This window comes from Gymnogyps californianus, chromosome 2 (genome assembly GCF_018139145.2).
Source record: "Gymnogyps californianus isolate 813 chromosome 2, ASM1813914v2, whole genome shotgun sequence".
In the NCBI taxonomy this organism is placed as follows: domain Eukaryota; kingdom Metazoa; phylum Chordata; class Aves; order Accipitriformes; family Cathartidae; genus Gymnogyps; species Gymnogyps californianus.
This window is the reverse complement of record NC_059472.1, coordinates 59,448,522-59,592,700: the sequence shown is the minus strand read 5'-3', so window position 1 is coordinate 59,592,700 and position 144,179 is coordinate 59,448,522. Positions and strand designations below refer to the sequence as shown.

At 36.8% G+C, this 144,179-nt stretch overlaps 1 protein-coding gene across 2 annotated transcripts; it reads right to left on the bottom strand.

The window, feature by feature from the left end:
* Positions 1-51,726: 51,726 nt before the first annotated feature.
* Positions 51,727-122,903, bottom strand: LOC127029986 (cadherin-7). Of its 2 annotated transcripts, XM_050915882.1 has the most exons (11): positions 122,694-122,903; positions 92,432-92,726; positions 84,288-84,407; positions 81,812-81,979; positions 80,275-80,462; positions 70,294-70,547; positions 66,278-66,414; positions 64,181-64,302; positions 61,990-62,107; positions 59,702-59,953; positions 51,727-52,220 (listed from the first exon to the last, which is right to left on the bottom strand). In XM_050915882.1, the coding sequence occupies exons 1-11, from the start codon at positions 122,901-122,903 to the stop codon at positions 51,727-51,729; spliced, it is 2,358 nt and encodes a 785-aa protein (XP_050771839.1). The 2 variants fall into 2 exon arrangements, with proteins under 2 accessions (XP_050771839.1, XP_050771840.1); XM_050915883.1 differs by lacking the exons at positions 51,727-52,220; positions 59,702-59,953 and adding an exon at positions 60,623-60,666.
* Positions 122,904-144,179: the final 21,276 nt, after the last annotated feature.

The window sequence follows — 144,179 nt, the reverse complement described above, 5'->3', positions numbered from 1 at the left end:
CTCACCAAGAAAAGAATAAATGTAAGACTGAGTGAAAAAAAGCTATAGAAGCAAGTAAAAAGTGTTTGAGACATAAATATAAAAAATGAGAAAAGAACAAATAAGACCACAATGAAAATGAAGTCAAATAGAGGATTAAAAATACTGAGATTAGAGATAATCTGGATATAATTCAAAGAACTAGAAACAAATAATAATTTGCATTCAGGATTCAGAAAGAAACACATAAAAAATATAAAACTCATTGTAAGTATTTTACATCTGTCCAACTGAGGCCAAGGGTGGGGAGGGAGGATTGTCCTAAATTTATAAAGTAAAAAAAGTAATCCATGAAAACAAAGGCACATTAGTTTAACTTTAATCATATGTAAAGCTTTAGAAAGAATGTCAAAGAATAATTAAAGGCACAGATGTAAATGGAAAGTAGAATAAAATGCAATATGGGTTTATCAAAGAGAGATACTGCTAGCTTAATCTAACAAGTTTTCTTTGATAAAACAATTAAATTTTAAGCTAAGAACTCCAACAGTACTCATTTACCTGGACTTAAAGACTCTGCTATATTGGCATAAAACATGTAACAGATCTTGAGAATTCAAAAAATTCATAAGGTCAAGAGTTAACATTAAGAAGGAAAGTTACAGGTTGCTATAAAATCCTTAAGAATCTTTCTTGCTTAATATATTTTATTTATGACTATGATACAAATAAGTAGAATGAGTAGATTTGGTCAGGAAACAACCACAAGAGGGGTTTTTTTCCAATACAGAAGAAGCCTGGGATACCACCAGAGAAAAGCAATGTGCGAGAAACTCTTGAAATGCGATAGAATCAAGATTAATTTCAACAGTACAAAACAATCCTGGGGAATAACATGAATTTTAGTTATAAACTAGGAACTAGTCATCTGGAAAGGACCAGAGAAGAAAAAGGCACAGGCTTGCTAGCTGAGTATAACATGTCTATAAAACTTTAATGTGATGCATGTAAGGTTAGTCAAATATGTTTGTAGGTTGCTGAATTAATTTTCATAGAGATAGAAGGTGGTTTAGTGTCATTGTATGAAATGCTATAGAAGACTTAATCCAGACTATTGTGTATAGTACTGATTATCCAAGACAGATGTTCAAGAAAGTTGATTTTACAGAACTGTTAAGCAAAGGGCTGTATTGTCATGAGAACAAAGTACCTGTACACCCATAAAAAGGCCCTGAAGAAAATTAGAGTGGGAATCAGAAGGTTTGTAGCTAATTGAATATTGAGACTGTGGAAAAAAGTTTTGTATTTTCAACAAGGTTGGCAGAACTCTAATATTTAAAGATTAATCTACAAAAACTTATGAAAAACAAACATATATGAGATGATACTTGATCTAAAGAAGAAATGGAACTGACAAATCAAAAGGTCCCCTCCAGTCCTACGCTCTTGTTTTCTCAACAGTTTCAATTTTTTGTATTACTAAGAAAAATTTTATTGGCATTAACTCTGAAACATCATTTCATTCCTATATTTCTTTTATCTATTTTATAAACAAAGCTAGTGTGTTATTTAAGGGTATAGCCCTGCACCATAATTCTATCTGTTTTCCAAGGTACGTTCTAAATTAAAGTTCCCTTTCCTTAACCACTGTATCATTGAATCTGAACCTTCTCTATTAATTCCATCTTTCAATTTCTGTTACATGTCATTCTCCTTTTACAAAGAGGTTCAGACTTCCCAAGAGTATGGTAAATATGAATAATTTTCCATTTTAAAACCAATGTAATTTAAACTAACTGAATTTTCTGTCTTCCCTTTCATGATGTATGGAGTATATTTCAAATCTCACTAAGGAAATCAGCATTTGTCTAGTTCATGACATTTTTAAATTACAATTGTTCTTCATGCTAATTCATTTTCTGAAAACCTTGCTATGTTTATACACTTTTAAATGTCATGATGAAAATATTAACATCATAGGCATTTTTATTCATTATTTCATGTAAGCATCCACATGGGGATTATTGAATGCAGTGAAACACATCCATTTGTGTCTATTCAAAGTGTTAGCAATATGTCTGAGATGAATTAAAGAACTCCAATATTACAGTCTTAACCTGAGTAGTAGTATACTTACTGGATGAAAAATTCAGAAATGTTATGCTTCAAATTGTATTTAACATTGCAAATTAAATACAGCAGTTAAAAACTCCTGACCCATGCCTGTGTTTCTGTTATTCTGATTATATTAAATGTCCCTGTTATCTAATAAATTACTATTACTTATACAAAATTACCTAAACGTACTTGAATATAGTGATATTGGTCTGATAACCCTCAGTTACCAACCATCTAAGATGTTCTTTTTCCCCTGTCATAGCAGAGCAGTCTATAAGAAGACAAAACAAATTTATTTCTCCTTCAGGAGTTGCAACTCTCAGCCATTGTCTCCTCCAAAACAAATCTTACAGGGACTGAATGCATATGCATAGTTAACAAATCATGTTATAGAAATCATTGATTCAAACCTTCTCTTGCACTGGTACAACGCATCATGAAGTCACATTTGTTCAGGTAGCTAAAGCAGACTTTTACTGGACAGAAAGCAAGAAGGAGACAACAAAGAGATCAAAGGAACAAACTGCATTTCTAAAGGCATAAACATGCTGAGTAAAGAGGGATACTCAAGGCGGGGCAGCCCTGGTAGGATTCCAGGCTCACAACCCACAACACTAAGTTAATGGTATTGACAATATCTGGATGCCAAATCAGATGACAAGCAGACAGAAAGCATTTTCCAGATTTAAGAACAAAAAATTTTGAAGAGATTATGATTAATTTGTCGTTCTCATCTGCAGGGGTGAAAATCATATTCTTTAATGTGTTTGACTGTTGATAATACATGAGACAGTTTATGGGGCTTTACTGCTATTTCTTCCATAGACAAGACTGCAACCAGGTTTGTGGCAGACAACAGTCTCATAAAAAATTATTACACTATCCCAATGGCTATTATTGACTACTAGCATATTTAAGTTAGAAGGAAAGTCTCAGTGACTTCTCATTAACTACAATTAATTTAAAATATTTAAAAAACATAATGCAGGCCTATGTTAGCTATGTTATGAAACTAGAAATCTGTTTCTTATTGTGAGTCGGGAGTCCTCAATCTGGAAGCCCTTATATTCTCTTGGAGAGGATGAAGCAAGCCAGTTGCATTGAGAAAGGAATATTTCTCTTCCTTGCTCAATCGGTTTTGCTTAAGCATCAGCAAAAAATAGAATTGTTCACTGTACAATGAATATTTGATAGGCAGTTCTACTTTTACTGAGGCCTAAGTGGAAATGAACTAGTGAGGAAGAAAATTATCAGATTTTACATATCTAAATTACATCATCAAAGTGCCCCTTTCTGCACAACCCATTTGATTCTAAGTTTGGAAAAAAAAAGTTAATGGGCTTGAGTACTGTCTGAAACATCTGAACATTATGGAAAAATCTTAAGTTTATATCCAGAATTTCAAAGTAATTTGCTACTTTCTTTCCAAAACAATTACATTGGCATTAACTTTTTTTTTTTTAATAGACTAAAAGTTAATAATAAAACTTAGTTACTATCAGAGGTTGCCATATTACTATCATCTAATGCGGTGTTAGGATTTGAGCAAGCCAATATACTTCCTACTGCAATAGATGAAGAACAGGAAACTTTTCTTTTGTATATTCAAATGCATCATTCCCTCTCAGTACCATAAAATGCTTTACATTTTTTTACAGAATTAAAATTCTTGGCTCTGTTAGCACAAATGTTTATTTATTTATTTCTATATTAAAATGCCTTTGCAGAATGACAGAAAGATATAGTAAGAATTTTTATATTAACAAACAGGAACGAAACACATGACAGCATCATATGAAAGCAAGTGAATTGTCATCCAGAAACAGAGAAAACCTGATGTGCTCTTTAATTACAATGAGGGTATTTTCTTCCAACTTCCTTTCACATAAACTGAAAATGAATAAATATTTATAGTGTACAGTGCAGCTAATAGAAGTAACACTATGTATAGATTTTTATCAGGAAAAGGATTATCAATATTCCCTCCCTAGTATATAATTTTATTTAAAAAATAAGCTCAAATATTTGTCCTTTCTACCTTGAGTTAAATTATATTTTCCAGTATACGTTCTTCCAGTATGAAAATCACTTCCAGTATGACTCAGGATCATATTAACCATGTTTCTGCTCTGTTTTGGATGGATGACGGAGTGAAAACTTCAATATGTATAAAATATCCAAGGATACAATTTTATTGTTAACAGGAGACTTACCTGCATATACTTGATGTCATGAGGTAAAAATTATTTCCCTAATATAACTAAACAATTGTCAAAATATATATGTGAATAAAACTCTGGATCATGCAAGAGAAGGTAAAAGATCATGGAGAGATCATTACAACATCAACAGTAACGTGGGCACTAACAATATAATCTAGTTATCACAAATGACGGCTCAAGATAATATTACCTTCCAGATGGAGGTTACCTCTGTTTAGCTACGATGGAATAATTAAAAATGTTTCTGTTTATTAATGAATAAGGCCTTCTTGACAGTGTTTTCAAATATGTTTTGTATCTTAAAATTGCTAACATAGTTGAAGACTATTTGAGAATTTTAATGAGTATTTGTTACGACCTAGACCGGACAGACCAGAGGATCGTAGAAGTTCTGGGATTCCCCTGGGCTAAATTAAGGTGAAGTGACACCAAACGATCACTTTGAATGCTTTATTTGAACAATCCAAACTCTGGAAGGCGTAACGGTGGGCAGCGTGTGTTCCAGCAAAACATTCATGAGAAGAGAGGAAAGAGAGGAAAAAGAGGGGAAAAAGAAAAGAGATAGTCATCAGCCTTGGATCACACGGCGTCAACGACGAGCGTGGCAACCCTCCGGTGACGGGCGCGCGCAATCTGGCTCTTTGCAATTGTGCCTTTTATAGTCAAATCTCCGCCCTCAGTCACACCTCTTGAAGACTTACATGGGTTCACTCTAGACAGTTCTCAACATATATGGTAGTGTTCCAGATGGTTCTTTATCTACTGAGCATGTGTGGCTTATTGGGGTGGTGGTCTTAGGGACTTTCCAGGAGCTGCGAGCCCCTTCCTCAAATAAACTTTGTGTGACCCCTGGCCACGTTGCCATGCAGGGTCTGCCAGAACAGGGGGCTACATACCCTCCGGCATGCCCCCTGTGTCCACGCCAACCGACTCCTCACTGAAGTCCCCAGCTGCTATGCAGACATACCTTCGTTTGCTACAATGTTTGAGACACTGACAGGCGTTAGTTCTTTCAGTCCCTCACAGTATTTGTTCTACTGCCAACCATTAATCCGATATTGGTTTATGCACAAACATTTTTTTATATTGCAATAGGGTAGAAACATATATACTACCAGTTACAGGGTTCAGCATGAAAGTTTAAAATGGAGGAGACAGTAGACTCCATCTTAAAAATTCCTTAAACTTTTCTAATGTATTGCCAAGAATGTGTTTAACGTTTTGTGGAGCTTTTTTTCTCAAATCTGAATGACTAGGAATAATAATAATGGAACTGGTTAAAACTTTTCAGATTTATTATTTTTCCACTGAAATTAATCAAGTTGTCAAACCTATATTTTCCACATGAAGTTTGTTTTAATAAGACTATATATTTATATTTTTTAAAATAATATTTAGTTGAAATTTTTTTTTTCGTTTCGAACATTCAATTTCAAAGTTTATTGCAAATAAACTACTGCCATTAATGCAAAATGGAATATAATAAAAATATTTTCAACAATGTTGAAATCACCAAAACATTTTAAAATTAGAGTTATTGAATTTGAATTTAAATTATTTGAATTTGAATTATTATTTTCTATTATGGACCTACACAGTAATACAAAATAATCAAAACTACAAACAAATTGAAGGGGTAGGAAAAAGGACTTTCCAAGAGCAACTGTGTACACTCTGACAAATTTGCTATGCTATTCAAAGTCTTCCTATACTTTCTTTAATAAAACAATAGACACGTTTTAGCTTATTTTGGTCAGCTATCAACATATTTTGTCATGAAACATATGACCAGAAGTGACAGGGTCTCCATGGCCAAACATAATAATAAACAGCTCTATAGCAGTCTAATTTACTTTGATCTGTAGAAACAGTACAGTGCCTCTCACATCACAAGCCATACATCGTTTTTGCACCTTGCTGAACACTCAAACACCTTAGCATAGGAGACAGAACCCACAAAAACTTATATCATGCTATAGAAAGAGCAACATATGTCAGGAACACATTAAACCCACTTTTTCCATTTGTTTGGAGATATTACTTAAAATTATTTCAATTCTTTTAGGAAGTAATGAATAATACAGATGGAGGAGAACACTTCCAACAGTACTTATTAATTCCATCTGGGAAAAAATTCTTACTGATCCCAAAACAAGTTTAGTTCTGGCTGGGTAAGCAAAATGCAGAAATGAAAGGCCCCAAAGATTTTTAATGTAGTGTAACTTGGATCCCTGATGTTCCACGTTAGCTATGAAGAAGCTATCATGTTTCAGGGTAAATGAAAACAAGAAGTCAAAAGAAGGGATAGTTTTGGGGTAGAGAAATTCTTAAATGTTGTCTTAAATGCAAAGACCTGTTTTGCAAAGACAAAGAAATGTTGAGGCCCTGAAGCGTTCTGAAGAAATTCCATGCATACAACATAACTATTTTCCTGTTCTGTGAGTAACTCTAAAAATGTATTCATTTTTAAAATGTGGTATTATAGTTTGCAGTTTTCCCTCTAGAAGAACAAGTTTAACATTCCTCCTTGATGGTGTTTTAACATTGCTTGAAAAGAAAATCACTTGTATAAAATCCATTCTTTCTTATTTCTTACAGGAAAGGAACATTGGTTGTCTTTTAATATGTATCTCAGGTGTTGAAAGCCATGGATGCACAGTTGGTAACATGCAGGTAACATTCTTAATGTAATTAAATATACAAAAAGTTATGGCTTTATAGCGACTAGCTTCACATTTAATGACTGTACATGGCTTCATTTCTTATGAATGCCATGGGCATTAAATATCACTTGGAGCCAGAAATTTGTTTAAATATTTTTATGTTTTCGAACACTGAGCATTTCAATGATACCTTTTTTTGTAGTGAAGCATCAGCAGTCGTTTAGAAGACATTCAAGATGTTGGTGTGTCTGGGCAGAATTATTAAATTGGAGTAGGATGGAACAGACTTTCTCTAATGCAGATTTAGCCTGTCATGGGAAGCAATGTCACAGCCCCCTCTCCCTTACAGAGCTAATGCTCTGTGCACACATACCTAAAGTATTGTACCATTTTGACTGGTATCCTTGCAATTGTGAATTGCAGTCCTCTGATGCATGGACAGCTGTATCAACGTAGGGAAGTGGGACATCAGTGGATATAGGTTCATAGTAGAATAACAGACTTGAAGATAAGTGCCATTAACAAAACTGAGATGTTATTTTGATTTCAAAATATTTAGTTTAACTTAGTCTACCTTGACTTTACACAGCTTTAAAAAAATTCACATTCACCCCCTATTTGATAATGTGATTTATAAAATGTAATTATTGATTTTCTTCAACATCCCACTTTAGGAGAGCCTTGTAGCAATTACTAAATTTACATAACAGTCTGTTTTGATTTTTTAATCCCATTACAGGAGACATTCCTTCTTTATATTCTCTTATCTTTCATATTTCTTCATGCATAGCACAGTGCCACACTGTGCATTGAAAGATAATAGGTAAACTATAATTATATTTCAGAATTTAATTTTCGGCAACAAATGTTTCTTAGAGCTACATTTTGTCATGCTGTTAAATATATCTGGATAAAATCCCTGGAAAACACTTATGAGCAAAGCTGATTAAGAACTTAATTTTCCAAACATTGGAACTAAAAGTAAAAATGAAAACTGGAAGACGGTACATTTCTTTTTATGGCATTCCTAAGTATAAAACCAGCATGTCACATGTAGCTGCTGTCATAATCTTGCCATATCTCTGAGCAAGATGTATTGTAAACAGCAAACGTAACAAGCAGATATTAGAAACAGTATCTGAATTTTATTGAAGGATATGAAGATAGTCTGCTGCAGGGCTACATAACTGGTACTTTTCATGATTATTACATTAACAATAATGTGGTCACTAGAAAAAGTGAGTAGTGTCAGCTACTAAATTTTATCCCTTTCATTCAGGCTAGGAATCAATTGCCATAACTATGATAATTGCCTGGCGTATGTTAGCAAATGTTGATTTTATTAACATGTTGATTTTATTGGTTTATTAAAAAAACCCAAACCAAAATCCTTATCCTGTACTGTCCTTCACTTTGTGTAACAATGTTATCCGTACAAAGTGAGTATAAAGCAAATGTAAAATGCTACTGAAACAGTAAGTTAGTGTTTTATGTTCACTTCTCAATAATTTGCCATAGTGCAACACAAATGTCGTAACGTAAAGTATAAAGATGAACCAAAACAAAATAGACAGATTCTAATTCTCTATAAACTCACTGTGACCAACCCCTCCAATCTGTATGAACTGCATGCTAAAGCCTTCCCTCTACCAAAAGCCATAGTACCTTAAAATAAGAGAGTTTTAGAAGTAGCTAGGAAATGAATGACACCTCCTTCTGTTCTCCTGCAACATTGAGAAGGAGCCTGGGTTGGGCACACAGCTGGAACCTAAGTGACCTCAGCAATATCAGTTTCAGCAGCTCTTGTTAGCTGACTTCAGCCCATAACTGAGGATTTGAGTTGCCCACGTCACTGCTTTTGATCCAGATATTATTCCAGAAGCACAGGTTGGCAATGTCATTCCTTCCTCATTTTTCACAATCTTTGCTACCCGGGAAGTGACACAAAGTTACTCTCATCAAGCGGTAGATTTCTTTTTTTTTTTTTTCTGTGCCACTAATTCAAGTAATTTTTGATGTTGCACTCCACTTACTCCCCTCATAGTTACATGCACAAAGCCAAATGAAAAAAAATCTTCTGATCTCATGCTGTTATGTACAGTTAGTTGATTCAAACAGGGAACATGGAAATAACAATCCCCAGTACAGTATGAAACATACTACAAATTGTTACAATTATTACAAATGTTAGGCGTCTGAGAAAGAAAAATGTATATAGTAGAATCATAGAACAATTCAGGTCAGAAGGGACCTCCAGAAGTCATCTACTCTGATTCTCTGCTTAAAGCAAGTCTAATCAAACCAGGTGGCTCAGACTTGTGTCCAGCCAAGCCCTGAACACCTCCAAGGCTGGAGACACAACCTCTCTATGCCCCTGTCCCAACATTTGACCGCCCTCAAGGTAAAACAAACAAATAAACAAACAAATAAATAATTCCTAATATATAATTAGAATTTCCCATGTTTCAGTTTGTGTCATTGCCTTTTGTCCTATCACTTTGCACTTTGAGAAGAGTCTGCTCTGACCCTGTCTGTGCCCATGGCTGAAGTAGTTGCTGTCAGTAATAAGGCCTCCCCAAAGCTATCTCTTCTGCTGGCTGAACAGGCACCTCTCTCTCTCTCAGCCTTTCCTTGTATGCCATGTGCTCCAGCTCCCTGATCAGCTTGGTGGCCCTCCACAGGGTTAATTCCAGTTCGTCAGTGTCTTTATTCTGGTGGGGAGCCCAAAACCGGAGAGAGTTCTCCAGATAACATTCCCAAATGAAACACTATGTGCATTTAATTAATTTAATAATTTGAATTCATGGAACTAAAAATAATCTTGAAATGCCTTCAGTTTGGATTTGAAAAGTGTAATGTTTCCAGCGTTGTAGATGTCAAAGCAATTTCACCGGCTGATTCAGCTTCAATTTTGGCACTATCAGCAGACTGGCATCTTGAGCACTTAGAATGCGACCAGAATACGAAGAAAGAACAGCTTGTTAAGCAAAGAGAATTCAAGGGCAAACAAGGTGTGGTGAGGCAAGAAACATTTTTAAATTGATACTGAATCTGCATGGATAACAATAGAGTGAGCTGAAAAAGCTAGAAAATGTGCTGAGTCATCTCAATGTTATTATTTCAGTATATGGAAAATAATTTATCCTTAAAGGCACTAGAAGACCAATAAGAAACTTATAATTAAAGATGGTCTTGAACTAGTAAAATTACGTGTTTGGTTTAGATACATAAAAAACGATATAGAACTACTTATGTGGCTAAATGTAAGGGCCACGAAAATGATCAGAGGACTGGAACACCTCTCCTATGAAGAAAGGCTGAGAGAGTTGGGGTTGTTCAGCCTAGAGAAGAGAAGGCTCGGGGGAGACCTTACTGCAGCCTTTCAATATATAAAGGGAGGTTATAAGAAAGATGGAGAAAGACTTTTTGCCAGGGCCTGTAGTGACAGGACAAGGGGCAATGGTTTTAAACTAAAAGAGTGTAAATTTAGATTGGACATAAGGAAGAAATTTTTATGATAAGGGTGATGAGACACTGGAACAGGCTGCCCAGAGAAGTCGTGGATGCCCCATGATTGGAAGTTGTCCTGGTTTCGGCTGGGACAGAGTTAACTTTCTTTTTAGTAGCTGGTACAGTGCTGTGTTTTGGATTTAGTGTGAGAATGATGTTGACAACACTCTGATGTTTTAGTTGTTGCTAAGTAGAGCTTATCTTAAGCCAAGGACTTTTCAGTTTCCCATGCTCTGCCAGCAAGCAGGTGTGCAAGAAGCTGGGAGGGAGCATAGCTGGGGCAGCTGACCTGAACTAGCCAAAGAGGTATTCCATACCATGGAACGTCATGCTCAGTATATAAACAGAGGGGAGTTGGCCGGGAGGTGTGGATCGCGGCTCGGGAACTAACTGGGCATTGGTCAGCGGGTGGTGAGCAATTGCATTGTGCATCGCTGTTTTTTTTTTCCTTCCCCCCTTCCTTTTTTGTTATATTCCTTTTCATTACTATTATTATTATTATATTTCATTATTACTATTGTTAGTATTGTATTTTACTTTAGTTATTAAACTGTTCTTATCTCAACCCACGAGTTTTACTTTTTTTTTTTCTTTCCTCTTTCCTCCTCCTCACCCCACTAGGAGGGGGAAGGGGGAAGCAGCTGCGTGGTGCTTAGTTGCTGACTGGGGTTAAACCACGACAGAAGTGTTCAAGGTTAGGCTGGACGGAGCTTTGAGCAACCTGATCTAGTTGAAGATGTCCCTGCCTATGGCAGGGGGATTGGACCAGGTGACCTTTGAAGGTCCCTTCCAACCCAAACCATTCTGTGACTCCATGAAATGTTAGTATGTTGTTTGATTGTGATCTATCAAAGTAATTTAAATCATGGCAGATATAGCAGGAAACAAACTAGGCAAATATAGCAATTACTGCTAAAACTTTATTATATATTACTGTTCATTATCATGTAAATATCAGGGTTTCTCAGTTCTTTGTCCTTGCCATCAGCAGGTTCCTAATCCTGGGTATGGTTAATTCACCACTAATTAAAAACTCTTTGATATTAGTGCCAACATCAGTGGAATAATTTCCTTCCTTTCAGTGTTGTTTTTAATTTAGCTAATCCATCTAGCACTACTGGACATATAAAAGATAGCAGGATAATAATGGTTTTATTATATATTGAAAAAGCCGAGTAAATCAGCATTTTTTTTCTGGACAGCAATGAAAGCCTGGATCACCCAGTCACACCAGAGCAACTAGAGGCAGCAGACAGATAACAAAGAATGGGAGACTTATAACAGAACGCCTGGGACACCTCAATACATGTTGGACATAGCACAGAAAGGCAAAAATACAAACTCTTACTATATGCCAAGATTTAAACCATTTTGAATCACTGCCTGAGAAAAGTCATCTCCGCTGACAACCTCTAGAATTGGTCCGGGAATCCTACTGTTGAATAGCTAGAAAAGATGGGACTTGAAAATATGTATTGTTTTACTGGGGATTGCATTAGTTAATTCCAGTTCTTTCAATTAATTATTTTCTTCAGGAGGATTGCCCAAAAATAAGGTAGTATATACAAGTCAGATGATTAAAACACCTTGACAGTCCAAACAAAATAAGGAAAGTAAAATAAAGTGCACCTTCAAAAGTCTTACTGAATTAAAAAAAATAACCACATGTTTAAATTCATTCCACAATATTGTTAGTGGGAAATATCTTAAGTAAACATTTTGTTACCTATCAAATGTGTCAGTGAAATTGTATGTTGAAATAGTAATAACATGACAGGGCAAGTTTTTTTGATACATCATTTTTCTTTTCTTTTCAAGCATAAGAAAAGTGACAGTTAAACAAGTTAAATACTTTTGAACTGTGGGAGCAAAGGGAAGAATAAACTGGATGCTAAACAAAGGGAAACATGATACCATAGTCTTTGTAAAGAATAGGTCTGTGGAGCTAGAGACTATGGGAGGTCTTGGACTCTAGATGCCATTGGTTTTGGAAAGATATACTAATTGGAATTGTTCAGTAAAAAACAGCTGCAGCAAGAGGAGAGTTCAGAAGGAGACACACCAAAAATTAAGTCTATTCACAAAAAAAATCCAAATTCTGTTGTGCATCTACAGATGTACAGATGTAGAGACCCTTTCAGAAGAAAGATCTTACACCTCCTCTATTGCTGACTGTGTTCTATCTCCAGGGTAAAATGATCAAGATTTCTTAGAATTAAAAGAAATGTTCTTGGTGGTACACAGAAAAATCCAAATCAGGAGAGCAGGTGAAACTGTATGCTTTGTCCCTTTTTGGTCTTAAATTCTAATGATAGCACTGTGGTTAACATGCAGGTAGCTCCAGATAGTTTTACTTTGTTCAGTGATTACGAAGTGGTCAAAAAAAAGGAAAAGGACCCATAAAGGAAGGCTCTGTAGAAAAAAATCTGTGAAAACATAAAAAGGTTCTGCCTGACTCATAAAGGTAATTTGGATTCAAGTGCTTTAAATGAATGGATTAACATGAATGGATTAACATAAATGGATTAGTTAGCGAAGTTTTACACACTACTTTGAAGATATATAAGCATCATGCTTGTTCCTAAATGGCCTGCATAAGTCATGCAGAAAATATTTTTCTCTGGGTCAGTTAACTAATGAGATATGATTCCATTCTTGGGTACCAAATAATTTTGACTTAGTTGTTATATGAATTGTGTGTCCATATGTGCATAAGTGCACGTTTGTTTGTATGTGATGATTATATATTTATATAAATATCGTGATTAATTTATTCTTAACATCTTTAGTTATTGTTATCTTGGTCTGTTAATGCTTTCTAACAGATAACACTACATAAATATTTAAATTAATAAGCACATCTTTAGTAATTCTAAGATTCATTTTTAAGATGCTTTCAATTAGCATGAATCAACTGGTTAGTTGGAAATGTCCAACTCCTTGCACATAGTGGAATCATTTTATATTAGTCAAAGATAATGTAATAATGTAATCATGTAATAAAAAAGGATGAGACACTTCAACAAAATTATAGATATGCCCAGAGAATTAATTTCTGAGTACCTCAATATCTTCTGCAGAAAAGGAGCAGACTTCCTAAGTTCCTAAGACTGAGACCAAAGGAGGAGTATTTACTACCTCATGTCTTGCTATTTCCATTTGGTAAGCATTCCAAACATAAATTCAGTTCTTAATTTTCTTAGAAGATGTTCTTACAAACTTTTTTCAGCTTATTTGATCCTTCTCTGTAGCAAAGCTCTCGCATAGCAAGAACATATTTAGTAGACAATCTTTAAGCAATGCATTCTCTGTGTATCCAATTTTCATTTCATGTTTCGCACACCATTGACTTTGACCTTGTAACTAGTGATAATAAATGCCACAGTCCTCTTTGACTGCATCATATTTCAGGACATACTCTCTGAGAGCATCTCTCAGAAGGAGATTACCACTGCATTACGGGCCATACTCTTATGCCTCTATTAGTCATAACAGAGAAGGGAGTGAAATCGGACCCCAGAGAATAGTTAAACCATTGTCTTATGCCAAGACAAGCCGGAGAGATTGGACTAGTGAGCTGACACCTTGCATGTCCATAGAGCTTCAGGGTTCATGCTGAAGGAACAAGGCATCTAGGAGAAAATAATGTGACACTCTGCAAGAATGCAAATGCTGTTACATCAGTGAAAATGGTTTGAAGGTTTACAAGTTATACCTTCATTCTGGTGCCTGAATTGAATCCACTCCTGCATAATACCCCTGTAGGGGTTTTTTTAATCATATATTATTAGTGTGCCTCATTCTGATGATATGTTACAGCGATAAATCATCAGTGTGCTGCTGCTCTGATGAGCTGTTTCTTCAGCATGCCATTGAATCTGTCATGCAAATGATGTAGTAATAAGGCATACTGATGATGTGTTCTGCAAAAGATGGCACTGCCCAGAAAACAAAGGGTTTAGGAATGTATTCAATATGATTGCAAGATAAAAAGTCAGTCAGCACACAGCATGCTAGGAGCTGGTTTCCCAGCTACACTATAGAATCTTATTTTTCCAAACTATTTCTGGCATTATGTTTTTGCAAGCCTGATTTGCAGGAAAGAGGCAAGGGAAAACACTTTTGAAAAGTACTATTTCAGTTGAGATAAGACAACCAGTATAAAAAAAGCTGCTTGTTTTTTACCAAACAAGAGGTTTTAATTTCACTGTACAAAGCACAGAGCAGAAGAGAAAGTACACAAACACATGAATTTAGTTCTATGATGCAGCTAAATGAAGGAGGAGAAGGCTGCTTTGATAGATATGAATCTTACATACTTATTTAACTTTGTCCATGAGTAATAATCACAAGATCAAATCTGTTACTGTGACCTTAAAATTATGTCCATGATGTAAGCAATACCATAAGAAATCTTATAAAAAATGATCACATCTCCACCCCAGTCCTTTATTTTAATATAGACGGAATAGAAGAAAACATTGTAACTAACAATAAAAGAAATCTGTGATCTTTGTAAGCACTTTGCTAATTATTAAATTATGATGACAGATTGAAGGCCATAGAATTTTCCCATTTTTAACTTCTCTTGGATTTTTACTTGAAAAAAATAAATCTTTGAATATCAGATACCTTCAATTTTTAAATATTTTGGCATACTTTCCAACAGACCATACTAGTAGAATCATACCTCTATAGCAGTAAAACCTAGTTTAAAGAAATCATAAATATTCCTCCAAAATTCTTGAAACTTAAATTAAATTTGGAGCATTTTTATCTGATTTGGGAAAGCACTATGTAGAAATTTTAACTAACCAAAGTTTGTGTGGAAGAATATTTCAGTATCCTTTAGATTTTGTAATTCACAGAGTTTTCCAGCAGACAATGAAAAAATGTTAACTTACATTGGACACAAATCTGGTATTTTGTCAAAAAAGTATTGAGTATTATATAAGCATATTATATCATGGGTAAGAAGCACCTATTTTGGATTACACATAATACAAGATCTGAAAAATGGTGATAAGAATTGTTCATACTATAATTATATAGCTAACAGTGTCAGAATGGTGCTATATTATGTTGTTGCAAATACGACAAAATATTTTCAAACTACCAGCATTTTGAATGCATTTAGTAACACATATGTAAAAATAACTTTCAGTGTTTTCTCAGGTGAATATCGCCTGTTAGTGATAACTATATGTTTTGTTCTGGTACTTACCTTGCCTCTTTCTTGTATAATTTATTGTGTTTATTTATTTATTTATTTATTTCTGTTTCTGCCAAGTTTGAGCATTTATAGAAAAGACAGAAGAATAAAAGTCTAACATGAAAAAACTGTGTGTCCAGCTGTTGTTATAGCTTCAAATTGTATCTTCTCAGTGCAACATCACAATTAAGTACACAGAAAATTTAAAGGATAAACAAGTAAGTTAAAATAAAGTCTTGACCCTAAACACAAATGTTTTAAAGTAATGTTTGCAAAATTTTTTTATTATTGTATTCATTGCTTTCTTTTCCAAAAGTTGAAGTGTGCTTTCCTGTCAATATTAAACTTTCTCTGTCTGAATGCTGAGCACATATTTTTTTGGAAGTAAGTAAGTTAGACTATTTTTAGGTTTTCTGTGAAAGAAATCAATATCAAATTAGAACAAAGTAGTAAAGCCTGAAGGAAAAATTGGCTCTGCCTGGCCATGGGCTAGAAAGCTCACTGGTGAACATTTAAGAACATAAACTACCTTTGCAATGTATGATCTCCCAAAAAGCTATCAATTCATAATACTGATTTTCTGAAATCATCCAAATCCTGGCATTTAGAAGATGCAGTGGTTTCTTCTAAGTATCTCTCTGCCATTTTACCCTTTTTCCTGTTTAGTAAAATTTAAAGTATTTTGCTGATAGTATAGCACAACAACAATATAAAGAAACCAGAATATGCATGACAGTTTATTCCCAAAGTAAATATTTACTCTTTCTTTCAAATCTAATACAGTAAACCAAGAGGAATAAGAATTGTCAGAGACACCAGAATACCAGCACTAAGAATAATTTAAAACTTAAAATATAGAGAGAATCTGAAACAAGTTTTGTAGGGAAATGGTCTTTTACAAATTAAAATGTAAATTTCCTACTTAAAGAATATAAAAGTAGAATGCTTTGACAATTTTAAATTTGCTCTCAATTTTTTTACTTGTTTTTTAATCAAGACAATAGTTTTCTGGGAATAATTTCAGTTTTGACCATTCATTTACTGTCAGAAACATTTCAGTGAAAAATTTCCAGTCAATCACTTCATAAGCTCTCTTCTAAATGCTAGCATCTAATTTCCCCATAATATGGTGTCCATCAAAAATCTAAGTGTCTGTTTTCTCTCTTTAGCTAAAAAGTAATAATTTTTTTTATAATACAAGTTTCAAGATTAGATGAAGAATCTCTGAAAGAAGATGGTTTGCTCATTTTTCACAGCTTACAGACTCCATCCAAGATTTGGCTTGTTCTTGTCCTTGTGATCCCCATCCATGAAATTTCTGGATAAAAAAGCTGCTGTCCATGCTATTGCCTCTTTATATCATTTCTAGCTGGATGCCTGCTTGATCTTCTTTCTACTTTCTGAAGGTTTATGTGGTAATTCGGACACTTCCAGTATGTAGATAGAATGAAGCATCCCACCCATTATTTTACATGGGGTGTCTAAACGTCAGGGAGCAGCGAAGGCAGGTGGCTCCACAAGGGAGGCAAGCCGGCAGCCATGGGTGACAGTATGGCTGGTAGGGCAGGGACCTCATGGAGGTGGGACATGGTCCCACAGCTGCCAAGCAAGGGAGACAGAGCCGGACTGGTGCCGGAAACCAGGGGCAGACGCAGCCCCAGGATGGCTCGGCAGGCCTGTGGGGACCACGGTAGTGGGCGGGTGTCTGGGTCAGCGCAGTCTGGGTGAGGGCCAGGGCTGAGGGCCTGAGCTCCAGCGCAGTCCCCGCTGGATGAGGAGTGGTCCTACAGAGGCGGATCCCGGACTTCCCTCACTGCAGCCTTGTCCCAGGTCACTGCCGCAGAGATGGCCCTCATCTTTTTCATAAGCAGGTATTTTTTTATTCATACAGTTCCATGGATAATTTTCTTAGTTATTATTGTTTTCCCAAAGTCTGTCTTTCAAAAACTCTTTCTAGAGAAACCATAACAGCAGTCCAGCTCAGGATGACTGGCAGTCAGGCGGGGGTTTGTTAGTGATAGCATGCTGTCTTCCTAGTCCCTGAGACAGACTTCCCAAAACTCCCTCTTCAGAAAAACATCATGTCATTCTCCCATCTCTCCTTGCTGTACTAGGAAGGAGGAAATATGTGCAAAAAATGCAAGTTTTAAATATTTTCTTTGTGCTGTGATCATCTGAGTGACAGCTAATCTTTTTCTACAGCTGAATTCAGTGTGAATATTTCTGTTTTCCTATAAGCTGATGAAATGGGTACTTGAAGGATCATAGTTACTGTATAGCCTTGCTCCAACTGTAACAGGAAGTAAAAAGAGATTTGGGAAAGGGTAGGTAGCTTCTCACCACCAAAAGTGTTCCACATACTCATGGAGGCATTAAATGCTTCTCCTGCTTTCCTACTCACTCTTGAAGGCATTATGAGTAACTGTTAAGATTTTTTTCAGCAGCTTTGCACTAGAGAAAAAGCACAACTGTCCAGGAGAGAAAAAGGAAAATAGTTGTCAATAATATTTTAGGAAGTAATCAAAATATTGGGAATTGATCAGACCAGTACATAAAGAAAGCAGAGCAAGAACCACAAAATCACAAATCTGAGTTCCTTTTCTTATGACATTCCAAAATTTGGGGAGAAAAATGCTTATTTTCTAAGAGTCAATTTTAAAAATACATCTAAAAAGGACATTGCAAACGAATGTCTAAAAAAAACAAGTTTCATTTTAAAACACGTTGGCCCAAAATTCTTTATATAGCTAAATCTCTGAGACTCTTGACTCTCTATTTTTTTTTTTTTTGCCTCTTTGATGTGTTGGGAGACACAGGGTGTCTGGCCAATATTCTATAGCAAGGGGCTTAGAAAATCAAGTCTCTCTAGGTTTTAAGACACCCTGCTGAACAGTCAGAAACCTAAATTCTGAAAGCCTCACTGCAAACTAGTATCCATCAGAATCTCAAGGAATCCAGCTGTGTTACAAATGCCCTACCTGTAGACAGCTTGGCCATCAGGACTGTTTCCCTGTAACAGGCAATGAAAGCCACAGCTACCTAAATCAAAGGCATTGCTGAAGTGATACATTAGCAGAAACTGGTGGATGTTACTGAAGCCTGTTTGTGGCTAATTAAAAAAGTCAACAAATCAGGCCAACCCATGGAAACTTTCAGTTATGATTACCTTATATTTTCTAGTAGAAAATTAGTCATTTGAAAAATTACAGATACTCATATTTTTCCATTGATTTTATCCCTAAGATTCATGTTCTATTATACACTAGAAAGTATTTGGGGAAAACAAACAAACAAACAGCTAGAAAACAATGCCTAAAGAGTTTGGTGCACGGAATCTTTAGCAAGCATAAGTCATACATGAAGGTCCCGCACAAAACTCCCAGAAATTAGTGACAGGATACTTCCCATCTTCTCTTTGCAAAACTCAGGCCAACACTCACAGATAGGAAACAGGACATATCTTCATTATAAGTGCTAGTACAGTAACAGTTAATATCACACTGAATGGAACAGTTTGCTCCTCATGTTACCCTGGAAATTTCACAAGTATCTGTTCAAACACAATGAATATAATGCATTTCCTATATAGTGAGGAAAGATGCAACAAACTTTAAGAAACTACATCTCTGAGGTTCCTTATTTGAAGGACTTGACCTACTCATCCTTTCCTGTGGAGCCACCCTATGTGATATGATTTGTGCTGCATATTTAAGAGAGTTTCTCAGAAGGTAACTGTTCCACTTGATAGAAGTTAAAATATATACAGCAGATGATGTACTTTCAAATGTAATGGAACCTGATGTCCATATGTGAGGTATAATGACAATTGGCTTATATAAAAGATACAAACAGTGTGGACACAAGCTGAAAGCTAAAAATTTGGTTTCCAACAAGTGTGTTGAAGGAATCCTTGTGTGCAGAAAGGCTAGTCTTTTATATTCGGCTTGAGTGGCTGCCATACAACAGTCACTCTCAGCAGATACATTAGTCAATGATTATGTGGGAGACAGATTTTTAAATAGGCATGTCTTTTAGTATAGATTAGAGCAAAACATATACAATAGGAGAAACATTTCTCCTTTGAGGGAGAAACAAATAGCCTTTCTCTGCCCATTATTGTTTTGGTGAAATTTCTTACATAAGCTAAAATTTGCATAAGTTTTGATGAACGTAATAGTGCCAATACTGAAGAAAGTTCTTAGAATGTTGATTAGTCAGAAAAATCTCCAGAAAGCCAATCTTTGGTCCAGCAGACTAACCTAGGTACTCGGAAAGATTTATTCTTTACCTGAGATTTTCCAAAAGTGGAAATATTTTTTGTTATATTTATGAAGCTAAACGATATTATGTGAGTATTCACTATGATACTACTTTCTCGAGAAATCCTCTATTATTTTTTTCATGTTCTGCAAACAGCAAAAAAATAAAGAGATATATGTGGATGAATACTGTTTCTCTGTAATTGACAAAGCAGGGTAAAAACAGATATTTCTTAAGAGCAACAATAACTGTTAAAATTATATTTTTGAAGAACAATACAAATCAACTTCCAATGAGCAAGATTCATATTTGTTGAAAAAAAGCCACTTACCATATTAAGTGAAACTAATCCTTTTTTTATCTTAGAAGATGTGGCTTATGCATTCATAAGAATATTTTAAACGTTCGTTAAATATAAAGTGGTTTCCATTATGAGCGCATAAAGGAAGAGAAAATGTTGCTGGAGTCTGCTAATTCTATGGCAGCCTATTTGTCCATTTATAAAAATGGTTTTTATTTATCTTTTGAAACACACTTTTCACAGAGAGAATATGAGAGTCATGGATTGCATCCCTGCAGAGATGACATGGGTAAATGCATTTTATAAATGTAAAGGAATAAATAGGAATTTATTATAAAGTTATATTCCACTTTCCTATATGATTGTTCCTTTCCTAACTTGACCCTAACTAATACCAGAAGCAGAATATGAAGATTCACACACAGTCTCTCTCTCCCTCTCCCCCTCCCTCCCTCTGTGTCCCCACTCTATTTCTCATCATTTGAATGACAGTGTTTGGCAATATAATGCTAACTAGGAGGCAATAAGCCACTATGAGATGTCTCCATGACATGATCTGTTGTTCACATTTTATAGCTAAACTTCATATGAATATTCCCTGCAGTACAAACATATGATTCTATTTAGCATACAATTTTTTTTTTTTTTTTAAAGTTCTCTTTAGCCTGCTGGTACCTCTCAGTGGAAAATATATTTCCTTTGATTGATCGCTACTACAAGACTGGAATTCAGGTTTTATTCTCTCTCTCTGTACTGATCTCCCTCCTTTTATACTCAGGTGAAGTTAAAATTATTAGCATGACACTGACAGAGATGCTGACATGAGGTGTTTGAGGCAAAAGTTTTTGAATTATTAACGAAACTACAAGGATGAAATCAGATGATTCAATGGAAGCTGGGATCTTAAAAAGACAATAATGGGTACTAAATTTTAATGAAGTTCCAAAGTAACACTGAAATGCACCATCTCATTTGCCGTTAACCTTTTTGATATGCTGCTCTTTGGACTTTAACTTCTTTAATACAGGGTGCTCCTTAATGACAAGGACAGGTGGCTGTTCCATTTAAGAGAACATGCTTAACTGGAACATGGCAGGGGACTTAAAATCAGCAGGGGCTAAATATGAAGGTATATAGCAGGTTTAGAGGATATCACCAAAGACAGAAGGGGGAAGGAGAAGCTGTGCAGAAATAGGTAACACTAGGTCTCCTGGAAAAAAAAAAATCACTCTGAAACAAAACAAATGTAACTTGAGAGGTAATAAAAAGGTCTAAACATCTTCTCTGAAGAGGTGCTGTGGAGACTTAATTCTTAAAGCTCTTCATGCGCAAATATGCCTAGCCCTGATGAGGACGAGACAACACACTCTAATGACACTTGAAGGCTTAAGACTGGGTACTAATCTCATGCTGTGTCACAGGAGCTGGGATCTGAATTCAAATTCTTGCCTTTCTGTGTGTCTTTAAGCAATCAGTAAGAACTACTTGTATGTTTAGAGAGAGCTGTATACCTAGTAAGCAATACAGTTAAGACTTAAACTTTAAAAAAAGGGGGGGGGAGGAAGTTATAATATTGGTGGAATGCTCTCCTACTGAATGAGTCCAACTTGGTTAAGTTTTTAAAGCAAAACTGTAAGGATCTTTATGAAAGTTTATAAGTGAAACTACAAAGGATATTTCAACAATTGACATAAAGGTGAAGAGTTCTCACTGCCTGAAGTTTTTCTGAACAAAAAACACCTAAGGTTTCAACTGCTCCCAAGACCTGTTTCATAGTCCTCTGATTTCTGCTGGGAAGTTTGTTTAGCCTATGATTTCGGGAACTTTTGGTGATGATACTTTTCATCATGAGAAAGGCACAAAAAAATTGATGACAGACTAGTAAGAAAAGTCTTACCTGAGACTAACCTCTATCCTTCAAAAATGTACCCATTACAGGATAGTTGCTGCTGTTCCTTCAAACTGTAGGCATATATACATAGCTGCAATCAGCAGCCCCAGGGGCAGCTTATTTTCACTTCTTAATCACTGGCTTCAAAAACTACCCTATCATCATGTTGGGTTATCTCCAGTCCTTCACAGATGAACATTTTGTATTCATTCATTTTATATTTGGGTCACCAGCTCCCAAACCTTTTTATCTGGGGTCCTTGGGGAAAACTTGTAATGCTTACATCATTTTTTTAATTCCCTCTAACAGCATCCTGACAAATGTTATCATTCCTTCTTTATTCTCCATTTTTCCTCTTGGTTCTTTTGTGTATATTCCCTTTTTTCCTTTTCTTCCTTTTTTTACAAAATACTTTAACGATACAGAAGAAAATTATATTGGAAAACTCTCTCACTAAACTGCTAAGGAATTAGGTTCAATTTTTAATTTTCTTTCCTGTATTTCATTCAATAATTCCAGCTTTTCTGCCTTTGGAGAATCATAAACTCTTGACCTATACTGTTCATACCCTTCATAGTCTTCCTGCTGGGTTTGAAAAACCTAGTTACTCAAAAGGGACAAATAAAATTAAATTTTCTACAGCAGATGTGATTAAGAAGAATCTCAGTTTTTACATGGATATAATTTCTTACTCAATATGAATGAGTAGAAATAGGAATAAAGAGGAAGACAGTCTCTGCTGGAGCTGCATGTGGTGATTGAAAGACAAATGACTATAAGATGCACTTGGAAATAGAAAGGAGTGATCAAAGTGTCTATTTCCTAAGGTCTCCTCACCGCTGTGATTCCTTTTTTAATAGTTATAGATCCCATTGTGCATCTGGAGATGAGAAGTTGCCTGCTTTGTATTAGTGTATGTATGGATTAGTTTAAAATGTCCATATAAAGTCAATTAAATATTTAACAATGAAAGGGTTTTACAAGTTTTTTTATCTTTCTAGGAACACTGAATCAGAGCATTTACAATTTCTGACCAGAAACCAGTGTAAAAGTGATACAGGAGGGGAATATGCTAAATGAGGAGAGGTTATGAGTCCAGAGGTCAAATAGAGGAGGGATTCAATCACAAATATGGATTTGTCTTGGCTTATATTTATTACCCACTCTGTTAAAAATATCTCTTGAAAATTATTTTGAAAAATTAATCTGAACAGTTGCTAAGTAGGGGAGATTTGATAGAAAATCTGTAAAATTCTCTGCTCCAAACCTACCACTATTAATACTTACTGTAGCTGTTTTTAATCAATAAACACTTACATAAATATCCCTTGCCAGAATTTACTACAGCACCTAGACACAGGAAACTTTATTACTGTATTAAAAGCTGCTGCTGCCTAATAAGAACATTTATCTAGCTCACATCACTTTTACAGGACATCAATATTTAACTATTTGCATAGTGTTCCTTTTATTGCATAGTCATATGAGCCTTATCCAGAAACCCTTCAATTCTGGTTCAGTGACTATGAGCATGAGAACTGCAAGGTGCTGTTAAGAAAATACGTAGCATTCATAGCTTCTACACATTTGGAAGGGAACTGTTTTGTAAGATTAGAAATCTAAGCAAATACAACACGACCCTCTCTAAAACACATCTATAGTCAAATACAAGCACTTTTATTTTATAAAAATGTATTTAATGCCTTGTAGACATATCAAATGAATAGTGATTTTTCTAATGCTACTAACAGGTCAGAAGTAACAGTAAATAAGGTGGGATTATGCCTGTTAAAAAGTCCAAGAGGTGGTACTCTTTGTTCTCCACATGTACATACTGCATCTTGCAACTGGGAAGTGAAAATTATTAAAAAAAACATAGCCTGTTACACTTACATGCAGCTTTCTCACATTATCATCTTTTTATTGCTTGCACCTAGAACAAAAATAGCCTTTCTTGCCAGCCTTAAGTTATTTAAAATATTTGCTTATTTTTTGCACCTAAAAAATGTTATTGCCAACACAACTACTGCATGTGATCATGTAGGAGGATGGTTACTTTTTAAAAGGATGGACATCTGCAAAACTGATGAAGGAATAAGGCAGTGCACAAATAAGAAGATTTGCAGTCTTGAGCTCCTGCCTGAATTTACTGTCCCAAACAAGTAGCCTGCCTTCCAAAATCTTTGGATCCCAAAGATTTTACTGGGAAGAAAAAGAAACCTAGTCATCTTGATATTCACTGAAGATTAACATTCATCCTATACCTTTTACTGAAAACTAAACATAACACTGATTTCTACTAATTCTATATTCAATGAGGGTTTCTTCATACCCAGATCATCTGTCAGAACCTCTTCAATATTTATCACTAACAAAGGAAATGTCTTTTTTTCTTACATATCTTTAGGAGTGCAATGAAACATTTGATAGCTATCATCCGCTTTGTGTGATAGGATATGAAAACATACAAAATGAGATTACTTAATATTCTTGTTTTGGGAAAAAATTCAATGAGCTCTTTATGGCTTTATTTCCTCCTAACCTAATTCTGCAGCATATTTGCTCCAATTTTAAAAAGTTTTAGATAGTAACCCTAAATTGTGATTTATAGGTGTGTCCCAAAAGGAGAAGTCAGTAATGTTCTTTCAGTATCTCTAAAGCTTTTAAAGGCTTGTGCATTCAAGGGAGACTTGATTGCTTGGCAAAGATAGTGTTAAAAAGGAGTTGAAAAACTCACAGAAACATAAAAATGAAGTGATGAAAGGGGAAATCTGGTGCAAAAAATACCTACTGCATTGCCTTCCTAGTTACAGTATCTTCAAAAGTATGAAGCTTCTATGTCTGATGTGGAGAGAAAAGCACAATAAAATCAATAGCTTGTTAAGAAAATCATTGGGATGTCAGTTAGTTTCCCAAAGGATAATTCTTTATGAAAGATTTTGTGAATGACGGCTGTTCCTGTCACCAGTAACTGATGAAATAGAGGTCACTGCTCACAGAACAGTAATGGCAGTATTAGGGTCAAAGGAAGAAACATGGCAAAATGTATAAGTAATATGATCATGGGAAATCAGCAGAAGAAAAAAGTTGTAAACATACTATTACTGTCTCAACTCTTTCTATTCTTTAGTTACTTTTTAAGCAAAAGAAAACAATGTATCAGATGAAATATCGGACGTAAAATGCAGTAGAATTTCAGTGAGTCATTTAAAACTTGAGATAAAAATAAATTAAAAATAGCAAAGGTCACGGGGTTTTGAGAATGAGCATTAAATTCACTACTGAACAGAGGCCTGTACTCATCAAGTTCATTACGATTCATAGAAGCATAGACAAGTTTAGATTCAAAGGAAACTCTGAAGCTCACCTAGCCCAGCCTTCTGCTGAAAGCAGGGTTAAATTCAAACTGAGATCAAGTTGCTGAGAATCTTATCCAGCTGAGTTCTGAAAAACTGTCAATAATGATAGCAATAATGATAGCAGACAGACTGGGAAATTCCAAAACTATAAACATTAATTTTGACAGCTTGAGCTAAAAAGCGAATCTTTTAACGAGTCTTATATACTTACATATATTCATATTTTTTGTGAATTGAGGAAGGTTGGGTGCTTAGCCCACATTCACCAGTCTGCTATACTTGTAATTCATCTTTAAAAGGGATTAGGTCAGCTCCAGCCTGTACTGTGTAATAAAAAGTCTTGTGCCATACAACTAGGTCTTGTAATGCTGAGAGTTATGCTGACGAGGGCAACTTTAAATGTGTCTGTACCTGACACTATATACAAAAGAAATAGAAGCCCAGCAGCATACCAGCTGATTGGAGGAAATGCTCTGATTCAGAATGAAATTTGGGAAATAAATTAAAGGAATCAAAGGACAGGAGAAAGTAGTTTACATTTTAAAAGTGAGGAAGACGTGATGAGACAGCAAGTATCCAGCAGAGAAAATTCGTTGCTCAGACATCTCAAAAAGCAAGACATAGTTGATAAGTTATTGCTAAGGAATGCTCCACATTCTGTTGCCAGCACAAGCATAACATTAACAATAGCAGGTGGGAAAAGATATTGGCTATAGCAGAAAACTGAGAAACCTAAAAAAAAATAATTAATATTTTGTGAAGTGCTAATCCAGAGACACGTTCCGTAAACTTTTTTCACTTTTTTTTTCACTTTCAGTGAAACTTTTTTCCCATCAAACACTTTTTTTTTTCCCCATGAAAATTAATATTAAAAATCAAAGGCTCAACAGGGCTATTCTTTTTTTGCTGTATGCATTTTCCCCCATCCTTTCTCCAGTGCAATTGTTAATGTTTCTCAGGTGATAATCACCCCTCCCTGTTCTGCAGACTAAACCACCTTTCTTACTTCTCCCATGCCTTAGACTTTTTTCTGCTCAACAAATAAAGTCTGAAAGCATATAAAAACAGTAAACATAAGTAAGTTAAACTCAGGGTGTGATCTGATGTAGTTCTTTCCACATTTGTTAGTTCCCAAGGCTTGTAATTATTCTGGATCATTTGACTCATCTGGTTTATACCAGTGGCCTACAAGCATTTACTGTCACAGCTAAGACACCCACAAGTTGTATGAGGGACCCCGGGAAGGAAAAGCCAGGGGCATGAGAAGCCAGAGAAAGGGGTATGAACCTTAACAGTCGCTACCAGCCTGGCCTTAGTCTGAGGTTTGCTTCTTCTCTTTTAGATACAAAGAAGAAGTGATGGGTTCGAAAGTTTAGTTTTAATAACTACATTATTTTTTCTAATTAAGAACATTAGTTATCGCTACAGCCTTGTCTCACTTTCTTCCACTAGGTGTTTTTGTTTAGAAAGTGTTGTCTTCTCCTCCCCCATTTTAATTTCAGAATGAATATTTTGATTTTCAGTTGCTAAAACCCTAGCTGGAAAACAGAAGAACTCAACAGTTGTCCTGGTTTCAGCTGGGGTAGAGTTAATTTTCTTAGTAGCCGGTACAGTGTGTTTTGGATTTAGTGTGAGAATGATGTTGATAACACACTGAGGTTTTAGTTGTTGCTAAGTAGCACTTATCTTAAGCCAAGGACTTTTCAGTTTCCCATGCTCTGCCAGCAAGCAGGTGTGCAAGAAGCTGGGAGGGAGCAGAGCCAGGGCAGCTGACCTGAACTAGCCAAAGGGGTATTCCATACCATAGAACGTCATGCCCAGTATATAAACAGGGGGGAGTTGGCCGGGAGGGGCAGATTGCTGCTCAGGCATCAGTCAGTAGGTGGTGAGCAATTGCATTGTGCATCACTTGTCTTTTCTTGGGTTTTATTTCTCTCTCTTTTTGTTATATTCCTTTTCATTACAATTATTATTGTTGTTATTGTATTTGTAGTATTATTGTTGTTATTATTATATTTTATTTTGGTTTAGTTATTAAACTGTTCTTATCTCAACCCATGAGTTTTACTTTTTTTCCCGATTCTCCTCCCCATCCCACTGGGAGAGGGGAGGAGTGAGCAAGCAGCTGCATGGTGCTTAGTTGCTGGCTGGGGTTAAACCACAACAACAGTGTTCAGTGCTAAAAGCAAGGAGGACAGATTTCTCTTATGGTAATGACTGTGTCTCGGTTGTGCTTGGATTCTCGTAATTAATAAGATAAAAATATGTTTGCTATCAAAACTACCTGAAATGTAACTTCCCAGAAAGCTTCCACTTTTCCGTATGCGGGTTTTTACAGAGGTGGGGGTCTCCGGACTGAGACAAAGACCACAAACTGTGCTGTCCTTTTTCTGCTGGGCCCCCTGGGGGACCAGGGACCTTCATGTGGAGCAGCTACCACATGCTGGCAGAGACCAGCCTTGCCTTCGAAGTCCAGACCCTCCATAGGTGGAGGAGAAGAGAGGAAACGGGAAAAGGTGGCCCCACATCACACTTACCCGAAGCAGGGGTGGAGGACAGCCTGGCTGGACTATGAGTAAAAGACCTCTGTACAGACATACCTCTCCTTGAAATGGTCACAGCAGCACCATTGTGCAGGGCCTGGAGCATGGGGCCCCGCCGAGGACTGAGGCCAGCTCAGAGCTGGCATGGCTGAGGTGGTCCTGTCCCTCTGGAGCCCTAGGGAGAGGCCCCAACGCCCTGTGGGGACACCTTGGACTGGCCTCAGCCCATCCCTGTCCCCACAGCCCTGCCTTGGGCTCCACCAAGCTGGACCCATCCGCGAGCCCATTTCCCAGCCCAGTCTTGGCCCGTCCCTGTCCCCAGGGAGGTGCCCGATGCCCAGGCCTGGGGCTGCCCGAGTGCCCCCCAGGCTGCCCTGCTCCTGGCTGGGGCGGTAGGACGGGCCCTGGCTGCCAGGCCCTGCCGTGACATGGCCCACAGCCCCCACAGTGCCCTGACACGCTCCTCCAAAGAATCAGGAATGAAACTGCAGATCACTTTCAACTTGTTTTCAGCCTGTGCATGAACTTACCGTAGTATTAATATCAAAATTAAACAAACATTGAAGAGGAACAAGAAGATGGGAGTTACTTAATTATTTTCAATTAATTTTAATTGCTGACATTTTGAGTAGCAATTTAGTTTCCTGAGCTCTGCCCTTCCCCCTCTCTGGATGACATTGGGACTTCTGCCAGTTTTTTATTGCTTTGGGTTCCCTCAGTGCTGGTTGAAAAAGAAGAGCTTTACCAGGTGAAAAGTTTAAAATCCGTTTTAGTCAAGTGACTACATGGAAGCAGGATAGCATTTGAAAGCTTAGCAGTTTATTTTGGGGAGGGAACAGGGATAAAAGGAGCCAGCTCATCAGCAGTAGACTGAAATCCACCTCGCCAGTTTTGTGTACTTATGTTATATACAGCCACTGCAGCCACACAGACATCATGTACTATACAAAAACAGCCCTTGGAACCATTTGGACTAATAAAAAGAAAGAGGTTTGTCTGGCATAAAAAGGGGGTTGGTTGTTTTTCTTCTCTTAGGCTGCTGCTGCTGTTGTTAAAATAGGACAAACATTTTAAGGTAAATCTTATTAGACAAGATGGAAGAAGATGAGCAGCCAGAATTGACAATAAAAGGCATGTGGAGTTTTAGATACCATAATCCATTTATAGGTATAGTCATTTTCAGATGAATATTTCTTAAGAAGCCACTTGCAAACATTTGCAAAACTCCCTGCAGTTGTCAGCTAGATTGGTCCCACGTACTCTCCTACCCTTCACTGTGTAAATGCTGACACCCCGCTTTTTTCTTAAATCCACAAGCCATTAATTACTGACAACTTGCCTTCTGCCTCTGAGCTACCTTTGTGACTACAAGATCTATTCCAAGTTCAAAGTTAACAATCTTATGTTATGTCAGGGTTTTGCTGCTGCTGTGGTTGTTTGCAGATAAATAATTGAAATGTTCCACCTATCTCATCTGAATCAATGTCTCTTTTTTATTCTACCTGTACAGCTCCACATCACTGACAGATTTCTTGGTGCCAGTGTTTCCAGCATTATAGCCAGCATAGTCATTGACTATGCACATTAGCCATCATGATCGAAAACTTTGTTAATCTGCTTGTTTCCTATCAAGACACACTGTTAAAAAAAAACCCTGTATAGCCCTCACGGTCAAAAATCACTAAATGATCAGTGGTGGGTTCACTGAAAATGGCAATAAGTCATATTGATTTTCCTGAAAGGCAGCATTTTTCTGTATTGTAAATAAATAAATAAATAACTGAACATTCCTATAACTTAATCCTGCATTTTAATAGTTACAAAATGCTTCTACCAAACGTCCGGATTTATAGCAAATGGTCACATATTGTACTTAGATAAAAGCACAGCTGGATATTTATGAGGCATCAGTTTTCTATAAATATAGAAATTTGGTAATTATCACTGTTGTGTAGTAGTAATAAGCACAGCTGGGGAACGCTGCTGCTGTTTTTTCATTGGCTACAAAGCTAAATTTCAGACTTGTAGGTCCTCTCTTGTTCTCATCTGCTTTTTTATTCTACATGGAAAATAACAACTTCAGGACATCTGAGTTAAATCTGTGCCTGGTCCATACATCTGGTTGTCAATGGCATGTTCTAAGGCAAGTGGAGTCAGTATGACTGCTTCTGTGCTGTTGGATCAAGCCACGGACATTATTCAGAACTGAATCACTGAAATGTCTAAGCAAAAAGCTGAAACTGAAAACCACAGTGCTCCCCCCCCCCCCCCCAGTTTTTGTTTCCTAGCTGTTATAATATGTTTGTTTGTATGTAAAATGTAAGTTTCCTAGCTGTTATAATAAAAATCTGGAATTACCTCATAGCTCTTAAGTCTTGCATGCTTGCTTCCTACCTTTCTGTCCCCTTCCTTCTTTCCTTTCCTCTTTCTCTCTTTCTTATTGAGCAATCAAATACCAGTGGTGTTGAAACTAATGGGCAGTAGAGTATGGAAGAACAATAACGACACAGTGATAAACAGCTAACTTGAACTAATATTCAGGAGGCCCTAATTACTTTGAAATTATCTGGACACGTAGGCAGCTGGTGGCTAACATTCCAAATTGTCACCTACTGATTAAATGTGAGACATTCATGTACAGACTTCATTTATAGCTTGTAGAGCTTGGATACCTGACTTGATAAAAATTGCAGTATAGTTTAAAAAAAAAAAAATAAAAGGAAGTTAATTAAGGTATTTCTTTTTTTTCCTCTCACTTTGGACTTCCAGAACTAACACAGTACTGGTGTCTTTCGTCTACTCCCTCCAGCATGCTGTGATACTTAAGAGGGTCAGAAGGCCCTTTTTTGGAGTACATCCTTCATGATCTGATACAATTATCCTTAATATCAGAATTTACTTTATCTATGCACCCCCCCTTTAGAAACAAGATGTCCTCAAAAGCTGATTGGAAGAATGGCCTTTGTTGCCCCTTTGCACTGGCCTTCCAAGCTGGCTGCTGTGCAGAGGACAGCTGCACTTCACACTGTGAAAGCCATTGTAGGTGTATTTCTTTCCACTTCCTTTTCCATTTTTATAACCAAGAAACACATTTTCATTTTTGAATCTGTGCCTTTGATACATTTTCAATTTTCTGTGAACTACACAGACGGAGAAGTCATGTAACCACCACGTCAGACTAAACACTGAACCTCTACTGGATTCCATACAATGATTTTCAAAAGAGACCTACCAGATGTACAAAGTACCAAAAGCCAGACTGAATTGGATCCTCTTGATGGAAGGCATCTTGTTTAATGGCTGTTAAGGGATACATTTTTGCAACTTTTTCGTAGTCTGTCTGTACTTCAGTTTTCTTCATTCTTTCTTCTAAACCTCTATGGCTGGAAAGCGCTATCTGTGAAACAAATGTTTAGGGACCACATCTTGAATGGTTATCTGGTGTGTTTGGAGGTTTTTTGTTTGCTTTGTTTTGTTCTGTCTTCAGTTCATGCAGAAGGAGGATATATGATAAAATAGGAAATAAGAAGAACAAAAGAGAAATAGAGAAGGTAGGAAGTAATGTCATAACATAGTAGCAAAAATGTAGCAAAACGTAGGCCTTCTAGGGGGGAAAGTTGATTTTATTAAAAACCAAACCAAACCAAACCAAAATAAACCAACTAATTTAACTCAAGACTTACACTCACATACTCACAGGCACCAAGATCTTTGTGTCTTAGCAGCCTCTCCAGCATGCAGTGACCAAGGTGCTTGTACAATAGCAGTCGGTCCCAGGATGATACAGATTCCAAGGAACACCAGCTACTCATCAGCACCTCAGTTTTTCTTAGGTTGGTGACTATGTGCTAGTTTTGCATGTGTCTCTTGGACTCTCAGAGATCAATCTCTCCATCCCGTCCAACCTCTGTGTCTTCAGAATTTACTCAGTTATTTGTCTATTGATTTCGACGTTTTGAGAATCAACATGTAGGTGTGTGTGGGTCTTGATCACCACCTGATAATCTATGTGCTATCAGCACATGCTGTTCTTATAGGCCTCATTTTCTTCTGCTTTTCCTTCCATTACTTCTATAGCTGAAAAATCCTGTTTATTCTCCATTCACACCAATCTTAATGATTTTACTGCAGTTCCCTACAAATGAAAGTTGCAGAACCAATTTCGTTTGTTTCTGTTTGTTTCTCTTGCATCAACTAATAAATTGAAGTCATTTCTCAAAAAGCAATAGTGTGTTTTTTACATAGTTTGTAAGCAAACCATGCAAATCCATAAGCATTATTGTCTGGTCAGATGTGACAGCTGAGGAATATGAGTGAACTCGTAATGGTCCATGGTTCTCTGACTAGTAAACTGATCATTACCAAAGAATATGAAGTCTCTGAAGTGCAGCATGTTTACACAATAACAGGCAGATTGTTTTGAGGAAAACGAAGTTGGACTGAGATAAAAGGCAAGAAGAACATATCTGCCTAGAGGTGTGAAAGCACTTTCCATTCCCAACTTTCATCTGGGTAGTACAGACAAGGACATATCATGGAATCATAGAATCATAGAATGGTTTGGGTTGGAAGGGACCTTAAAGATCATCTAGTTCCAATCCCCGTGCCATGGGCAGGGGCAGCTTCCACTAGACCAGGTTGCTCAAAGCCCCATCCAACCTGGCCTGGAACACTTCCAGGGATGGGGCATCCACAACCTCTCTGGGCAACCTGTTCCAGTGCCTCACCACCCTCACAGTGAAGAACTTCTTCCTTACATCTAATCTAAATCTAATCTAATCTAATATCAGCTTCCTTGAGCCCTGGAACTGCAATTCCCATCTCAAGGCTGGGAAAGTCTTTTGAGAACATTTCAGCACATCCTGTCCTTGCAAGATTCTTCTATATTAATTTTTCACTTTTGATCACAGGGCCTTTAGTCTGAACTATGGCCATTCTTACGTTCTTGTGGACATTAACTTCTTAATCTTGTCTGATTATACCTTGCCTGACATACCTTTCCAAATTTTCAAGGCTTCTTTGAACAACATCATCTTCTTCTTACTTAAAATGCTGATGTAATATTAAAAATTATTCACATAAATATATTGTCATTTCTCAAAAATACAGCACAACATGGATATTTTATATTCTCTGCAGTTTCATCTAGACTCCAATTATTGCCACATAAGAGCAAGAGTGTGTGAGGGGGGAGGAGAATATAAATGACGGATGATTACTCTCCGTTATAGTGCTGAAAGGCAGCCAGTTACATCTCCCTTGACTGTAGACCTCTACTTTCAATCTGTGAATGAAAAATATAAGTATGAATGAGAAACAAATAGTTAATCACATCTTCTAAAAGCTTTTGTGGGACCTCATGCAATAAGAAGCCCACAAAAACTGTTAAAATTGCAAATCTGCAGTCCTGCACTGTAAACCACCCTTAGAGTATGTGACAAATCAACTGAGGTGCACCAAGATATACTCAGAGTCTATAAAAGATTAACAAGTAGATGTTCCATATTCATTCTGTGGATTGTTAGATATTTTAGTCCACTAGCTCTCTAAGCAAAATATAATAGGTCCATTATGGCACCCAAAAGTAATACAGCAGGAATCTAGTTTTCTAAATCTGTGCATAGGTTTTAAATAGATCTTCTGCATAGATGATTAAGTAACATTTTTTATAGGTATGCTACAAAAATGTAATTTTAAGTGGGTTTGAATGCATTGGTAATCCATTGGAAAATTTTATACAGTTTGAATATTTTAACAGCTGCCTGAATTCATAATTAAAAATTGATTAATGCTATTGCAAACACTGGAAAAAAGGTGAAAGCTCATGAAAATGCATGTGTTTGTTATTATTCTGTATTTTCTCACTTACATATCGATCATAAGGAAAGAGTCCTCTTCCCTGTCTTTCTTGGTCTGATTCCACACTGCCTTAGCTAATCACTATCTTGTATGCAAAGAAGTGTGAGTATGATCAGAATAGTGGTATTTTACATGCATTCTGAAAAGCTATAAGAAATTACACAGGCTTCAGGCAGTAGAGAATTGGATGCCCTGCCCTACGGAGCATTGTACACTACTGGCTAGTGCCCAGTTTTGCAAAGGTAAAAGATGCACAAAAGATTTATAGAGAGCTGTTCTGTCAGGCAGTGAAGCCTTAATCAAATACTCTTTCTTGCTCCTTCTGACTTTCTTATCAACTCATTTTTGTTCTTGTTTTTACCGACATACAGAAGCACAGATCACTCCACAGGAAGCAGAGATAGAGATTGCCAGAAGACTGCACTTATTTTCCTGGCAAACTTTTGCTAGTGATTATATAAAAGCCTGTGACAAGGAAAAATTCACCTAAAATAACTAACTGCTGGTGTTAGAAATGTTATGGGCCTGAATGTCTTTCTGCACTGACTCATCCCTTGAAAGTTACACCTGCTTTTGGGAATTACTGCTCAGAAAGGCACATTGTGTTACCTCGGAAACAGCTGCGACTGCATGTGTATATTTAGATAGAAGGTATTTCACTTCCTTCACATTTCTGTCTGATATGCCATTTACTTTTTATTTAAGCTGTTAATGCAGTCAGTCCTTTGCTATCACATCTGCTCTCTTTTACTCTTAAGTCTACCCAGCTGCAAAAGATGGTGCTGTAAGGATGCACCTCTGGTGACACTGCCACATTTCTGTTATATCAAAGATTTCTACAGGAGAAAGAGTAAGAGACTATTATTAACATATTTAGGACCAGAAAGATAAATTCTATGCACAATCTTTAGAGGATTCAATATTTCATCAGGACAGGTCAGCTAATAAAATCACACAAGGTGACTTCATTTCCTTTCATTTCACTTCGCCATTGAGAACAGGGGTATTTGTCTATAAGACAGGTGCTTGGCAGGAATGAGGTCTAGCTAGGAAAAAGGAGACTTAAATTATGGAATCTTATTTTTGTTACTGGAATTGAATTGTTGTGTGGCCTTGGGTAAGTCACTTAAATTATCTATGCCCTGATCCTTAGCTTCTTCTGTGTAAATAGACCTCTAATACTTGGCTAAATGCTATTAAGCTTGACAAATACTTTGAATTCTTCACACACAACACATCATATAAATGTAGAGTTTTATCACTATGATTATTATTCTCATTCTACACTGACCTTTCCCTAATTAGGGGAAACAATTGCATTACTGATTTAAAGGTAGCATGATTCAGCTGTCAGTGAATCTAATATTATAAGGCACTCTGCTTTCTGTAGATGAATGATATTTATTTCAAAAATATGTACTTTGTAAAGCTATTATGTATAAATTACTAAACACTGTTTTAAAACAGAATATAGCCTACAATTTCCTGATACTTTCTTGTCATGATAGAGCAGAGAAAGCAGTGGAGAAGACAAAGATTAAGAAACAAAAAAAATATTGTCATACAAGCCTGTTTCCATACTGGTCTACACTTGTTTATTTTTACATATAAAAATAGTAACACTGCTGATTGAAATTATAAAAATCTTATGTTTCCTCCTCAGTATTAAAAATATGAATTTCGCTTTGCTTAATCCCAATTTATCAATTCTTTTTTCTCTCTAACAAAACCTCTTTACTTTTTCCCCATTTCTCTTCTGGAGCACTGTACAGAAAAATACTGCAGATGCTTTCTGAATTTCTTGCTCTTTTCTATACAAAGATATATAGAGCAGCATCAGTCATGATAACTGAGTGATAACGACTCCTGTGTGCAAATATCATGAGGCTAGAGCCTGCCAGGGTGAGCTCTCTTTTCCCAATTAGCTACTGGGAAAGTGGTCTTGAGTGACATACAGGTAGTTTCAGATATTCAGTCAGAAATGACAGAAATTGGGAAAGGTGAGATAAATATCAGTAAAGGGAAAAAAAGATAAGTCAAAGTTGCTTAACTAAAACCAGTGATTTTATAGGTATATATATATGCAGTTTTTAAGACACTCTAACAGCTAGAATTCTGTTCTTTACAATATTGATCCTAAATGTTAAAACATTACACAAATTTCATCTAATCCCAAATCAGATTTATATCAATTCAGTAACACAGACCCAGAATGTTGCTTTAAGGCCCCAGAGAACAAGAATTACACAAAATGTGGTATTACTTCTGTTATCAGGTTGGAAAAACAGTCAATAATACAGCATAAACTCATAAATAAATACAAATAAGGAAATAGAGCTTGAGGGGGAGGGGGTGGGAGAAGAGCTAGAGCAATAGAGCCCAGTGCTCACCAACTATAGATTAAAGAACATCTACTTGGATAGGCACCAAAAAACCTTAGCTGAACGTCTCACAAGTCACAACACTATGTTCTTTCAACAAACCAAAGACTTCAGTATTTCAACGTCAGATCAAAAGCTACAAAAATGTACGGAAATATAGCTGAGAACATCAAGGACATTGACACTGTCCTAGATTCCTGGCAGAATGTGAGCATTTGTTACATGAAACCATCTAGGTAAGGACACTGCATAGCAAATTAAAACAACTTTCCAATATTTTCTGCCAGTCAGTCTAGGATGACTTCCTGACTATTAATTTAATAACATACGATGATCATTTGAGTATCTAAGCAAGAAATACCATGTAGGCACTTGAAAAATTTTCAGTATTGCTAGAGCCACTTGTGAACCCATACAGTAGCCTGTGATCAGTCTCCAAGTGCTTTTCGGGATGGAGAGTAAAAAACAGAACACCAAAAAAGAGCCAATTTATTCATCTAGGAGGCAATCTCAGCGACATGTAACCTCTGTGTAGTACCAAATGAATAGGGTCCATATTTTTGATCAATAAAACATTTAAGTTTATTTCAACAGCCTTTGAAAATTTAAGAGTTGAATACAGTCTTTCATCATGAGAATTAGGACTGATATATTTTTCTCTTACGTGATCCCTTCTTCTATAATCTTTTCAACTTTTGTGTTAAAGCCAAAAACATTAGAAAGGCTATCACACAACCTTGCTTAGAAACATCTTTCTAATTGTGATGACAGACTTATTCATGACCATTTTATATCCATATGGTCATGCATAGCATTGTCTTCTAAAGCAGACCTTTCTTGTCCTTACATTTGTCCACTTACAAAGACAGTAATCTTCTCTGAACTTTTGTTTTACTATCTCTTCTAACATGATTTCACAGGGATTTTTCCATTCTTATAGTCATCCTTATAGTTTTTTTCTGCACCTAATTCAGGTTAATTTCATCATTATCAGATGAGTAATATTGTATAGAATATTTTGAGTAAGATCCTGCCAACATGTTACAAAATGGGAGCAATGTTTTCCTGTCTGTACTGAGAATACCTTGCCTGATGCATCCCAGGATATCATTAGCATTTTCACAGCCGTGTCACACCATCGTCATATTACTCACCGATGTATTCAGATTTTTCCTTTCCTTTGTCACATACAATTGATGTAGCTTACATTTGTAGGCTCAAATTCTCATTAATCCTGAAGTATATATCTTTGTACTTTGTATTATTAAATTTAATTTAATTTCCATTGCTTTAGTCCACAAGTTCATCCGATTCTTCCACTTATTGATCTGGTCTTCCGGACTATGGATAATACTTTCCACTTTGTATCACCTGCACATCTTAGAGCACCCATTTACTTCCTGCATGAAGGTCTCTAATGAAAACATTAAACAAATCTACCCCAAGAATAATGACTGAGGAAAATCACTGTCTAATCTCTTTACAGTCTGGTCTGTTTGGTGTAACTTGTGTCACTTTCCTGTTGCCTAGCTATTCATAATTTCTGATGAATATAAGCCCATTTGAAATATCACTTTCTATAGGGAGCTGTATGAAGTGCTTTTGTAAGTCCAGATAGATTAGACTGACTTGACTATGATGATCTAATAGATCAGCTGTCAGAAAATATACATATATGTGTACTTGCAAACATATATATATGGAGTGAATCTAATGTGCTATCTCTTTAATACAATTTTGTAACTTACTCAAGGGTCTACAGAGTTCCATGGATTTGGTAATTTTTCACCAAAATATGTTCTAAGCCGTTATGCAGCACAGAGGCCTATTACGTACATACATCTGATGTACATACAGTGCTGTATTTCCTGTTCTCTGGTCAGAGAGCATTGCCATCATTCATTCATAGTACTAGACTTTCAATTTCAAATGATGATTCTTTTAAGAAATAGATTCTTCAGGGATAGAGACTAATGGACTATCCTGATTTTGTTAGAATATGCAGTCTAAGCTTGGTTTCCATTTCAGATATCCTTATTTCTGTTACATACTTCTTTTTTTTGTTGTTGGGTTTTTTCTTTTTTTTTTTTTATGATAGGTTACCATTATTTGTTCTGTATAGCAGTCACATTTAAAAAAAAAAAAATCTGAGAAAAAAATATTCCTTTGGCAACTGGAATAGAGTAACCTTGATCTTTACTCCTTTCTGAGCATGTATTAGTACCAATTTTCTTCTGTTTCCTATCCCTGCTGACCCTTTTCTATTTTTATCTTTGTCACTGACAGTTGTAATTTTCTTTAAAAAGTTCAGCTTAAATATATTTTGACTATTTTCACTTTGTTTCTGTACTTCCTTGCAATGGTGTCATAGGCATCCTTCCTGTAGATTCTTTTTCCATACCTTGTGCTTGCTTTCTTAATATTCTTTTGGACATGTTTGAGGTTGTTTTGGTTTTTTTTTTTTCATTCAGTAAGTCTTGTACTTTTTCCATATGAGTTATTTTGCCCTTCTGCTTTGAATAAAAGATCCTGTTCAAATTTGCCCTTTTTACAGAAAATAATTCTTTGTCTGTTCCACATTCAAATCCTTGTGTTCCTCATTCAAGCCAACCAACATCACCAATTAGAAGAAACTAAAAAGTCAGAGGCTTATTTTTGTCTTGCATTTCAACGTCAGTCACAGATTACTTTCTGTGGCTAATTCCGTTATAAATATACTTTCTGATCTCAAAGAATTTATTTCACTGTTTCATTTCAGTATTTGGTAGAGAGGTCTGCCAGTGCCAGGTACAAGAATATATTGTCCCTACAGTTATTATGATATCTATTTCACATACGTGTCTAGAAAATTTTACTGTTTCATAATTATGCTACTTGTTACTTCCAGAATTTTACTGAGATTATTACATAGTGAACATTTGCAATTTCATATAGGTTAAAGGAAAAACGATGTAAGAAGAAAGGAAGACATTGGAACTTTGTCAAAAATTGAATTTAAATTCTATCAAAATACATACCTGGTTTAATGATTACTTTTGACCTGATTTGAACATAACTGCTAGAAGTTTTGAAAGTTGAGCATGGCAGTTGATTAAATATCAGAAAGGTTTTATGACTGACCTTAACGTGAATTATCTTTGCTTAGTCAACTATTTTCTTTTGTTTCTAATGCTGTTATAAAAATGCTGAATTAACAGTCCATTAACATTTGAAGCTTTCTTCATGTTGCTCTGTGATGGCTAATACAGGTTTTCTTCACTGGTGTGACTAAAAAAAATGACCTGAAGGGAACATTTTGAAATCAGATGGAAAGAGAGAGGGTATTTTAGTGTGTGTGTTAATTCAGTACTTTTTGTCTTTATTGAGACTGCCAACAAAGATGTTAAATTAATGGTCAGCAGTTATGTGAAGACTTATTCTCTATGACCTAGTTTCAAAACACAACTCATTTGACATAGGCTCCCTCATAGCCAGCTGAGAGTAATGTAATGTCTTACAAATATTATTGACTAGCATCTCATTCCCACTCACAACTCAGTTTACATAGGTAGAGGGTCTTCCTAATTCATTATTAATTTCCTGAGACATGAAGTCCCTTTTCTTACTCTGTCCTTTCCTCTACACAGTACCACAGTTTCTTGAAAAGTTTTTCTTTTAGAATTCATAGAATACACAGGCAGAAGGAGAAGACATCAGGCAGTGTATCGGTCTTATGTCTTTTGCCTGTCTCTTATAAGAAAAAGGCAAAATCCTGACCGCATGTAAACAGTAGCAGAGAATTTTGTTCTAGGTGGATCTAGAAGGCAGCACTACGAGAAGCACCAATTACAAAACTCATTGCTGCAATCTAATTTTGCAACCCAAACAGTGAGCGTACCTGGTACATCTTAACCTTTTGGAGATTGAGAGGTCCTATAATAAAATAGATTTATTAAAGGTGGAAAGAAGTGAAGGGGAATGAGGAGAGGAAAAATAACAGGAAAAGGTGAAGGAGTATGGGCATAACAGAAGTCTATAAAATCATGTGACCAGTCATTTGTTTTTCAAGCTGCCAACCTGGCTAACCTACATAATACTGATGGACTACCACTACTAAATGACCTTTAAATTGTATGCTAGTATTATACTTTATATCTATTTTAGAGCTAGGAGAAGGTTAAAGTTATTTGCTTGCAGACTATACTTTAAGTTTTTAGTCTCCCATGTTCAATTACATTTTCTGAAGTACGCTAAGTTTAATAATTCATACTTAACAGCTCTCTGATGAATACACTCCATTGTAAACAAGATGTCCTATTTCTAAGCTGGTTAAAGTTGCATCTTTTTAGTCTAACATCATGTCATCTTGCACATACTCACTCTTCTGCCTGTTGCCTAGTAAATAACACGTGTCTCTAGCTCCTCAGACAATATGTATAAAAACCATAAATTTGCTCTCTGTCTTGTAATGTAAAGGTCAGTAGGATCTTTGTAGAAAAATCATAAAAATAAAAGAATAGGATGTTTCAGGAGCTATTACAGTTTTGTCCTAAGCCCAGCTAGCTTGCTTTTCTTCTAAACACAAGATATTCTGATTTTACACTTCAGCTCACATTGAATGTCAAAAGATTAGATTCTATTAAAAAAACAAATAGTAAAAAGAGAAGCTTTATTATTGACCTACTGTATGGTTCTTCATGCAGCAGGTGGAGAAAGAAGGCATAGCAACTGAAAAATAATTAGAAATGATAAAAGAATTCATTGTAAGCTACCAACGACTCCCAAGAAAATCAAAGAGGTTTTCTAAAGAATTTAGCTTATGCAGTTTTAATGGGAATTGTGCAGATAAAGTTTCATGCAATGCTTTGGTTATTTGTAGATAAAAGACTGATATGATCTCTTTCACTATCATAACAAAATATAAAAAGGTGAAAGTTATATATGACCTTTTTTTCTCTTACAACTAGATTTCCTAAGGTAGAGAGTCTTGTCACATTTCACTGTCTAAAGAGTGTTGTGCTCAGATGTCTGGTCTCCAGGGAATTTAGAAGATGAGGGAACAGTTCTGATCCTGGCCCTTAGAGGTGTTTAGCTGCCACACTGTCATTGATCATGTGCCTAAATACCTTTGAAGATCTGAACCTGGCTTCATTCACTGAAAGACATATTGTTCTCTGGGTCAATTCACTGCTGCTCTAGAACAAAATTCTTGCCACTATATTGCACAAATTCTGAGCTACTGGATGACAAATAAAAAAGCTGCTGTAGTTACAAAAAGTCCTCCCTGAGCTCCTTGAACTCTTACGTCTTCTGTTTCCTTGACTTTTTTCATTTAAATATGTTGAAAGCAAACAGTGGAACATGTGTTCTGTGAGATCCTATTTACTTTAGAAAATAATTTTGGTATCAGAGTATTGGCATCCTTTTTAATTCACTCAGCAAAAATTTGAGCAGTCCAGCTTTATTGGCCTGAATCTTGATAAATTATTTCACATAGAATATTTTTGGACAGTATGATCACCTTTAAAATTAACAATGTATCAATTTTGTCTGTATCAATTGGTTTATATCATTTCTATCCACCATCAAATTATAGAGATAAAGTGATAGAACAAAACCTGTTTTGTTACTGAAGTTGATAGCCTACCTGAGCTGCCTCCACTTTGGTTTTCTAACGTAGCAGTGATTCCTGATGCACATGGAAGATAAACTTTAGAGATATTATTCAATGAGGTAGTCTGTTCAAGATCATTAGCTTTTCCCACACATTGCTTTGCCAGTACAACTTGCTAGTGAGGGAGCCTTTAATTTCTCATTTCCAAAGGGAGGACAGATTTTTAAATTTACAAAACCATTGGGGTTTTTTATGATTGAATGGCAAGAAGGATGAATTAATTTTCCTTCCTCAGATGGAGCTTCCATGTCAATAAAGTTTGTATTTATTAATCTCAGATTAGTTAAACCATAATGTTTACAAAGATACATGTTTTACTTTAGGAATGGATTTTAACAAGCTTCAGCTGTCGAAGTAAATTAGCTGAGGAGAATATACATTCTCAAAACCTTTCCTGGTTACTTGCAAATATGGCTTCTTCCATATTAAAATATGAATTAAGTATTTGTCATTATCTACTTGTATACTCAACAGAAGGCTATGAAGCTTTCTTTTACCTCAGAACAAAGTATATTAGCCCTCCAATGTATTTATACGCCACTGTTTCATTGTGAATTTGAGAGAACACTTACTTCAAAGACAGAATGAATAAGCAAATTAATTCAATCTCTCTTTCTTTGTCTGAAACTCTATGGAACACGAGATGTATGAAATGAAAGTATTGTCAGCCTTTATTTTTGCTTTTTTCTACAACATTCCATCCCAGTGGTATGATTATCATATTAGATTCGTATGCCTTCCTAATGCAAAATCATTTTCAGAAATGCTCGTTGTCTCTTGATGCTCCCTTGCCATCCCATATACAACACTGAAATTACATTGTTGCTGACATTGGCTCAGGAATTATTTACTCCAGACTTAGGCCAGGACTGAATTCTATCCATGAGTATACTTCGTATTTTCAATTTAAAAGAAAGAAAGAAAGAAAGAAACAAACAAACACTTATTACGTAGATGTTACTATACGATTTTCATTCTCCAAAATATTGAAAATGCTCTGTTCCTCTTCAGGCCTTCATATCAACAGATGACAAAGACAGATGAATCAGCCAATGTCACAGAGGAGATCAGTGACAAAACTGGGCAGATAATTTGATATTCTGATTCCAAGACCAACAATGTCTCTTTCTGGCAGCATCTTTATTAGTAGTAGTAAGAGTAACAGTAGTATTGCTGTTCTGTTTAGAAGGCCTAATCATGGTCTGTGACCAACTGTATGAAGCACCACACAGAGAGAATTCAAAAAGATAAAACTTTCCTCTAGGAAATAGCGACTAGAGAAAGAGATGAGCAGTGGATGTATACAGGAAAGGATGAAGAATGAGACAGCAATACATTGTTTTTCAGCAAGACATTGTCATTCAGCATGGTGTCTGCATACCATTGGTCTTAACTATATTGTAGGTGAGAACAGATTGCCTGTCAGCCACAGCTTTCGTATGTATTTGCTTTACCTCTTCATGAATGCAAATTCATCAGAAGACAACAGAAAACTTTTCAGTTTCTGAAGTTGTGTTTTTTGTAGTACACAAAGGCCAAACTAAAGTAAGACAACTCTTAATACAGATGACAATAAATGGCTAAATGAGACTGATTAAAAAACATGCCATTGAAAGATGCCTCTTCTGCTTCTGTCTTGCTTTCAGTGGTAGTCAGTTGGATTTATGTACATATTCACTACAGGTATTAAATTCTAAAAGCTTCTCTGTATATATCTACCTGTTCTCAGAAGGACAAGAAGCCTGGATTGTTGGTTACCTCTGTTTATTTCCAAGGAACTGAGGCTTTTGAACGTTGAAATAACCCCACATTTCACAGTAGCTATTTGAATTAAAATCCTTTCATGGAACTGCTTTGTGCATGAGCCAAGATGATCTACATTAATCTTTGAGTCCCAATAAAGTATATTGACCTGTGCTAAGCCACAGTGAAAAAATATGTCATACCTAATATATTAATCTATTTCTCATGATCAGCTGTTATTATCAATTTTTCATATTATTTTATTTTGTTATCATATAATAATTTACACTGAAAGATAAATCATAGTTCTACCTCAAAGCTAGTTTGTCAAGGTCATGTAAAAAGAGTAGGAAACTATTAAACCTTTTTCCTAATTCCCAGGCTTTGACTTTGACACTGGCTTGTTCTCCATTCACCTTCTACATGTGGCTTTTACAAAAGAGAATGAATGTTTACCCAAACCAGCAAAACGATATATTAGCAAAGCTTTAGTGTCATATATTATCTTTTAGGGGACAGAGGATGGAAGGGGAGAGAAGAGAAAGGGGGAGACAAAATGTTCATCTTTTCACTAACCTGTTTTAAAGAAATTATTTTTTACACTGCTTGAATCTTCACGGTGTCCTTGGAGGTAAATATACCGTACTTTTTCATTGCTGTAGTTGTTTTCTGTATGTCACAGGGAAACTCTACCAGAAACTGAAGGGGGAAAAAATATGAACAAACATCTAGCCAGAAATAGTAACTGCATCAATAGGTTGTATGTCCTATGAGAGTTCCATTCATGTGTTCATTGCACATAAAGTAGGAAAACTTAATGTTTTGAGGAATAGCAAATTTCTTATTAAGATTGTCACTTAGATATTTAATCTCTCTCCTTAATAGTTCTTTCTTTATATTTGAATAAGAAGATGAGACCAGGCCAAGTACTGTAGGCTATTGGAAGATATTGTTCCACAGGATGGAAACATTATTAACTGAGAGGAAATTGTATTCCAGCAGCATCTAGTAAAATGATATTATTCACATCATTAGGTCATGTATGAAGCAATAAAAACACCAGGAAAGCTTGGTACTCTTAATCTCTCTGTCATTTTGTTGCTCCAGCCCCTTTCCATGTTAATAAAACCTCAAGCAACAGCAAGAGAACAGATTCCCAAACAGGAAGATTATGATTCATTTGGATTGTATCTACAGTCATGGAAGTCAGTAAAGCTACAGATGGTCACACAGCCTGAGGAGAGGTATAATAATTTGATTTTCATAGCTTGGAAATTCTGTATGTTCTTAATTTTAGGGAGAAAGAGGTTGTTGGTTTTTTTCCTCCAGTCAGTATTACAACATTGGTACTTCAAGTGTAAAACTTTTGTAACACTCCCTGTATTTAGCATGTGCACAGAAATGATCTTTGTGAGCAGGGGTACTGTTTGTTACAGCAAGGTTATGTGTACTATGCTGATAGCCAGTAAGTAGTTTATGCCATTAAAAACATCCTATTAAGCTACTTGCATTACCATTAAAAGATGCAGATTGTGGCTTCTAGAAAAGGAAAGTCAGTAGGAGAGATTGTGTAAAAAGAAAAGGTATCCAGCTCAAAGCAACAATCTGTCGTCTTGATCTGTAACTGGTCTTGTATCAGTCTGCCCTAACAATGTATAAATCTTGACACCTCTTGAAAGCCATAGGGAGATCTGCCAAGTACTTCAACATGATCAGGATTTCACCTAGCATTTTTTAGGTGCATCAGTAAACACTTCTTTCTCCATATAATTTCAACAGTGCGATAATAATAAAATGTTTTGGTCACTAAGGAAATATAAAGACATTAAAATTCAGACTGACCGTTCTTGTCAGACTTGAATGGTCTAATGTGGCTTGAATGTCTGGCTGGATATCACACTTATCCTAATTGATGAGTAGTTAGTCTCAATGAGAGGAAAAGCTATCAATGTGTTAGGGGGTACTAAGGCAGAGCAATAATTAAAACACTGCATTGAAAGTCGGTGCGTATAGGGGCATTTTGTACTTGTGCTGTTCTACTTTTGTAACTTCTCCCTCTTTTTCTGTGCATCAAGACCACGATATAAATAATGATGATAAAACTGAGCTACAGGCAACAAACCTTGACAATTCTAAAATTTAGTTTTGCTAAACATGTAAAAATTGCTGATAGTAGTGCCAGAAAATGACTATATTTTAAAGTTGTAAGATTAGACCCATGTCATGATTTGAATGGTGTTAATAGCAGCTTAACTATAGTGTTTGTGAGCTTGCATTTAGAGAAAGTAACAGATTAGTTTCACTGCAGTCTGTTGATGGTATATTTAGCTTTTTCTCCATAGCTTCTTGACATCAGAGAGAAGGGACATCTCAGGACTTTCTTTTGTGCTATTAACAGAGGAGAAAAAGGTGGGTTTGAAGTCAAAACCGAAGAAAAGTCAGGATATACCTGGCTGGTATGTTTTTTGACCAAAGAAAAAGAAAAACAAAAAATCCAATGAAAAAAAAGTCAACTCATCCCTGTATTATCAACACTGTTTCCAGCACAAATCCAAAACAGCCTATACTAGCTACTATGAAGAAAATTAACTCTATCCCAGCCAAAACCAGCACAAAGCTTTTCACCAAGAATACCAGTTTTAACAATTAAAAAAAAAAAAAAACCACCCCACCCCCCAAAAAACCCAAACAACAAAACCAACAACCTCACAGGTCTCAGGTAGCATGACCTAGGAGTCAAGACCTAATCGGACAGGAATAATTGAATTGAATGACCTAGTAAATAGTCTTTTAGCCTTTGTGAGGAGGAGACCAAGATTTAATTCCCTACTGTGTCTAACTTAGACTTATCATGATTTTGCTTTTACGTACAATGAAAAGAAATTCTGACTTTGGCAGAGATGGTGGGGAGTAGAACGAGAAAATAAAATCCTTGACTTTTTTCTAGTCCTGGTTCAGCATTCAGCTTGCTGTTATGATGCACAATAGGTTTATGACCTTAGTTAATCAACCAAATATTAAACTCCATTAAATTTTATGCCATTTCTAGGAATAGGAATTTCAATGTGATACCATTTTATTATAAAATAACTTATGGCTTTAAAACACCATGGAAATAGCAGTCCTTGCAACACTTCTAAGAGCTTCTGAACTATTTTGGGTCAAAATATGAATACAATTTGCTTTTATTGTGGGGGCAATCTTAAAAGTTTTGCCTTAGTCTAAACTGTATTTTTCTACATCAGATATTAATGGGGATAGACAAAGTTTCTGAGAGTAGGGTTAATTTTTTCGGATACTCTCTGGTTAAATAAGGTATTTTAAAATAAATAGTATGTGGGTGGAATGTTTAAATATGCATGTAATTTTAGGAAATATATGTTCACATATGAGACAAGAGAAGAAGCATGTATATGATACACCACTGTGGCTTCAAATCAGATTTTCTTCCGATTTCCAAGAAATTCCTATGCTGTTTTCTGCTTTCATTGTGTTTGATTAGATACATAAAGATTCCATAGCAATCTTGTGCCATATAATGCTGAGGTAAATCAAGTTTTTCAAACTGATATATTTCTGTCTGCAGTTGTATGGTCTAAGGTTTCACAGATTTTATGTACCACATTGAAAGATTTTTTTTTCTTTTGTGAGAAATGATAAACTATAGTCACAAAGCAAAGTATAGCATTCATATGTGGATTTTTTTTTTTTTCATTCCCTTCCTCTAGGAAATAGATTATTCCTGTTGTGTGCTGTGATTCTCCTATTTCAAAGAACAAAACTGCAGGTAGATGTCTATAAAACACTTCTCAGTAAACAATACAATACGTTTTTAGCTGCATAGATACTGAGCAGAGGAAGAATTCTTGGTGTGGAAGAAATGGTGCTGGGGTGTAAATATATCTTAGGATATATCTGGGAAACTTAGATATACATCTGGGAAACTTAGTGATGCCATAGTTAAGACTGCAACTTGTAGATCTCTGGTTATCTTGTAGATCTCTGGTTATGTTGTAGACTTTTCTGTTTCTGTCAAATAAATAAAATGGCATTTCTATCTTTTGCAATTCACTTTTAGAATCACAGACCAATAAAAATATACTTGACCCTACCTACCTATCACTAATGAGGTGAATACAATGTTGTCTCAAACTAGTATTACTCTACGTAGATTCTAAAGTAGAGAAAAATTCTACATATAGAAAAATAAAATTAGCCACATGACAGGCTGCAACCAAGAATTTAATACTAGATTTGATATAGATAATTGTGTTTGCTTTTCAACTCTTTAATGATCTTAAAAGTCAATGTAATTGTACACTTTATAGTATATTTATTTCTTTTTCAGAATGACAAACTACTACTTTTCTTTATATCATACAAGAATACTTGTCCATAAAAATAAGATGCTGCCATTTTATATTTCATAACATGCTTTCATCCAAAATCTCTAAAAAGAAAAAAGGACAGGAAACATTTTGTTATTGATGAGTGCCAGCACCTGAAGGGTAAATAGGATAAAATAACTGAGAAAAGACCTTAACTTTAAAGGGAAATGCCTATGAATCCCACCCCCCACCCCCCACCCCCCCTTCAAAACAAAGAAAACAACAAGGAAAAAGGAAGCAATTTTTTTTTCCTTAATTCTTAGCAAGAAGGAGAGGTTTCAGTTGATATCATCAAATTTCATGAGTCCTGCAGTGATTGTATTAACCCAGCCATCAGAATTAGTATGCTTAGGAAGGCCTGTGTTATGTCTTAGTGGGGCTATAACTTAGCAGAGTAAGTACACTAAGTTTATTCTTTTGAATAAAAAATGTAAGTCAGAATGGCCGCTGTTTAACTGTTGAATTCAGTAGATTTTACACTGGTCAAAACAGAGTAAGGAGTCTTGCCTTAAATCTTCTTCAAATGGGTTAACTTTACGTGGACTTTTTTAGTAGCACTCTTAAAGCCATATGCTTTTCAAGGTGCTTGGAAATCTCAAGTTAAAATAAGCCTATTCAATTGTCATATGGTTGAAGGAAAGAGGTGTTGGTATTTCACTATAAAATGGCAGTGGTTGCAATGTTTGACACAATTTTAAGGAGGACTTGTGGCCTGGAGCTCTTCAGAAAGTTAAATAAACAAATAAATAAAATGAGAAGTCTTGTTAAAAGGCCTTTCTAATTAATTTGCTCAAATAATTTCATAACCTTTCCAGGACAGAGAAAATATTTCTTATATTTTACACTATTTTGTCAGTAGAATATACTTTATGACATCAGGCTATGTAATATATATAACACTCAAACAAAGAATTTGAATCAAATTATAAGTTGTGAAAACCTATAGTCATGGTAATTTATGGAGAGCATTAGACAGTATGTGTATTATGCATACCATATGCATACTACAGTAACATCTGTCATCAAACGTAAGGGATTTCCACCTTTCTTACTGCAATAATATAATCAGTAGGTAAGCATATATAATGTAACAACAAATTTACTCGATTATTTCAGAACTGTGCAACAAAAAACATATATGCAAGATTTTTTATGGCATTAGAGTAAAGCGTATTTCTTTCCAAAGAAAACACACACACACAAAAAACCCCTAACATAGTTTCATAACAGGGGAGCTTTTTGGGTTTTTTACAGACATAGAAGGTGGAAAAACAAGGGAATTGTGCTGTTTACTCTAAACCACATTTAAATCTCCTTTGAGTGTTATGTGCTAAAATCAGTATTTTTGACACCTTAATCCAGATGCATGAATGATCTTCCCACAAACAACAAAGAGATTAATAAAAACCTGTTCTCTCAGCACCTTGCTGATTTAATACCTGCTTAACTCCTGCAGCATATCTCACTCTCATTAAACTGCATACACGTGGTCCATTTTCTTTTTTTTTTTTTTTTAATTTTTTATTGAAAATCTTACAGATATGACTAAAAGTCATGGGCAATATCTTTCAGTTCCATTACAAAATCTGTCATATATATATATATATATAGCTATATATATATATTTAATACAACTAGAAGCAAATCTACTGAATTATGAAACAATGATTGTCTACCAAAATGTAACTCAAATTAAATATGTTGCAGATGATTAAAATTATTTTGTTTTCTCTGATGGATCTGAAGGCCACTTTCACATAGTTAATTGATAATGCTGGGCTGCAAAAATTACAAAGCCTTAATGATAATTTCCCATCTCCCAGCCTGGTGTCACCCATACATTAGAATTTTAGTACAAGGATCCTTCTTTCAGAAAGAAGTACTTTTAGAGTGAGCATCGTCCTCTATGGAGTACCTTCTATTCACAAACACAGCGCTGCAAACAATTCTGTATGCCTCTCAGTAATTGCAGGCAAGTCAAGTCATTTCAAGTTAGGTACAAGCAACAAAGTTTGCAGGAGCAGAGTATAATTTAGGAACTCATCTACAGATTATCTAAACCAAAACAATCTGAAATAATACTTAAAACCACTATTTTACTTTAATATATGCCTTATTATCTAGTAATAAATCATGAAAGATGAAGTATAAATATTGTCAGAATCATAAAAAAGTTGTCGTATTCTAAGAAATCCTACTTCAAAATCGTACAGTATTTTAACCAACAGCAGTTGTCCTTCTGTTTTGGCACTCCTGAACCAGCATAGAAATTATGTGTAGTGAGTTAATACCTTTGGGGAAAAATACTTATGTGCAGCAGGATCTAAAGATGATTTCTGGAGTTAATAGTATTACATTGCTTAACATAAAGAAATTGAAGAGAGTCTTTTACTGTGATTCATCAGCAGCAAAAGAGAACGAGAAGGAGAAAAGCAAGGTGTTTAGTCTTTGAAGTATATAGCACGTTTAACCTTGAAAATTAAATCTTGCATTAAAGACACTCCCAGCTACCTCTGTAGTCTTCTTTCCAAAAATTCAATGTACAAATATTTTATTTAAATGTCTCAGACTTTGTAATGGCTCAGAAGAACAACTGCATGTCCTTGGAGTTGCTCTCCTTTCTGAGAGATGAATGGCGGGCGAGATTGCTTTACTGTAATTTCTCCATTTCCATGCTTCATTTCCTACATTTATCTGAGACTGGAGAAAAATCAGCATGTTCCCACAAGTCTAATACCATGAGGCAGTAAAATGGACCTGAATTTAGTGGAGATTTGAGCTCCAAAATAAATATAACACTTTATGTCAAATAATAATAAAAAAGGATAAATTCTCCTGTACAAATCAGAAGAGATAATAAAAAATAGCAAATAGATAGCAACATCTTTTCCATACCTACATGGGCATCACAAAACTTTTCAACCATAAGAATACCCCTCCATATTTCTCATTTTATGTGGTTTGTAAATTACTTCGGTAAGTTGATGACAAACATTGTGGAATTTCTTAGTACAAACAGTAATTTTTCATAAAACTACCGAGAAAATTACAGAGACTTCTAATTTAATAGCTCTGAGAACAAACAGGGACAAGTAAAAAAATTATCTACTGGGCTTTTGTTTGTTTTCATGTCTGTCCTTCTGTTTTTGGCCTAGCAAGCTGCATGCAACGCTGTAAAGAAAATTTGTTATAAAAACCTTGCATCTGTAAATCCTATATATTGTAATGTTGTATTGAATTATATATTACATTTGTAAATTTATTTCTTCTTACACTTATCTCATACCAGAGACTCTGTATTCTAGATATAGCAATACTGTGAAGGCGTCTACAGAGTATCATTAGCTCATTGAGGTCACAGTGCATGACATACTCTTGAAAGTGAGTTGCCTCTGCAGGTATCTGAGAGTTGCTATCTATTTGAACGTGGCTGAGCATTTCATTTTATCAAAAATGCCACCGAACGCTCATATTCTGTGTGGTCAGTGCAGTCCCTAGGACAAGTCTAATGAAGATATGTTCCACCAAGGCAAAAAAACCTAAAAGGTTAAAAATGGAGAAATATTTACAACTTTCTTCAGTCTGTAAGGTTGAGTTTTCTGTTTTAGCATTCTTCAGTGCATTTTCAGAGAAAAGTTCCAAGGCTATGAGTATAAGCAGTCTGGTCCAGTCCCATACATATCCGCAAGCCTTTTAAAACGAGGGCCCCAGTCACTGAGGTAATCGTAGTTCTGGTCAGAGTTTGAGCTGATCGAATCTAAAGAACTGAGTGACTCTGCCACCGAGCCGTTCCCCTCAAACGCGTACGTCTGCAGGGAGTCATAGGGTGGCGCGCAGGGGTCCACGTCAGCTTCTTTTAGTCTTTCCCAGATAAATTCCCTAAAAATGACATTATCTGGGATGCTTTTAAAAGTTGGTCTGCTCAAGAACTGAATCTCAGGTGTCACATCCCTTCTGGTCTTGGTGTCTCGGATGATGTTGAGGTTTCTCAAGGCAGCCATGTCAAAAGCCTCGGTGTCTTCTTCTCCACCACCCTCATCATCATACCTGACAATGTTCTCTCTGATATCTCTCTCTTCATCAAAAATGAGGGGCTCTTTTTTCCGTCGCCTCATGGTGACAATCAGCAAGACAAGAACTGGAACACAGAAAGACTGGAGTTTTAGCAATGCTAAAGTTTCCTCATATTTTTCCTAGTGGTGGAAATACTCATTAATATATATGGCAAAGACCCAAGGAAATAGCAGGCAATTTATGCAGTTAGATTTGAAACCTAGCAGGTTCTGAAACAGCTTTTAAACCATAAGCTTTTTAGATGTTAAAGAATCTATTTCCAAACCCATTCTGGATTAATGTCTTCATCTCTAATTCTATATCCTACGCTGTCCACTAAATATAAATTTTGGGACTGGTTCAATCTGACTATTACAATCTGACAGCCATGAAATAAAAAAAAAGACCTTTTCCTGAACTCTTAATTGCCCAAGTGATAAAAGCACATTCATAAAGTAACTGAATAGAATTTAACAACCATGGTTTGGGAAGTGACTGAATTAAACTATATGGCCAATCTCTGCTGAAAGAAAAAAAAAATTAAAATTGTAGATTGGAGAACACTGAATTGTTAAGCAATGTGTAAAATAAGACTGTCTTAGTTCATGGATTAAAAGTATCTCTATATAAGACCTCACTTCCCTATAAAGAGCAAAGTACTGTACTTGAGGTTTATGAATTACATCTAATAAGAACTGCTAGGCTGAAGTTTATTGGATCAGCCAGTGCTAGAAATGTAATTTTTTAAAAATTTTAATCCTTAGAGTTTCTTTCAGCCTGAAAGCTAATACTAAATTGCAGTGACAGCCAAAAGAACTGGGAGAAACTAACTCAAGGTTCCTTTTGTTCAAATACAGTTTTGGCAGAGAAACATCATTGCTGACACACAAAATATGGAACCAGTAATATGAATATTGCACCCATCTGTGGGACATGACAGAGTGTGAATCATCCTCGTAGAAAATGATTAATACTATATTGTAGCATCTGGATAATATTTGCTGAGTTAATGATACTCCTAGAAAATAGCAGGCATCACTATGACTGTAAAAATAACATTATGTTGAAAAGTAAGTGTCATTCCACATTCAATTAATCTCTTCTGATTTTATGTTTATTTTTAATCTTAAGAATATGTGATTATATGAATTCACATGTCTAAGGTTTACAATCTTTACTTACAGTACTTTGATATGCCAACTAAATGCTGCAGAAACATTGGAAAAGCAAAGCTGATATAGATAAAATTAAGCTTGAGCTTCCCTAGGTAGTCTCAAAAGTGGCCTCCATAAATTGTGTGTTGTAGGACTGCCATTCTTGAAAGCCCCTCTTTTCATGGAGGAATTTTTAAAATCAATATCAGTCTAGTCATCATTAGGCATGATTTAATATTGGTATCACTTGGTTCAAATAAAACAGTCATTCAGAGACTGTACATGCAGAAAACTGTATCATATGTCTATAGACGTTATGGTACTATTTGGAATTGGCTAAAGCATCAGATTTAGATTTAAAGGTGGACTTTCTGCAATTCTTTTTATTTTCCTTTGGAGCCATGCATGTCTAAAAATAAAATTGGAACAAGTTCAATTTTTTTCTAAACTTTTTGACAAATATATTAGGCAATATTTTTTCTCCTTTTTTCCATAGCTACCAGGCACACATCTAATGATCCATCTACTAACAGATGCCTTGTGACTCTATATTACTGTGGCATCAGCATCACTCTCTCACTTTTTTGCCCCTGGCATCTCCCTGATTCATGCTTTATGTATTGAATTCAGAAGCCACTAGTTTGGGGCATTTTGCTTTGAACAGGATTTACATAAGCAGTTTGACAATATAAGATTTTGACCTTTAAAGTTGCTTTTGTGAAATTTCAAAACATTCTGATATTTATATAATACAAATTGAGCTGTAAATTATACAGCAGAGAACATAAAATTGTCATCAGAGACAACAATTGCACTCCACTCTTAATGTTTTTCCTTATTATAAAAGATATTTTAAAGTGAAAGACAAATTAGCTTGCTGACAGTACAAATAGACATTTAAGCCAAGATTGTTATTGACATAACTTTTTAATTATTATTTAACATTTACTGCCCCAGTTTTTATTGCCATATAAGTAAGCAGCTAATCATTTCCTTTACTGAAGTGTAAATGCATTTTCACACCACTGTCCCTCTTAACATACTTCATTTTGAGAGTTAAATACCTGCTAATAAGTGAAAAATATGAAACTTAGTAGGCAGATCTGCCTAAAGGTACAAAAAAAATAGAGTTACAATGAATGTTTTATATAGTATTCCTTGTACATCTCACACTTGCTTGAAGCCAAGAAAAATATGGAGTCTTTCTAAAGGTTAAATATTTTAGCATTTAGATGGCTTTATGAGATTATTAATTTCTAGCCTTTCCAACAGCTATGAACAATAAAATTTAACTTCTAAATGAACAAAGCTTTAGCTGCATTGCAGGAACTGCAGAGATGAATAGAAGCCCAAAACAAATTTCACTGATATCTAAATCAAGTGCAAACGCTTTTAAAGCTCATCCATTTCTCATTAAGTCATGGTGGATTTTTTTCCCCTACATTTATCACAAAAGCAGAAATTAAGTCAGTAATTAGTGACTGGCTGAACATCTAGAAAACCTAATTTTATGCTTTTTAGAGAAGAAATAATACAATGGAAAAGCTTTAGGGACATACGTATTGCACATTGAGGCCACTAGTTTGGCTCCATACCGGTACACCGAACTTATGCTAAAGAGATGATTGGGCAATACTGATTTTATATGTGATTTAACAAAATTAAACCAATTGACATTAGAAGTAACTAATTATAAAGACTAAATAACCAGAACTAATAAAGATAGATCTAAACTAATATTTTTGTTCTGATTTACCTGAATTGTTAGAAACGTTGATTTTGTTTAACAGGTACAATAGCCAAAAGAAAATGTCATTTGTAATTGTATTAGCTGTGGTAATTATCCTTGTGTCAGTGTAGATGTAATGATAATATCACTAGTTTCAGTCCACCTAAATCAGTCTTTAAACAAACACCTTTGAATACAAGAGCGGATTTTTGCTTTGCCATTTTGCAGTGTGCTTTATGGAATTATTATGAAATTTCCATTTTGGTATGATCTGGTAAAAAGTCAGCTTTAGGTCACCTGAGCATATTTCTCTGTTTTAGTATTAATCTCTCCTTTTGTACTCAAGGCAACTGCAACATAATTGTAAGGAAGCCATAAAAGCCCTGAGACAACCTGAGGGAGAAGACTACATGCAGAGCTATACAGTAAGGGACAGAGCTAAATCACAAGCATTATCATGCTGTGTATATGCTACACCCCTAAGCCTGGTGCTTACTATAGCAGTAAGCCGCAACAGCTGCAAGCAAATCTGCACATTGGTTTATGCCTTAGGTGTGTCATGATTCATAAAGCTGAAGATTGGAGATCCTCAGCCATCTAAGCAGCACACTAATAACCTATTTATTTATACCTTGCAGTTGCCAGTACAGTCAGATGAGATTTGGGGATTACAGAGGCCAAGACTCAGGAAACCTGCACTTAATTCCCAGTTAACAAGCTTCATATATAACTGTTGTTTAATCAGTTTGGATTGATATTTGCAAAGTGACTGTGATCTTTAAATGCCCACACTGAGTGACCCTAATAGGGTCTATAACTTTCAGAAAACAGCTTCTGCATTTCATACTCAACCACCTTTTAAATTACTTAATTTGGATACCCCCAAATTAGAACAGTTACAGATTTATCACTTTTACAACCACAAGACCAAAACCCACACATACTACATAGTCACATTCTGTACACATTTGACCTATTTAGAGAATAAGATCCTTATGACTAGGACTGTTTCTTCTTGTTTATGAATCATACAATTATATGTGCTGATTTAATTGGGTTCTTGTAGGTATTGTGATAATAATAACAACAAAATCCTCGTCTTTCAACTGAAAAAATAATAATTTAAATCTGTATTTTGAAGTTTAATCAATGTGTTATTAACTTGTATACTCTAGTACCACACTAATAGGAAGCTTTCTTTAGTGTTTCTAAGAAAACAAGCGGTAGTAATAGATTATATTGAGAAGTATGGAAGATAAAAATCATGAAAAAGCATTATGTCAATCTAGCTTTCCATTGTTTCAATACAAAGAAAATCTTTAACCTCTCAAATACAATTGGGTTATCTACAGGTGAACATTCCTTTTTTGTATGATTTTATGTACACATTTTATGCTAAACACTTGTTACAAAAGCAATTATTGTGTCTGGAAGATGCTAACTGAAAAACAAATTACCTTGAATTAAATTACCGTATAATTTTCAGAGGAGTTAAAAAATTCCTACCTACTTCTCTAAAAATTATGTACAGTCTAAAATGAATACAAACTAGCTTTTCATATGCTTTTTATAGAATAAATTGCAAGCACTTTTTTTTAGTTTTTTCCTTTAAAACGTAGCCTCACTGCAGAGTGAATAATTATAAAGCTGTTCTAAGTAATTAAGAAAGTACTGGAACTTTTCTGTGGAATAAAATTTAGAATTAATCTCCATCAGTCAATATGAGGAGGGAAAAAGATTTTGGTAAAACGTTTTTAGCTTTTAAAAATCATTTCAGTTTGAAAAAATAGTCTATACCATGTTATATGCAATTATAATGAATTAGGACGATTTAGTAACATTCTTCCTTCTTAGCATCAGTGAAAACATTGTGCTTATCTGAAATTGATTGGTTGCTTAAGTAAAAATAACAACACTAAGAAATCCCACTGAGGCAATCTGAGCCTTGGTCAAGACAAACAGTTATTTATTAGACAAAGGGATGTATGGGGCAAGAACAAACATGAAAGTACATCATATTAACTTTAAGAAGATAAGAGCTTGTTAAGAATTCAAGATAGTAGTGCCAGAATGCATGTATCCATGACATTTATGCAAATCCCATGCCTCCTCCGCTTTACAACTGGCACTCACATTGAGATGACATTGATGAATGTGACTGGATTTGCACTGTGTGTTAAATCTTGGGTCAGAAAAAAAATTTGATCCGGTAGCCTGTCTCCTCTTTTCACTGATAAATTCTTACAGAAAAGCGTGCATCCCTTCGTTCCAGCCCCAGAACCACTTGCCAACAGCTGAAGCCTATTTTTTATGCTGTGCTAGTGGATCTTCAGGATTTTTTCTCAGGAATGGGTGTGAACAGAAAAAGGGAAAAAGGAGAAAGTAAATTCCTAGCAGTACTACCATTCAGCTGCTCCCAGAAAATGTCTTCTAGGAACAAATGAGAGAAGAGAAAGGCTCTGGGACCAGACAAGCAACAACATTTGACTGGGGTTTCACTGGGCAGCAGTGATGCTTAGGCACCTCTTCCTTGTGAAGACTGGCACCTGGCTGGGAACAAAACAGCAGCAGGATACAGTCCCGAAATGCGGGGCTCAAAGCCAGGGTTAGCATACAAACGCAGCCTAAACTGTGCCTGCAGCTTTGAACTGTACCCAAAAGGAACAGTTTAGATTGGAAGTGATGACAGCACATACAAATGTCTATTTGGATAAACAGTGGTGATGCGTTCAGACAGCTGAATTTGGAAGTCCAATTCTTTGACAAATAAAATCAATGGTAAGGTGGTCATATGCAAGATTCCTCTTCAGTGCACAGCCCCATTATTCAAACACTATGTTCAGACAGCTTATCCTCAATTCTTTACCAAATGCTTGTTTGGCACACTCTAACAATGACGGGAATAAAAACTCAGGTTTCTTGATTTATTGGTTGTATTTGAACCCTGGTGTACGAGTAGAATAAGCAAGTTACTGCCTGGTAACATGCTGTGTCTCCACTCAGTGCTCTCCTTTAAGACATATGGCTCCTATTTAAGAAAAGTTTATGCCCAGGCCAGGCTGCATTGTATCTACAGTAGTTTCTTATGTAATCTTCAGAAACTCCCTTTTTATATATAACAGAAATGGTGACCTTTCAATTTGGGATGAAGTGAATTGCGATTGTTACAGAACTTTTCTTCTCAAATACATTGGACCAAAGTTTTAAATGGTTGTTTTTCCACTGATGCCAATGCCAGTTGATATAAGAGAATCTTTTGTATATCTTTTTGAACTCTACCATTTAGCTTCATGTCCAAATAAAGTTCATTTGGGTGTATAAATGGCCTAGAAATGCTACTAGAAAAATGGTATTTAAAAAATGTTCATTAAAACTTTTGGCAATCATTCCCTTCCATTTCTCCTTAAACCTAGGCCTAACCATGTGTTGAGTGAGTTTAAACAATCTTATGTTGTTGGGGTTTTTTGTCACAAAGATGGAAAGCTCTGGAAATGCCACCTCCTATAGATAGCTACTGAGTAAGTCGGTTGGGTTCATTGGAGAGAAAATGATTTTTCTTACTCTGTAACAACAATGCAAGAGGATTTCCTTTTTTGCGTCCTTTAGAAATATTTGTAGCACAAGAGACATTTCCTTCTAATGGTTTACAGTGAGGTGAATCAAAGCCAATACGAAGAGAAATCTACACATTGTTAAAATACTGCCATGAACAGAAGTGTGGACAAAAGTCTTTTGATTTGACCTATTAAAACTACTTGGATAACAGCGACAGATAAATCACCGCTGGGATTACACCAACCTGAGGAGACTATGGTCTTCCCCTTTCCCTTAGACTGGTATATACAGCCAGGGAATAGAAAAATCTCTCCATTGATAACAACACTCAAGAAAATTCTTCTGTGCCAAATTGGTACCCTTGTTAATGTGTGAACTTTCTGACAATAAGCGAAACTGCACTTTTCCTCACCTGTATCCTGCAGGAGTAAAGAGGATCCTTCATCTTTACTCCTCAATTTGGGCCTTTACTACTACCACCATGTAGCCATTTTGTTTAAGGACTAGGCATGAAATGAGAAATGCTAACAAAACTAGGAAGTTGACACTGTTGCACTGTTTTCCACTGTCTGTTATCTAGTTGCAGTTTCACTGCACAGCATAAAATCCAACTGTGCTACGAGTTGTAGGAGTAACAAAAGATCATTTTGTAGATGTTCAATTAAATATGATTCCCATCAGTAAATTACATCTGTTGTATTTTCTGAATGTCTTTTGTTCTATGCAAATCAATAAATGTTTTAAAATAGTTATATCTCTGAAAAAGGGACACACACTGATACTGGTTATATGGTGAGTATGCTAAACCAAATACTTCCATAAACTGCATTGTCTATCTCTTAAATATTACATTTCATGCACGTGATCTTTTTTTCTTTTACTATAATTTCATATATGTGTCTGGAGGCAGCTAGACAGAGTATCTGAACTTGAAAATTCCAAACTAAAGATTTGGTGTGGCTCATGATACAAAATGCTGTTCTGCCTGGAATGTTAGGTGTCCCTGTTTACAGAAATTGGGGCGGGGGTGTGTGTTGAAGCTTATCTACATATATAGATATATATATGTCTCTACCTTCTGCTACTATACATTGAAAGGAAAATAAGGGTAATGGGAAGAAGACGTACCCAGCAGTGTCAAGACACAAGCCAATATTGCTATCAGGGCTCCAGTGCTAAGTCCTGCAGGCAAGATATATGCTTCTGCATTGCATGTCTGAGCAATACCATCTGCATCACAATCACAGACTCTGATGGTGAGGGTATTAGTGCTACTAAGTGAAGGTGATCCACTGTCCACAATGAATATTGGCAAGTAGAAAACAGACTGTTCCTGTCTTCGGAACCCATTTCTTCTAGTTAATACTGTTGCAGTGTTATCTAGATAAAGGAATAAAAAGGTAAATATAAAATACATGACCTTTCTAAAACACAAGCCTATAAATAATACAGTCTTTCACTTAAAAGACTTTATAAACACATTTATATTATTTCAACAAGTTTATCTTTCCTGGTCATATATTTTTGAAGCTGCAGAGATAGGATCAGCTGAGAAATGATACCCAACTAAACAAAAAGATTTCTATTTTCCACGAAAGACTGTTCCAAGATTGCAGAGGTCTATTTGGTTCTGGTTAAGCTCACAGTTCCACACTCTTGATAGTTGAAGATGAGATCATCATAAAAAAGAAAAAAATTACCCTTCAGTGATCAGATTAAGTATCTATATACCTGTTTCAGGTCTAATTTCCAAGGATGTATTTCAATTGTTTACAGATATAGATATCATATTAATGGAAGGGATGAACGTATAAATAGGAGAATAAGTTCTGAAGACCAATTAAATATTTTTTTAATGCAAAAAAAATCCAGTTGGTGCACAAATACAGGTAATTGCACATGTAACAAAGACATGCACTCGTTTTCAGTCTCATCTGAGAGTCAAGATGACTAATATAATCAGTCTAAAATGTGTGGTTCGATGCTGCTCTGACTTGGGTGATTAAAAAGTCCATGTGTTCCAGAAAATATGTGAAAAACTCACTGTGTTCAATACAGGTTGACAGCTCTTGAGAGGCAGGGAGTTACAACTCCTAGAATGTATAGAAAAGGTCAGTTGGTCGATCTATCTATCTACTTATCTATCTATTTATAGCCAGATATATCGATAGTCCTGTAAAGTTATGTTATTGTGTCATCTCTTATGACCTATCCAGCAAAATATGCAAGCACTTCTTCATATAGCATCATATGAGATATGCATAAAATTAATTAACATCAAAAGAGGCAACTGCTGCTGTGTCTTTTAACTCCGTTGATTTTACTGGCATTGAAAAGTCTATTATTAATTTTTCCAAATTATAAGTTCTCTGGAAGAGGGCCTGTCTTTTCATTAAATACTTTACAGTACTTGTAACAATGTCAGATTTCTGAATAGAGTATTATTCTAATGCATTTTTATTATTTTGATCATTATTACTATTACAGTCTTTAGTTTCAAACCGCAAGCTGCTCATATGAAGAAAATTAAGTATGTCAGCAACTACATGCAGGGTAAGGCAATAAATAGCTGTGTGAGAGAACTTTACTAGGTCACATATTATACTTAGTGAATGTTGTTCAAAGTCTGTCTGTGCAAACAGTATCCTTTAGTCCACCATATGTCTGTTTTTCTTGCTTTATTAATAAGGATGACTTTGTAGCTCTGGTTTAGTACTGATCCATAAAAGAGCAATGCAAGAGTAGCACAGTGTCTATTTAGTTCTATTTGCTTCAGCTAATAGCTAAACTGACTGATACATGCCCAGCTGCCGTACTATGCAGTGCACCTAATGAGAACACTAATTTGAAGTGTGTTCTCAGATACTTTAACTAATAGAAACGTGATGTCAATGGGAGTCTTTGCATAAGTCTTTGGGGAAATAGTCATAAGAATTCTGTGTAAATATTGTAGGCCGCTTCCTTTATCAAAAGCATTCTTCAATAGGTGGTATACTTAATGAAAAGATGTGGTTTTCTAAAAAAAAAACCTCTTGATTTACTGTGCACTCATTTTTTATACCCTGAGTTATACTAATAAAACATGAATTCCTGGACATTTTTCAGTCACTGCCCCAAGGGAAAATCTAATTTAGATAAAAACCTACAAATACAAGGAAAAAATGTGAGAAAAGTGGCTTCTGGAAAAAAAAAAAGAAAGATTTGAAGATGCCCTGTTTGGCTCAAGGCTTTAAATGATTCAAACAACAGCTTAATTCCCTTGACAAATAATCTACAGATAAAATTATTTTGCAGGCTGATTGTAGTTTAATTTATGTCCTTACCAGAATAGAAGTTTATGTAGGTCATAATCAGCATGATATATTCAAAATGAAAGGTATTAGTGGTGAATATTTACCCAAACAAAATGTCCTTACCTTTGTTGTCCTGCAGTGTAAAATTGTGGTTATTTGCTGCCTCTGGTGTTAAACTGAAGTAGAACTGATGGCCATTTGGTGGGTCATCCTTATCAATTGCACTGATTTTCTGGATCACCTGTTTTGAGATACATTGGGGTTTCATTGTTTGGAATGCTAAGAAGCATAAAGACACGTACATTGTATAACCACTCTATTACCTATCAAAGTATCAACCCTCCTTTGAGTCCTGCTGTGCTGGTTTTGGCTGGAATAGAGTTAATTTTCTTCATAGTAGTTACTATGGGGCTATGTTTTGGATTTGTGCTGAAAACAGCATTGATAATACAGGGACGTTTTCATTATTGCTGAGCAGTGCTTACACAGAGTCAAGGTCTTTTCTGCTTCTCACCCCACCCCACCAGCGAGGAGGCTGGGGGTGCACAAGAAGTTGGGAGGGGACACAGCTGGGACAGCTGACCCCAACTGACCAAAGGGATATTCCATACCATATGACATCATGCTCAGCATATAAACCTGGGCGAAGAAGGAGGAATGGGGGGACGTTTGGAGTGATGGCATTTGCCTTCCCAAGTAACCATTACGTGTGATGGAGCCCTGCTTTCCTGGAGATGGCTGAACACCTGCCTGCCAATGGGAAGTGGTGAATGAATTCTTTGTTTTCCTTTGCTTGTGCACGCTGCTTTTGCTTTATTTATTAAACTGTCTTTATCTCAACCCACGTGTTTTCTCACTTCTACTCTTCCAGTTCTCTGCCCCATCCCACCGGCAGGGAGTGAGCGAGCGGCTGTGTGGTGCTTAGTTGCAGGCTGGGGTTAAACCACAACACCTGCTCATATTGCATTTTGGTTTTCTAATCTCCTAAGCATGTACAGACACTATTAAAACTAAAATGTCACTCAACTCTTTACTTTACTTTACTTACTGGACCAACTTTATTGGTCAAAAGCAATGATCTGCAGGGCCTGTGAGAAAGTTAGGTCCTGTCATTCACCAGAGCTTGGAGCATAAACTGCATAGCAGTGGAAGAAATGTATCTTCTGGATGGCCCTTAATGTAATTAACAGTGGCTGCGATCAACATTGTAAACTTTTGCAAGGAGATGATTATGCTTTTGAGCATTTTAATTTATGTACTTTTTTTTTAATATCATGAAAAATAAAAAGCCAAGTCATAAGTATGCTAATATTTTCTGGGATTTCTTTTTTATTATTATCATTATTTTTCCAATTTTATTTTCTAAAATTCTGTCAAAATCTGCCTCTAAAAAAAGTGTTACCATTGCTTAAAATCCATAAAGAATGAATATTCAGAGTTAACAGTTCTGACTAGATCACAGGGAAAACAAACAGGTACTGTAACAAGAGCATGCATATTCTGTGTTTCTCATGAACACAAGCTAATAATCATAGTGTTTTCTGTTAAGGATTTAAATTATGCTGTGATTTTGAAATGTGCAATAAACAACATCTGCCACAGGAAAGACAATATTCTGTGAGAAGGCACAGAAGTGCAAAGTCTCCCAGGGAATACGTGGGATCTATGTGGGTGAAACACCTACTAGTTTTCTGGGAGAGAGAAGAGAGAATGAGAAAATATTTTTTTTTTCTGAGGTCTTACAAAGTAGAGAGGAAAAATCCAAATATAAGAGACACCAAGGACAAAAAACACCAGATACTTTTAGTTGAGTCTAGGACTACTTGGAAGACATTTGGGAGTTAAAAACACTGGGGAATATGGTAGGAATACATCTCCCCTGTGAAATTGTGGCCTTATGGCCCGTACTTCTGAAGGGAAATAAAAATGTGTACTCAGTTTAGGAATGGTAGGCCTTTAGTCTCAGAATAACCTCTGTGTTATGACTTCCCACTTCCCAGAAAAATTAGGAGGAAGTACACATTCTTAATATTACTCAAAATTAGGTGAGTTTAGCAAAACGTGTCAGCTATATCAGTAAGAAAGCCAGAGAATTTAACAGTACCTTCCACAAGTAATTTTTACACCTGAGTCTTTCTTTTCAGAGGTGTGGTGAAGATGTTAGGGTTTGATTAACATTTGCTTGTGCTGCATATCAAAGTGTCATTTTTACTGCCATAAGCTGATTATATTTTATCTTAAAGCTGGCAGACTTTCATAAGGAATGGCTGCTTATCTGATAAAAATAAACTTAAAAAAACCTATCAAGCCATACCTGACCAGGTTGAGCATTTTCACAGACAGTTGTCTCGTACTCCATGGCAAACTCAGGGGCATTGTCATTGATGTCAAGGATAGTGATGGCTACATAGCCTCTCCCAATCTGTGCTGGATTCTCTATAGGAAAAGAAGCCAACAAAACAATCAGGAAGAGTTCCTTGCAAGTTATTCTTTGGGTCAGTACATTTTTAATTTGCATTCTTCTTTTGCATATACATGTCAAATCAATTACAATCCCTCCTGGAAAGACAAAGGAAGCTCTTGGCTTGATCTCCTGGACCTGGTGGAAACAACGTTTATGTTTTACAGCCTCTTCAATTAAACTAAGATTTTACTCTCAGGGATAAACTGAAAATCTAACTCACTAATCACAGCATTGAATCACATCGTATGGAAAGATAAGAGCAAGATGATGTAAAACCATTGCCAAGGGGTATAGCTAGCCAGAACAGCACTATTCATATCAGGAATAGCATGGTTATTATGGGTTACATACCTTTCTGTTGCAATTCAGATTGATCAGGCTATTAAGAAGTTAAAACCAGAATTGCATCAGCTATGTATAACAGAAAAAAGAGGATGCTGTATTCCCAAGCAAATCTCAAAGTATTTAAATTGCACACACAACTAAGTATTTCAACACTGTCATTAACATATTGAACACCTTAAATATGAAACACATTCTCAAACTGATGCACATCTCTAGCTAAAATATGAATCTGTTCAGGGTCCAAAGTCATCTTTTAATCTTAAACAGTAGATATTTTTGGACTAAGCATAAAGGACGTCAGTGTGTGCTATACTTATTTTGCTAGATAACACTTCTGTTTTGGAGCAGGGAAAAGAGAGACTGCATTATTTTTTTACCACAAATGGTGATATTAGTGATAGAGCAGGGCAGAATGAAAAACTGCACACACCTTCAAATATGTATCTACCTTTTTATAGGGTATTGCAACCAAATTTTAGTAAATATTGTAACTATTTAAAGCAATGCATCCAAATGTAGATCACAAAGTGTTTTGTTTTGTTTTAGTTTTTTATTCCACATGTGAAATACTAGAGGAGTAAGCAATTTTGACACCAACTTTTTCCTCTGCTGATCCAAACTTATTGAAAACCAAGCAGGCCGTGAACATAAATTAAAACATTGTAAGGTATTACTTGTGCTCCTAGACTCTCACTTGTGTCAGGTATGCCCCTTGGCTACCTTGTCAGTTTTGTTACTACCCAGGAAAATTTTTGGTTTCCATGCTGGCCTCCTAGACCAAAATTTACTCCTGAGAATACAAGATAAATTCATACAGACACTAAATGATAAATGTTAGCTTTCAGGTTAAACATTACATTAACCTCACTGAAAGCAAGAAGTGAGGATTTTTAAAATAGCAGGCCAGAGAACTGATAACTCTTTCATTATCAGAGCCCAACAGAGTAGTAATAAGGATGAAATTTGAAGAAATAAATTCTTCAAATATAAAGGCAAAAATATATAGTTTTTCACGGAATGTATTCAGAGCTGAACAAGTTTAGGTTTAAACCTTCATTAACAGAATTCTTGTTGTATGTGCTTGAAGGGTTCGATCCTTCAACACTTTTCATCTTACACCAGAAAAGATACCAAGTACAAATATCCTTTACAGTCTTACCTTAGAGTCAGGAAAGTGAAACCACACAAGCATTCACATCCCCTTTCCTTCATACCTTTTAAGAAAGCTGTGGTTGACCAACAGCAATCAACTCTAAGTGAGTGCCATCACTAAGATGGGCTAACTGTTCTACTCTATACTCCATATTACTTTTCCTCTAATGATACTTGGTCTGAGACTGCTGACTTAACATATTTCATCTTCGTTTGTACTTGTTTTTCAGAAGTCAAAGGACTACACAAGGTGTGAGGCAAAGGAAAGAGCAAACACTTAATCTGTTGTATTTCTTAATTTCTATCACATAGGTTTCTTTTACATGGAGTAAGAAGTTATTTTTATCTGCCATGGTTGGAAACTGTCATAATTTCTCTCAATGCAGCTGATGACAACCAAGCCTGAATTTTTACACATACAGCCAATAAAATCTTTAAATTGTTACTTACGACTCTCCATAGCCAAAACTGTGATATTATGAACAGCATTAGTTTCCCTGTCCAAAGATTTGGCAGTTGTAATGACTCCACTGTTGGCATCAATATTGAAATACCTCTCCAGGTCTGTGTTTCGATCTATCGAGTACCTAGGTGAAGGACGAAAGAAAACTTTCGATTTATGTTCAATTACCGTTTGTAAAAATGTTTCATTGATTTCTTAGTAGAGAGAAAGAGTTTCCATTATTTCCCCATTTTGAGCTTTGTTTTGCCCAGTTTCTCTGGGGCGTAGACAGAAGCAAAGCTGTATGGAAAGGCAAGAGTTACACAGTGACATGTGCTGATAGTGGCGGGCTCTGTTCCCACAGTGTCCTCTTAAGTGAGGTTATAGGTATTCCCCTCTCTTTTCTTTCTTCCTCTCTGCTGTAAGGCAAACTTTCATTTATTCATGGAATAGCATCCTCCTGAACCCCAGCTAAGGAGGAGGTGAGTTGGAAGTTTGCTACACGGCTGTACCAGCCGGGCGCTGCTCCCATGGGGGCTGGCAGTCTGAGCGCAGAGCTTTCTATGACCAGCAGAAGAGCCCCTGAGTCACCCAGAGCTGCAGGGGCAGGGAAAAAAAGAGAGATGATGCAGAGTAGGTCAAGGGATTGCATGTCATCACTGTCAGCTCCTGGTGCTTTACTGTCATTAGACAAACACAGGCTCATGCCCTTAACTGTTTGGCTTAACATATCTTTTACCTCCAAATTTGTTTTAGGAAGGGGAAATGAGCTCCTTAGCAAACAGAAAATAGCAGAAGGGAAAAGGTCAAAATGCCTGTGGGTGTTTTGCTTATAACCCTTCTGAGAGAAAAGGACAGTTGATTAGGCAGATTTAGATTTACAACTGGAATATTCTTGACATTCGTTTTAATATTGGGTCAGATTCTTGTACTCTCATTTAGATCAAGTATGTACTCCAGAGCACTTCCCTACATTCAGGATGAATTAAAATGTCCGAATCAGACCAAGTGTGATCATTACAATTACTGTCACACTGATGATATATTAGATTATTGATACAACATTAACCAAATCCTTTGAACAACGTGGAAGGAAAGAATTATGGAAGACAGTTAAAAACCAGGACTTCCCAGATGTAACGATCTTATGACACTATTTGTTTGTTCTGTGTTGTAATATACCAGCTTCTACTTTGTTGTATTACTGTGTTTTTATCTATCCTTCTTGGCTGCAAGATCTTAGAGTAGAGACTTGTGACATAATTAGAATTGTTTCACCATATTATGTCACAGTCAGAGAGAGAACAGAGTAAAGAGTTGTAACAACAACAGTAACAGCAGTTTTCATGGATTAAGGCTCTCCCTTTTTCACTTTTTTTTTTCCATTTTATGTTGACTGTAGTTCATTTTTTACTTTATTTCATGCCAGCACTGTTGTTTATTTGGTCAGCAGTGCTCTTCAGCTGTTTTGTGGCTGGCAAGTTTCCCCATGAGACTATGCCTGTCACCTCTGCTATGTAGTCAATCTTGGCAAGCCCCATAGCTGGGATTCAATCTCCTGCCAGCCCTTAGATTTCCCAATTATTAACACTATCACTATGCAATTTGAAGAGCCAAAGACCTTTCTTAAAAAAATAGTAAGAAACAAAGAAAGAGAGAGAAGGAGAAGGAGAAGGAGAAGGAGAAGGAGAGAGGTGAGAAAGACAGAAAAATGAAAAGAAAGCAAGAAAGCAATAAAAAGAAAGCAATAAAAAGGAGGGAGGGAGGGAAGGAAGGAGGGAGGGAAAGCAAATAAGTTATATAAATTGGACGACAGATTCTTATGAAACGAGCAAAAATAAATTTTAGGCATAGGAAACAAGCAGTTTCCCTTATTTACAAGCGTTGTAACCATATTCAAATTCTAAAAAAAAATATTTTAAATACTTTTAATCTTTTAATTCCTTGCAGCCATTAATACTTGAAAATCTTTGAGCTGCAGGAGTTTTAAATCCTTTATCTAAGCTAGTTCAAACATCAATAGTTCTCTGGTCCATATGAGATAACCTCTTATTTTCAAAATATTTATTACCCCCCCCATTGGCAAGGTTTTAATTGTGTCTTATCTTGTAATTTCAACATTTTCTGAATTGTAACAAATCTAATTTTTAATCAATATCAATATAATACAATGTTTGGAATTTGGAATACTTATTTATAGATTAATAATTTAAACTTCTTAAATAGATGATGAAAAGTATTATGTATTAATCCTCCTTAACACATTCCAATTTTAGGTGAATTTGGCTCTGATGTATATCATAGCAGATGCAGGACAGCTTTAAATTATATGATCCGTCAGTACCCCTGACAATGTACAAGGCAGGTTTGCAAGCATATAGATAAACCTTCACTATTTCTCTTTTTCCTCCCTCTCAAATTCCAAACAATTTTGAAGCAGAAGAAATCTTCAAGATGTTAGTTAAGCTGGTGATATAACTACTTTTTATGCTGGAATTGTAAAAATTAACCAGATCAAGGCCAATAAACTCATCCTTATGTTTACACAGGAGTCAAAAGCATTCTGAGCATGGACTGCATTTATGGAACTGGATTTAATCCTACTCTACATGATTCTGCTAAACCAGATATTATACACCAGATGCTAACATCAGTGCCAGAAAACACTGCCACAGCAAAGAAAGAGCTCAGCAAAGATAAATTTCACAAGTAAATCTGTGCCAACCATCCATCTAGGACTTGTTTATACATGATAGGAATCAGCTATTTTGAATACGTTGCAAATATGTAACAGAAGAGAGAGAAAGAACACTTACGTCACCTCCAGGAGTGAAACATATGCTTTATTTTTACAACTTAAGATTGCTGCTTTAGAAATTATAGAGCTACACTAAAGTCCCAAGTTCATCTTCAATGCATGAAAGTGAAAATTTAACATCACCAAAAAAGGTGACATCGAAACAAGTTCTGTACCTGTGAAGTTCTTTTCTATGTATGCCTTAAATGAACAATAATAACAAATGAACTTAGTACTAACTTTCAATTGTGTATGTGTTCCTCCTCCTGCAGACATTTAAGTTCACAAAATTCCTGAGTCAGAAGTATTACCCTCTAGATCCTCTGCATGTTTCTTTGACAATTAATATTACTACTCTGCATAAGAAAAGTAGCAAGTAACTCATTACTGGTTTAACTTAGGTGGTGAGTCTTTGTCCTTGAGCTTTGACCTTAGATACAGGCAAACATAAGATGAATACTTTATGGTTTTTTATGGTTTCTTTATGATCCTGGACATTAGATTGTGGAAGACTTGCAGGTTCTTCATACATTGAAGACAAAGGAAGAGGTCCTTGTCAGTTTTCATGTGTCTCTAGTGTTCATATCTCTTCCCATTCGAATGGAAGATATTTGGCCGCAGAAGAATTTACAAAAGCCAAAAGATTACTGCCTTTAACCATCCTGACTAGGACAGGATGTGTCTTGTCTTATCCATTTCTCTCACATAAAGAGTTTTTTCTAATGTTTTTTTCTGTGGGACCTCAGCTCTGGTTTACCACGCAAGAGTCTATGTGCTATTACATTCTTTTGCATAGTGCATGTAGAACATGAATCATTATGCACACGCACAGACACACACATATATATGTATATTATATATATTTTTTATGGTCCTGGTTGATTTAAGAGAACATAACTTGTTATAGATAATAATAGACTCTTCCTAAACTTAGAGAGAAATAAATATGAGTAATATGTTGAGGGTTTTTTTTTAGAATCCTGAAATTATATCTTCTCTTCTCTTCTTTGTTTTACAGAGATTTAAATATATGACTTTTTCAAAGGTTCTGCAGTTCAGGAGTATAAAAGTCAAAACATGCAAACTCTTAGAACATCTCAATCTCCCTCTGCAAGGGAAAAAAGCTAACTAATTGCTTTCATTGTAACCAAAGGCCCTCCCGCAACAAAATGAACAACTTCAATACAAAGGCTAAATAAATAAACAATTAAGACATCTTACAATTACCTGACAGGACTATTTGAGGCATCTGGATCATGGGCCGCTACAGTTCCAATGATAGTGCCAACCTTTGCTGCTTCAGACACCACCATGGAGTACAAACGTGAAGTAAACACAGGCGGCTCATCAACATCTTCTACGATTATCTTCACTGTTGTCATATCACTGAAGGGTCCCAGGCTCAGGAAGCGAGGGTCAATATGCATATTGGCTGCTTCTATCCTCAGAGTATAGCTTGTCTTAGCTTCAAAATCCAGCTCCTATACAGGTAAAGTTATTTGGAAATTTTGTTATCTAGTGAAGTTGCCACAAAACTGTTTCACTTAGAGCTGTCAGTAAGTACAAAATGAACTTTGCCATTTGTATCCAACCAGCACTTTTGATTGGCAGAGCATAGTTGATGGCTCATTTTTTAGCTTTCTCAAAACATTATTTGCAGTGTCTCACTAGTGAATATTCCCCAATGACTTTAACGGTAAACGCAGTTCTACCCTGTGAATGAAACAAGAATTCTCTGAGCTACTGGCAAAACTGTGACTTCTGTGAGGACCAAATTCTCCCCCATTATTTCATCATTGTGAATGAATACTTCTTTCTGTCTTATTTATATTTTATCTAAAGTAATGTCAAATACAATGTGCCATACTACCCAGACATAAGAATTCAATATAATATTCACTGGTGAAAACACCTCATTCAGAAGATTATGTGTTTTTTTTTTTTTTACATAGCATTGGGATTGACTGATCAATTATTATTCCAAGCTCTGTATAAATTTGTGTAGAAAATGTGGCAATCGGTTAAACTACATTGTTTATATGACAATATTTTGTACTGAGATGCAGCCTAGAGATTGTTTTGCTTTGCTTGTTAAACAAAATGCACATTAGTTTTTTCCTCCTTCATTCTGCTTTAATTTTCTATGATGAAACTATAGTTTCTTTTGGAATAAATACTGCATTAGAATTAAAAATTACCCCCCACAACTAATGGGATATCTGTGATCTGGAGGACAGTCCCGTAAAGATAATTATTTTGGAGGCAAAAAAGCATCTTGCCTCACAGGCAATTATTGAAAGCATCATGTTAATATTAGCACCATTTACCCTATATCTATAGTCTTAGTTTGTCAGCTTGCACCAAATGCCCGGCTAATTATTTCTTTGCAATTCCAAGTTTAATCATTAAGAACAGCAACAAAAGACCCAAGTATTTCTAAAACTGCAGTCTGGTTACACAACTATCTTTTCAAACTATAATTCCAAGTGTATAAAACAGATTAAAAAAGGTTTTCTGCAGTTCTGATTCTGAATACATTGTAGGGATCTGAAATGTGGTTGCAAAATAACCTGACAGCATCGGCAAAACATTGCTGTACTCACTCAGAGGAGCAGCGGAGGCGGAACACACATCTGTTGACTTACAAATGTAAGGGTCTAAGTTCCCCATCGAGCTACAGTAGGATAAATCCCAAATGAGCATCTTAAAGTCAGCGATTATGCTGACATCACTATACAGCTGTAAACAGTCTAGGTTTAAAATGAAAAATGAATTGCAACACATCACACTCAGAAAGGCGCTGAACTTTTATAAACTCTATGTGGTAGAAAAAGGCTTCTCCAAACAGGAATACATGTGATCCTCGTGTTATGCAAGTGCTTACTTCTTGCACTGAATCACAGCTGTAGTATCCATAGCTCTCCAAACACAGATATGCCATAAAAGAAAGGTTGTCTGGATACTGGTGACTACACTGGATACAACTGGTCAGTATTTATTGCTAAAGCATGTTTAATTGTTTTTAATTTTAATTTTTGTTTTATATTTAAAGTACAACATGTGTGCTATGAAACAAACTTCAGAGACATAACGCAAATGTAATGTGGTGTTAGGACGATGAAAAATGTCTCAACTCTATTGTATGGTGATAACAATTAAGCAACTGATATGACCAGATGAGCAGCAACATTAAGGAGAAGACAATCAAGCACACAAATATCTTAAGACTTCTTATTTTCCAGTAAAAGCATCATATTAACTAAGAAATGATAACCTGAAGAATGTCAAGGACAAAAGGCTGAGATTTGTTGAACTGGAGGGAAAAAAAAAAAGCTAGCCTTTAACAAACAGTATATTTTCAGTCAGAATGTACAACAATATGTAGCAGAGAAAAGAAGGCTAATTCATTCTTATTAACCAGTGATATCTATTGAAATTGGATGATTGAGATTACAGCAATACTTAATCAAACACATGGAAATATATCATGAGACTGCAGACAAGATAGCTTCTTACGATATACTAATGTCAACACCACAGTCATCCTAAGAAAAAAAGATTATGAAAATTCTGATTTAATAGAGAAAGTGCATAGAGCACAATATATGTAATTGGACAAATTATACAAATTTATAATTTGAATAGACTAAGCACAATAATGAAGAAATATTATTCAAATTAATTTTTAAAGACTTTCCATGTTTCTATATTGATTAAAGAAGACTAAATTAAAACTTCAATCATTGAAATCATAAAAACGTGTTTTCCATGTGAATGTTTATCACAAGAGCTGACACGCACTTTTAAATTATCATATTTCATTCTTGTAATGTAGAAAGAGATCATTCTTTATTTGACTGGATTACAGGACTAGTAGGGAATACACAAAAAACACTTTAATTGGAAAGGTATTTCCTCATAGAGAAGGATGCAAAACTAACGATAGTGCAGATGCATATTCTAAACAGGCTTGCTTACTAAAAGCAGGTTTCACCTTTAACTTAGCCATGTATATCTGAGAAAATCGCCATATGGTGCTTCCTGTGAGTGTAGCAAAATTCTTCTAGTGAAGAAATCAGCTGGTCTACTTATGAATGCCTGTTTTTCACCAGTCACTAGTAAGGGAGTCTCAATAACTGGAAGAAGTAAACATCTGCTTTCAGCAACATGAATCCTGCCCTAGGATTCCCTCAGATATCTTCTGGTACCCAATGCTGCTGATGGTTTCCAAAAGGTATAAGGGTCCTTGTTAACAAAAAATATATAAATAAAAAATCTAACTTCTGTACATATACAGTGGGGAACGGTGTTTAGAAGAGAGGAAGTATGGATTGGCAAAGGGGTTTTACAACATCAAATGGTATTGTGTTATACAGGGGCAGTAATACTGTTTTATTTTAGTTCTTTGTAGCAGTGTCTGTCTCCTGTGGGGTGTGACAATGTCTACAGAAGCTACAGTCATCATCCTCAGCCTGTTCCTGTAAGATACACATCCTCAGATCCTATGGTGAATACACAGGTACCAGGTTTTGAGGCAGAATACAATCTGGGAAAATAAACAAAACTTCTAAGATATGACTAGTATGCAAGAGTTCTTGACCTGGTGGAAATGTTTCAACAATTTGTAGATAATATAATGACGACATTACATACTACAGACACTAATGAAAGACTGAAAAGATTTCCTTTTTTTGTTTCTTCTTATCTAATTATCACTGATGTCTGTTATACAGAGAGCATTATTTAACTGGCCTTCGGATCATGCCTTCATTATTTCCTGCTATAACAAAAGCACAAGATTCCAATAATGGAATACCAAGTCAACAGACTACAAATCACTACATCAGTGTTGAAGGTTAAATGGACAATGTATATACTTCAGTCTTTCAGTACAGTGAATAGAGCTTGACAGCTTCATTAATACCTGTGCATAAGCGTTATCTGATTAGATCCTTTGCAGGATCCATTCATCTTTCTCTTATTTGGGGGTTTGTGGGGTCTTTCTTTTTCTTTTAATGGGTAAGAATTTTATCCTGTCTGAAGGAAATTATAAAACAAGTCATCCACATTACAGAGGCTGGATATGAAGTTATCATTCACAGGAAGACCATTTTTGTAATGTTCATTTTTTATTGTACAGTAACTTTGTAATAACGTACTTTTCAGAGGTGAAAATCCCATTTTTAAGCCCAGTTGAGGTTTTATATTGAAAATTGCAGTACATCAAACAAATGCACATTATCTCTCAAAGGAACCATGGAAGCCTCAAGTTCTTACATTGTAAACTCTGATATAGAATTGAAAGAAAATTTTCTAGCTGCAAAAAAAAGTGAAATGTTAACAGGAAGAGAAAGATAGCTTTTCACTCAAAAGCTTATGCATAAATCCCCCATTTTTATAATTGCCAGTATTACTCTTAGAATGAACTCAGGTTTTAGAATAATCTCTTAGCAGTCAATTTCTGAGAAAGTACTTTGCAACACTATTCTCACATTTTTCCCTCTACCATTCAAACTGGTTGGTGATATTGGTGGTAGGGCTGTGTATTGGGGGAAGAAATGAAGGCAAAGTGAGCGAGAACTATACCATGGGAAATCTCCTTAATGCTTGTCACTTGCTACAGTAAGACATGACAACCCTCTCTCTATAGAGTCTTCAGGCTTTTTTTTTTTTTTTTTGCATTTAAGTCCACTGAAATCTCTCCATAGACTTCAAAATGGCTTGAATCAGATCTCACCTTCCAAAAAGTCACGAGACATATAATAAAAATATACCTTGCAGCCTTTTTTATTATTACATTACCATTATTATTTTAAGCACCAAGTATTTGATAAAGCTATAGGTGGATACAGATCATCTACCAGGTTTTTATCGTAAGATGTTTTGCTACTAAGCTATTATTATTACTGAAGTCTAACTATAGCCTGCAACTTTGTGAATAAAGTGAGATCTGTACTTATACGATGCCTTTTTCAGTACACTATTTTTAGGAATAGTGCTTTGGAAACTACAAACAATATGGTCTTGTTTATGCATTTTGCTTAGAAAGTGAAGCCAAGATTCCATTCATGTGTATTACAATCAGGATTCTGTGAACAGTCAACATGAATTCACTTTGAAATTGTACACAGACAGGTTTGCATGGACACTTCAGAATTTGTTGTATTAAATGACTGAATCATCATTTACTTCCATAAACGTTTCTTCAATTCTAAGGTTGCTACTGCAGAAACAAATCCAACACATTTTTTGAAACTCCAATATATTCAGAAAAATTACACTTTTCTTCCAAACACCCTCACCACTGTGAAATGTAGCTATGCAAATGATCTGAGTCCTTACTAACAGAGCATTGATAGCAGAATGTAAATTACAAAGGAAACCACAGGAAGGAATTGGTCTTACTCTACAGATGGAGAACTGAGTCACAGTGTGAACCAGGATAAAATTTTCAAATACTGCTAAGAAATATAAATGTCCAATTCCTTTTCAAAAACTGTACAAGACATTTTTTTTTCTGAAAAGATGACCTAAGATAGATGTTTTCCTAAATCCTGCTTAAAAGTAACTTACACATCTAATTTAGCTTTACTTAGGAATTCACTACAGAGAGTGTGCCTATCGGGTGGAGAATAGCGAAACTCTCCCATTATTTGCAACATCAGAACTCTAGCACGAAGTTTGAGTAGGTGGTATCTTTAGACTGCTCTGTACAGGATAAAAATAAAGGAAGAGATTTCTTCTGTTTCATTTGACAAATGAGAACTTTTCATTTCTTTATTATTATTATTATTTAATAAAAGAGAAAGTGGGAAAAGAAAAAACAGGAAGGTTTCCACAATGACTTGAAACTACTAGGCAACAAATTGTATTAACATAGCAGGTTACAGGAAAAGACCCCCCCTAGTTTTCCCACCACTTTCCCACCCTTCCTGTAAGCTGAGAATAGCACTCTGAACCTTGCTTATGGGTCCCATTCACTTGTTGTTTATACTAGCTTCTGGAAAATAAAGTTTGTTTTCTAGCATTTTTCATATGCTATTGCAGATTGGAAGCAGAGCATGGCATCCTAAAAACAACTCACGCACTTTTATATACCGTCCTAAATACATGCTGGATAAAATTTTTGCATATGAATTCAGTCAATGAATTCAGTTAATGTATTGCAGAAGAAGGTAGACTTTATTTTTTTAGTGCCAATAACCAGGTAAATGGTTCAATACTGTTTTACTAGCTCCTGTCATAAAATGAAATTTTAGCTTCACTGATCTCACACAAAATCAATTCTATCCAGACTTAACCTCTTGTTATTATTTAAGCCATAAATTCATGAACAAAAGTTAGCCCTTGTCCCAGAGAATATTCTGAAAAAGGGGTTTTTTGTCTAGAATGAACTTAAGCAACTTGTTGGAATACATGAACTTCACATCTCATTCATTTAATCCTGATTCAAACGTCCTAACCAGGACGAAAGAAAATAAGGTGTCACAAGTATGTGAAAAACCACATAGCAGCAAATAGTGTACAGTGGTACAGCATACATGCTCCTTAGTTGTGCAGCATAAGGTAGTACAAACTTACTCTTTACTCTTTGGAGGGATAAAGATCAAGTGGATGAAAACACAGAGAAAGTATTCCTCCCTCATCTGATTCCATATGGTCAAGGGAGTTATTATAAGAGTACCAGCCTATTGTCAGAATGTTACCTTGAACTGAGGTTTAGTCTAGTAGCTAGTATATACTGACATTAGGCGCCAGGCAGCTACAGTACTAGTGTGTTAAGGAACATGTAATCCCCAGTCCTGCCATGGCTATAAAAACTAAGAGGAGAACTACTACTAGTATTTGAAAAAGATCTCTGTTCTCAAACTGTTTAGAGAAAAATCCATCCTGAATAAACCATGCAAGCCAAAGAGATATCTGGATTTAGCAATGCAGAAGAAATATAAATGAGGGAAGAATACACTCCATATTTTGATGAATATTGCTGATAGAGTAAAACCACGATTATTTTTTTCTGCTGACTTTTGATGTTTTGAAGTCTCTGTGTCATAGGGTACAGAGAAGAAATGTGTTCAAATGTGCATGGAAAAAAAACCCAAACCAAACCAAAGATTAAACGCACCCAAATCTCATTCACCGATTTTGCCACCTTTCAAATCAAAATAAGTATTAGTCAAGTCCATTATACACAAGTAATCTTGAGAAATACCTAGTTATGTAACATTTTTCTCTTTCTAATATCACGATTCCTGGTATCTCTCTTTTTAAAAAACGTTCATTTTTGTGAATTTATATAAATAATTTATTTGCAATTTTTGCTGATCCTTGGGCATTTTCTTTCATATTCCATCCACTTGGAGCATACAGAAATCCTGCTTTGCTCACTGAAATCTTAAATCTCACTTCTCTCAATTTTTTTTTTTGTTACAAAAAACTTTTTTTTTTTTTTTTACTTGATGCTCCTTATGTGTTAAAAAAAGTCTTAGTTTTTAGTGAGGAATTTTTTCATTTTCAAATTGTCTCAAAATGGTTATCCTTCTAAAAACAGATTGTAAAATCCTCAGTTTGTGTGTGGAACTCCAATAACCAGCTGCCAAACATTCTCCACAATACCCAGCACAAAAATGAATGGAGCAGTGCCTTCAGCTGCTCAGAGATACTGGCGGTGATTTTCATGCCTAGCCTGCTGATTTGTATGTGCGATTGCAGCAAAAGCATGCAAAGCTAAAGCATGCATTTGCATTTAGAATCAAAGCGTGCCTTTTCAGAAGTCTTTGCCTTGGCATTTTACTGCTTGATGTGTACACAGACATGTCATCTGAGCATAAAAAATACACACAAGTTTAAAATGATGGGCACGCGTTTGGAGGCTGAGCTGTTTCTCAATGCCTCAGCTGATTTCAGGGGCATGAAAAGGAGAGAGCTAATTGCACTCGGAGATGTACAGAACGTCACGTGCCGGACAGTAAAATGTTTAGGCAGATTCCAGGCTACAGACTTAATTTCTTCCCTGATTCCTTACTAACAAGCACACATTATCATGCAGGGATAACCTCTGCCCAACTCCATAGTGATCTGGCAGGTAAGACTTGGTGGTTGAAGCCCATTTAACCTCCATACACTGTCATTAATGGTCTTCTATGTACTTGTTCTCCAAAGAACAAGGTGCAGTTGCCTGTTAGCCACTGTGCTTGAGCTCTTCACTTATTTCCTTCCCTCCTAGATAATGTTCTCTGCAGGGTTGGCAGGGAGGATCTTTCAGCCTTGGGCAAGGCACCAAGTTCCCTGGAGTCCAAATGAAGAGCTAAGGGCATCCAGAGGTTTGGGAGGTGCCCCTCAGCATGGGGACTCACCTTTGGGTATGGCAGAGGAAAGAAAGTCAGTAGTAGTAGGAAAATGAGAGAAAAGTTCTAACGCTGCAGAGAAAAAAATTTGAATTCTTGTGTCAAAATATAGCAGCATCTAGGTTTAAAAATTATTAGCAAACTGGAGCATTTAATCAGGTCAAAATTTTGTAACCTTTTAAATGTAGTCTAATAGCTATTTCATAGAGCACTTCTCAGGATAAATGTTCAGTACTGAAAAGTTCAGTTCAGCTCCCTAGCTAAAGTGATTATAGAAATAATAAATGACAATTATTTGGTCCGCTGTACAACACTGGAATCAGGATATTCCAGGAACAAACACCATGACAAGAGCACACTAAAAATTAAAATGAACTCATCAGTTCTCAAATTAGATCGCTGAAGCCCCCGACTGATTCAGTGTTGCTCTCTGTGGCACTGATAAATGCTCTCCCTCTAGGATAGGCATATTTCTTGCAGATCTTTGCTCAAAAACCTTAAATGAGCAAACTGAAGGAGCCACATTGAACTTGGCTGTTGAACAAAGAGGTGACTAACTTGTATTTCAAACATACTAAGCAGAAATTAGCACAGTTTGCAAGAAGCCTAAGATGGATGTTTTTGCCTTGAAAAAAGATGATTCACTTTACACATATTAGAGCCTGATTTTTCAAGGGTGCTGAACATCTTCCATTTGCTGTGAAATCTATGGATGCTTACCAGCTTTCAGTAGGTGTTCAGGGCATCAGAGAATTAGCCTACTGCTTTGCAACATCATGCAATATTAACTTCTTTCAAAGGAGAAATGTGACTGAAGTTTTATATTGATTTAGAAAGGAATTGATGCACCAGAGGAGGAAAAACAAGCAAACAAACAAACCCCCAAAAAATCCCACCACTGGTAGGTGAAGTTTACAGAGATTAAAGAATATATAGGGAAGAAAAATCTGCTATGGAATCATACTAACTACAAACATAGGTCCTTGTTCAGGAACATACTTACACATATTCTAAAATGCCAAGTCACTCCCACATTTTAGGGGGTATTAAAGTGCTTAGAGTTAGGGCCATAGATTCAGTATTGTCATTGCCAAGCATTCACACATTAAGAGTATGAAATTATATGAGAAGAGATTCTTCTGTCTAAGATGTTGGGGTTTTTTCCTGTTCCCCTCAAAATTTAAATTTTCTTGCAAAATATTTCAGCACACTTTTATTTTGTAAAAGAATACTCTTTAAAATGTATTGCAGCAAGGTTAGAACGCTGAATTTTAATATTTTTATATAAATATGATTTTTCAATTTTAAAATGTTTTCTAACTGTACATATAGAAAGCTAAGAAGAAAAAATATTTCTTTAAATATTTCCATTTTTTGAAATTTTTTTTATAATATATTATCTTGTAAAACAACTATTCTTACATAATTTCAACATTAGTAATGTGTGCCTTCTGAATAGAACAACATCAGCCAAAGACAATTAGATAATTTTTTTTTTTAAAATTACATTTGGGATCCATTTTGTATTTGGAGCTTGCGTTTTTACTCTATTTTCCCATTCTCTCTTTAATACAAGGACAAATGAGACTAAAGCTTGGATTCCTATCCAAACTTGTATGTGCAGGAGCTTTAAAAAAAACTCATCAAAACAATACAGCAATTGTCAAAAAAACCCACAAGAATTTTCAGTGTAAGTCATTAAAAAGTTAAAAATCACACACACACACTGAAGTTAAGATGACATATGCCAATGGAAACTTTTACAGCAGATAACGCTCTTAGAAACAAAAGTTCATACTCCCATTACCTGCCCTCATCTTGCACAGATCCAAACAGAATCAGTGAGAAAAATCAGACTTACCTTCTGAATTGTTATGATTCCCTCCTGGGTGTCTTTGTCAACAGAAATTTTGAATACTCCCAAACCATCACCATCCACAATCTTATACTCCATTTCAGCATTAGGTCCAACATCTGCATCTGCAGCTTTTATTCTGGCCACCACAGAAGCCACTGGCAAAGACTCTGGGACATTATACTGATATGATCCTGTGAAATTTAGAAATTTAATTAATTCAGAGTCTTCTGGGACTGTAGGCTAAAAAAAAATATCTAGCCTTCTTAAAATCTACCTTCCTTTAAATCATGCACTTGAATATTTATTCAGTCTACCAGAATATATTCAGTTTAAAATAGGATTGCCCTTTTTTTTCCCAGGTTTTCCTTGTGACGGACTATACTTTAAGTACTATGGGCATAATTTCTTCCTATGACGAGAGAAGTACAAGGCAAAGATGCAAAAACATAATTCAAAACTTAAGTGCAAGTCATGAGGTGAATGCCTGCTGCAGAGTTCCAATGCAGAAAATATTTTACTTTGTTTTCCACAAAAGAGGAAAAAAAGCAAATCAGTCAAATAATATCAATACAAACTCCTGTTCTTTTATAGCTGTGTATCTTGATTAGGCAGTTTGCAATCTGACTATGACTAGAAACTGATATGTATTCATTTCTTTAACAGTAAGTGTACCATCTGCATTCTTGAAAATTCCATCTTTTTCATTCAAGTAGAAAATTATATATATGCTGTCAAAAGGGTATCTGAGTGCAGTCTGTAGCCAATAACACTCGCACCTTCCAAAATAACTTCAGTTATCCTATTATTATTTCAAGCAGTTGGTGGCTTGAAATAACAGGAAATCTATTATGTACAGATCTATTTTTTGTATCATTGGAGGTGAGGCTGGAATGGATGTGAATATACTCTTCACATAATTTTAATTCTACTTAGCAAGGACATTTTTCTTTCTTTTTAGGAAAAAAGCACCCCAGACAGAATGCTATTAATAAGCTGAGCTCTTCAGGTTTGAGCGTACACCTATGTACTCCTTTCTTTGGTTAGGATGAGAGCCACCTTGGTCAAAGAAAGTAAATGGAGGGAACATGACTTTCCAGCTCTTCTGTGACTAACTCCTTAGGAAACACTGTAGGTACAAGAGAAATCCTGCTAAAATGCCAAAGGAATATGAAGGATTAAGAGTCAAGTTAAAGAACTATGCATCCTGAAGTCCAACTGGCAAGAGCTAAGTATCTATTAAGGTGTATCTTTTTTTGTCTTTTTATTCATAGAGAGGAAGTAAAATACATTAATAAATGCACTTCCTGTATATCACATCATTTCAACTGATCTGAACCATATTAGCTAAAGAAAAAAGATTCTTCCAACGTAATAATAATAATAATAATAATAATAATATACCTTGCTGTCAGTGATTCTCAAAGTACTTAACATGGAAGCTGAGCACTTTTACTCTATGTTTAGAAATAGCATGACATGTAAAGAAAATAACAATGTTTAGAAATAATATTACAAGTCACATTTTTACAAAGAAACTTACGTCGTGGAAAGCGGGGTGGGTTGTCATTAACATCAGTCAGGGTGACAGTTACAGATGTAGTCCCTGATAATCCACCATTCTGCCCAACCATGTCCTTTGCTTGAATAACTAGTAGGTATTGGTCCTTGGCTTCTCTATCCATATTCGGAAGGGCAGTCTTGATAACACCTGCGGTAAGACAAGATATGTCATTGGTTGCACAAATACATTACTGTGGAAGCTGAGTTTGCCTTTAAAAGGTAGCAGCAGATCAATGATTGCAACAAGAGAGGAAAGAATTAATTTCAACACTAACATCATAGTTTTTGACTAGGAGCTGAACTGACATACTACAAGCTTATTTTAAGTAGTTACCAAAACTCACCAATTTTTATTTAGTACTAGATTCTTTGGGTAATGCCATCCATGACTGTTTTTTCCAAATATCTTCTCCCTGAATTATAGACTTCATAATGTCTTGGGTAACACTCCCTTCCCTGGAAGATATCATCTTCCGTGTTTGATTTCCCACTCTTTTAGAGCCAGGAACAACACAATATTCTGCATTCATTTTTAAGATTCCAAGGTCAAGATTCATTTCACAATGTCTTGAATAGTCATTCACCACATTAACTCTTATTAATATTGATATTGTGCCACTCTCTGGATATATATGAAATTATCTTATTTTACCATATATTTGCTTTAACAATACCCACTTCTAAAGCATTAGTGTAATTAAGAGATTTTTGATTTATTAATGGAAATATTGTAATATCTGAAGTAGTTTTTTTTAATCCATTTGATGATCTGCATACAATTTGTAACTAATTGATTTGAAATGAAAACCAGAAGAAAGCTCCATGTTTCATCCCTTCAGTTCTGTTGATATAGATCAGAAAATAAATATGCCTTCTCAAAATGTGATGACTGTATGAATATTTCATGCTCAGTACACAGTACAGCCACTAACTCTGATTTCCAGAGAGGCAGCTGTTTACTCCACCAGCACTTAGTGTCAGCAGCAAAGGAAACATAAACAAACTAAATAAAGGAGAGGCACATTGGGACACATATCTCTTCATCTGATATTTGTTGAATGTTTAGTTAGAGTTTTATTTCTTTCTTCCCTTATGAATGCAGGACTTACCATTAATCATCTCCGGGTTGAAACATTTATTTCACAAACAGACTGTCTGGCACTACTTCACGCATTTTACAAGACATGTTAAAATACAATTAATATACAATTTCATAATGTTATTGTTTCTACATTGCTTTTTCTGGCCTGCTCATTTTTCTAGCATAGTTAAATTGCCAGGCAACGTTAACCAATCATTTGGAAGTTAATTATCATGCACACAGGAAATCTGAGTATCACATCAAAGTGAAAATGTATGCAAACATTTCAGTCTGAATCCTTAAAGATTCTGATTTAGCAGAAACTACCATATTATTGTTCAAGGGCTGTCTGCAGTCATTATGACAATATACATTGTACATACATATACATGGAGAGAGAGAGACAGAGGGAAAACCACTATAAATCACACTCATTGGGGGAAAAAGAAAGTGCTATGTATCTCTGCTGAGGATGGATCTGTTGCAATATGAAGATAATTATAGTACTTATTTCTGCAAATTTAGATGTTGCTAGAGTGTAACCTTGTGGTCATAGCATTGGGATTCAGGTCTGATTCACATTACAGATTGTTTATGATAAATAGGGTAAATATAGTTTGTTTCTCTTTTGTCTCAACTTGTCCTTCTCTGAAATGAAGATTATAACTCTTCTCCATGTTGGTGTAAGTGAAGGCTCAGGCACCAAACTGAACTGAGCAAAGTGAGAACTTACCTTCCTGCTCTATGAAATGATACAGTACAATGGGTAATGTTTATTAAACTGACAGAGGATTAAAGGTTGCATCTTGTTGTGACTTAAAATATTTACAAAATTTCATTAAAATAGTAAAAAAAAGTTCCACCAGTAATTTGTTTTGAAAGTGGCAGCAAAATGTTATATCAGATAAGGATAGGAAGCACAGTGCTTTCTTCTTCAAACTAATAAAGAAAAGATACATTTCCCACAACAAAACTTCAGTTTAAAAAGTAGAATGGAGAGGTGATCATACTGTAAATCTATACTTAAGGAAATCTGGCTATGTGACATTTAGGTATTTCTAAACCAAACATCTGCAAACAAACTTGTTCACAGCGTCTTGAAACTTTCATTGATCAGAAAGACGGCAACAAGCAGCAGACCAGGGAGCTAGAAGATTGACGAGAAGATAAAAATTCCCATTCCAGCAATGTCTACTTATCACACAGCTCAGATGTGTGGTTTTCATAATCTATTCTGAAGAATAAGAGATTAAAAGATCAACAAAATCTAAATGTATTCAATTAACCAAGAGACCACATTAATAAGTTCCTACCAAGTTTTAATGCACATTTTCTTTTTTCTCAGCATTACTGCAGAGAGTTTATGGAAAGTTACCTGTTTTTGGCTCCACAGAGAAGTAAGGTTGTCCTTGCAATATGCTGTAAACCACTCGAGCACTGTTGCCGTAAGTAGGATCATCTGCATCAGTGGCTGTCACTTGAACCACAGAGGTACCTGCAAAATGTTTAAGGGACTACTGTACATAAAAGATCAAAAAATCTGAACTACACTTATTCAACATGCTGTGCCAATATATATCTGGAACAGTGTGAGGTGGCTTTTTCACACCTGTTCATCATTTCCATGCTGATTCAGCTTAGAGTATAAGGTCCTCTTTGTAAACCAGTAGTATCAGCTATTACAGAGTTCCATCCTCCCAAATAGTCTCAGCCTTTGACTCACAGCAATATAAACCATCTCACTCAGTAGCTCCCCCTCTCTATCTCTGCCTTTGGTTGGTAGGGGGTATGTGAACAATATTTCTTAAATGATGGTGATGCCTGAACTATGCTTAAGTATGAAATATAGTAATAGTTTCCCTTTGAAGAGAAGTCTGCATGCTAAAATTGTAATGAGTATTTAGAGATTCAAATATACTTATATATATAAGTATTATATATTTTGATAATTGTACACATATATATAAAGTTAATTTTAGCCTATAAAATTATTTACGCTTTTATAAAGAGATGGCTGAAGAGTTTCTGTTTCAGCTCAGAGAAAAACTGGTGAGAGTTTTCTCTAAATTCCTTTAAAACCTACTCATTTCCTTCAACAATCTGCAATACTTTATTATCAGTTGTGGTAATAATCTGCTGCATAAACCTTTCTTGAGCAAGAAATGTCTCTATGTTGACAGGAATAAGAAAGCTAAATATCTAACTGGTTAGCAAGAAGGGCATATTTTGTGAGGATCTCATTCTGCATCCAGCTCCTATTCATTATGTTCTCCACGTCAGTTCCCATTTGTTTTGTTCTGTCCAACAGCTTGCATGATGTATGCTGAGAGCAGAATAAAACAAGGCTTGGGAGCCAGGGCCTTGGCCGTGGTCACCACCCTTTGATAGCCAGAAAGGATTATTTTTTCTCACTGGCAGATTGTCTGGAACATTGAGACCTTCCATTCAACAGCCCAGGGACCCATTTGGAGGTTACGTTGCAAATTAATATTGTAGCAATTTGGCAGACGCCCAGCAAAGGTCTTCAACAGAGGATCAGATTCCTTCATAAACTGGATTTACACATAAGATTTGAGAAAAGTATTTGTTAAAGAGAGTGTTCGTTTTCCAAATGAACACATCTTTGACATGCGAAAGTGAGAGCAGCAAGTCTAGAAATCACTCTTTAAGAACAAATTGCAACAGTAAGTATCCAGGGTGAACTTAACATAAGTTGTATTCTGGTCAGTTTTATTTGGATTTTTTCAGGAAATGGTGGGAGAAAGTTCTGAAATTCTTCATGTCTGATATAGTACATCCCCACCCATTTTCCTCAGCTTTTCAATTCTCAGTTAAGTAGAGGATCATAAATGGGTCCTGGGACGAGGCTGAAGGTTTGGAGAGAGAGAGAGGATTAAGTGCAGCCCTCCATGAAACGGTACAGATTACAAAGCATGGGACCTGCTTGAATGAATTCTGACCAGAAATGATCGTTCATAAGATAACTTTATTCCCTTAAGTTATGGCCTAGCTAACCCACATTCCTGATCTCTCTTCCTGAAGTATCCATGACAAAGTATTATGATTGCAATTCTATTTTAAATGCAATTTTTCTCTCTTGTGGACTGTCTAATATTTTTGGACAGGGAAAAGGTTATTCTCAAGCTGAAATTTCACATGCAACTATTAAGTAGATGGAAAGTTTAAAAGGAAAATTGGTAGTTAATCCATCAAGTCATTTATCAGTTATGGGACTTAAAATACATCAATTTTCTGTTCACCAGTAACTAAGAGCTCTGATTCAGTATGTCAAACTGATTTTACAGATTACTCTATAATATAATTTCATACAGGGACCTATTTTAAACTTGCCAGAGTCTCTCAGCTTTTGAGTACAAAGGTATCATAATGACTAATATCCTGTGTTCTTTGTGAAAGCCAGGCTTACCACATCTACAAAGTCCTTAAGCCCTGCCAATGAAGCTTACAATGTCTGTAAATATTGGCAAAAGTGCTTATAAACCTTACACACAGTTACATCTTTGCTCCTTGCTCTTGCCGCTTTCAAGGACTCCAGACCAACACAAGATCAAAGAAATTACAGGCTCTGCAACCTCAACACAGACATTTTGGAAATCCTGCAAGCTTAGAGGTGCTTGTTCGTTGTAAAAATCTATTGACGTAGCAAACAAACCCTCTACATTCCATGAGATGAATAAAGTCAGTATCTGAATCTAATTGGCTCTCTCCTAAAACACATAGATCCTTTACAAAAGTTTCTATTTAGGTAGAAATTCTAACACCAAATCTTTGTGCACTCATCCCACTTGAGTGTAATCAGCAACCAAAAAAAACTGATACTTTTCTAGTCCCTTTGGGCTAATCAACTTCTCTGAAACCTCATGGGGAAAAGATCTTTTAAAACAACTGCTGTTGTCATTATTTCTTTACCAGTTGCACACAAAAATTTTGAGCTTCCAGAAGTCCCATGCCGAGAGGGAGATTTCTGCACAATATGTTTTTTAAAAAGAATATGCAAGCTAACATAAGGTATGCTAACTATGTGAAAAGTCCTACGTGTAGGAAACCAGTTCCAAGGAAACATAATGCATGGAAAGATCAGTATGTGAAGATTTCCAGAGATTTTCCCAGAGGAAGCAGATTTCTCCTGAAGAACAGAAATTCCTTCAGAGAACGATCATCGCAATACAGAGCTGTCCTAATTTTTCTTGCAATGGATTGATGTAAAATTCATATGCTTATTTTCCTTAAAAAACAATGTAACCTATAAAGCTCTATAGGTACTCATGGGTAGTCAATAAATCTATAGGTTGAGGAAAAACAGGTAGTTGCATCTTAGTTCCAACTACATCATCTTACAAAAGGATAGTATGTGTTCCTGCACTGAAATTAAGTCTTCCTTTTATTCCTGAACACTTTGTCTTACCTCATAACACAGGTGGTCAGCTGTCATACATGCATCCAAGATTAGGACTTACAGGTGACATGGGACAGTCAACAAATAGCACTACACCTTCGCTCCATCCAACAAAATGAGCGTCCCAGTAAATCTTGTTTATGGCAACATTGATCAGAGCCCTGGACTGCAGGTGTAAACAGGACACCAACCCTACCCCAGACTTTCATTAGTGACTTGTTATAACCTGTAGCTTCACAACTACAACTTTAAATATTTCTTACAGTTTGTGTGTCTGATATGGGTTGAAAAAATAAATAGGGGCTATTTACTGAAAAAGTGTCTTTCGTTCTCAGATATGGATTCCTCTACAATTATTTTCCTTTACAATTATGTCTTTGTAACAAAGCTTGAATATCAGTTCATTAAAAAGAATTCTACATGTAGCAATTTCATAAACTTTTTCAGCAATTGCAGTAAATACGGAGGGAAAATCCATGCTGCTAATCAAAGGGTGTTCCACATATTTCTTTATTGATACTAGCTAATAACACACTGAATTTTGTGTGGCTGGCACAGATTTCTGTTTTTTTCCAGAATGTTTAAGCTATCTAACCTTTAATAGATATTGGTAGATATTACAGAATTGCAATAATCTGAGAACTTGACCTACTTAAGTTCTGATATTAGGGCAAAAGGAAGGGAGGAGTTTTTGCAGAGAGGACCTTGAATTTAGAACGTTATTTGTACTTTAATTTACCCAAGTCAAGATTCAGCAATGTTTCCGACGTGTTGCAGAGATCAATATTTTCTGTGATAGGGTCAGATAAAGGTAAACTGGTTGCTGAAGTTTATTTTGAGTTAGAGATCCTTCAAAGGGATCCTTTTTAAAACTCTGAGTTTATTGTTTTAGAAAGCTCTGCAGAGAGCTTTTTAAAAAGCTTGCTAGTAACTTGTGTGGTATTTTACCAAAGTTTTTAAATGAATCTGAATGAGAAATGCCTAAAAGAAAAAAGACTAGGTGAACTGAACAAATGCTTATTTTTGAAACTGCACAAACCCTTATCAATTGAATTGTAGCCACATTAACAAATTAAAAATAGACCTTTAAAGGCAGTCAGTTATTAAAGACATTGACTGATATCGATTAATGATGTGTAATATGTGTAATACACAAAACAATTCCATGATGGCATCACATTTCTACATCATATCAGCTGTTACTAGAAATATTAAACACCTTTACTATCAAGTTATCCATAATACCTGCTTAATCCTTACATGCAACAGCCCAGTCTGGTTCTGCTCTCTACCATCGGGTATTTCTGTGCTTCTGCCACTGGCCCTCGCCCAGAGCTGATGCAGCAATGCCTCCAGGAGCGTGAAGGGGGAAAGACAGCACCTGGAGGCAAGTTGTTCTGCCCTCTTCACCTCCTCCCTCTCCTCCCACAGCCTCATTTTAGGTTGCCTTCATTTGGGTACAAAGCCCAAGACTAGTCACAGCCCAGCAGCAAGGTCAGATAAACTGAAGCAGAGGGGGCTTGTGACTGGAGAGAGATACTCTCCCTTCATTCAGGCTCTTAAAACCCACTACCTACTTTTACCAAAGATTTAAGCATGATATAAAGCTTTTTTTTTGCTTTTTTTTCTTTGATATAAAAATCAAATGTTTTTATCCATCTCAATCAGACACAATAAATGTGGCAAGAAAGATATTTGTTGTGCTGGATAACAAGCAAAGCTGTTGATATGTCTGGAGAGTAAAGAAGATTAAACAAAATCAAAACTATGTTGGGTATTGGAATTTTTATCCCCAGTTCCCTTGGCTATAAGCCAAACAGATCAGTATCTCACATGAGATATTTCCTTGGTGAAGATCACAGGAACACCTTTTTAATACTCTTTTGACTATAATTTGCAATCTTTTTGTTTGAAATATAACACTGCTAGATTTTTTAAGTAAGAGACATACTTTAAAAAAAAAAGCCCTATAATTTTCAGATAAGCCATATCTTTGAGGTTTTTTCTTCTGAATAGATTTACAAGCCATCAAGATATTTACCCTGTCCAGGATAATCAATATAATTGAGCCTGACCCAAATATAATTTGAACCTGACCCAAAGTCATTTCAAATAACAGAAAAGACTGACTTCAATTAGCCTTAGAAAATGTCCTAAAATATTTATCAAATAAAATACAGAATCATTATACTTGCATAACCACCCTTTAGGTTAAAGGTTATAGTTCTCCCAGCTTTATAGTTAATTTGGGTTTATAATCCTGTGATCTCTTTCATTTTGTTTAATATCCAATTAAAAGTCCTTGTCATGGATATAATTTTAAACAAAATAGGAGAGAGATACTTTGTTTTTCCTTAATATTTCACGAATGTTCTAGGTGATTAATTAAAAATTGTTATATGAATAAACTATGAATTGCTGTGACTATGTAAGACAAGTGCCACACAGGCATTTCATGGTAATCCTTAATTCAGTAACAACGCAGTATTCTGTAGTTGTGTGATACAAACCATGAAGATGTTTAAAATGTACAGTTTCAGGAAGCTCATGAAGATGAAACCACCCTTAGTCAACACAAATCCCAGAGAGTGCACAAGTCTCAGTTAATGATTTTGCACAATATTCCACCTAAGTTGAATATACATTTGGTGCTGCAGTCGGTATGGGAGAGAATTTCTTTCAGTCATTTATGTGGTAAAGGTTCAACAAAATAAGCAAAAGCAGCTCATTTTGAAAAATAGTCCTTATATTCTCCACTGCACATCATGCACTCCCCACAGATTGATTCCCAATATATTTTTGGAACAAATGGAGCATGGGTGAGGGGTAGAGGCATGGATTTGTGTGTGTGGGTAAACCTCATATATCTGTAGTAGTTGTCCATATGTCAATATGCCAGTACAGGACAAGACAGAAGTAACTCATGCAGAAGGGAAATGTGGAGATATTGCTCTTCAGGGCACAAGACAAAGGTGCAAAAATCTAATCATTGCTGCATGCTACAGCTCACTTAAATAATCTAATTCTAAAATAAAACAGCAATTTAAAAAAAAGATATATTTTTTACAGAATATATTTTTGAAGTACTGAATATTTAGTTTTACAGTCTTAGATTATCTGATTATCTCTGTTTTTCCAAAGTGCTGCAGTAAAAAGTCTTCAGCAATGTATCACGACTTCATCTCCTCCCTCATACTCCTCAAAAGCTGTGGTGTCCATCTTTCTTTCCAAGGCTACTATTGCCTCTTCAGCCATTCACATAGTGTTCGAGTGACAATGAACAAGTGCCAAGTATCAAATGAGAAATAGTGTCTGTGCTCACTGCTTAGTAAAATAAATAAATAGAAAACTCATTAGCAATGTTTTACTTATCTCCTATTGGCTCCTAAGCTGAGTTTCAAATATAAAAGCAATGTTGACTAATGATTGCTGCAGGGCGCTTAGGCAGGGAAGATTCTTTTCCTCTCTCTAGCTCTAATTTAGAGGCATCGTTTAATGTCCAAAAACACAGGAGATGGTATTGAGGAAACTATAGCAAATTCTATATGGTCAGTCTTACTGTAAGAATATCAAATTTTGATATGGTTTCAAATCAGTCTAGCAAAGAAAATCCTAATTTCAATCACCTGTGCTGGTTTTGGCTGGGATAGAGTTAATTTTCTTCATAGTAGCTAGTATGGGGCTATGTTTTGGATTTGTGCTAGAAACAGTGTTGATAATTCAGGGATGTTTTAGTTACTGCTGAGCAGTGCTTACACAGAGTCAAGGCCTTTTCTGCTTCTCACACCACCCCACCAGCGAGGAGGCTGGGGGTGCACAAGAAGTTGGGAGGGGACACAGCCGGGACAGCTGACCCCAACTGACCAAAGGAATATTGCATACCATATGACGTCATGCTCAGCATATAAAGCTGGAGGAAGAAGAAGGAAGGGGGAAATGTTCAGAGTGATGGCATTTGTCTTCCCAAGTAACCATCACACGTGATGGAGCCCTGCTTTCCTGGAGATGGCTGAACACCTGCCTGCTGATGGGAAGTAGTGAATGAATTCCTTGTTTTGCTTTGCTTGTGTGCGTGGCTTTTGCTTTACCTATTAAACTGTCTTTATCTGAACCCATGAGTTTTCTCACTTTTACTCTTCCGATTCTCTCCCCCATCTCACCAGGGGGGAGTGAGCAAGCAGCTGTGTGGTGCTTAGTTGCCGGCTGGGGTTAAACCACGATACCACATTATAACTCTCTTAATCTGAAGTGAGGCTTCCCATACACGTATTTCCACTGAGGTAGATGAAGTTGTTCTGCTTTTTTTAGCTTCATGCTTGCCTTTATAATTTCAGGTTAAAGTAAAATTTACTAAAATGTCTCCGGGCCAAACTCCTATCTGGTCTGAATCAGTCAGCTTTCAAAGGAACCGTTGGCACCTGACGACAGATGAGCATTTGGTCTCTTCAAAATGAAGAGATAGTGGATTTGATGTTGAAATTCTTCCCTAATTCAAACTCAAGAAAAATTAGCATTTCTTCTTTTCCAACAGAGGGTCTGAAGCCTCTAAAAGCCATTCTTCTCTGATTCCACTGGAGTTTCGAAACTATCTCAGCTTGTACCCCAGTACCTGCTGCTTGCATTTATTTCCCAGAGAGCTGGATTTCAGTATTAGAAAAGATATACAGTAAACTGTTACTGATATATGCAACACTTACCAAAAAATTATGCTATGCACTAGCAGGAATTTGAAGAGTTTGTTAAGAACAGACTTTATCTGAACAAAATGATGTATTATCACCTCTGAGTACCATAGCATAGGAGTGAAACTTATTATTGTTAATGAGAATTATAAAACAAAGCCTCTGGGCACTGGAACGAGAAATACATCATAAAATCCTTATCTGAATCCCTACATAGCTATTTGAGTTTCACAACATTTTTGAAAGGGTAAATACTTAATCTAGCATGTTATTTCCAGTTAAGTCTTGAAATATCTAACTGTTGCAGGTGCCTCATAGATAATTAAGTAGCTTAGTGCAATACAGTAAAAAATAATGAAATTTTTAAAAAGGCAATAGGAACAAAATTCCCACAACACCAATAGTGTATCTTGCACTTACCCACAGGAGACATCTCGGGGACTCCAGCAGTGTAAGGACCATCCAGAAATTTTGGCTCATTGTCATTGATGTCCTGAATCTTAATGACGAACTCAGATTCTGGTTCCACGGGTTTATTAGTCAGCCTATCTAGTGCTTGTGCTCGGAGCGTGTAGTAGGCCTGCTCTTCTCGATCCAGCCTCTTTGTAGCATGAATATCCCCCGTGTTCTCATCAATAATGAAAATGGAACTTGCCCCTTCGCCTGACAAGATGTATTTGATGGAACCATCTCCTTTATCAACATCAGAGTGAAGCTGGTGAAAAATTGATGAGAGATGAGATTAACTTACAAGAGAGTCAGTGGCATGGAGATATGTAAAAATAATTCTTATGTCGAGCAGTAGTACATGAAATTTTATTGTTCTTGGAAAGATAAGCTGAATGTTTATCTTGCACAGCATGTGAGGGACCATTAGAATCTGCCAGCTTGCTCTTTTGAGCAAGATAATTTCATTCTTTCCTGCAAACAATCTCATTTTCAAATGCATTTGATATTGTCTTACAGTCTTCTCATACCAGAGTTTTACATAGCCACACACATACACACATGCACACATATGATTATAACCGTGACTTTATTCCTACTTGAATTTACCTATATTGTTGGTTTCAGCTTATTATCCTACTGAAGGATGAGACTTCAAACAAATGTCACTATAAACTTAATGTCAGTGTGTGTTTGCTCCTGTGCATGTATGGGAAATGACATACTGATTTCCTCAGTGTTTACTGTGTAGAGCAGTAAAATGTATCACATGAATTAAAATGCATTGGTTGATAGATTGCTCACTACTATCTGATGGGCCAGTAACTTCACTTCCGTATCTTGTTTTCCATTACCTAACTTCAGAAAAATGCAGAGTCTGACAAAGACCAAGAAGCATCCTGGCACTGCCTGAACTACACAGCATCAAAAGTCAGATGTAGTTTCCCTGGGACTACCTGTAGCAGGCACAGAACAAATGTACCTCAACACGTCAAAATATATCTTCCATTAGAACTGCAAGACAGATTTACAGAAAGAAACTTTCTTCCTCATCACGCAAGATATTTTAAGTTACAGAGCAAGATTCCACAGGCTTTGTAGCTCTTTTATGTCTACTGAGTCTCACCATCCTGTTACAGAACACAGACTCAAACAATTCTCATATACTTTTCAAACTTGTATCAGCAATGTAATTGATCTGGATATCACGTTAAAGTAACACACACACGATATATTTAATATGGTACAAGTGAAAAGAACATCAGTAAAATTCAAAGTACTTGCTCGCATGTTAAAAAGTGGATTACTACTTGTAAATAGCTGAGGACAATGTTAAAGATGTTCAGATTCTTTGTGTCTCTTATCTACTTTGTACATGTCCTAACTCCATGTCATGTTGAGTTTGGAGGTAACTCTACTGTCATTATCATCATCATTTCCTCCACTAACATTTTTTTTTCTCTCAACTGGGAGTATCACTGAGATAGTAATCACTTCCAGAATACATGCAGAAAATTGCTATCTCAGGCATAACTTAGCACAGCTGCGAAACCTTTTCCTATTTCAGCAGGGAAGTACTCGTGATCAGTTTTGAATTTTGCAGCTAGATAAAAAGCTGCCTATTTCTTACACTTCACTTACACTGTCTGGATTTCTCATACTTATGCAATTACAGTGCACTCCCTCTCTAAGACAGAAATGGAGTCTGAGCTTTGGACTGGATCAAAAAACAGAACTAGGGTGTCTAAATCAAAATAGATGCATTATTTCAAAATATGGCTTATCCTCATTCTGCTGCTACCTAACTTCTGAGATACCTAAACAAGCCTGAGATTTCTTTGGTGGAGTTCCCCAAACATTTGAAGTCCTACTTCTCAGCACACTCAGGAATAGTCAATGCTGACACTGTGAGCGGATCAAGGTAAAATGTATCTCACATCCAGGCTCTTTCAAGATCTGCAGCGCTGCATATTCTTCAGTCCTCATGGCTGGGAGTTTATTCAATAAACCATACCTCTATTCATCTCACAAATTTGGCAGTTGGAGCTCTTGCTGCTTTTTCAAACTTGACTGGAAGAAGTACCCATCTTCCCTACAAAGGAGCAGTGGCCTGGGTAAGTAAGAATCTGGCTTGTGTTTGATTTTGGTTTACTTTTTTTTTCCTCTTTCCTTTTTCTAAGACCTACTTCAGGGTGCATAAGTCTCCTACAGAGGCATTGTGTGGGTTCCCCTACGTAGCCAGAATCCTACAGTCTAGACTGAAATGCTGAGCATCACGTTACCCAAGAACTGAAGCTACGGGATACAAAGATTCAATGCCTTTGTCTTCTTGAAGTGATTCAGTTTTCTCCGTATCCCATATTCTAGCAGAGCACTGGTCTTTCTGTGGTGGCTGAGACTCTCCTATTCTCCCTGTAAAAGTTATTCCACCTTTTACGGCATGCTTAAGGATGTGGTGGATGAGAGAAAAGCAGATGACACCAGCATACCCAGCAGTTTATCAGGTAGAGCACTTTTCTGAAGGTTAGAGATGTGCAAGTAGATGTCTTCAGGCAGAGAAGGGAAGGGATTCCATGTCTCAACTTGCTGAGAGCAACATAGTGCTCTCTCATAGGGGTGAAGCCAGCCCATCAGCACACCAGAGTGTAACACTCACACCTGGGTCTCATGCTGCAGGGCTGCACAGCCTCCCTTTCACGTCCTATTTAGATCCAGCCCTATCCTGAATAACTTTTCTAGCAGTGTTTTGAAAGAAAAGAGACCTTCAGGGGAGAGGCCAGAAGTGTAAATCCTCGAAGATGCACGGAGTATGGCTTTCACATCCCAGAGAAAGAAGATATTCTGTAGGCTCAGCATTTCCCATTTGCTCACTCAGTGGCCTGCTGATTAACACATTGTTTTTTAAGAAGTCCCACTCTGAGGTCCATAAATCTCCTCATGGATTACACTACAGTGGCTGGTGCCCTGGAGTGAAATGCTGAACAGAAGCCACTCTTTGGAACGATGCCTTGGTAGAAAACTGCTACCACACAGATTAGTAAAGCGATTAGCAGTGACCTTTGTTACTCCATGGTTGAGGCTCTGGGAGAGAAAACTTCTTTGTATCTTTTCAAACTTTGTTCTACTGAGCCTTTAAGAAAACATACTGGCCCGTGCTTAAGGTAGTAAAGCACCATTCTCTACATACTTAACCCCAGGAAGGTGATATAGCTCAAGATTTATTTTATCTTTGGCACTATAGTACAATCATTTCTGTGTAAAACACTCCAAAGAATTTTTTTCAACATTTTAATGTGTATTTTAGTGTCAATCTGAGATAATTTAAAAGTACAATACAAGAGAACTATGTAAAAATAAACTAGGCTGACCGAATCCAGATGTACGTTTGGTGCAGTTTTCAGATAACCTTTATTCCAGTTCCACCCCATATAATCCTTCCAAACAGTGATCTTCAAAGTTATTAATGTAGAGGCGTCGGTGATTTGCAACTAAGAACAAAATTTTTGAATGCAGCAGTCCTGTACCATATTTACACCTCTGCTACTACCAAATGTGACTTCAAACTACCTGTACTTCCAGCTATTTAGTTTAACATCCTAGGAAGTGAGAAATAATATTTTCCTTATAATGTTGGCTTTAGAAAACACTTTGCACATTTGGGGTTTTTGTTGTTGGTTTTTTGGTTATTTTGTTTTGGGTTTTCCCCCCTTTTTTAAGATGAAGTACATTTAAGAATGAGACCTGGGATTTTTACTTGCTTTTGTGATTAATTTGGCAACAATTATATAGAATTATATTAGTACTCAGGACAGTTGTACTTTACAGGAAAGCTCCAGAAAGCATCTATGGTGGTGCCATCTGTTAGCTTGTTTATCACTCCTCCCACTTTCTACAGAGACATTCATGTAGGAGACAGAACTGCAGCTCAGTCTGTAGCTGCGCATGGGGACTATGACCGTAAAAGTAGAGAGGATCAAGACAAAGGCAGTTTCAAATTCTTGTTTCAAGAGACATGGAGGACTCAAAGATTCACTGGGTAAATCTCATCTGATCCCATTCTGGAACATCCCAGACAAATTTTCGTTCAGAATTAGTTTGCAACAAATATTGTGAATAAAATTCCTCCCTCTGTTTTCTGAAAGAGGACTGCTATAGGTAAAGATGGTTGTATACTTCCAATTAATTTCATCCATTGCCATCTCCACGCAATATCCATGATGGTCACCCTCCAGTTTGCCTTGGCTTTCAAGTAACCTTATTTCCAGATGAGATTCATGATCCAATTATTATATGCTGATCCTATTGCTTCTTTGTTACATTCCACATACATTTAACCTGAAGATTTTAAGAGTTTTGGTGTTGGGTGTTCCCTGCATTACACCACGTACAAGAAAGAGTACCTGAGAACAGAAAAGTGAAGCAGCAAGCTTCTGCAGAGAGATGACGCATTTTTAACAGGAGGGTAATTTTGGATGTTCTAGGAAAGTTAGCAGAGAGTGAACAAATCTAATAAGAAAAGCCACACAAGCCTTATGGAGGCAGAGAGGGCCAGTGCGTATAAGTGCACTTTTTCTTTTTTTTTTTTTTTAAGAAGATAATCTACCGAGTGCCCTCTACTGTCTCTGAACTCAACCTAAAAAGAGGGCACTCATATCTTCTTAGGCCCAACTCCTAAAACTCCTCTCAGTTTTAGAAAATGCTTGTTTGGATATGTGTGAGAGAAGGAAGCAGTCAGCTTTACTCAGTAGCAAAGGCACTATTACCCTAACTCCTTTAATGAATGCAATTTTGTCCTCACATTTTTCGGCCCTGCAGCAATATAGCTTAGTATAGGGTCTTGTCTAATGCATTTATGTTTACGTGGACCCTCAGGATGATGGTTATTCTAGGGAAACCTAAATAATACATTTCCTTCAAGATCCCGAATACTCAATAGTTTCTGGATTTTGTCTATTTGTAGGTACAGTTCTGTACAACCGAAGATGACGTCATTTTGCATCACTTGCCATTAAAGTATGCTAATGCAGTATTTTCAATAGAGGAGGACATTTATTTTTGTCAGTAAGCAGAGATACTGCACTGCATTAAAAGCAATTTATCTGGCCACCAATCTGTTTGAGGTCTGAATGAGAGGTTTGCTATTTCTCTGATTTTCAGTTCAGGCTCCTTAAAGCAGGTGCAATGTTCATATGTCTCTCTTCTCTGTTTTTTCCTCCTCAAAGACCTCTCTTTGCAGTTCCTCCCTGTGGCAGCATGGCTGATGTTTCATTGTAGAGTTTACAGATTCTGGATGAAGAAGAAAAGTACAGGGAGAACATGAGGAGCTGCTGGGTTTTCAGCACCAGCAGGATCACAGAGGTAATGGTGAGAAAGAGACAGACAGATCAAACATGAGATGCTTCAATACAACCTAGCTCCATAGCTCTGTGAGACCATAAGAAATGTGCACTCATTTGCAGAACAACTGAAAAGTTTTCTCAAGGAGGAGTTACCTTGCCTGCACCCTTTTCTTTCTCGCTGTGGAAGTAACTAGAAAGGGAGGAGAGGAATGAAAACTGTCTCCTCATGACTGTGCAGGCATCCATAGTTCTTGGTGATATGGAACTGATGCAACTGCAGCTTTATTCCTGCCTTCTCACTAAAAGCAAGGAGGGACTAGGAAGCAAAAAAGGACAAAAGGAAGAAAGAACACCAAGCCAGGACCAATCTTCTTGTCCATTTTATGACCACAACTTACTATCACAAAACAACTGAGAATTGATTGTGGGAGGAAGACACTCTTGTCTTCATATACAACATGCCTCCCCTGCTTTCTGGGAAGACTTAAAAAGTGAACTTGTTGGGTGTATACAGATTAAACATGTAATTGCCAGAAGATGAAAGAAAGTATGTGATTTGAAACGAAGACTTAATTTGGTTATTTCTATTAAATCTTGCTCATCACAACAGCCAGGTTCTTAAAACTCCTGTTCTTGGATTCAGTATTTACTGTGGTTGCACCCAGAAGGTTTTGAAATCCCTTTTCCCCTCAGATTATAACTGCTAGTAAGTGTTTTGAATTGTGATGACTCACAAAGTACTAGATATTTGTATTTTTTTTTCTTCTTTTTTTAAATATAACACTATATTTTTTAACTATCAGGATAACTAAGGGTTCAATGTTGCTGATTTGGAACAATTTCAATGCAAATAATAACTAATATTTAAAATTCTGCATAGACAATGGAGTTAACATTTAAGTAAAATCCAATGTGCACACATACCACATTTCTGCAATGTTTAAGGGCCTCACAAACACATTAGTTACTAAAACAATTGTTTTCAGAGGGAACTATGAAACTCTCACTCTTGTAAACTGTAACCATATTTCAATATCAACAGCTTAAGACATCTTTTTTAATTTCCTTTTCAGTCTCATTGCAGAAGTCATGTGGGACAGAAATAGATTCCTCAACATTTTATTGATGTCAGCAAAGGCTTGTGATTCATGTAATTGACTTCACACCCAGGCACTAGTGAAAGTATTATTCAGCAGGTAATGATTTTCTTATAAAAGTCTTTTTTCCAAGAAACATTGAGGAAGTGATAAAGCAGCTCCTGGAGGGCTTTTGTTTGCTTTTGGTTTTATTAATTTATGTAAAACTATAGCACAAGCCTGGGCTCAGAAAGAAATATACTGGTCTATGTTCTGTGCTTCCAGCGTAACAGATAATACTGAGGACAAGAGATCAAGTCAATATAAATGGCTATACCCAAAACCCTAAGATTTTTAATTAGAGTTTGAAAAGAAGGAATACACTTGTAATGCTGCCAGAGTTTCCTTGTCACAGCAATGTTGTCAGTATAGTAGGGAACCAGCATAGACAACTGTGCCACAGTGGCACAATTTGCCACTTTGACTTACTAGCAATTTCATGCACTATTTTGTTGCCTTCAGACTTTCTCCTCGTCAGGCAAGTGGAGAGATAGTCATGTGAGAATACAACAAGGTCCCATGCTGTAGACCACAATATAACCACATTATATTTATCTAACACAAGCAGCTGGTGACAGGCTTGCTCAAAACCCAGTCAGCTTGGACAAGACTTCTGTTCTGTGTTGATCTAAAACCCCCAAAATTGTGTCTAGAGTGCTCAGAGCTGACCAAAGACCTAAGAGCTGCTGAGACAACTGAGGTCCGACACATTCCTGAGATCTCTTCACATCCAGCACTGTCCTTACAGGCTGCCTGAACTCAGACTGTCTCCGAATCCTCTTTTGTCTTGCTACAGGTAATACTAGAGTCCTACAAATGACCACAAGCCCATATATCTACCCAGGATCACCACAAAGGCAATGAGATATTGAGAGGTGACCTATCACATGAGCGCATTTCACGTTCAGGGTAAAACAAGGGCACATCCCTTTGGGAGTACCAGATGTGTCATTCCACAGCTTGTCCTTAATAGCCCTCCTGCAGGCAAATTTGGTGTATTTTGACCTCTGAGATCTTAATATTCAACAGTGTATATAAAGCCAGTGACAACAAAGCTCCATCTACAATCAAGGTATTCATGCAGGTGCATGATTAAGAAAGCATAGGATAAGAGAGAAAGTAAATAAGAAGGATAAAAAGGGAAGAGAGGAAACTGAGTTTATAAAAACACAAGGTAACAAAATCCACAAACCAAAAAACCAAAGGGAATGAGAACATGGACAGGTCTGAAGGACCAGGAGAGAACTGGAATGGGAAACAGACTGATGAAAGACCTCAAATGAATGTGATGAGGCAGAGGAGATGGAGCAAGAGGAAGACAAAAGGGGGCAGGCAAAAGGAAGAATGACAAGTTGAAATGGGAGGAAACAGCAAGAAAAAATAAAAAGTACAAATGAAAGAAAATGCTGAAGTAGTAAGTGGAGCTGATCTTCAGGGACTGATCAGTGTTAGGCAAGAACAGTATTTGAGAGTAAAGCTGTACAACTTCACCAGCATCTTCTTTTCATGCTCTGTTTAATGCAACAAGAATTAAAAAGGTTGATAATTTGAATCTGGTCAGGTGTCATTTTACTGAGGATGTGTATTACTACTACTCCAAGTTCACCAAAGAAAGCCTACTCTGGAGCGGGGAAAAAAAAAAAAAGGGTGCAATTTAAATTGTCATTAATTTTAAAGTGCTGGAACCAGAGGAGCAAACATAAGAAACATGACTGATGGGCAGGGAGAGTAGCATAAGCATCAGCTTGTTCTGAATGAACTAGGCATCATTCTTTTTAAAAAAAAATCCTTATTTCCCCTATTAATGTAGTTTCTGAACTTTTCTTGCTGCTACAGAATGTATGTTCCTATGCCTAAGAAATTAGAATAGTAAGAAGTTTTATTCATTTACTCAGACTTATTCTCTCCCATGATCAAACTTGGAATAAGCAGTTAGACTTTACTATCCCCTCCTTCCCCCGTGTTGTTTCCCCAGTAAAAAGTTCAGAAATGTTGGTGGAAGAGTTTAGTGAAAAATATATAGCTGTTATACTCTTAAGTGGCTGATGAGTGCTCCAGGAGGATAATAACCTTATCACCTCAGCCACATGAAGTGAAGTGAATATTTAATTTTGCCAATCTTTTGAAAAAGGGAGGTGAAACAGGAAAGAGAACAGTGAAACTTCTTTAGTTCCTTGACGGTTATTGTTCAAACAAAATTCAAAATAGAAGTACCAAAATTCTAAAACTTACACTTCATAACATTCCAGTTAGTATCTAAGTAAGCCTTCAAGGCTTCTAAGTGGAGGACAAAGTTCAGATGAAAGGTTCCTCTAGGAATAAGAGATACTGTCATCTAAAGGCTAGTGAGTTGAATAATTAATAGGAAATACTGAAAACTGGATGTGATAAGAGCAACCATGTCACATTTTTATGACATTTTTTCTCTTAATAACACTCATTTGTGTCTATAGTGTTCTCTCTCTCTCTGTGTATATTTATATAATTTAGCTCTTTACATAGACAGTGATACAGTGATTGTATATATGTATACAATGTATGCATACATTTAAGTGTATGTATGTATACACACATACACGCACGCGCGCGCACACACACACGTCCATTTCCTTATTCTGTCCTCTTCTTTTCCGATCTCTGCAGATGCTGTACTCACAGATCTGTGCCTTCTCCCCCCCAGTTTTAATAAGAACACGAAATGCCCTGTGGCGGCAGGGAATTGTGCAGCCAGCCCATTAAGATTAGTGCAGCTACAGGAGGAACTCAGAAGCAGCTGCTGCTGTAGATGGAGCTGAGTGGGCATATGTAGCCGGCTGAGTATTCTTGAGGAGTTTTAATGGGCCATCATCATGACATGTCACTCTCCAAAATGACTATTTGTCATTCACACTCTTAAAAAGACAGTTTGGCAGCTTTGGGAAGTAAAAGCCATCTGTATACTGTGCATCATCACGTACTAATTGCATAATATTTATTGGGGGTGGGGGGACAGCAATACTGTATTGTAGCACCACCAAGAGCCTGCAGGCAACATAACACATTCAGAATAGGAATGGAAAAAAAGAGACCTGCTTTTCCTTCACACACATACTTCAAGCTTTTCAGAAATTATCTTGCTAGAATTTAGAATGAGGAAACAGACCACAGTGTTTGTAAACAATATGCACATTGGAATCCTTACAGACCTGTTCAATATTCAGTTTTGGGTCTTTTTGTTTTTTCCCAAACCACTCTCAGTCCATCAGTATTTATTCCTTGGAGTACTCATTCTGAGTATTTTAGTAACAAAACTGCATCACTGACAAACCAAGCCATAGAGTAATGGATTTGCTGTCTGACTTACCATATAAAAACTGCTTCTATTTTTACCCAAATAGATTTAATTTTTGATTAAAGAAACCAATGACTCAAACCTCATTTATACAAGTGCCTAAAACAATTAAATCATGTGAAAATACCACTGGAGTGAAATTCTATTTACAAATTCCTGAATGTTTATTCTTACCAGCTGTATTTGGGTCTCTGCATTTACTTATTCTCCAGGAAAGGGACTAAGTTCTCTTCTGCACATACCAATAGTATTTTCACATGATCCATATCTATTCATAATGCACCATACTATTTGCTGTTATATACTAAACCAACATATTTACTGGTCCAGTGATTTGATTTATTTTGTTGCCAAGAATCACTGAAGCTGTAAGACAAAATTCTCTTAAAGTCACTAGTCTCTATTTCAGCAGTGTAATAAAATTGTGTGAGGGTGCTCTCTCCCTGCATTCCCCACATACAGCTTCCATGAAAGTGATCAGGCTTAAAAAACATAGCATGGCAAATAAATACCAAAGACCCTAGTACACTTCATAGAAGAATATCTCTGGGCTAGCAGATGTCCATGGGCTTGAAAAGTTTATGCATGTGTAGCAGCTTACAGAAACAGAGCCTTCAAGAACTTCACTCATTCTTCTTCTCAAATTACTTCCCCACTACACATGAAACAATCTCTGCTTGCATAATATTAATATATATACAGTAAAGAACTGTTTGAGCATACACTTTTCTTGAATGAAATACATATATGTATATACGCATAAATACATCTATATTTACAGTGATAAGAGTATTTTCTGTTCTTATACCACTGTACATGGTAAACAATATGTTAATCCTTTTATTAATTATTTATGATTTTTAAGTCTTTTTTTTTTTTTTTTTTTTTAATGACCAGAGAATGCATGAATGTACTTCGCCTTATGGCACAGGAGAGAGGGAAAGAGGGGAGATGAGACAAGAAAAGCAATAGCAGAATTTATATATCTGCAATAATGCAAAATGAATGCTTTTACTTTTTCCCTGTTCTTGAAAATAGAAATAAGAAAAAAGAATACAAATATGCTGACTGGAAAGTTGTTTCTCCCATATTACTTTTTCTACTTAGTTGTAATAATTCAGGCCTAGAATTTCAACCACAGAAAATGAGAGCATATTAGAGGATCTATTTTTTCATATCTAACTCTGTAATCTAAAGAATTATCTGTAATAGCACTGAGTGGGAAAAATAATCATACACACTTTTTGTTTGACTACCATATCAATAATATCAAATTTACAAACAAAAATTCATTTGGTATTAAAGTCTTTTCTGAGATAAGACGTGTACTTATACTGCATGTCGTTATTTTAGAGTGGAAATTATACCTCCCATATTGTCTCTTCTTTGTCAAACTACTGATCTATAGTTTAGAGTGATTATCCTGTTTCTACTTCAACTATCCAAAATAGCTTGCAGCGTTGCTTGGTTGATAATGATTTTTCTCGTAGGAACCTGCTTCCAAAGAACATTAGTACCAAGGAATAGATACCTGGAGGGTGTAGAGCTTTATTCTGTTGTGTTTGGTTTGGGTTTATGTTGTATCAATTCCTCAAATTTCATTTGCTCTTGAAAGTTTAATGCTACTAAAAATCCACTTATAATCTTACCTTGCATGTTAGTGGGAAGTGCTGAAACCCTGACACACTACAAGACAACGGTAAAACATGTAACTGTAAAGCAGTTGAAGTAATTACTGTGACTAATTGTGTCTGTAGAAGCTTATAAAGTACTAGACTACAGAAGACAGCATGATCTGATAATTTTAATGATGAAAGATTTACAATACAGAAAAAATGTAATTAACTGGGTCCACAGCCACACTAACCTATAATTCCCTGAAAACAGTTAAGGACTTGTTAAATAAAATTTATGAAACCATTCAAACAAAGCAGAATTAACATGTTGGTGTACATCTCCATTTTTAACGTACATAAATGATAATATGCATGTCAGGGCATCAGTGTTTGTTATTATGTTTTGCTTCTTAAAAATTAAATTCTTATTGTCTTTCTTTATAAAGTTTTATATATTTGGATAAATGCAATAATTAGTGCTGACTTTCCTGAAAGATTTATAGTCAACTTGAAATTGACAGTTCTTCATATGATCATATTGGTTATATGATATAAAATGTTTCATACCACCCAGATATTTCTCAAAGTATTTCCACAAATCTAATCCCATAAGTATTCCCACTAAGATCAATGGCACTACTCCTAGATTTAAAGTGCAAAATTAAGAATTTGACACAATGCCCATATCACACGTAATTAGTCCCTGGGAAGGTACATTGGGGAGAGAGTCATAACTGCTCAGAGCTGACAGTGGGTCAAGGAAATAAAGCAAGAACAGAGAATTTTGAATGTAAAATTTTACTATAACATTTTAATATGAGTAAATTATTTCATATGAAAAGGGCAGCAATGAAAATCTATAGCAAAGCATTACAGTTTCATTGCTAGTATGACAATATAACATGAAAAACCAATGCATGACCAAATAAAGTGCCATATTAGACATCTTCCTATAGACATTTGTCTTGTGTCTTAAAATGAGTTCACTTAAAAAGAGCAGAAGAATCCCTTGGTTAACTTATTATCTTAAACCACAAGTTACTGTTGTCAGTGTGTTCACATTTCATTTAGAATCTCTTTTTCAGTCTGGCTTGATTAAACACCCCAACATTTCTGTAGTGCTTTGTATTAACTGCTATGACCAATTACTAACACTGCAGTTCAGTAAAGGTAAAACACTGAATGACAAATAAAATGTTCTTTTTTTCAGTTGGCTATAGGATAATTTCTTTTTTTTCTTTTTTCCCCTGCTTTTATGTATTTAACTGAAGATGGTTTATCACATTGGTTTTTACCCAAAAGTGTTTCTAAAATACATATCCATCCGTCCATATATACTGGCTAGTTAATTAACAGCCCATTGTTCAAAATTTACTCCAAAGAGTAGGGAAATTTAACTCTGTGCTACACCAAATTAAATCTCTGGTTTAGAATTCTCTAAGTTAGGAAATCGTCCTTATCCATGTACAGCATGTCAGGACTTGCTTAACGCTCACGAAAGTTGGTACCAAGCATATGCCTAAGCGTCTTTCTGAAAGAGAGCCTTAATCCCTGTGCAAAGGAAGGGTGCTTTAATGAACAGCAATGTGCATCACATAGACTAATTGTAAGAAGTAGAATTGAAAGCTTAAGTGATTCCATTACATAAATTCACACTGTAGCTGTTCAGTATTCAGAACAAGCTGAAGTAGGGTATGCACAGTAAATACAGACATTTGAAAGTCTGCCTTAAATTGTTCAGATCATTTAAAGTGATCCTTTGCGAATAGATACTTTAAAAGGTTTGATTTCTTCTTTTTTTTTTAACCATTCAAATTTGCAGGTCTGCCAGGGCTTTCAGATATAACCAGACTGATCTCAAGATAGTAATTCATATTTTATAGGCATTTTTACTCCATAGGATTAAGGGCTGGGAAAGAAATGCTTTTAATGCCTGTGTTTTCTGCTGTTTTTCAGAAAACATTTGAGGGGGAGGATAATGCATTAGTATTTCAAAACCATAACAAACTGCCTTAACATGAACAATACTAGGTTAATTGTAAAGCCTTCCAGCTTAGAAGGATTTTAACAGCTGTATGGAAAGGGCAGTGCTCTCCTGGTGCCTTTTTCTATTTTGGTGAGTATGGTGAGTGTTTAATAAAGACAATCTCATCAAATTCCTATGCAGTCATTACACCTTGTTTCCTTAAATCATATTTTGACTTTTCAAATGATGAGAGAAGATATTTATGGATTAAAATTGAAATTCACTCATCGTTTTTAAAAAAAAATTCAGATATGAGTTTTGCCATGTAAAAAGATCATGCCAACCCAGGATTTTCTTGTCTATTCTTCATGTTTTCACCAGAACACAATCTTGCTGTGTTTCTTACTCACTGCCATTAAATGCTGGCAAGACAATCAATTTATGTGCCATTGATAAACAAATGATGAGAAAATACTGAAATGGCAGGTGTTATTTTAGGTTGGTCATGTATACTTGCTGAATCTACATTAAAATTTAAATTGTGCAGACTGGTTTCTAATTCTGAAAGCCATCTGGATTCTACTGAAAATGTTCAAAGTCTTCCTTCAGAAACTCATTTCTGAAGGTTCCAGTACTTCACATATATTGAGAACTTTTGATTTACATAAAGACACTTCTGATTATCTGAAACAACGTGTCCTTTTGCCGCTATAAAAAACGTTGCATAGGGTACATAATTCAAATTCTTAGATGGACCCTGATGAAATTAGAGCACTCTTATCTAATGATCATTTTCACGTTGTTCCCTTTCTGAGTGAACTTTGGTTCAATAAAAATAGAGCACACGAGTTCCTTATGAGAACACTCCCTGCTTCTGAAGCATTGTGGTCAACATGAAGGTACAGGAGTTATTAGTATTGTGCATTCCGTCAACTGCAAACAAGATCACTCATCGCAATTTACTCTCATCTACCTCAAATGTTTCAACTCAGATGACAGTTACTAATTTGTCTGTCATACTTCTTGTGTATACCATCAAAGATCTCCTAAACAGATCTTTTATTATAGTATCTGATTGTTTTATTATAGTATCTGATCGGGTTTATAACCAAATCCAAAAACAATTAATTACTCTTGGAGATTAGAGTTTAAATCACTATAATACTTGCCCCCAGCATTCAAGACTGATCTTTGCTAAGTTTCACTTGACACAGCATGTAAACTTCTCTACCAGATTGTCTGAGCACTCTCAAAGCTTAATTGATCCAATTTGCATGTCTCATCCTGGCAGAATTGTGCATCATTTCTATCCTCTTGGACTAAGTGATCACAATCTAATCACTTTGTATACAAAGCAGATGGAAAGTTTCCAGCTCCTTTGCTATCCCCTTGCATGCATCCATATTAAAGCAATTCTAACTCGACAAGCAATCTGATCTTTCTGTATTTTTATAGGATTACTGTCTCATTGATAGGCCTTCTGTCACCAATTGTAATGTTCAGAACTTTATACTCAAGGCATTTTCACTTTTGTCTCACACCTTCTGTGTGGCCCATTAAAACGATCACTTAATTTAACAAACTGCTAAATATCCCCCCTTAGGGAAGTTCTATACAGCTTGGTGTAAATCAGCACAGCTCTGTGCACTGGAATGAGAGAGCAATTTCCATTCATTGAGGATCTGCTCCTATATTTTTAAGGGAAAACAAATAATTATAACCCCATTCATAAAGTTCTGAGCCTTGTACATTAATAGATACTGCCAAAAATTTTATATCTTTTAAAAGGAAAATGTTATTTTAAATTCAGTAACTATTTTCCAAATAGTAAGTGTTTCTGCACATGAAACAAATCTCTCGTGTTATTTTTCTGCACTCTTTCCCTTCAAAAATGTGCAAATTGTCATTTAAATACAATGTCAGTTTAGTAAAAAGTTACATTACTCATGATTAAGTGAAATCTAGCTTGTGAAAATAACACAAATAAATCAAAGCTTCTGCAAAGAAAAGTCACAAGCAGATCAGTCAAACTAATGAAGATCAAGGATGTATAAATTTCAAATATCATTAAAATAAAACTTTCTAAAGTGAACAGAAAATTCTACTTAATAATCTCACTTGTAGTTCACTGGAATTTATATTCCCCACCTGTCTCTAGTTTATATACATCTTCAAAGGTTATTGTGTTTCTTCAACGATACTCTATTCCTTGCATTCCTAACTGATGAACCCTTTGTCCTCCTAATGGTCCCACAGATCCTCTGCTCTTCTGGGAGTTTGTGGTTGGCTAGTATTGGCTTTGTTTTTCCCCTACATACATCCTTTTTATTGCTTCTTCCTCTTTTGTTTTCTCCATTAATGTCTATTCATATTTGCTCAATAAAATTTACGAGAAAGCAAAAAGATTGTTCAGGGTTTTTTTTGTTTTCATTGAAGAATACATGAGAAACTCTAAAGCATGTTGTTCACAGAAGTGATCAAACATTGGTGGTCAGTGCTTATGACAGCACAAGATAAGGAATACCCTTCAGTCTGCTCTGCAGCTACTTTTAAAACATGTGGAAGCCTGGAAGGCAAAAATAATGGCTATATAAGAGAATAAAGGAACCAGAATGCACTATTAAATTCTCCAATTTTTATCAAAGAGAAAGCATGCCAGTTCAATAATAGAGCCATGTTGTTGTGTCCATACACACACAAAAATAGCGGTACAAGTGGAAGGATAGTAGTTGTTCAATAGCAAATCTAGTGCATTCAATGTTAACTGGCAAAGAACAAACTGAATCAACCAAATAAACAAATTTGATCATAAAAAAGGCATTAAGACAGTAAACAGGCTTTCTATTAATGTGCTGCATGCTGAAAAGTGGTAGTATAAAACCAGCAATGTCTTTCTGTGACTTGCATTTCATATAGACTCTGTGGACAAGTCATATGTAAGCTGTTCGTATTGCAACCTTGGCTGAGTCTTGTAAAGACAAGCTCTTTCTTTCCAGGAGACGAATTATGCCTCCAGTTACATAAGCAAGTAAAACCCCTGCTATCTTCAGATTCTGTTCTCATTGTAAAAATGTATGGTCCCATAGCTTACAACTGGGTTGTGCAGGTGTAAGTCAGTGGAACATAACAAACACGTCTGTGGATGACACTCAAGTAATAATAGAATGCAGTTTGCTGTCTTTCAGCTGTGTTAGCTCAGCAGGACTAATAGCAATAATAAGTAGAAAAAAAATTATCACCAGAACAGGCAGGTGTGACTCACACATAGAATTCATCTACTGAGTAACAAAGTATAATTTTATATAGTCACTATTAAGAACAAATTCTCTGCTACTCTGTAAACAATCAGACACATATTAGACCATCGTATTGTATTTAGTGAAGACACCCAGGGTTTCTAAGCCAATGTGAAGACTTGTGGCCCTGAGCTACCTTTTCCATGCTGCTGCTTCTGACGGTCCCACACTCCACCCTGAAGGCATTTAAATCTTCAGTTGAGGTAAAAAAAGTAACAGTATTGAATGTTTTCCTTGAGCCCAACCTTACAGTAAAACATCAGGAAGGGTCTATTGATTAATGAGACACACAACTTCAGGAGTATGAAGAACAGAACAACTCTTACGTTGCCTTCCAAAACATCATTCATAAAATGATGTTATCCTCTACCAAACATTATTAAATAGTATCTTAACGTTTTAGGGTTTAAGAAAATCTATCTTACTTTATTGCATTACTTCTGTTGCCACCAACAAAACCAAAAGTGTACTTTGATCTTGAGAATAGATTAGGAAAGCATTGAATATAATGTTCATCATCAGTTGTATTTGTATTTCCAACAGAACCAAGTAATTATGGGGAAAAAAGATCTGGTTTCACCCTGTTACTCTCTACAATGGCACTCGTATTGGTTCTGTCAGAGTTCTGTTGTCAGTAAAGGTTATTTACAGGTGCAAGAGTGTTTGACTCCAAGAAAATTTGCGATATTGCTGATCACTTTGTTCACTATAATGAACTTAACTCTTCTGACCTTGATGGTTAAGCTGCAGCATGTTTCCCCTGTATCTTGCTAATTACCTTACAAAGTAATTTTCCGGAGAATTGAATCTGATCCACAACCTGTTAGCTCATCCTGCTACAGTCCAAAACTGTGTTCCAAATTGATATTTGCAGTTTAAGCATAGCACAAAGCATGCATGCAATGGTCAGAACTGGAAGGTAGGCCACTGTATCTACTACACAGAAGATAAAATTATTTCAGAAGCAAACGTAAATATCTTGAATTGTTAGTGTAGTCTGCAGATACAAACCCTTATATCTCTAAAGGTATCAGAATGATCTGTCATCAAGGTGGACATCTTAATCTTTCTGTCTTCCTCATAGCCTCATTGCCTGCTTGGCGGATATTTTGGAAGCAAGACAAAGCACCTGGGCCCTCAGTCTGTATCATCCCATGTGAAAAGCAGTCATTGATTTCATTTTGTGCTACTAGAAGTAAAATTGGCAAAAAAAACGTTCTTGAAAGATGATTTTGCCATCAGACTAGCAGAATAGACCATCGTCTTCTACCCAACTCTGCTTACTAAAATAATAGATGAAAGGAAATTGTTGAATGTGATACTGTGGCTCACATAGTATGGAACAAAATCTAATTTTGACAGGACATTGAAATTAGTCTACATGGCAAAATTCTCATGTAGCCTGCAAACAGATTGAAGGAAATACAGTTACATGAAATGATGAATGTCAAAATACTAGTCTAGAAGGAAAGGTATCTCCTGAGGGTCTGAAAGACCTAGAAAACCCATGAGTGTCATTATTTCATCCCCTTAACTCCAAGCACAAATTTACTTCGTAAGGTGCGGGCTGCCTTCCTTAGTGGTAGACCAGAGCATTAATCCTTTTGATTTTCAGCTCTTAATTTGGAAACAGTCTGGACATGGCCCAGTTGCTGCCATGACAGATGCACATATTTGCATCCTTCCATCCTTCTGCTGAGAGCTCAGACTTGCTCGGACTCCTCCAGATCTGCATGTTGCTTTTTTGCTTATCCACACTCTATCTTGACCCAGTAGTTCTTGGAATCTCTACAGATGGAAGGCTCTTCTTTCTTGTCCTATGTTGTTGGGCGCCCTGTTGCTCATGTTTTAGGCTTTTTTTTGATCAAATTCCAAATTCTCTGGCCCTGTCCAGTAATGTTTTATATGAAACATTTACGACTTTCTTTTTCTATCATTTGCTTCCCTGTTGCCAGAAAAGAAACATAAAATCAGTTTTCTACTAGTTTTTGTCTTGATGATATTTGGTTTTGCTGCTGTCTTGTATCACAGATGACTTTGTTGTACATGGCATCTTCCTCTTTCGATTACAAATGAGCTTTACTTACCTTTTTGTCCCTTTCAACTGCATCTGCTAGTTAACAGACCTAGTCTCCTGCACATTTCTCAAACCTGGGTGTTACTGGATCTCTAGCTAGCTGCCCTCCTTTCCCATCTGTATTAACAAAACTAAGTCAGCTAGCATTGGTACCTACAAGGCCTTCTTTCTAGAACCCCTGTGTGGTGGATTGATGTGACTTAAACCAATGTATGCCCCATATACATGCATATAGCATCCTTAGCAAAGAGCAAAGGGAATCAAGACCCATACATATGATTGTTATACCTTAATCTAATTAATCTTTTCATTGATTGCTTTGGTATGTTCTTTTCAGCTTTACATCAGGCTCTGGAGTGAGAAAAACATAGCATATTGCTTCATCATGGTCCGTGCATTCTTACACTTACTCGTTGGAATTCTTTTTCTTCTCTTAAACTTTTTCAATCTCTTTTTTCCTGTACTAGAATCTTTACATTTTCTTTCAGTCTTAAGATAAATCTGAATTGAATAAATGTGTCAGTACAAGTGGGAATTATTCCTCAAGTACACTTGTTTCAGCAGAAAGAATAAAACAGAAAAGCAATAAGGCTTTAAGATCCTCAGAGTAGTAGTGGACATGAGCTGGCAAAGAAAGAAACAAACATGAATTGTGCAATTTGAATCATACAATGAGACGGGAAATAAGTTTCACTTGGCTTATTCCCTGTTTAGCTGAAGGTATAATAGAGTGCTTTTGTTCGTGGCTTTTTACTGTCAGGAAGATATTGAAAAAATAGAGGGAATGAATAAAAGAGCAGTAAAGATGAACACAGGACTGCAGTGCTGACTAATGAGGAAAACTTTTTAAAAGTGTGAAATATGTATTGCTTGGCTAAGCAACAGTTCAGTGGTAAAGGGTAAAAGATGGGTGGGGAGGACAACAGTCTACATATGCATGAAAATTATGAACATCCAGGAGCAAGAGGAATTATTTAACAGTTTTTAATATAAACACTATGCAGCATTATAGCCCTGCAAGTTAAAAAAGAAACATAAAAATATGCCAAGTACTTTCCCAAATGCCTACTCTGCCCATATAATGTGTGTAAATGGTATATGAAAGGCAAGTTAAGTATTTTGCTAATTTATGGATTTATACGATTGTGGAAACTTAAGAAATGACCATCTGCTTTTCCCAACTGTGTCTGAAAACTTTTCATTCTTACAGAATAACAAGCTAAACTTTGCCTAATACAGCACCTGCCTACCTTGTAAGGAAAATGAATTGCTTGATTGCCTAGTCAGCAGGGTTACAATTTGGTACCTCAGTATGAAATGTTTAAGCAGCTTATCATCCTTACACATGTGTCCAAGTACCAGATTTTCCATATTTTGGAAGCATTTCAAATGAAAAAATAACTTTGTGGGCTCAATTCTTCTCACACATACTCCACAGCCACAAAATTGCATGTCTCTATAGTCCTCAAGGTAATTTCTCGTGATTTACAGAAACAGGAACACTAAATGGGACAGTATGACTATGGTAACATTTTGTGGAATTCATGCAGCAAAATCTCCTTTTATCACCTGGAAAATGACATTATATTTATTTATTTCTACTCAGAGAGGGCCAAAGAATCTCCTGTGGTGTGGGCAGAACATTACATCAGATCGTACCTAGCTGTTCTCAACATATACCCTATTCACCCATATGAAACACCATAATGCAGGCCTTCAGTGCTCTAAGAATACTATATGACTATATGAAAAGGCGGCACTATTTTTCACTGTCAACATGTGGAATATGTTGCTACCTGTTGTCAATCAGTCCTCAGTATTCCTCTTTTACTAACCTACAGAATAAAATATCAGTTAAAAATTCAATTTTAAAACGGCCAAATAGTTGTATTCCAAAATTAATATTCTCAAATGGTCTACTAGGGTCGATAAAACTGATCTCAAGATTCTGGATTAAATATTCTGTTACTCTATGAACAGCACAACTTAATAAACAACACATATTAAAAAACCTTTGCCGCCCTCTTGGATGTTTAGAACTACCTTCTTCTCCCAGGGGAGCATTCTGAAAAAGACAGCCTGAGACTGAGCCAGTAAGGCATATTTTCTATTTTCTGGTACATGAATAATTCCACATGAACTACTATATGCAAAAGAGCTATATTTGTCTTGGTATTCCTATTTATCTGAAAGATAAAATAATGTTTATTCTTCATTATATTGTTTATGACTTATAGAGTACTACTGCCGTACTACATGCTTTACACCCACTTAAATAACAATATTACTTTTGCAACAGCACAGCGCTGTAACACCAGCAAATACTTGAATATGGAAGGAACTGTTAACGGTAGTAATTTTTTAGCTGAGTCAAAAACTTCTGCAAGAATTAATCCTAAATATATTGTATAATTTTATAAGCATATTTATTGATTTTGGTAATCAGCATCTTTTCATGACATGTTCTTCTGTTACTGGACCTTCTTCATTGGCTAAGTTTACACTTAGGCTGGGAAGGTTAAGGTGGCTCCCATTTATAGTTTGAGGTCAAATGATATATAGTTAGGTGTTGATAACGTATTTTTAATATCATGTAAACAACCCCCCCCATTTTTAACCAGCTGATCCTCCTTCTTACAACCTTGAAGCTATGAGAGATTAAGCATTGTCCTGGTTTCGGCTGGGATAGAGTTAATTCTCTTCTTAGTAGCTGGTACAGTGCTGTGTTTTGGATTTAGTGTGAGAATGATGTTGATAACACTCTGATGTTTTAGTTGTTGCTAAGTAGCGCTTATCTTAAGCCAAGGACTTTTCAGTTTCCCGTGCTCTGCCAGCAAGCAGGTGTGCAAGAAGCTGGGAGGGAGCAGAGCCGGGGCAGCTGACCTGAACTAGCCAAAGAGGTATTCCATACCATGGAACGTCATGCCCAGTATATAAACAGGGGGGAGTTGGCCGGGCGGCGCGGATCGTGGCTCGGGAACTAACTGGGCATCGGTCAGCGGGTGGTGAGCAATTGCATTGTGCATCACTGGTGGGGTTTTTTTATTTGTTTGTTTGTGGGTTTTTTTTTTCCCCTTCCTCCCCCTCCTTTTTTTGTTATATTCCTTTTCATTACTATTATTATTATTATATTTCATTATTACTATTGTTAGTATTATATTTTACTTTAGTTATTAAACTGTTCTTATCTCAACCCATGAGTTTTACTTTTTTTTTTTCCCCTCTTTCCTCCTCCTCACCCCACTGGGAGGGGGAAGGGGGAAGCAGCTGCGTGGTGCTTAGTTGCTGGCTGGGGTTAAACCACGACAAGCATTATGACCTCCTCAAACTTCTTCTTGTAGTGTAGGCTGGTATTCATACCACGACCATGGTTTGGACAGTTGGGACAGAATTAAAATAAACTCTGCTGCTTTTTCTAAGAGCTATTTGTCTCTAATTTATGTAACATATCTAATTTATGTCTCTGATTTATGTAAGTGTCTCTTCCACTGCAAAAGTGACAGAGAAGATGCTGGTAGCGTATGGTAGCTAATAGTTATTCTGAGAGAAGTAAGCAACCTAGTGTATTAACTTCCTTCTTCTTTCAGCAGTTCCACCATTAGCACTTAGCTCAGTCACCTCTTCCAGGGAAATGCACAATGCTGAGAGAAAAAGATTATACTGCAGCGATTTTCCAGGACTTATCACCAGTATATTTCTGTAAAAGCCAATTTACTGGACACGAAGGAACCATTCCCTGATTTTTTCAGGATCTCTAAATATGTTGTCCCAGGTACTCCCCTTAACCAGTAAAAGTTAGCAATGAAAAACTGACATGTGTACACAGGTACTATTTTATTACGTGATTACTAAAAAAAAAAAAAAAAAAAAAAAAAAAAGACAAGGAACTTGAGAAGTGCAGTGTGATATTTAAAAAAAACCCCAAAAGTGTGGAGCAAAGAAGAAATTCAGCAGAAGAATTGTGACATGGCAGCAATAGTCCTGGCAGCACTTTTAGACTGTGACACATGGAAAATACTAAATACATGGAATGAATGCCCAATGAGTCTGTAGATAGACAATTATGTCTAACAATACAGGTATAAGAAAAAAGGCAACATGGAAAAGGTCGTGTGATAGCAGGCTACAAGATGTAAAACTTTAAAGCATATGCAGTTTGATCTTTTGAAAGCAACAGAAAAATATCCTTTATCTTCACTGGTCTGAAAGAAGAAGTAGCCTTGTACTAACTTAGATATCAAATAGATCTGCACTTACGAATTTCAACTAACTTGTCATCCATAAAGGATGGAAAATAAAGGCAGGAAAGAACCCCCTGTTATCTGTTCAAAATGTTTAAAAATGTTGCATGATTTTCGTTTTCAGAACAAATAATATTCTATCTTCATAGCAAAGAACAACAGCAAGGTATTGTTCTCAAGCTATTTTCGGGATGCTGTCTAACATCTCCATATTTCTCCGGATTCTATTGTTGCTTCTTAATCTGCTATTGCCTCTTGTCTTACAAGACCACTGCCTGAGCGCAGGGGTTGTGTTTGCTTGCACTGTGCCTAGCACAGTGGGAATTTGGTTCGTGACTGGACTTCCTTAGCCCTAGAATAATGCAAATACTCACAGTTCTTGGTAGCCCTAGTTTTACAGCGCTGTATATTTCCAATGTCCTTAATACACAACTGCGAGACTAGAGGACCGAGGTAAAACTGGATGTTGAGTGACAGCCAACAGCATGAACTAGAGGACTACAACCAAGCTCAGCAGATAAAAAGGAGAAGGAACGTCAGAACATGGCAAAAAGAAGGCAGCTGAAGCAGCATGAGCTTGACCGACATCAAAACTGTAAATCTCATGCTCTCATGAAAAGAAGGCATTTTCTGATAACCAGCCAAGCATACAGGACACTTGCATCTACATACCGTTGCAAAATTAACTTCTACTCTTGCTTTTCAATTTTGTCAGAGACCCATAAAACATAGTTTTAAATAATGCCCACAAGAAATTCAGAGCAGAGCACTGCAGGTAGAGCCTATTAGTCTACTGAAATACAGAACTGGTATTACAGGATTATATAAATAGCATGGCTGTGCCATTGAATAAAAAGCTGCTATGAGGGCTACTTAATTTACGGATGTTGTCATCACCTTCACTAACCTTCCTCTTCTGTAATGTCACATGTTAAGGATCAATGTTCTATATTATACTAAAAGATCAAAAAGCTGCATGTTCTGGTTCAGTATCCAACCGTAAGTCTCTCAACTCTATTATCGCTTCTAATAATGAAATTACATACAAATTGTCTTTTAGTGCTTGAGCATGTGAAATTGTCATCACTTTAAATCCCCAGCATAAAACCCATTTCTGTACCCATTCAACTATGTGAGAAGATGACTTCCTATAAAGAGGGAAAGAGGAAATTACACTATAGCTGTGCAGGTTAATGAAATCAACCAGGAAAAAGCAGTAGATTTTAGGTTATCCCTTTGGATAATTCTTCCTGTGTGCCTTAATCTCACTGTTCTCCCCAGAGACACTTTAGCCCTGCATGCTAAGTAGGAAACATTTAGATTGTCAGTCAGCTCTCAGTTATTTGGGGTAATCCAAATAAAGTAAAGTATGGAATAACGCAAAGCCCACAGTGACTATCCGGTGAAGAAAAGTGTGTGCTACTAGTAGTACTAGTAGTACTACCACGTAGTACAAGCTAAGATGGTAAATTCATACCACTGCTGTACAGTTGAAGCATCCCTTCACCAAGACCTATTCCATCCACAAAGCAGGTAAGCAGACTTGACTATTTTGTCTGTTCATTTGTTTCATTTGCAGCACTTGTGGTAGAAAAACATTGACAGGAATGGCATGTCCCATTTTACTTAAAAGGTCAACTGTTATCAATTTTCACAGCACAGAACAACAAAGAGTTCCTGAGATGGATAAATATCAGAAATACAGCAGATTTGCTTTTTCACTTTCATAAATGGCCTTTTGGGAGTATATAAAACAACAGTGCTTCAAAGACTATGCTAAAAGTAAAGATAACATAACTAGAAAAGGAGCAAAAAATATAACAAAGGGGAAGTTTCTCTCTGAGTTACTACGCCATCTTTGTTTTCCACATAGAGTCCACAAAGATAGCTGAAGAATAGTTGGTTTGGGTTTGGTTTCTTTTTCCCTCAAAAGTACTTGGGGGGAAAAAAAGAAAAGAAAAAAAATCTGTGCAGAGCTGTAGCTACTCTCAGCCAGGAGCTTACTTGCAGAGCAGACGTGAACATTTATCTTGCTGAGGATGCTTGGAGGGGCGAGACCGCAGGCTGAGGCTGGGCAGAGAGCACAGGTCCCAGTGGGTTGCCTCCAGAGGCAGCGGGAGGGATAGAGCCCTCCAGGGAATCGTACCTGACCCACCTCCTGCTCTGTTATCTGCAAATGAGGCAGCCTAGCCTCTTTTACCTACATTTAGCCTTCATAATTTCACCCCATCTCCTCTCCGTTTCCCAAAGTGTCAGTAAAACTGCTGTAGTGTAGTTTCTAGAGAGATGAAAAGCTATTTGGGCTAATTTCTGTTCAGAGATCCTCAGGTCTTTCATCACGGATGAAGCTCCCTCAGTTTCTCAGCAGCTGATATTCCTGCATATCGGTCTGAGTTTGACTGAGTGGCCAGTGCTTCCACAGTACTCACCACCTTAACATATTTTAGCAAAGACACTTATTATCCAAGTCAGTCAAAAAGTCATCAGCCACATCTAAAAGTGTCAGCCTATGATCTAGAAAAAGAGCTCTACTTCTGACTACATCTGTATGGCTTGATATAAGGTTGCACCAGAGATAAATATCATATGCGAATAATTCTGTCACCCTATTAACACATTCACCAACACCTTTGAAAAACAAAAACAAACACAAAAATACAGTATCCTCCCCTGTCCGGCCTCCTTCCCTCCAAAATGATGAGGCTGGAAAAAACAACTCGCTCTCTATGCCAACAATAACATACCCTTCTTGTTATTTTGCTGCTTGAAACTCCCTTTCCCCACCCTGCCTTGGCACAAACCTGTAAATTCTCTTAAATGCACCAATTTTCTGGGAAATGTTTAAGTTCACTGCATTTTTTTTTTTAATGCTGCACTCATTCTATACTACTCCAGAAAATAATAATGCAAATATTAGCTTTTATGCACTTTGGCCCATGTTTGAAAATTGAATCCAACAAGCCTCTTTTTATCTTAAAATAGAAGAAAAACAAAGAGGCAGGTAAAATGGAATTGGAAGGCAATGACTGTGAGCTCTAACAAACTACATGCTTTTAGTCCACTCATTTAGCCTTTTTTCCTTGATTTTACCATCTAGAAAATGCAGGTTAGGATTTATGCTTTCCTTACCCATACATTATAAATAACAACTACATGCAGGGCACCTTACAAGTTCCAAGTGTTATTTTTGAGAAGTACCAGTGAGCCTCTCAAAGTTAAGCATCAACTTCTTGGGTTTGTGTTCAATCAAGCCTATGTCTTTTTCTCAGGGAAAAAAAAGGAGTTGAACTCAGCAAAAAGCGTGAAACTGTCCCTGTCTTTAACTATACCTAAATTTAGAGCCATTGGAAAAGGAGCTTTGGTTTGGATCCAAAAAAAAACAGTGAAGCCAGTCATCAATCAACATCTCACATGGAGTTCACAGCCTTGTTTCACTTCTTCAGGTTTATTTGTGGCTTCTTTTGATTTTTTAAATTTTTTTTAATAAGAAAAATGAAAGGATTACTGGCTGAGACTTCGTGTCATTATAATGCTTTTGAGGAGACTGACACTCTTGCAGTAGAACATGTACAATTAAATTAAAAACAAACAAAACAAAAAAAAACAACAGCAAAAAAAAAAAAAAAAACACAACCAAAACCAAACCCTGGATGTCTGATAGTTATGTAACAAAACGAAAAAAGATATCAACAAAATTTTAAAGTTCTACTTTAACTGCACCCCTTTTTGCCAATGTGTACCCATACAGACTTTAATCACGAGATTGTATACAGCTTTACAAATATTCAATATAATAGCATACACTTTTTCCTAATTTCAGGTGTTTATGCATTGAATCATTTAAAACTGCTCTGTATTATTATTTTTAAGCCCAAATAGATTCCATTAAAGTAATTTATATGGAAAATACAGAGTAAGGCATTTCACAAAACATATTACCGAGCAATAGTAAACATTTTCCGGAAAACAGAACCCACCTATGCTTCTAGCTAAATTAGCGTCACAGTTAACTGCCTCATCTCCTACATGGCATGTCTGGAAGATAACAGTGCCTATCCAAACAGGTAAAAGGGCTAAATAGTTAAATGCTTCAGCCCTTTAAGTGAATGTAACATATGCTGTGCTGATGGACAGAAAGAAATTGTATATGGTTCATTCCACAATCTGATTACATGTTAAGCACCTCCCAAGAGCCACTCAGAATGCTCAGGATTGAATCCAAGATGATTAAAATTCATACCATGGAGAGGAAAGACCTACATTAAAAAAAAAAATAAAAGGCAAAAAACTGCAGTCACCTCTGACTCCTATTAGTGTAAAACTAATGGAACTCCTCCAGAGATTTTTCCAGAGTGATGTGAGAAACAGGCCCCTGCCACCTTAAGAAAATAAATACATTTTTTTTTAAGAACAAACAAAAAACATTCTGCCAATAAATGGATGTCAAGGATGCAAGAAAGAAGGCTGCAATATACCTCAGGTATGGATCTGAAGTCTTGTTAAACAAACCTGAAAACACTGAAAATTTATTTTAAGTGAAAGACTTGTCTTACTGAGGTGAATTGGAATCCTGTTACATTATTTAAAAGGAATAGGATTTTACCCTGCATGATCATGTAATTAAAGTGTCAGAATGCACACACCCATGAGGACAGAGTTAATGCTGAATATGGAATTAACATTGGTATTTCATGACTCTTGAACAATTTGCCGTGTAACCCTAACATTCTCCAAATGCTGCCTTCCAACCAGAATTGCCTAGGGCTTTGTAAAATCGAATAGTGGCGGGGAGAAAATATTCCCTACTGCAGCTCCATTTGCCTGAGTGTTTCTGAAGCATTTTTATCTCACAGCCCTTACAATCTGGAGTAAGGTTCCTCGTTCCTGGATGTGCAGTTAGATTGGCACCCTGCAAAGCATCCTGAACGTAAGGCAGTGCAGGACTGACCTCCCCAGGAGCAGAACACTCTGCAGAACATGAGGCAGAGTCTGGTTCCACTTCACTTGATGAGAGAAGTGAGTTACGCCAGCCCTTTGCTTGACGTTGCTTCCTCACCAAGAGGAAAGGAAAAAAAAAAAAAAAAAAACACCAAAGAAAAAAGAAAACAACCTTCCTATCCAGATCTCAGTTTTCTCAGTCCCTACCTGCCTGCAAAGGATTTGAAACAAGAACAGCAATATTTTTAAGGGGAGAAGAGGGGGAGGAAGGTGACTGCTGCTCACTTCAGAGTGGTGCTACACATAATACGTTAACATACAGAAAGAAAATCACTTCTTCACCTTTTTGCTTCCCTGCGTGGGAATGCAGCTTCGGTCATGATTGCACCTCAGGAACCACACAGTAAAAAGCCTCTCCAGTGAGAAGGTTAGGAACCGTGCACGTCTTATCTTATAAGATGCTCAGCAAGGACTCTGTTTCCAGGAAGATGGGCTTCCTTTTGCAAGTGCAAATTTTTATCTGCTTTTCCTACAAAATGAATTGCTGGTACAAATGTGAGTTCCTGAGCCAACAATTCATACTGCTGATACAAAAGCAGGCTGGGCACAGACTGTTTCAGAAAAAAAGGTTTGCTTTTCAGAAGATATCTGCTTATGAATGCTAGGACTCCAGTAAAGGACAGGAAAAAGCAGACTGTGAAGCTAAGAATAACCACATACATGCAAATATCATGTACTCTAGCGCTACCACAGCATCTTTGGCCATAATATAGCAATCGAATGAATACGAGAATTGCTACAGATCAAAACCAGTCTTCACTTGAGTAAAGTCACTGCTTTTCCAGGAAAGAAATTCTAATTTGCAAGCCACACTTCTTTTTTATCAGTGGGCAAGAATGCCAAATGTGCCATTTTCCAGAGGCACAAGAGAATCTCCAACCTGAGAACAAATTTACCTAAAAGACAAAACTCACAAAGCCAAGCAGCAGCTGCATGGCATCAGAATGGACACTGCTACATAACCTAAAACTTAACAGAAACTTTCAGGACTGCTGTGATAAGAGATGATATTTCTGATGCTAGCAAATCTTTCTTAAGGGCTCAATTGTGCAAAGTACCAGCCTCAGTTCAGAAAAAGCACCTAAACACAACCATAGCTGTGATCATGAGAGCAGTTCCCCATTTAACTCGATTATTCAGTTGGCATGATTAAATTCTAAGTGCTTAACTGTGTTAACACAAACATCAAAGTTTTTGTCTCGGTAGGACGAATTAAGTAAGCTGAAATTCATTGCACTCGTATATTTGAAGTGATGGATTTCAGATTACTTCATCTCCTTTTTTGTAAGCATGCCATTTTGCCAAAAGCTGTCACTCCCTTGTTTTCTATGAATTTGCTATAGTTTAATGAGAAACTCTATTTATTGATTCTGATATTACATAGAAAAATGGGTTTTTCTTTCAATAAGATGATTACACATAAATGTTACATAGAAACACAAGAGTGTTTTCTGTTTGGGTTTTTTTTTTTTCTTCGTAATTGCTGAAGGAAGCATATTACCCACCAGCACAAGGCAGTGAATGAGCTAAGGCCCGGATTCACAGCTGTGCTCAGCGTGCTCCACGTGCAGCGATGGGCGCGCAAAACGAGCCATTTGGGATGCCCTGATGTAAGGGCTTGCTCTGCACTGGCCTGGTGCCCATCAGAGAGAAGGCAAAGCCACAAGGCTGGGCTATGCACAGAGGGCAGCGGGGCCCCCAAGGTGCCCATCTGCCGGCCAGGCAACGTCAAAGCAAAGCAGTAATGCAGACGTGCCCTCCTTTCTACTTGTCACACCCCCAGACGCCTGATTCTTTCTCTCTTGCCTTCAGTAGTGCGGATCTTTAGGGAGCAAACAACACAACACAGAACTTCTATTTTCTGGGACTAGCTGTTAGCTCTTATAAAAGAGTATTCATCATTATGTTTCTCTATTCATATGTAAAAAAATACATCTAATATTAGTAATAAAATATTTTCTCTGTATCAATGGGGGTAAAACACTTTCATTATCGTACTACTTTAAAGAAGCATAGCAAATATGTAGAGCTCTTAAAGAAAATTGCAAGAGGACTCAGGAACGTAATGTGTTGCTGTTCTGAAGTGCTAAACATTTTTCTTTTTCAAACCACGAAACTTTGTCCCATCCTGGCTTAAGTCAACCATGCTGACAGGATTACAGTTTTCAGGTTGCACCGTATTAACATGCCAAAAAGCAAGCATCTGCACCCTCCAAAGTTTGTTTAAATCCCTACCTTTCCTACATAGAGTGGGTCTGTACCCATGTATTCTTCCAGCACAAAGAATTGATTCCACACCCAGCTGCGTTTGGTTCTCGTCCTCCCTGATTGAAAGTAGGGCTTTGACCTGGACCTCGAGAGCTCTGCTTGATTCATTCCAGAAAGACACAGGAAAAGAGCTAGTATCTGCAGAAAATGGCAGAACTCCACTTTGCCCAACTTCATCTTTTTTTTTTTTTTTCCTGTGAAAGAAAAAACCTTGACGAGAGCGGGCACAATTCCAGTTGTCTCAGTAGCTCTAGCCTCCGGCAGGGTGTCAGCTGGGAGTCCAGGGATAATAATTTGTGGAGTGGTCGATTGGAAGAAGTCACCACTGCTGAATAGCCTTCACCAAAGAAATGGTGTAATAGGTACCTATCCGGGAAAAAGACAAGAACCGTTGTCAGAACTTTTTTTTTCCTTTTTTTTAAAGAATGCAAATTCTTCGCAGCTTTCACATAATGCATCAAAAATGTTTATTTATGATTTTTCTCATCATCAACACAGTTGAGTTTACATAATAAGTCTCTGAGAGTTTAGAGTGCATTCCTTGGATGGCATTCCTACTGCTGATACATCTGTATTTATAGCTATAAAGTTTTCTCGTGACTGTTCTCTTAATACAACAGTTTCCCCAGCACAAATGCTGAAAATTTTTCTCTTTAAAATAAGCAAAGCAAGTGTAGTTATTTACAGTTATTTGATTTGATTTGTCCTCCTCTGTCTGCTACAGTCTGCTTTACTTGCCATTACTATGATATAATTACAAACCAGCTACAGGCAGGAAGTTTTATTAATGGCAAGGACATATGCTAGCTTAACTCTCTTCCGTATAACTGAGAAGTAAAATAAAGGAGTATAAGATGAATTGGAACAATTTGATTGATTCTTAGTCACAGTACACCAGATGTTATGATTTGTTCTGATCTGAATCTGACCCGCTAAAAAGCCCTCAGAGTCTCCCCACTCATTTTTACTACATTCCTAAAGGAAATGTCAGGCACGGTAAGAAGCATGCTAGACTAGTTTATATGCTTATACACAAATATGTTCAGAAAGATGAGAGGATAATGTGATGTTGTGTTTTCAGTGAAACCTTGGTTTAATGACGAATGATTTTTCAGCACTAACACATACAATTTTTATATTTTTGTGCATCTTGTCCATTTTTATTTCAAAATGTTGATCATTTAGTAACTGGTAGAACTCACTAAAAAAAAATCATTTACAAAAAAAACCCTTCAGTACTTAAACAAGTCTTTATTCTGCCTTTTACGATTGTGAGCCTTCCCTGGCCAAGTAAAAATGTATACTTAGTATAATGTTTTCAAAATTGTAAGTTCTGTCAGTCAGAACCAAACGTAGCTTGGCCTTTCAGGGGAATCACCTGCTTTAACCCCAGGTAAGCATTGCCCTCTCTGAAACAGGCATCCTCCTTGTCTGAGTGAGCAGTAAGGCAGATGAGAAGTATTTAAGAAGTGCCAAACACAAGGTGAAAATGACGATGAAATTAAAACAGATAACAAGGCGTTCATTTGGAGTGAACTGCTGCTACTTAGGAAGCCATGGAAGAAAGAAGATTTCATCCTTTCTACATTTAATTAATCTAAAAAGGCTAGACATTAAATCACATACACATTAAATGCTCTAGATAGATTATCATTATATCCCTACCCACTACTATTAAAACTGAGTGAAATGTGATCTCTGCTATCTGTTTTCAACATGTCAGGTTCTTTTAGCTGCAGAACGCCTATGCATCGTGCTGCCAAAGGAACCTAGAGGGCAGAAACATGAAACAAATAAAAAGCTCTTCTGATTACAGACTGTATTTAAAGCCTTTTTATAGTAATCCCTTCTGTGGTACTGCCCTGCACCAGAAAGGCTTTGCTTAGAGACTGGTGGGATAAACCACAAACCCACTGAGCGTGTTTGCTAAGCAGCAGCAATTTGAAACCTTCCATATGTGAAAATCCAGTGTCTCCCTACAGGCAAAACAAAGAAAATAGACAATGTCTTACCTAAAGACCCTAATTTCCAAAACATGATGCTACGGTTATAAAAGACATCTCTCCAACATGGACCAAGATTCTTTTCGCAGTGGGATTAACATGCAGGTGTCATCCTCTCTAGTAGAGCATAGTTTAAAATGATTAATCCCAACTAGTCATAGCTCAGTTTTCATCTGGTCCTTTGGGTAAATCATGACCATATGACTCAGTAATTACTGAGAGGGCTGCCATGAGTGTTAAGGAGAGTAGCTGTGCTTCCTCAGTGATATGTTGACTTCCTACCGCTCAGTTCAAATAAGATAAGCGTTGTTCGTAGTAGAGGCTGTTTATGCACCCTTTACTTTCCCTCTCTGTGTCTAAGTTACATCAGGTTAAAGACATCTGATATTGATAAACTGTCAGTTTATTTCAAAGAGGCAGCAGATTGTTATTTAACAGAGATAAAAATACAAAATGGATTTTCTTAAGAAATGTCAGTAAAACATTTACAATATGTTAGAGTCTTTCGACGAAGCAGTTTGAAATGTCTTGTTCTTGCTCTGAACAGACATTTCAAACCTAGAATTGCTCTAACCTTTATCTCGAACAGTGTTCTCTTGTATCTTTTCTTTTACACCTGCAGGAAAGTATGAAAGCCACCATATGGAGTGCCATGGTCCCCAGCCACACACCACAGCACAGAACTGAAAAATGCACCCAAAATACCAACTGAAAAACAGTCCATATGCTAGACAGCACAATCTGATGAAAAGCAGAATGCTCACACCCCCTGGAAAAAAATTGTTGTCGTTTACTCATTCTCAAATACTTCCACTACACAGTCTCCAGAATTCCAATTATTTTTATTCAACTGTGTGGCAGCACTTTCTGCTCTGAAACAGTCTTCCCTCCCTTCCTCCCCTTCTTCAGGATAAGTCTTCCTATTCCTCTTAGAGCCCTGTTTTTTACGTTTTTATTTATAGTTCTTTCAGCACATTGCCTTTTGAGTGTGATACTTCCCAAAGTAGAAGTGTCTGGTATTTAAAAATCTTTTCTGTTTTGGGAATAATTATTTATTAAATTGCATTTCATTACCTTTCTTACTGATATAGATATACGTATTTATATGGAATTTTTTATAAAAAAAATAAAAATATTATATTTCTGTCCAAGCATAACTAGCACTTCAACATCACCTGTTCTATGAAGTCCATAAGTATGAAGTCCACAAGTCCACATAAGCAACATCACAGCATTCATAAAACTGAAAACTAAAAGGTGCTGTTGGGCTTTTTTTCCTCATCAAAGCATAACTTCAATGTTCAGGGTTGCACTTGCAGCAGTGGATATGACTAACACTGACAGCAATAGAGGGAATGCAGTGTTCTGATTCCAGTGCCTTTTCTGTCATCTGCGTTTACAGGCTTGAGTGTGAAGGCAAAACTGACCTGCAACCATTTTGTATTTTGTGTTTAAAGATGCTCTTTTATAAAATTATATCACTTTCTGCACAAACAGGACTCAGAGTATAGCAGAACTGAGAAATATTTGCATTTGTAATTGATGTCATTAATTACCCTAGGACATAAGTGCACCTTTACATCTTGTTTCTGGATCTCCAAAATGCTACTGCCTCCCCACACAGGGGCAAAATGCAATCAAGTCTCCTCACTCACACTTTGCCTACATAAAAAGTAATTTAGGCTTTAAAAATAAAATTAATTTGTCTGCTGGTATATTTAAAGCACTAGGCTCTACCTTTCACATCTAAGCTTGTATTCCCTATTTACTTTGCATATAGTCCTGACAATCACAAATATGAAAAATCTAAAGTATAAAAACTGGTGTGTAATTCAAAGAGTATGTTATGTGATCTGGACTGTGCACGTAGTATGTCTTACCAGAGCAGTAATATGCTGTCTATGTGAACAGTTATAAGAATCCAAAAAAAACCATTAAAAATATCCATTAAATATCTAATCTCTCATGTTTGTATTCTTAAACAGCTGGTTGATACAAAAAACATCAGGTTGAAGAATATACTTTTTAAAAAATAATAACCTCCTTATTCAATATATACCATAAAACTTACATTTTCTCCCATCTGCTGTGTAGAAATTGAACTATATTTAAGCCACAGTCTAGTAGCAGAAGTGTTCTGGTGAGCACTGCTAATCTGAAAAATGTTACTACTCCACCAAAACAACCTGCTAGTGTCAAAAAGACACTATTATGCACTGTCTCCAAGGGGTGATCTTGATTTGTTGAAAACATTCATATCATGAATAAGATCCTCAGCTTTAAGGAATAGTTCCCCTCACTGCAAGCAATTAAGGGTAATTTACACCCACTGAAAATCTCTCTGAATATTTTGTTTCGCTCCATAATTTCTAAAACAACGCATCAAGACTAGTCCTCGCTGTTTGCGTGTAGCAGCAAGCACAGTAGATATGGACAAAACATGTCTTCAGTCTCCTAGACGTCCTCATGGAAGCCCTCTTTCCCCACCCCTGAGACTTCCCCAGCCTTGTGGGGCCGTTTGCTAAAGGGTCTTGAGATCATCTTTGTACCACCTAACCTTTGCAGCCAAAGTGCAAATTCCTGCAGACTTCCACTCGCACATTGCTACCAGTGTCACAGTGTCAGCTTAATCTATGAACCGTGTCATTTCCCTGTCAACCTCTTCAACCCAAGAGCAAATTTTGTCCTTCACCATATATTGTCCTAAAGTCTTACCAATGTGCAAAATTCTTCAGGAAGAAGTGGAAACCCAAAACCTTTTCCATTACTAAACTCCACCAGTCTGGATTACATTTCTCTATTTTGAAATCTCGCTGTCAGCTCAGGGCATCCATTGAAGGTGTAACTGAAGAGTTTTCCACTCCGAATGCCTCCCCTCTCCCCCCCCCCCCCCCCCCCCCCCCCCCCCCCCCCTTCTCCTCTCATCAGATTGCTTCAATTTTTGATACCATTGCAAAATTTACTGCGTAAACCTGGACCTCACTGTCTCTGAAAGTGCAGTCCAGACAACACCTGCTGGTAAATCTTGCTTTAGCTTGGTCAATAGTGCACAGTTTTCCTGTGTTCGGGGTTTTTTTCCCTCTACTTTAGTCATTCAATAAAATAAGACCCTGTGTGTTGAGATAATTCTGAGGGTGACTGTTGCCACTGGATCTTGAACCATGATCCCTTAAACACAGGGGAATCAGCAGGTGAGCCCCCTGACAGCTGAACTACCCTCACTGAAATATTTATGTTTTGACATTCAATTTTACAATGCCCAGTGGAAAGGGTGTCACTTTCTGTGGCAGAGAAAATTCCCCTTTGTTATGAGCCTGCAGCTCTGCCATGTCACACATCCTCAATATCACGGGAGACTCCTTCACAGGTACAGGAACTCTGTGATCCTTGAGACAAAGGGTGTAGAGAAGATAACATGTCTAATTACAGTGTAGATTGCAATGTCTTGTTATCACTTTTTTCAGGGAAAGAAAAAAAAAAAGAAAAAAGGAGGGTGCCTTGGAGCAAGTGAGGTGGGGACTCTTCAATGAAATGAAGCTCTACGAGTCAAGGCAGTACGATGAAACCTATTAAGTCGCTGTGCCAGATGACATTACAACTACAGACCACAACCTCCTGCCGCTAACTGGCCTAAATATTCACATGGGAGATCTGTAAATGTAGTGCACATCCTGCAGTCTGCATCTGGTTATCAAGCAAAAAACTATCACTGATCCAAACATATGGCGCTGTTACACTAAGCTGTCTCAAATACCCTCTGACTCAGGTGAAAGGACCTGATGAGACAACAGAAAAACACTAGGCACACTTCAATAAATTATATGGCTTCAAAAAATGCGTAAAGAAAACCAGGCAACAGCTTTTGGTCTTTCATACTGCTCTGCAGCTGATCATAAGATTGTATGTGGCTAGAGTGCTAAGTTGTTTGGATTGTTGGTATGTTTCTTTTTCCCCCCCAAGAAAAATTAACAAAAGAAAGATTTTTTTTTTTTTTAATATCATTTTCTCCATGTGGAAGTGCTTTGTTGGTTTTTCACCTTGCTATGGTACATTTTATAGATCTAAGTTGCTGGAAAGGATTATGCTAATTTGATCAGTTATTGAAAAGAAATGCTAGCAGTATTTGTATATCTGTGACCAATCAAGCCAAATATTTAAATTTCCACAAGCTCAATTTCTGCAGCCTCATTTAAGCTGAGGAACTTCACATAATACCTGGGGATGACTTTTCTTGCAGAACCGCTGAATTCCCAGAGGAGGCACTCCTGCACTACTGCTTAGAGTTAAGTCTGGTTTGATAGGAAGAACTGAAGTAACCGTCATCTATTTTACGCACCCTTCCTCAACTAGAATTTAACGATTTTTATTGCCACGAGAAAACGATACCCAGTAGTAGCATGAAAGCATACATGAAAAAAAAATGTGCATGATAAACTAAAGGAAACTGAATGGCTCAAGAAAGGCCTTCATTGAAGAACTGTTGAACACATCAGATATTGAAGCCAAGAGCCAAAAACATACACACAAACTTACTAGCCAACCTATCACTAAAACTCACTCCCAAGCAGTATATTCATCTGCAAATCTTTTGAAGATTAAAATATTTTCTATTTTCATTGCACATTGGAGTCAATTTGTGAGTTGAATACCTTTGAGAAAAGGCTTAGCCGGGTTTATAGAAAAGTAGGACTTCGACTTAGAGTAGAACAACCCAAGGTTTTGCATTAATAATGATTTTCTTCAGTCAAGTCTCTGACTGCTGAAGAAACATAGAAAAATATGTACACAACATGCACATGCACACAGCTATACATGAAAAGGATAGGCGAAAATCTACCTGGATGCTATATCCATTCTTCTCATCAGATAATTCATGGATAATCTGCAGTTATACAAATGCTTTACAATTACCCTTTTATATGGAAACATAAGAATGCTTTGCTATTAAATCAATAGCAAATAATCAAGAGTGCTTTGCTATTAAATCAATAAAAGTAGACCTAAGAGAGTTATGAGGCTGTCATCTGACTCCTAACACAATTCTAATGACCTACATCAGCCTTTAATTACAGTAAAGTCTCCCATTATAAGGGTGAAATGCCCTCTGATTAACACTGCAATCTTTAATGGCTTTTTGCAAGAAAATAGTCTACATTACTGATGTTTGTATTTTTATTCACATTAACTGACACGCACTTCTAACATGCAGTGGTAGCTCAGATTATTACCTTTGATATTTCCCTAATATTCCAGGTAGTTTTCAATCTATATTAAGTACTCAAACCCAAGATATTTCACATACTTAACATTAAAAGTTGTCAGAGTCAGCTTTTAGCTCCTTTGCTCTTCTCCCCTTGCTGTGGATTTTATTGCAATTGTTTTTTAAATCTTACTTAGCCTTTCTTCATGACCCTAAAAAAGAAGTGTGCCTAGATTAGATCCCCTGGTAGTTGCAGGCTGTAGAGCTAGAAAAGCGTGTACAAGGACTTTAAACAAGATGTCACATTTGGTCCCTAGATAGTTCTTTTGGATTTGTTTAGTGGGTTTTTTTGTTCTTTTTCCCCCCAAAGATGATAACACACCCGTTGCACTGAACTAGCTCTAATGAGGCACAGTCGTATTATTTCTAAACATCCTCACTTCACTTTGGCATCTTTAAACTGTTATGATATTGCTAAGAACAAATCAGCATCATTTCCCAACTGATCTTTATCTGTTGACCTGTTGTACCTTCAGAAGCTGTATTCTAAGCAAACTTAATTTACTTATGCAACTTTCATGTTATTGCCCATCTGAATAGCTCTTCACCTGAGATTATGTAGACCTATCTTTTTCAGAAACAGAATAAGTAACTAGCTTTCACCAGTAACAATTCCCTGAAAACTTCAAATAATGTAACAGAGGAACAATTAGTAAATGTAATAAGGGTAGAAAAGTGAAGTCACACGTCACTGCCAGGGAGAGACTCTTTCAGAAACTGGCATTCTTGAGAGTTTGGCTCCTTTATGTATTTACTTATTTGTCCTGGAAAAGCGATTTATTTTCTGCAAAGCTGTACAATCACCTATGTTTTAGCTGAAAAATGACAAGGCAGTATGTCTTGTTAGAGAGACTATAAAGTATATGCTGCCCTTTCAAGTCTCTGCTTGAGAAGTTATCTATCAGAACACAAGATTTTATCCTTGCAATGGGAAAAGATTAAAGTATCAACATTTCAGTTCCCAGAATCAGTGTCTCACTAGTCTTCATCTTCATCCCTCCCTAAATCCCCTGTTTGCCGAGGAAGACATCGTTTGCAGAATCCTGGCTCACCTGAACTACCTCACCTTTTGAAAGCATGAGTATAAAGGCTAAATCTTATCTCAAAAAGGGATATTTTTTCCTCCATTTAGCAACTAGAAGTCTGAGGATCCAGATCACAAACCACTTGCTATCGGTGCACACAACCTATTATAGGAAAGCAGGACATGCCCGTGTGTGGATATGTGGATAGATGGGGGGACGGGGCGGAGGGGGAAGGGTCAGTATCAAACAGCCAAGCACTGCAGAGCTAGCCTTACCAGCTGAATACTAATCAAATAAATAAGCTCTCATCATTTCAACATTCGCAAACTCTAGAACACCCTTGACATAAAAGGAGGAAAGGTCTGGGAAATAACTCGGGAAATATCCTGGCCTCAGTAATCTTTTGCTCTGTAGCATCAGTGCCGGACTCCGAGATCAAGCAAGACAGCCGCTTTGGCTTGGCAGAAAGGACTGAGATAGTCAGGACTCGGTGCTGCCTATATTTTGCAGAAGTCTGTGGTCCTCCCTTCCCCCACCCTACCTCCCCGCTTGTCTGTGAGACTTCTCCAAAGAGTCAGAGAGATGCTATTGTTCTCTTATTTTTCAGAAGGTGCACACACGCGCACCGCATTAGTGCTCTTAGTTGCCACGGTTTCCCCGCCACGTCTGGTGCCGGTGCTCCCGCGGCCATCCCCAGCCGCGCTGCCCGGGACGCCCGCAGGCGCTGCCCGGGCCGCCCCGCCGGCCCCTTCCCCGCCGCCCCCCAGCGCAGGGAAACCGAAACTTACCGCTGCGCCCGCGGCCGCGCCGCCGGGCTGACTCCGCAGAGCCACAGCCCCGCTGCCGAGCAGGAGCAGTTTAGGGGCAAGGGCGGGGAGACGAACCGCACGCAGCCCGTTCCTGCAACTACTCCGATCTCCCTCTGCCTGCATGGGAGGGGAAAGGGGAGAGGAAAGCAAGGAAAGGCACAGGTGCAGCCAGCACTTACCTGCTCCCCCTCTCCCTCGGCTGCCCAGCGCAGTGAGTATTTTAATCCCAAGGGCCGACGGTGCCTCCGCAGCGAAGTGCTGGCGGGATGCTCCCAGGCGGGGGCCGGGCTGCGGGCGGCGGGGCGCCTGCCTGGCATGGGGGCTGCGCGCCCGCCCGCGCACTCGCCCGCACCCGCGGAGGTAGGAGCGCCGCCGCCGCCGCCGCCGCTCCGCTCCTCCTCCTCCTCCGCGGCACGGCACGGCACGGCACGGCGCGGCGCGGCACGGCCAGCCGCTGGGCACACGGTGGGAGAAGTGGGTGCCGGTGCCAAGCCCAGCTCCGACTGGGTGCGGATCGTGGCTGCGGGAGGAGGAGGAAGAGGAGGGAGGGAAGGAGGGGGGAGGGAGGGAAGAAGGCAGAGGAGGTGGGGATGCTGCTCTGGGCAGGGGATATCACCGCTCGGCGGCCGGAGCCGGCTGCCAGCTCCGTCCGAGGGCGCGCGGAGGAGGCACCGGGACTCTTTGTACCTCCCGAAGACCCAGCGGTGGCTATTGAAAAGGGATCCAGGGAGCAAACAGCCTGCCCGGCCCCGCTCCCCCCGCCTCTCCTCCTCCTCCTCCTTGACAGGATATACAGATGGAGTCCTTTGGATAAAAATCAGGAGCCGGGCTAGGGGGTGGGGCGGGAGCCAATCTATCTCCCGATTTGCATGTGAAACGCGGAGCTGAAGGAGAGAGTTTAAGGATTTTTTTTTTTTATCCCCCCCCCCCCCCCGTCCTAGAAGCCGCGATCAATTGAGCTCCCGAGGCGTGAAGGCAAAGTCACAAAACTAATCCGAACTTGCGGGGTCCCTGCTTCACAGTTTTGCCCTTTCAGCCTCCCCAGCTTGCCCTGCTTTCACTTGCAAAATCCACACCTCCTCCCCCGGCCCCTTCGCCTGGCCGGCGGTGGGGGAGCTGGGGGCCGCGGGGCAGCGAGCGGGACGGGACGGGTTCCCCTCTCCTGGTCCCGGGGCCGCGGCGCGGCTCTCCCGGGGCAAGGCACGGACCTGCCACCGACCTGCTCAAGGGACCTAAAACCCCGCACCCCTGCTGCCCTCTGCTTCTGTAGCGCTGCTGTTCCTCCTACCCGGCCCCTGTTTAAATCGGGGGGGGGGGGGGGGGGGGGGGGGGGAGGAGGAGAGGATAAAAAAAAATAATACGTGAAATAAATGAACCAGGTGCTTTCACAGACTAAACGGTGGAGAGAGGCGACTGTGGCCGTGCTGGAGCTCTGCGCACCGGTAGGAGGAGAAGGCGCAGTGTCACGCTGGGGCTGGTGCCTGGCAGCATCCACGCACAGCCCCGCAACCCCGGAGCTGCCCGGGGAAGCCGCTTTGGGACACGAATGCCTGCTTTGTTTGGACTTGGTCCGGCTGGGAAAGCAGCAGCACAAACTTTCTGCCTCGTTTCAGCACTGCTGAAGCCTTTTGGGTCTGCAGAATGAAACAGATCTACAGCTGAAACGTGATCACCCAGGAGTCAGGACGCCTCCTGCAAAAAAAAAAAGGCAGAGGTTCCAAATGTTGGCGGAGCTGCTGAACTGACATTTTCCACGGACAAAAATATTTTTAACACGTACTGTTTTTAGAACAATGGATCGTACCAAGGGCAACTGTAAGAAATGATCCATGGCCAATGTCTTTTGATTTATGACTTTACCAGAAAAGCATTCTCAATATACTATGAACAAACTAATAATGTGCATTTATAATTAATTTTCATTCCTATTTTACATTATACTGTGAAGTGTGGTGTCAACAATAACAAAGTAACGTGAGGATAAAGTCACTTCCTAAAAAAACCAACAAAATAATTGGTTTAGATTACAAAGGATTTTTTGGTAATCATTTTAATTTCTGGATTTGTTTGTAGCCTTTGAATACACAAATGCAAACATGTATGAGTATTTTAATACATGTAATATGTAACTGCTATTTGTTCCTTGTCTTTTAGCCTCATTTTCAGACGTGATTTCCAATGTCACCCTTCTAATCAGAGAGAGGCAATTCAGTATCATGGCATTTGTGAACTGAAGAAGTGGTTTAAAGAGAACAACTAGAAGCGATCTTCATTCTCCAAGTTATGGAGCATCTGAGTGCATGGTTACAACTTATTAAGATGTATTCAGACAAGAAAATCCTGAAACATGATTGCACACAGTTGCTTAAGACTGTAATTAAGGATTCTTCTTTCCTTTGTCCTCCTTCCCCCAATCCCTAATTCATCTTTCACAAGTTAATCAAAACAAGACTCTTTGCACTGATCCTTAGAGGACAAGGTTCACAGACAGATTATCTTTTTTCATCACTAAATATCGCAAACACCTCTGCTTTATCTTCTTTCAAATTCATTCTGAGATGTAACCAGTACTTGGAAACCTTATCTTTTCCTACTTAATTCAGTAGCTATGACTTCAATGGTGAAAATAGAACAGTTTAAAAAGAGAAAAAAAATCATTGTGTGGGAATAGGATGATGCAAAAAAATAATCTACAAGGGGTCACAAACTTTATAAGCTCTACTTAACATCTTCAAACTTTTTCTTTGCTCTTCAGGTTCAAAATAGGAACTAAATAGTTTTACAATCTCTTAAAATCTTTATAAAGGAAGGATTTTTTCTCATTAATTTTGATTCTGATCCAGATATTACTAATGGAGAACTGGAATAGCCAATTATCACCCAATTAAAAAGCTTTCATGTGTAGACCTTCACAGAGTATTTCATGATGTTCTTACTAACTTAACAGACCTCTCTCAAGGATGTGCTTTATGTTCCAAAAATCTATATTCTCTCAAGCAAAACCTTTAATTAAACTGTATGTCTGTGAAAACATTTGAACTTATTTTTACTATGTTGAAAATAGGATAGATATTTTTGTCTGATTATTTTTCTAAATGCTTATGCTGTCATATCAAAATAAAATGTATTAAACCCTTTGACTTTCATGGGAGCAAAACAGCCCAGTGACTCCAAGCAAAAAGTGTGACTAAGCAGACCAATTTAATTTCATTGCACAGGCAGAATAAAGTAAAAAGAAGCAATTATTCTTAGTCACTTTTGGCAATCCACCGTTTTTAGTAACATAAGCAAATGTATATTTTTTTAATACAATTTGTTCTTGACTGTCTTGATTGTGGGCTTTTGCCAATGAGTCAGTCCATTCCAATATATTGACTGGATCATTTTGGCTGTAATCCATACTTATAGTGCTGTTGTATTTCTTTCTAATACGTTTTGTAGCGCATTTAGTCGTCTTGAGAGGTACGAGTGTACCGTTTCTGGAGGAAAGTCGTCGGTTTGTAAAAACAAACATTGGACCATGCTAGACTGTCTCTTAGGTAGGCCCTGTAAAGACTGACTGCAGGCATCAAAGGATGCATTGGTACTGGCACCTTTCCCATCTTTTGACTTCTGAAAGTGTCAAGGATGCCTCTTCACAGTATGAGTGGTGTTGCTGTTCTGTATAGTGGATCCATAGGCAGATTTAGGACCACAAAACCTGCTCTGAAACATGCTCTCAAATGCTTCTTAGATGATGAGAGCTTTGGAGGCCACTGCTTAGGGAGGATGTTGACCTAAGGCAGAAAATGGAAAAGTTTTATCGTTCTCTTCAGTCCCCTGAGCCACTGACAGTCTCTCAACATTAACATTTCTACCTGTACACTCATAATATACATTCTGAAAAAAAGCAATATCTGATAACTGCTACCTGGATGCTGATAACTCATTGACTGTGTGGGCAGAAATAACTTCCATTATGCACTCAGCAACAGCTTGCAGAGTTCCTTCAATATGAGAATGTATTACACTCAGAGGCAAAATGCTAACTTTTCCTTACTTTTCCTAAAAATTTATATGGATATTAGGCTTTCATGAGGCAAGTATGAGAGCTTGCAGTTTAAGATCTTTTTTAAAGGAAAACACTTCTTACCACCATTAGCACATGGTTGTCCTGTAAAAGTACTAATGCCTCTATAAATGACTCTTAGGTAAGGACTTCTGCTTTCCAGAGATATTTTTTACAGGTGGCTATAATTCTGATGTGAATTTCTCACCTTCTGTATCACATGGGAAGTTACAGTCCATTGCTGTGGTTACACTAGCTCTGATTCAAATCTAGAGCCAAGCATTGCTTGTCTTCGGTCTTCTTTTTTTCTCATTTCAACAAATAGCGGGAGGAAAAACAAAAGGCCTATTAAAATTGAAGACACTCACTGCCTTTAACAAGATACTCAACACAGGAATGTCTCTGCCTTTCTGTGTCCTCCTGGTTATGGCTTAATTCCCTATTTAAACTGATTTTTGGAGGCAATTTCATTGTTGTCTATATTCCAGGAGTTTTTCCCACCCCCTGTGGAGCCACGGTAATTATGGGGACCTACCTAATAACCCCCAAAAATTCAGCAACTTGTTCTTTAGAAGATATTTTGCAGAATATCCTCTAAAGATATGGCAGCCAAAAAGATATAATAATATGAACAAATTGTAGCAAATAACAACAGTGGTGATTCAACTGGTGAATTTTTGAGGTCTGGTTTTGTATCCACAACCACCCATTCTACTTAGGAAGTGTTACCTTATCAATTCAACATTACCATCATGGCTCCACCTGTTCCTCTCTGGTTCCTCTGTATCTTCTCTTAAGTTTCCACAATCTTTTGATGATATATTTGGCCCACATATACTGGCAAATCTGGGTAACTGATATATTTGCAAGAATGGTGTTCTTCTTCAGAAGTAAATCTAGTTAATCTAAGGCAATGTAACTGTAAAAGCAATAAGAAGTTACTGTTGCCTAAGGTAATAAATGTGAATGCAGATAAAAATGGGGTTTATGTTGTCAGGAAGAACAGAGAAAGGCAACAGAGGAAAGGAACCTGTAAAGTTAAGAAACTGTAGATAGAAAACAGGCTTGTTTAATCATAAGGAGGCTCCAAAATTAAAACGATTCTGCCATTGAGGGTAATTTGTTAGTCACACAGCAGTAAGAATAGCACAAGGAGAAATCAATTGAGAAACAACTGCATGGAAAGAATTTTGAAAATCTCACAAGAAGATGGTGTTAAATGGCAGGTAGGCTGTCAGAAGACTAAAAAGAGAAATGGAGAATTTCATTACGGCCACACAGGAATGGGCTATTTGTACAAGCAAGGATAGATGGCTTAAAAAAGCCCTAAGACCAGAATGTAGGCTGTGTGGCCAGGCTCCAGAAGCTATTCATCATATTATAAGTGCATGTACCAGGCTGGCCAACACTGAGATAGAATACGGCAGGACAAAGCTGGCGGTGTTGTGCACTGAGCGCTCTGCAAGAAGTATGGATTACCAACAGGGGAAGAACAAAAAAAAAGAAAAAAATATCAGCAGCAGCCAAAGAAAGGTGCTGAGAGTAAAAGCAATAAAATTATTTTTAAAACATTAGAATTAAAAAAAAAAAAAAGAGCTAGGAATAAGAGCTAGGAAATGAGATATTATAAGACAATTAAAAGGGAGGAAGAATGCTTAAAAAAAGCCTTTTTTTCTGTTTCATTCAAGGAGATTGTTCAAACAAAAATGTTAGGAAAGGCACAGTCAGGGCAGGAGCAGAAGAAAATCCAGTTTCTGAGAAGTGCAAACAAAGTGCCAACTACTTGTGTATCCTTGGACCTGCACTAACATTGCAATGGTACTGAGTATGTTAAACAGTAGCTCTGCAACAGACCTCACATAGCTACATTTATGAGCATCTCTTGATGAACACAATAGTTCAAATTGTAAATAAATAAATCCACAAACACTTGGGTCTTGGATTAATGCTTCATGCCGGCAAGATCCTGCTGGTGGAGAAGAAGCATCACCATTTTTATAATCAGCAGTCCTCTCTTTTCTGATGTATGCAGAAAAAAAATAGGTTAGATAAGTTCCTGCTGGATATTAAGCTCAATTCTGCAGGGCATTCACACTGTGGCACAACTGAGGTCAATTTTTCAGAGGAATTGCAATCTAGACTGAAAACATTTGTCTGATCCTATGATAAGTTATACATAGGAAGTCCAAGTGACTTCACAGAGTTTTGCATGCTTCAGGGGGCTGCTACTGTGTAGCAGTCATCTGAAAATCTGCAGCTAAATTACTTGTGAAAAATGCCAGTATATACACAAATAAACCAATAACTGCCTATACACAGCAGGATGTATCACTTCAGGTCAGAGTCTATACTCTGCATCAACTGTACAAAATTAATGTGAATAACTCCTCCACTGACCTCTAAACCCAAACCAGATTTCAGTGTTCCAGTGTAGTTTGTCAATACAAGCTGGAATACTTGCATAAACAAAATCAGAGATTACAGCTGCAATTTTAGAAGACTTTTCTGAATAATTGGCCCAAATTATGTATACTGCATCATGACTGGTATTCAAGATGCTCATAACCTTCCCTGTGTGAACACATTAGCTAAGTAAGCAAATTTTATTTATTCGTATGTTTTTCCCCTGACCACAGCAATAATTGGACAATCTCTCTCTCTCTTTCAAAAATAAAAACCCAAAACCAAAGACACAAACAAGCCAAAAAACCAAACCAACCAAACACTAAACATTTACAAAATGTAAAATTTGAGCATTATAAGCACAAGAAACACTACAAGCAAGGAGCATGCTGGTGACCCTTCTTTTTCACCTTCAGGCAATCAAATTTTTCATGTCTGAATGTTAACGTAAATGCTAAACTCCTATACCTGAATATTTATGGAGAAAGAATTCTAAAACAGCATGTAAGCAGTTGTATAGGAAGCAGATGGAAATATCTTCTTAGTGAGCTAGAGAAAAAGTGTGACTATCTTCATCATCTTGAACTGCCCACTCTCACAATTACTTGGTGTGAGTGCCGAAGGAGACATAATTTGATATGTCAATTTTTCACCCAGCTAATATATCCATCAATTTTTTTATTCCTTAGGAATGACAACTCAGACATTACTTTTATACCTAAAATGTTAAAAACATTATAAATCCCTTAATTCTATCCAGAGTCTACCTGTTCTTGGGATAGATTCTGCATTCATTAAAATCAGTGGAAAAACATGTTTTGATTCAATGAGAGAAGAATAAGTTTTATGAAAGACCTAAGTCATTGTCGGTTATAAAACTAGCTCAGAGTATGGAGCACAGCCCTTTGTCCCACTCCTACAGTAGGTGGTGGAAATCTTTGCCCATTGCTATGAACACGCAGGTCCCAAGGCATTACACCAAGGGTTGTGTTGCAAGAATAAAAGCAGAGGTTGATCAGTTCCTATTTCCTCCTGCTTCTACCCATGCCTGTATGTATGAAGGAAAAAAAAAAAAGGGCTGAGGGCAGGTGAAAGAAAATAGCAGTTCTCTGGAACCTGCTTCCTCCCACACTTAGCAGGTTAATGGTATAGTGCCCTAGCACCAGAAGTAACAGCCATTCAATCCCCTTCACTCTTTTAGTGTATTTCCTCCACTCTGGCCTTTGGAGACATCAGGCACTGGTCACTAGGATGCTGTGTCTAATCATTCAGCAACTTTGACCTTAGTGTTACCAGTCCTACATGCCTTGGTTTTTCAACAGAGGTACTGCTTTTGTTTTTCTTTGAGTCACTGAAGTTTGTCATATGTATTTGTGTTGTGAACTTTCTGAGAGAAGGCTTTTTTAGGTCAATCATGAGACATAGGCAGAGCACGGGCACCCTGATCTCAGTGTGAAGTACCGCCATACAGATAAATATTAATAATTTACTACACACATGCATACAATACACACATAAGTCAGCTACTTTAAGTCATCTCATGTCATGGAGCTTATGTTCATCCATACATGTTCATGTTGCTTTGAACTTAATGACCATGACCTGATCAACCAAAATTCAGTAAAACTGGAGGCACTGCAAGATTTCTTCTTGAGGTTTCTAGCACTATCTTCTGTTTCTAAAAATTTGTACTTATATAAAGCTGTATTGCTAATCTATGTAATTGAATAACTCTACTGGACTTCTTTTGAGTAGCTTTTATTTAATTTACCATGATTACCTTCAAAATAATGGAAGGCTGATAAGAATGGCTTCACGTACGGAATGCAATATACATCCTCAGTCTCAAGGCCAACAAAAGAATAGGTGCCTTTTGAGCAGCAGAAGCCTGCAGGAGGATAATATACCCACCAGTTACTCAGCTGCTTCATCTGTCATTTTTATGAAGGCATGTCATGGTTGGACAGAGCAAAATTGCCTGTGAAAAGCTATGTGAGGAAAAAAGGGAGAGAGAAACAGGTAACTGCCTCTTCCTAAGTGCTGGATGAAATGAATGTTTATGGCGGGGGGAGAGCACACAGGAAAACAAACATAACAACTTTACAAAGTATACCTTCATACAATAGCAGTCATTGCACTAGTGCTAAAATGCTGCAGTTGCTCCACTGCTATTACTAGTTGTTTTAAAAGATAAATTAAAGTGGAAATTAGAAAGTAACAGCTGTGAAACAATCTTAAGCATAAATTCCTTCACACTTCTTATTAAGTGTGGTTAAGATTTCGGTTGTCAAACACCCTTTGGTTCGGAGAATAAAAGGAAAAAGGGGAAAATTTAACTGTTCTTCAGTGTTGTAAGCCCACTGAGCTCTGTAATTTGCTGAAGAATTGTTTTCTGACACTTTCACCAGAAAAGGGAGAGAGAGAGGGGGAAAAAAGGGTTTCTCCAAAAGCATTCTGATCCATAAAAAGACCCAACTGTGTGTGTTGGGAAACATGTCCAAACGCTTCTCTATTTAAGGCTTTTTTTTCTTTCAATAAAATGTCAGTACCTCTTTGAATAGATATTGTCCTTGGCCAAGACCCTAGTGAAAGGCAACAGATGTTGCTAAGATTGTACCCAGGCTATCCGCTATCCTGTTTCATTTCTGAAAGGGAAAAAGAGAGAAAGAGGGAAGAAAACTTGCTTTAAATCACTGGACCATTTTGTACTTCAGCAAATCTGTTTGCACATGCTCGACTGGCCTCGCAGAAAAGACTGAGCCTTTTGCATTCAGCCTGAGGTCAGTCCTAATGCTCTGTTCAGTGGTCCACACTCCTTTCACATGGAGCAGCTGCCTCTGATTGCTAGAACAAATTGAGGTGATTCAGGCCACCAGCAGGGCCAGGGTACAAGTGCTTTTCACCAGAAAGGGAGGGAAAGCCTTAGAACAGGACCAACTGGGGCTGCCCACAATAAACCGTAGGATTAGATTTGATACACTCAATATTAAGACACGCTCTGGCTGAAAAGTAGGCCACAGTGACATAAACTACAAGACAGTTGGACTGAAAGAAGAGGGGAGAAAATGGTGTTCAAACATTTATTAAGTTACACCTAATTATTTAATTGAGGAACATTTAAAATAGTAACACTGACAGTTCAGGCTCTGGAACATCTTTCTGTTTAACCCTTGGCAGAATATTCTTGATGTAAGTGTGATTCAAGATCATGTATTTGTCCCCCAGTATTGTTTGAAACATTGTCTGCAAGCTCTCTAAACTATTTCTGAGATCAATTTACAGAGAGGAATAATCACCATCACTGTTTCCTGCCATATTATCAACCTGTTTCAGTGACTGGGAGCTGCTACATAGCTGTTATCCAAGCGGGGGAAAAAAAAAAAAGGAAATTAAAAGAAAAAAAGAAAGAAAAAAAAAAAGAATGAAGATTTAGTATTTACCTCTTTTTAAATTCTTTCTAATCTACCAAATGAGATAAGAGCACACAGCAGGCATTAGCAGGGAAAGATGAAGGCATAACCCTCCCCCTTTCCCTGGTGCAGCCAAGCTCCTACAATTACTTGGTTCAGTCCCAGATATCAGATCACAGTATTTTCTGCTGTGTGAAGGATCAGACCAACAGCTCTCTGAGGCTGAGGCCAAACAAAACAATACAGTAGTGCATTAAGCCACGATACCAAGCACTTACCACTTCAAAAGGAAGCACTCTTTGATGCCTCTGAAAGGAAAGCAAAATCTCTACACATATATAGGTAATTTTACCAGACTGGGCAAAAAATTGATGTTTATGTTAATTCATAAAACCATGGATTTAAGATCAGGGGAAATTAGGAATTACACAGTTTACCCTGGCTCTGCATTTAGATGGAATGGCTGGGTATAACACATGGCCTTTGAAGTACAGTTATCCATGAGGTAGCTTAGTAAACTGGAGAAGAAAGGAAAAAGATCTTACTATTTACTCAATTAGCAGGTACAGAAACAGAAGCTAAGGGAAAGGATATGTAAAAATCTGCCCGTTGACTCAGAAACATTGAGGTGTAGAAAAGAAAGCGTCCAAATGGTATGCTAGAGTCTCTGATACATGACTTCACAAAAAAAAAAAAAAAAAAGAAAAATATATTTTAACTCCTTGAATTACAGACATAAAACTGAGGTACATCTTGATCTTCCTTTATTAGTATTTCATCCTATTACTTGCTACTGTTTTCACACAGAAAATAGAAAAAAAATGTTATATGTTCAAAGAAAAGTTTTAAAACAGAAGACCAGGAAGAGCTTGTATCTTCAACAGCAAATTCACTTCTTTTTCTCCTTAAGAAATAAGTAAAGAAATATGTGTATCATGACATCTCCTTCATAGTGCTTCTTAAAGCTTTCTTTTGTTTAAGGCCCTGGATATACTAAGTGTATGAGTTTTGAAGAGGTGCATCTGAAAACTCACTCCCATTTGTAAAACGTGGTTCTCAGCTAGGCAAGGGGTGGAATTGTGTGTTTCAGTGTCACTGGCAACAAAGCCAGCTGAGACATTCCTCTTCTCCTTCCTTCCTGCCCCCAGGGCTGCCACTCACTGTCCCGCCAGCTGGGGTGACATCACATGTGTGAGGCTACGTCATGAAATAGATCAGTTCAATGATTCAGGTTAAATCAAGCAATAAAAAAGAGAAGTTTCCAATTTGTTTTATTTAACATGGATCACTTTCTTGATCAACTTTACAGCACAAGTCCATAGGTAAGTATGCAGAACAACAAATAGGGACGAGAAGGCAGAAGCAAGAAAATTAAACTTACACTTTAAGTTCCCTTCAGAAACTTTATACGTACTTCTTTGGGAAGCTCAATATAAAAGGTATTTGGGCACATCTGCTAGTATATTATCTGTTTTTTATCTCATTCTGCTAGTGGGGTATATGTTCTTCTTGCTGGTCTTTTCCCAAGCCTCTGCCAAGTCATAGTTTCCCAAAGTATAGATATTGAATGAGAAAGGGGAAGGAATTGAACCTTACCAAGTTCTTCAATGGCAGGTTCTGGAGATGGAAATAGGATCTTCTGGGATTAATCTGACAAGAAAGATCAGAGTCACTTCAGCGTGCTTCTGCCTACACTTGCCGGATTTGTACAGCTTGTAAGCAGGAATGTATGACTGACAGTGTCAAACACTGCTGAGGAGAACAGTAGAAGGGTATGGGCATTTGCCAGTTGTCAGTCTGAGGTGATACGCACTTTAATAAGCTAGGCACCAGGGAACAGAAATATACTGAATTCATGCTTTGAAGGAAGCAAGTTCTCATTTGGGCTTCTACACAGTTTCTTCTTGTGCATAAAAAAATAAAATAATATTGAGTGTGCAAAAGCTTGTGCCTGCCCTTTCTGGGTAGCAAAATCCTATTAAAAAAACTAATATCAGTACCCATATATTAATTTTGAGAGTACAAGTCTTAATATTCAGGTGTGTGCAAATTTTTTGGTGATATCTAAAAAAAAGTCATATAGATATATATGCAGAATGTAGCCTAAAACCAAATACTCAAGCCCTTAAAATTTAAGCAGATAGGCTACTAAAGAAAAGAAATTTTAAAAACCTCATCATTAGCGAGAATTAATGGATGGTTATTGCTATGCCTTGTTTTAATAAAGGTACTATCCATATCACATTAATTGTACTCGAGGCACTTTCAGTACTGATAGGAACAGGCAAGAACTGTACAGAGCTAAGTCTGATCTCCTGTATGTGTATAGCTCCTAATTGGTATCACTGACCAAAGGTCCATAAGAATCGCTGATGAGTACAACATGAAAAGGAAAAAAAATACAAAGCTTATTGTTACAGAGATTTTTGCATTATTAAAGGGTTAGTACTACTTAGGATAGTTAACAAAATACATAACAGAAGCAGGCAATATAA

Coding starts and splice junctions, on each gene's coding strand:
- LOC127029986 (XM_050915882.1), bottom strand. CDS start 122,903: ATGAAGTTGGGCAAAGTGGAGTTCTGCCATTTTCTGCAGATACTAGCT. Junction 84,408..92,431: donor CCCCGAGATGTCTCCTGTGG/GTAAGTGCAAGA, acceptor AACATTTTGCAG/GTACCTCTGTGGTTCAAGTG. Junction 66,415..70,293: donor GCCTCAAATAGTCCTGTCAG/GTAATTGTAAGA, acceptor TCCTTCACCTAG/GTACTCGATAGATCGAAACA.